The sequence below is a fragment of the Xenopus laevis genome, chromosome 1L (assembly GCF_017654675.1).
Source record: "Xenopus laevis strain J_2021 chromosome 1L, Xenopus_laevis_v10.1, whole genome shotgun sequence".
Taxonomy (NCBI): domain Eukaryota; kingdom Metazoa; phylum Chordata; class Amphibia; order Anura; family Pipidae; genus Xenopus; species Xenopus laevis.
This window is the reverse complement of record NC_054371.1, coordinates 196,801,436-196,945,614: the sequence shown is the minus strand read 5'-3', so window position 1 is coordinate 196,945,614 and position 144,179 is coordinate 196,801,436. Positions and strand designations below refer to the sequence as shown.

The 144,179-nt window shown below is 39.6% G+C and overlaps 1 protein-coding gene across 4 annotated transcripts; it reads left to right on the top strand.

Moving 5' to 3' along the window:
- Positions 1-36,392: 36,392 nt before the first annotated feature.
- vcan.L (versican L homeolog) lies at positions 36,393-121,685 on the top strand. Of its 4 annotated transcripts, NM_001110715.1 has the most exon segments (17): positions 46,079-46,148; positions 64,201-64,578; positions 64,689-64,863; positions 65,457-65,584; positions 72,004-72,297; positions 78,271-79,650; positions 87,543-91,174; positions 91,586-92,369; positions 92,403-94,193; positions 96,180-96,197; positions 96,951-97,067; positions 97,810-97,923; positions 102,696-102,854; positions 102,996-103,078; positions 115,227-115,371; positions 117,108-117,290; positions 118,674-118,804. In NM_001110715.1, coding segments are annotated over 17 exon segments (9,582 nt in total).
- The last annotated feature ends 22,494 nt before the right edge of the window (positions 121,686-144,179 follow it).

Genomic DNA, 144,179 nt, shown 5'->3' with positions numbered 1-144,179 from the left:
CTACAATTAAGGAACGCATACTGATTAGTTTGCTCCGCTCAGTAGTTTACAGGGTGAACCTGTTTGACGACCGTCCTTGGATAAGCTCCACGTTCCCCTTTATTCTCCCATTCAAACAGTTGTTCCCGGCAGACATGCAGCAAAATCAGAGGGAACATTTTCTAATAGATGTTGTATTTGATTAAATGCAATTTACTATGAAAATATAATTATACCTCCAGTACATTGGCATAGGACCTATTCTTACGCAGCGAGTTCGGTTTAATACTTGCATTTCATTGGTGGTCTTTGATCAAACTTCTTGTAGCTGCAGAAAGACCAAGTGATTGCTGGGGACATGTGTTCCTGATGAAGCGCACAATTCAGTCAAACAGAGGGAAAAAAAACCCAGTTTCATTAAAATCTGGAACATATTTCCCCAGTGTTTGCGGCCTGAAGTAAGAATAATATGGTTGGCGGTGCTGGATTTGAATTGCATTGTAGAAAGGATTTGTCAGGGTAAAGAGGCTGGGGTGATCAGTCAAGTGGTGCAGTGTAAAATGTAACCAATAGTAGCCTGTATTTACCAAAACCTTCAACACGTGGTGCAAGGTGGCTTCTGAGTGCTTGGATATCAATAGTGGAATAGGGAAAATGAAGTATGCACTGAGTTTTATTCCAAATGAATCAGGAACTAACGGTAAACACCAAATCGGCAATGTAACCGATATTTACCATAAGCTTTAGGCAGCGGTGCTGAACCTTATTTCCATCATATCATGTTCAAGCTAGAGTCCTGCAGCAGGTCGGGTACCCGCGGGTTACCTGCAAAAACTTGCGGTACCCTGTGGGTTGTGTTTAGAAGTTTCAGGTGCGGGTATACCCGCGGGTCGGCGGGTTTGCAGGTTGTGGGTCTGGCCGCGGGTCTTCTCAATATCGATATTCACTCCTTTCTTCTGGTCACGTCTACTTCCGATGACGTCACTTCCAGTTTACAATGACAGCACTTCCTGTTTTAATCCTTTTTTTTCTGATCACGTCTACTTCCAATGATGTCACTTCCGGTTTCCAATGACAGCACTTCCTGATTCTAGATGGTCAGCGGGTCGCGGTTGCGGATAAGGTACTTGAGGGTAGGGTTGGATAGCGGGTCCAAGCGGGTAAGAATGCGGGTTGCAGGTCCAGGTTGCGGATTGCAGGTTGCGGGAACGGGCCAGGTTCGGGTCCCAAAAAATGGACCTGTGCAGGACTCTAGTTCAAGCTCCCTTTGAGCTCTACTATGCAGTTGTTTTTGGAGAAAAAACTCTAATCGAGTTTGATCAAATTTAATTCAAATTCAATTCGAGTTTTCAGGTTGTTTAAATTTGCTCGATTTGTTAAAATTAAATTTTATTAACAAATTTCGATTAGTCGAATTTTGACTTTATGGGAGTTTAGGGGAGTTTTAAAAAACTCAAATGAATTTGAAATTTGACCCTTGATAAATGGGCCTCTAAATAAACCCAATAGGACTGTTTTGCTTCCAATAAGGATTAATTATATCCTAGTTGGGATCAAGTACACGCTACTGTTTTATGATCACAGAGAAAGAGGAAATCATTTGTAAAAATCTGGATTATTTGGATAAAATGGAGTCTATAAGAGACAACCCTTCTGTAATTCGGAGCTTTCTGGCTAATGAATATAGGTAGTATTCTAATTATAAATGGTTCATTCTGCCAAGCCAGCACATGAATGACATTCAGTTATATATAGATAGCAGCTAGTGTGGATTGTACATTACAGAGGAAAGACGCAGAGGTTTCTATTCCCTCCTGCCCCCAAGCAATTCCGCAGGCCAGTTGTCCCCAAAGGATAACCGTGTTCAGGGTGATATAGAGACATAGCAACATGTATTTATGTAGTAAACACTTCCCTGCAGCATTTGTAAGTGAAACTCAGTGCTAAGCAGTGACACTCACGACTCATGAAATGTTATGTTATCTAAGGAAGTTGGAAATGAAAATGTGATGCAGATAGCTGATGTTTCATTTAGCATTGTGCAAAAGATGTGTCTGTCGACTGCCTGTCATCGCCCATTGTATGCGCTGCACACGGCTAACTCCATATATCACAGTCACCTCTTTAAAACACACGGTGCCCTCTATACCTCCAGCCACTTTTTATCAATGCCATAGTAATTGTAGACGTCACTAACGGCATCTGGTTATAATAAAAGAAACACTTGCTATGGCGAAATTCATGTAATCTGGTGATGGAATTAATGAAAGTGTTGATGTGTGAAATACCGGGGCTACAAGGAACGCAGCATAGTGAATTCATCTAAAGAAATAGCCCAGGCCTTGCTGGTTTGTACTGTATTAGATAAGCTATGTATGGGGAAGAATCTGGGGTACAATCTGTTCCTGAGGAAGGGGTTGGTCCCTGAAAACTTGTGCTTCAACCTCTGCAATAAAATGTGATAAGGCATTTGCCAGTACAAGTTGGTGTGCTTCTTCCCCTTACATAGCTTGGATGGTACATTTGGCCTGGAAGCAGTCTGGGAAGTGAATGTACCCTATAGAGATGAGAAAGTTGTGCTGCAAAAAATTGGATTATTGTTGTGCAGTATTACCCATCATTCCACCTGTGTATGGCATAAAACGTATATAGCCAGTAAAGAGAATGTATTAATATAATTGAAGGTTCTCTATTGTATCCTCATGAACAAAACACATACAAAACATACACAGCAACATGAGGTTCACTCCTTACAAACAAGAGTCCTCCTGGTCCATACTGATTTCTGCAGGACCATTAGCCCTAGTGCAGGGGGTCCACAAACATTTTTACCCATGAGCCACATTTAAATGTAAATAAAAGTTGGAGAGCAACCTAAGCATGCAAAAAGTTCCTGGGGTGCCAAATATGGGCTGTAATTGGATATATGGTAACCCCTATGTGGACTGGAAGCCTACGGGAGGCTTTGTTTGGCAGTACACCTGTTTTTTATGCAACCATGTTGCGAACGAGCCACCGGTTAGGGACCACTGCCCAAAAGGATTCATTAACCCTGTGTATAAGATGTCTAGGTGGTGACTGCTCAACTTAGGACTGGTGCCACAGGGTAGTCCTCCATGCAGTAATTCTGTAGAAGGGGCCTGTGTAACCTACTAATGCTTTACAAAAGGATAACCAACTTATGGCCTTTACAGTGTCAGCAGATATTGAGAAGGTTCAAGTGCAGCTGGAGGGTCACATTTGGACATGGAAAATAGTTGTTATATTGTATTGGTTTGTAATTATAAAGAATTTGTAGGTGCTAAAATATTAGTCATTTGGTTATATTTAACATATATACTGTAGCATAGATGTGTGGGAGATCTACTTGGGCCAACAGTAGTGCAATAACTACTTTATTACACTTTTTGCTTCATATGGTTATTCAAGACTTACGCTTGTCCTGTCAAATGGAACAGGAGACAAATGGGAATCCTTGGAGCAATATATTAGTTCTACTAATGGAACGAATACAAATTTTCATCACCATTTGTTCTGCTCATGTCTGAACGTCTTCACACCTTCTATTTTGCCTGTAGAAAGGCCTGTAACACTGAAACAGAGGGAGTTTTTCCAACAGTGTATTTCAGTTGGCTGAAAAGCCCCATGTGACCACTTTTGTGCAGATCATGATGATTTGAATGGGCAGTGTGTGTAAGTGAGGGTGTTAATCTATTGCTTTTTGGACAAAATGCTAAGACAGCCACAAGAAGCAGTCATAGGCGCTGCTCACTCACCTGAAATACACTGGCTGATAAATACTGTGTGTAACATACATTAACTTATTAACTGCTGTAGAATTTGCCTGCAAATGGAATATTTCTTGGCATCAGCAGCAGCAGTCCTGTTGTGTGTAAGGGTGCCGGCATATGTATTGATTCAAGGAGATTGGTCGTCCAGCATCAAATCTCCTCTTCTTCAGGCGACTAATCTCCCCGAAATGCCTTCCTGACAGCTAGAATGTGAATCCACGGCAGGATGGCACACGGATCGCTTCGTTTTCCAAAGTCGGCGATTCACATTCTAGCCGTCGGGAAGGCATTTCGGGGAGATTTGTCGCTGGGCAACTAATTTCCCCAAATCTAAACATGTGCCACCACCATAGAGTGGGTTTTAATCCTGTATGTGTGCAGAGAGCCATGAATGACATCTGACCCCTGTTTATCTCCACTCAAGTATGAAAGCCATTGTATTTTAACTTGTATCCTACATCGCTTATCTGTTATCTGCTATACAAAGTGCTGTCCTACATGGCTGCCCCTGTCTTATTTATATCAGTGCCATTAGACTTTGTAAAGCAAACACAAAGGCAGGTTTATAAACAATCGTATGTTTTCTTATTGAGCAGCAAAGTTGGGTACCACGTACAAAGTAAAGAAAAATAAATACTGATTTATATTTGCAGACTTCTCCAGACAGTGTTAATAAATGTAATACTACTGGGAGTCCAAAGTTCCCCAGTTTTAACTTCCAGAACTCTGCTCTTCAGTTTATTCAAGAGCAGCGTTTTGACGTATTATTAAATTGCAATATAATTGTTATGTATTATGGTGTTATTGGCCCTTTAATAAGTGCTCTCTAATCTATAATAATATAATTCATGGACTAAATCAGACTTACTGAGATATGGCAGCGAGTTTGCATCCGCTCTTCCCATTACACGTTCTTCACTCTGTTCTTGCCAACGACTTCTTCTCGGTCTGATTCCCAGGCTTCTTGTATCTGTATACAGGAAACATCTTTTATTTTTTGCCTTGTTCTTTTCCATATGAAATTTATAGGTAGCGCTGAGGGTCACAGAATCACATGGCACTTCTTAGCATTCTCTTTATCAGTTGTTCTGCAGTGGAGATCAGAAGAAACTACTATAATAACTGGACCACCTACTCTGCTGTTTTCTTCATCCTTTTTTAGGGGCGGCGCAGAAGTAGCAAAAGCTTTGTCCATTAAATTACATAGGGCTATAGAGTTGAACTTTATACTGAAACTGATTTGAGACTTAGAATAATTTTTCCTTTGGATTTCCCCAACACTTATTTCTACAATTTCCCTCTATTGCACTTTTTTCAATTGCACCAGTTTTCATGTGCTCAGCTCTTTCACATTATTACTGTGCCCCCTGGACAGCTACAGGGGCCAAACCAAGACCACAAAAATGAAGATATATACCAATGGGTGCTTTAACTTTCACTTGATGTGTCATATATCACAAAAATGTGAAGTTGCGTCTCAGCAGCCAAACACTGGCAAATTTTTTGCTAGCGTTACTTCAGCTGGGCGAGCATTTCATAGCGAATTTTCGCTAGCGTTCATTTCTGCCTAGTGTAACTTTGCTAGAACTCTTACTCTTAGGTTAATTTGAATAGGGCTGGTACCTAAAAGTCGTATGGATGTCTTTATTAGTAAAGTTGGTGCAAATGTTTGAAGTGGCTATTTTTTCAAATACATTTCCAATGAGCCATAATAAAGACAAAAGAGATCCTCTAATGCCCTAGACATGAGCCCATCCTTAAACGAATGTGGCATGCCCCTGAAATGGTTAAAAAATGTTAAAACTTTTTAATCGTTAGAACTTTTTAAGGCAATACCACTTTAAAATATGAAAAAACGCCAGCATTTCCGTCATACAGGAAATGATGTCATTGACATAAGATTGAGGAAGATGTTGCTTCGTTTTATCAGTTCGCCTGGTCTGAGGTGGCGAAGTAAACTCTGGCAAAAGAGGTAACGTTCTGTAAAATTCACTTTTTAGTGAATTTGAGGAGTAGCGACCGTTCGCCAGAGCAAAAAGTCACCTGGCAATAGGGTGCGAACGAACTCTAGCAACGGTCTCGTTCGCTAGAGAATTGTCCTCTACCCCTGTTAGTGAATTGGCGATGTCCCTGCGGATGGAATTTTTGACAAATTGTCGATAGCGACCGGCACTTCACCCTTTAATGAATCTGCTCCACTGACAGGCCCGGATTTGTGGAGAGGCCACCTAGGGCGGCAGGATTTTAGGGGTCGGCATGCTGCCCAACCACACCCATATTGCTTCAGAAACACTGGGAATGCGCAGGCGATACAATAGTTTGTTAAATTTCCTGTGTGACAATCCCCATTGCTCTGGTCCCGTTGATGAAAATTTAAGGGAATAAAAGGGAGGGGACGGGGGTGACGTACGACAATGGGCCTAGGGGCGCCCGCTGTGTAAATCCGGCCCTGCCCACTGACTTGATCTTGCTCAAGATTTTGCGGCATTCAGCATTGGGTTTTCCCTTGCTATGGTTACAGACCCAAGGAGCAGACTGAAATCTATGACAGGAACAAAGAAGACCTATGTTTTCAAACCATTCATCATTAATATTCCCAAAGACAAAGCCCACCATCCCTTCTGCTATCTCATATATCTCTGATATAAAACATTCCTGTTATGTTAGGCTTTATTTTAAAAATAAACAGCTATTTGGGCATTGTTTGAAGCAAAAGGGAAAGTTGTACTCACCACTAAACAATTTCAGTCTATTAGGCGGGCGTGCAATAAGGGTGTCACCAAAAAATCCCTACAGGCAGCATCAAGAAAGCCTTTGCACTTATAAATATCAATATTTTTAGGAAATTAAGACATTTTGTGTATACAGCTACTGAAAGTCCCCTCGTCTTGAAACAAAACAAGGATTATTTGTCCATATTTTTGAATGGTAGCAGCAAATACTGTATGTCTCAGTATATTCAATACACTAGGCACAGTGGCACACGTCACAGACTTCTTTGGGACTCTTACTCACACTGCAGTTATTGTCTCCCAGGCTGACTCAAGGGTGCTACGGACATTTTGTTGGAATGGGAGGAGAACTATTTTATAGTTGTCTCTCTACTGGTGACCTTAAGTGTTTGCAAGTTCTGTCTCCTTACAGGTGAAGGTGCTTAACCCTCTACATGCTTAAATGATGCTATACCACTCATTTGATTTTGCTACTATTCATTGCAATCAAGAGAGTATCTGTTCTGTGTTCAAGAAATCCTCTTGATGGGTAAGGGAAAGATGGACACCACCCTGCCTGTTACATATTACAATATATTCAAGCCAGTCAACTGCGTCAAAGTGATTATGAAACAGGAGAATTCATAATAAATTTCGGGATATGAAAATTCCTTTTCCTCTAGGCAGGCTAGCAGGCATCTTGGTACAGAAAGACTATCTAAAGGGTCTCATTCTCAGGGTGACCATGGCTGGGACTACATTTTGCAGAAAATGCATACAATCAACTGCTGTCACTATATAATTACTGGGTATATACAATATCTGTCACAAAGGTACCAAAAGGAACCATACTCACCTCATCTAGTAATGATTTAATAATGATTTCTAAAAGGGCTTATCCTCATACAGTCAACTGCTGTAATAGTGTTGTAATGGGCATGTATCTGTCACTTTTCCAAAAAATACCAAATGTTACCATACACACCTTATCTAATAATTGATAAATAAAGAAAATGATTTATTTGTTGCATTCAAAAGAGATATTAAATGACACACGGCAGGCACATGCTCTGTTTCTGGTGAGGTATTGCCTACAAGTCTAATTGTTTAGCTGTCAATACCATGGAGAAACTAGATGATTGTGTGGAAACCAACTTCTTCATTTGAAATGACTCCATATTCATTTGAAATTACTCCATATGCCAATAGTAATGAAAACAGGAACAAGTTAAAGGGAAACGATATTTTTACGTAAAGGAGATATTTTAACAATGATAAAAAGAAATGGATAACATTTTAGAAGGTGCAGTCTCCTCTTGTTATCTCTATGGCAAGACTGTTTCCTGGCAATATTCAAGACAATGAGCCATATTTATAAATATAATGTTGTTTAACACTTTCTGTTTCAAAGTGCCACCGCTTTTCTAACTAAAATTGTAGTGTTTTTATTTAGAACATTTTTCTGACAGTAAGTAAAGTGTTTTAAAGGGGTGGTTCACCTTTAAGTTAACTTTTAGTTTGTTATAGAATGGCTAATTCTGCCTTAATTTTTTCTTTTTTTTTTCTTTTTTTTTATAGTTTTTGAATTATGTGCCTTCTTTCTTGAGTTTTTCAGCTTTCAAGTGGGGGTCACTGACCCCAACTACAGTATAAAACACATGCTCTGTAAGGCTACAAATGTATTGTTATTGCTACTTTTTATAACTTATCTTTCTATTCAGGCCTCTCCTATTCATATTCCAGTCTACTATTCAAATCAAAGTCAAACCAGATTGCTGAAATTTCAAACTGGAGAGCTAAATAACTCAAATTGCAAATTGTCTCAGAATATCACTCTCTGCATCAGAAGTTAATTTAAAAGTGATCAGCTCATTTAAAGAACAGACACATTCATCAATGCAAATAGGTGTCAGAATGTGTTTGACTGTTTGAAACACCACTTTGCTCAGTGTGGTGTTAGAGTTTAGCAGCAGCAATGATCTCTAACACCCTCTTTGACCTGTTAATTCCATTGCAAATTCGATTTTTTTTCTATGAATTATTTCATTGTGGAAATGTAATTATTAAGTCTGAAACCATTGTTACTGTTTCGTAAAATTAAGGATGTTTTATAAATCAGCATTTTAATCTTGATATTCAAATGTTATGGCTAGAGAACTGGTTATTTTTTTCTACAATGTATCCATTGTGGATTATTATTGTAAATTTTTTTTGGGTACCCTGCTTCCCCCCCTACATTTCCTTACATATGGCACATAAACTATACACTGGGCTCATGTGTAGGGCAATATAACAACTTTATTTTATTTTAATAAGGTTCCCCGGGCTTGTGTAATGTAATGTATTTGCTGCAACATATATGTCAATTCAACTTTCACTTCCTGCTGCATGCAAATTGGCCAACGCTGGCGCAACTTCGCTTCGCTTGCGGCAGTAACGCTAGTGCAACTTCGCCAGCATTTGGTGCCCTGGACACAACTTCGAATTTAAGTGAATTAGCGTTGTCCTGGCGAATCTATGCCTGGCGAAGTGTTGCGCTGTGAGCAAAGCCGTCGCTGGTGAATTTTCGGAGGTTAGTGAATGTGCCCCATAAAATGAGCCATGCACCCAGGGAGGTCTTTGTTTTGACCTTGCTTCCAGAAACAGATTTTTATAAGAGCTGTCCTGATATTGTTGGCAGTGTAATTCGTGTTATGCACCTGAGATCTGTAAGAACTTTATTGGAAATGGCTAAAATGAAGTAAGCTTTATCAGAAAGGTCTATATAAATACACCAGTCAGGGCCGGAACTAGGGGTAGGCAGAAGAGGCAGCTGCCTAGGGCGCAACGATTGGGGGGCACTGGGCAGCTACCTCTTCTGCCTACTCCCAAACTTTGCACAAGAATTGCGCTTGAGTATGGCCCTTCTGCGCAGGTGTACGCGAAAGCTGTTGCCATGGAAGCGAGTGCTAATGCCTCGCATGCGCGCACAAGCACTGATAACTCGCATGCGCACGCGCTGATGACACAAGCGCTGATGACGTGCTTGCGTGTGTGTGTGGGGCAGCGATGGGGGCGAGCTGGCTGGCTGGACTGCCTTGGGCGCCCGATCAGCCAGGCCCGCCTCTGACACCAGTAAACTCTCAAAGTAATGCTGCTCTGTCAAAAGAAATACAGCATTTCTTTCCTTTTATCGTGTACACATGGGCTTCTGTATCAGACTTCCTGTTTTCAGCTTAAACCTCCAGGGCAAGGCTTGAGCATGCTCAGTTTGCTTCTCCCTTCCTCCCTCCATCCCATCAGCTTCTATCCTAAACAAACAGAGACAGTGTCTATAGCTGTTTACTCAGGTAAAGCATTCTGCAGAATAAATATAGCGTTCTAGCTTGCTCTATTGTGGCTAATCTGTTGGCAATAAACTGTCTTGGAGCTTTCCTTCTTTTTTAAGGCTACATAATATCAATAACTCCTAGTTTCTCTCTGTACTGGGAACTGAACGTGGGACTGGTTGCAGCGTATCAACTTCGTCATGTCAATTTTTTATCTTTCAATAACTCAGGAATTACAAGAGAGCTGCAGTGCTATAAACAATGGGATTTTACACAGGGTCCCACCTAGGAATAGTCTAGGATTAGAAAGGTTAAATAATGACCAAAGAATTCCAGTACCTCACCCATAACTGATGTTTTGGCATGGAGCTCTGGAATGAACTAAATATAACTGAATCAGATCTACAAATTGTCTGGCTGCTGTGATGCTGTGAATCAGCCTTTACTTTCATATCCTTTTACAGTACAGTTTCCCCATATAATTTACTGCCGTACCCTTTAACCATGTTATTTTAGGCTTACAGATATACAGCGCATATCGAAGTTTCACAACCATCAGCTGATAAAAGACCAGATGCAACTGGAGCTGCTCAGAGATGAGAGGAATTTCTTTTTCTTTTCTGGGAATTACTGTATATGTATTCATGTGCTTTGTTCTGGAGCCACAGCCACCGCCATTGTCACTGTTTAATATGAAATAATTTGTATTCATATAGTAAATTCCTGCCAATATATTGGTTTAATGTCATTCAACTAACCCAATGGCCATTTATGGAACACTAATGGGGTTATGTAATAAAAGTCGCTAATGGGGGAATGTAATATGTTTCATGCGTTACACATTCGCAAAAACACCATTTTAAGCATCACTTGAGATTTTTAAATTCATTCCCCCCTAAGTGTGTCCAGGTGCAGTAACCTATAGCAACCAATCAGCAGGCAGCATTTACTGGTTACTTGTTTAAAGGAGAACTAACCCCTAAAGTTAAAAAAACCCTACCCTACATAGACCTTTAGCAGTAAAGATCTGTGTCTCCAAAGATGCCCCAGTAGCTCCCCATCTTCTTTCCTGCTAATATTACAAGCAAATTTAATTTTCTGTTGGATAATTAGTGACGACCCCTAAGCTTAGCTTCTCAGCAGCTGTTCAGAGCCCACTGAGCATGTGAGTGTCACAGACACTTTCCAAGATGGTGACCCCCTGTGACAAGTTTGAAGTCCTGGATCATTGCTGCTATTGACAAGCTGAAACTTTAGGCTGGTGCAATAAGTTCAGTATATAAACTATGACATTTTTAGCCACATTAATTTTTAGGGTTTAGTTCTCCTTTAATACCCTGTTGTCAGGATCACGTGACCCTTTAGAGTCAGGGCTTAATGGGGTATCCAAGAGGTTAAACAAGGCTGTGGTCAATATTCAATCAGGGCAAGCAGCAATCAGAGTGGGCAGCGGCAAGCAAGGAGTCAAAACCATGGAAATACAATTTATGGCTCTTACAGACGAGTGTTTGAAGCTGCGCTCCCCTGTGTTCCGGTTTTATGCGTTCAGCCGCAGGGGATCGCAGGAGTAGACGCATTCAGTTTTTTTCAATGGGGCTGTACTCACACAGGTGCATGTAGGCACCAAACGCACGTTGAGACGCAACATGTTGCATTTTTCCTGCGTTCGGCGCCTACATGCGCCTGTGTGGGCACATGATGGGCTTTAGCCAATGAGGAAGTTGTGCGGAGCAGATTCTGTGCTGTTATCTAGGCCAAATGCAGGGAAAGAGACTCACACAGAAATGTATATAAATATTTACATTTTCTCCCAAGAGGATCAGAAGATGAATCAGCTGTTTCTCCAATATGAATTGCTAGTGAATGGGTCTCATATGGTGTATGCAGAGAACCGTCAAACACACTATGAGGTATATTTATAAAGCCGGGTATCTGGCAGCCAACAAATATCATTTTCTGCTTTTAGTTGAACAGAGCTCATTGGCATATAAAGGCTCGTGCGTACACAAGTGCAGTTGTGCGTAAAACCACTTTCATTAAAGGCACCAAATCTAGCGCCGCTCTGCCTATTAACACAGGAGGACTCTGGAGCAACTGCCACCTCCTGACCAGGCAGTAGTGTCCCGTTTCCTTCATGCCCAGCATCAAGTGGTGCAGAACACTTGCTCCTAAACAATCTGATGCAGATGTCATTCTCATGCTCAGCACCATAAATGATGCCAAACCGACTTCCGTGTCTTCATTGCACAGTCAAGGTAATTGCAACTGTGATGCAATGATGCATTGTTGGAAAAAAAACATTGCTATGGCTCCCGAAATTGCACTTTGTACCCAAGAAGATTTTAATTGGTTGTGAAGTCACAAATAAAATAGCATTCGTCTAGTCTTTTATATAGAAACTATCATAGTTGGTAAATCTAAGTGGAATCCATGTTTGCTAAACTTGTACATCTTTGTTCCCATAAGTTGCAGCAGACTCATCTATAGATCATGTCCACAAAAAAGTCCACTATTTATGTTCACTCTCCATAACTGAATGCTCTTGTCAATCTCATTCATAGAATCAGGTATAATTCTTTAGCTGCCCCGCTCTGTAAGGGCAGATTTTTCAAGGGTCGAAGGGAAAATTCAAATTTTTGAGGTTTTTTTTTATGGCCAAAACTGTCAAATTCGACTAGGTAATTGTTAAAGTTCAATTTGAATTTTTTTAGGAATTCGATTTTCGAAATGTATCATACACTGGCCCTATAAGAACTCAAATTCAACTATTCGCCACCTTAAACCTGCCAATTGCTGTTTTAGCCTATGGGGGACATCCTGGGAACAATTTGGAGTTGTTTGCTGCCTTCCTGAAAATCAAGTTTTATTTGGAGAATAAACTGAAATCGAATTTGATTCAAATTCGATTAGAGTTTGCAGGTCAATTCCATTCACCCAAATTTTTTAATAAATCGCAGTTGCTCAAATTTCGAGTTTATGGGAGTTATAAATAACTCCCATGAACTCGAAATTCCACCCTTGATAAGTTTGCCCCTGTATGTTTTCCAGTGGAAAGTCTTTTGCAGCCTCCCCAAATCAAAATTGCATTCTCCTACAATTGACCATTATTTCATTGTTTCCAAATTTAAATGTCCAGTCATGTACCTGTGGGCCACACGACACCATCCAAATGTTATTTTTTGGCTCTCAAGCTGCTTACAGAATTTCATAAACTTCTAAATTTGTAGTTTCCATAGGATTTGTCCTACACACATCAGGACCTTGTATAGAACCAGCTCTATATGTAGAATATTGTCGCTTATAAAGTCTTGAATCATTTGAACACGTGATTGTATAGCTAATAGCATTCATGAGTTCCTTGGCTCACATACTGGGCAGTTTCAGAATGTTCCATCTACTGACCCACGTAGTGATGGGTGTGATATTCTGCACTGTGGTCTCACATGGATATCTTGATAGGTGAGGTCTCAAACTGGTTGCCAGGTTGCTAAGCAGAAGTGAACTTCCAATTATCGGTGGCTTTTGGCAAATCTGCAGATTGTTTGGGAAATAGTTGTGCCATAGACATAGTGACCTTCCCTGTCATTTTGATCAATGTTTTTTATGGTATTTTTGTATCTGTGGTTGCATGTCGGTCATTGTCTAGAGATGGTTTACCTTGAAAACATTAACAACTTATATCATGTCCATACACAGGCTTCATATTTTAGTGTTGACAAAGCAATTTGAAAATCTGTTGACCTCATTAGAATCCATGCTGGAAAATCATCCTTTAGTGGATGTAGTGGGCCACTGGGACTGTGGAATACGTTTAAGAAAAACCATGGCAAAAAATGTTAAGAACATGTGTGTATTTACTGATGTGAAATGCATTATGGGTGTCATTAAAGTCTAATCTGTTAATATCAGTTTTTAGAACTGGTTAAATAGCCCTTACATTGGTTATCCCAAATGCTTTTATTTAAAGCACTTTTTTATTTTGCTATGAATGGGGAAATTAAGTAGCGTTAAAAATAACTTTACAAAACAAAAAAAAAAAGACAAAAAAACAAATATTTTTGTATTATTATTTTCTGCCCAGTTTCATGGAGATTGAGCATTGGTGCCTTAGGTTGATGGCACAGAACAGGCACAAACAGCAGTTTGAGAAGCATGGGGGGGTAGTAATATAATAAATGATCTTAGGTTTGCTCCTTGTCCAGGATCCCATCCCACCCAATCGGATTTTACTGGTCAGCTGATTGAAAAAATAAAAAAATATCTGATTGGTCGCTGTACATTACCTTTTATTTTTGGTTGAAGTAAAGTTTTGAGTGACAATCGGGAGCCTTGTTAGTCAGTTAGAAGGAACGTGCTGTGTAATCATTTGGGTTACACTTTTGTTTTCTGTATGAGGACAGAAACCACCACAGTCACAATTTAGCAATTTAGCAATGGCTAAATGGGGTGGGAATCATATAGCCATCCCCTCGTTCCCTAACTTGCATACCATTAGCAAGTTAGGGAGCACCAGCAAACGGTAAGCACAGGACTTGCCTTGCAGCACCAACACAGCTCTTTGCACCAAACACAAGACTTTTTATTCTACGTAATACTCTGAGCACAGCCAGACCTTGGGCAGATATGTTATTTGAATACAAATGAAGGGGAGAGCTTTTGCGCATCCTTTTGGGGTCTACATAAATGACCCTAGTGTGTAATTCAATGACCATGTTAACCTTCCCAACGCTACACATTGGCGTGTCTGTATTACATTACCTGTAGTGCACAATATTGAAGGGCTCAACCCAATCCCAACATAGTTTCACACTTTTGTATGTGCAGGGTGCTTGACCAGAAGACCTTTCTCTTACAACTGGGTCAATGGAGCAATACAAAAAAAAAATCTGGATGCACACGTTTTATTTGAATTGTGTCAAAAGTGATTTATTAAGCCTGTATACATCAGCAAAAAGGGCTGATTACCTAAGCATATTGTGCAAGCATGCTGTCATATAATACTGAAACACACAGCATCTGCCCAACATTATGTGATCTTTATATAACTTTGTAATCTCTACACAAACCTCCAGCACTACTTCAATAGAAACTAAAGGGGAGCAAACTTGTGTTTGCCTTCACCATGAAATTCCCCCAGATAAAACTGTAAGAAATAGGTGCACTGTTTGATAAAGAGCAAATATCAAGTCCTAACATCCATGATGCTGGACCTCAAGTTCCTCTATGTTATTTAACACTGGAAATGAAGATTACAGACAGATTGGGTTGGACTACCTTTTATATCATTAAAATCTCCAGAAAGACGCTCGTCATCCAAAAGTCAAGCGTAACTGAAAGCCCTGCTATAAATACAAACAGAGTGGGGAGGATGGGAAAGAATTTCAGATACAAGATCCTTCAGTTGAGTCCAGTGGTGGATAATGGTGGCAAAACACCTAACAAAGCAACAGTTACCCAAAGCAGTGCATTAGAATGCCTCTACCGCTCATAATTGGGAATATGGCAGGGATTTTCAGAGTTACGCCTATTCTATACATAACAGTATTGTTGGCCCTCCTTTTATTTCAATAATATTCTTTTTACTACTAATTCAGAAATGTTTATAAAAAATTAACATTCTGTTAAAGGAAAAGTCTACCCTTGAACAATGTAGATTTCTATAAAAAGATATTGCATAAAACAGCTCATATGTAGAACCCTGATTTTCATAATAATATACTTTTTCATTAGTATGTGCCACTGGATAATACTAATACTACTGTTATTTTAAGAATCAAGGGCTCCTACGATTCACTGTGCACACAAACAAACCAAGGGCACACATACGTTAGGTCACATGAGCCAATTAACAGACAGAGTTGTGTCTTTTGCTTCCACACTTCTTCCTGTTACAGTTAGAGTTGAAGTATTTCTGGTCAGGTGATCTCTGAGGCAGCGCACAGACCATCACGAAATGGTGGCTCAAGGCAAGAGATGTAAAAGGGCAATATTTTCTGATTTATATACAGTATTCCAGTTTGGTAAGATTTTTTTAATAGGCCATATAATATGATATAAGCTATCTGTTTCTTAAGTATTTTTTCTGGGGATATCGTTTTCCTTTAAATGCAGAATTAGAAACCATCAGTGCAACCCAGTTGGCTTGATAGATCTTCTTGGTTCATTGTGAAACAACACAGTTCTGGAGTTTTTGGAGAGAGCAACTGCTGGATTTAATTCCCCTAATTATCGTGTCACTGAGGAGCTCACAAGTGACTTCCCATTTGCATGAATAATATTTTGCCCATTTTGTGCAGAGGACTGTGGGAGTGAGAGATGTATGTATCTACATGCCTTTAGTCTTTTCTCCAGGCCCCCAAAATGCACACTCTCCCACATGGTGGGAAATACACGCATTTGTCAAATGGAGTATAAAATCTGTAACAAATTAACTAGAACAAGCTGAAGTCCACTCGGAGCATTAGACCATTTGTAAGTCTTGGCGGTCTTTACATATTACTATGGCAATTAGAGTAAATTGGAGCCATTTATATATTTCACAAACTGGCAATAACTTTCTTTTTAGAACAGAAAAAAAGCCCTTTGGATTAATGTCTGAAAAGGCAAATGAAAAAGAGGGGGAAACAGTCAAGTAGAATAGGTTTGGCCCTTGGCTGGATTTAGATACAAGGTGCAGGTCAGTTCTCAGCGTACTTGTGAAATACAATAATGGCAACACCTCGTATGATTACAGCAACAGGATCTAGAATACATCCTGCAGCAGGGCAGCCATCAGGGGCCTGGCCACGCTGCACTTTCTTGATTAGCCGGGCCCCCTGCTTTCTGAGAGTTGCTGACTTCTGGAAGGCAGGGTGGGAGCACAAGGGGAGGTATCTTCTGTCCATTACTTCCCCTTATTGGTCACTAAGTTTAAGTCCCGGTTGAGCTGCTCAGGGATTGGATAGCTGAGGTGTGAACTTCTCCTCCAACTCATCCAATCACCATGCAGCTTTACCAGGACTTGAAATTCTGTGACCAATAAGGGAAGAAAATGCTGTCACTGGAAGAAGATACAGCCACCTGTGCCCCCCTCCTCCCTTCTGTAGTTGGCAGCTCACTGACAGCAGGTGGGCCAAACTAATGAAGTCAGTGTAACATGGCAGGGCCCCCCTAAAGGTAACTCATTGTGGTCCCTGTTATGTGGTGGGGCCCTGGGCACCAAATTTTTTTTAAACTTCTGGGAGGGCAAGATTTTTTACATGGATGTTTAAGGGGGGCCCTGGCCACCAATTTTCTTATAACGTGGGGGGGGGTCTGGCCACCAATTTTTTTCCCCATGTGGGGTCCTAGCCACCAATATTTTTAATGGGGGGCCCTGACCACAAATGTTTTTTTTAATGGGGGGGCCCTGACCAAAAATGTTTTTTTTAATGGGGGGCTCTGACCACCAATATTTTTTATTTTTTTATTAACATGTGGGAACCATAGCCACTAATGTTTTTTTTGTTTTTTAGTGTGTGGTGGGGAGGGTGGACCTGTAGGTGGGGCTTGTGGTGGGCGCAGCCCAGGGGGGCCAGGAAATTTTTTCGTATGGGGCCCTGTGATTTCTGATGGCGGTCCTGTCCTGCAGTATCAGCCAACCTGAGCTACTACTGAATACATACATACATATATATATATAGAGAAGCACACCCTAAACTTTAGTAACTTTCCCAGGTGCTGGTAAATGAGGTAAATAAATTAACATAGTACAGCACTCAACGGGAAAAATTTATTTTCAACAAATCTTGATTTTTTTTCACAAGCATTCCTGTTGAGTGCGGTACTATGATACATATATATACATACATATATATATATATATATATATATATATATATATATATATATATATATATATATATATATATATATACATATATACATATATACATATATACATATATATATATATATATATATATATATATATATACATACAGTAGAACCCCAATTTTACTTCCCTTTTCCCACACAGACAAACTCAGGATTTTCTTTCCTTACATTTTCTCAGAATATATGCCATTTTAACATGGTCTCCTGGAAAATATAAAACTGGGGTTCTTTGGATTCTGCACCCAGGCACAGAGAACCCTATTAGACTTGTGTTTTTATATATATATATATATATATATATATATATATATATATATATATATATATATATATATATATATATATATATATATATATATATATATATATATATATATATATATATATATATATATATATATATGTATTATATATATACATATACAGTATAGGGAATATTAGGCTTATAATGAAAATTATAAGTCACTGAGGAGTTCCGTGACCATATAATGTTACAAGGTCAAAGGGGTGCTTTTATATAAGTCAGGGATCTCCAATGTAACTTCCAATATCTTCATATTTTACAACATAGGGTGTGTTATTCAATATAATAAACAAGTGTGACAAAAAATCCACCACTAAGCACAGATTTTAACTGTTGACATTACTAAGTACTGTTTATAAGGACAGTACTTCCAGCAACTGCAGCATACACCCAGACATTCTCATCTAAATAAATGTTGGTGCATTTGTCTGGGACTATATATATATATATATATATATATATATATATATATATATATAATTATGAATTAATTAATATTTGGAATGCTTGAGATCTGTGTTTTTCTGTTTCATACTGTAAGGCGGTTATTTACTAAACCCTCAAATGCAAAAATTGCGAAAAATTTGTGATTTTCTTTTTATAAAATCGGACTTTTAAAAAATAACGAATTTTTCGGAATTTATTAAGCCGCAAGGATGGAAAAGTCTGAATCAGAAAATCTGGCATCTCACCTGTCGAGGTTGAATTTACTGTAAGTCAATGGGAGAAATCCCAATGATTTTGTTGATGTGCGCTGGGTTTCGTGCTGGAGTTTTCAGGCAAAAAAACATAAGAAATCTGAGTTTTCAGGTAAAAAATCTGAAAAAATCGTGAAAATCTGATTTTTTCTTGCAAAGCAAATGTTCGGGAAAATGTAATAATAAATAAGCGTAAAATACCCGAGCGGATTTGATCTGAGTTTGTAGCAGAAAATAATTGAGATAAAATGTGACTTTGAGAAATAACCCCCTAAAGTCTGCTAAAGATCATACAAAGAGTAAATAAACCCAAGCAGCTTAGTTACCATCAAGTACAAGAAATTGTTTTATTATTACAGAGAAAAATGAAATACTTTTTAAAATTAGAATTATTTGCTTAAAATGCACACTATGGGAGACAGCCTTCCTGTAAGTCAGAGAATTCTGGATAAAAGCTTTGCAGAAAAGGGATCCATATCTGCTATTAGCCCTGTTGCCTCCCATTAACAAATCCCAATGTGGTTATCCAGATCCAGACCAGTCCTATGTACTTATCTCTTATTTTACTTTTAAGTTATTAAGAAAAGAAACGGTCTGTGAGTTTCTGTTCCTTATCTCTGAGAGGCACCCTTACAAAGCATTACACAAGAACTAGAATATATCAAATATATAGCCCTGTCAGCCCCAACAAACACATTTTTGTTGCGCATCATCAATGGAATATGTTGCTGTGTTTATTTTCAGAGAGAAGTGCTGGTCTTGTTGCAAAATATACACACGTTGCTAAGTGGAGCTGATATGAAAAATGACCCTTCTGTGAACAAAAACTTGTAATAATGACTTGGACTGAAAGTTGTCTTTGTATATTGCCATGGTAACAGAAAATGATTTGATAACAGTCTCCACAATCTTTTTCTTTATCCAACCATGGAAATGTGTAGAGTTCAGGAACTTCTTTACTAACACACAGACCATATCAAGTAGTCTGTACGTCTCACTTAAAGTGGCCATACACAGGCCGATAAAAGCTGCCGACAGACTGTGTCGGTAGCTTATTGGCCCGTGTATGGGGCCCCCCGACGGGCTTCACCGATCGAGATCTGGCCGAAAGTCGGCCAGATCTCGATCGGACAAAAAATCCCGTCGGATCGCGGCCGCATCTGTTCGTGGTCCCGTAATCCGACCGCCCGTTAGGCATCGTTAGGATCCCACGATCGGATCAGCCCGATATTGCCAACCTCAAGGTGGGCATATCGGAGGGAGATCCGCTCGTTTGGCGATCTCTCCATGTATGGCCACCTTAAGGGACCTTCAGACTATGAAAATTGCATCAAAAAAGTTTTTTAAATTCACGTTTTTTAACTCAACTTTTTAAGAAGTATAAATTATAAAAACCTGGCAAATTAGTGCAACTGAGATTTTTTGTTTCAATTGTCTTTTTTTGGAAATATGCAAGTGATCGCAAAAAAACCCCACCATTTTTATTTTTGAATTTGAAAATGAATGCATCTGCCCCTCAAGTGTTTTGCCTCTGCTGTAAAGTACAGTATAAACATTTTAGTTTTTATTGTTGAGCTCGATTGTAGTTGCAAAAGACTTTGCCAGGCCTAGTAACCCAACCAGTTAGATATTTGCCTTCCAACAAGTGACCGGTAAATGCAATCTGCTGATTTGTTGCTATGGGTTACTAGACCTAAAGGCCATCACCCAGGGACAGGGTCAGACTGACCAACTGGCATACTGGGAAAAATCCCGGTGGGCTCTGATCCTGCTAGGGTCTTGTACATGCCGCAAACCAGCCAAATCCATGATTGAAACAAAATCAAAAATGGAACACACAGCCGTCTTTAATTCTTCCCTGGAGATGAGGCCTTTTTAAGTTGGGGAGTTATGGGATGGAAATGAGACTGCAAGGGATGGGGCCTTAATTTGGGTAACCGCTGGGCCCAGGTACCCCAGTCTGCCACTGCCCGGGGAGACAGGTAAACCTTGTATTAAGAGTCCAGTCGATCAGGGTGGGGATTGGGCCTCGAACTGGTCTGGAATGATTCACTATTTCATAGACATGGAAGCTTTTTTTTTTTTTTTTTAAAGGAAAACTATTACTTTTACATCTCTTGCCTTGAACCACCATTTTGTGATGGTCTGTGTGCTGCCTGAGAGATCACCTGACCAGAAATACTACAAAACTAAGGGGCAGATGTATGAAGGGTCGAATATCGAGGGTTAATTAACCCTCGATATTCGACTAGGAACTAAAATCGTTCGACTTCGATATTCGAAGTCGAACGATTTAGCGCAGATAGTTCGATCGAATGATCGAAGGATTATTCCTTCGATCGAACGATTCAATCCTTCGAATCGAACGATTCAAAGGATTTTAATCCAACGATCGAAGAAATATCCGTCGATCAAAAAATCCCAGGCAAGCCTATGGGGACCTTCCCCATAGGCTAACATTGACTTCGGTAGCTTTTAGCTGCCGAAGTAGGGGGTCGAAGTTTTTCTTAAAGAGACAGTACTTCGACTATCGAATGGTCGAATAGTCGAACGATTTTTAGTTCGAATCGTTCGATTGGAAGTCGAAGTAGTAGTCGAAGGTCGAAGTAGCCCATTCGATGGTCGAAGTAGCCCAAAAAACACTTCGAAATTCGAAGTTTTTTTTATTCGAATCCTTCACTCGACCTTCATGAATCGGCCCCTAACTGTAACAGGAAGAAGCGTGGAAGCAAAAGACAGAACTCTGTCTGTTAATTGGCTCATGTGACCTAACATGTTTGGTTTGTATGTGTGCACAGTGAATCGTAGGATCTCAGGGGGCGGCCCTTATTTTTTAAAATGGCAATTTTCTATTTATGATTACACAATGGCACAGACTACTAAAAAAGTATATTATTATGAAAATGGTTTATTAACATGAAGCAGGGTTTACATAGGAACTGTTTTATGCAATATCTTTTTATAGAGACCTACATTGTTTGGGGGGTATAGTTTTCCTTTTAAGACATTCTGAAATCAATTGCTGATATTCTGATGTATTTTCCTGAAACAGTTACAACGTTTGTCTAGAACAGAAAAACATTTTATAATGATTTGGCTCATTTACCAAATTCTTCATGTTCCCCATTGGGGTTTTTTTCACCCTGAAAGTGTTCTTCTGCTCTGATCAGTCCCAAAATATTTTATCGATTTTATCTATTTTATCTTTTATATTTTTCAGGCCGAAAAAACTTTCAAGTATGTTCCAAATTCAGTCACCCAGGCAGAAAAGAAAGGAAATCCACCACTTGTGGGGAATTTATCACAGTACAAGCCTCTGGGGAATATCATCAGCTCAGTGAAAAATATTTTCACTCGGGAACAATATTAAATACAAGACAAATTCCTGACAACTCACAAATTTTTTTTTCCTAGGGATAAAACGTGAAAAGAAAGGAAATCTATTCCCAGCCAATGATAAATCTGCCCCATGAGTGTATTATGCTCTATAAATCCCTTAGTGAAATCAGCACATGGATTAGATATACTGAGTGACTACACAAATCATTTCAGGCATATGAAGCTTATTATGCTGTTTATCATGAGGCACTGGGAAAATGTTAATATGTTGGTGTTGCAATTAAAATCTGTTGCATGTGCTTGTGGCTTAATACAGTACAAACTGTTACAGTGTCTTATTCAAACACATTAATTGTAACCACTTTTTCTCTGTGATGTTTGTGATTATCTCTTTGTGTAGTAGCAACATGCTGCTCAGCCACATGGAAAATAACAGGTACAGGTATAGGACCTGTTATCTAGAATACTTCCGACCTGGGGTTTTCTAGAAAATCGATCTTTCCGTAATATGTATTGTGACAACTGGGCCTGTAGGGGTACCTGGGTCAGTGTCTTGGGGCCGCTTTCCACAGTCTTTTAGGGTAAAAACAGTCACAGTAGTCGCTCCTCTTAAAGGCAAGTGCCTGCAGTTTATTCTGTTACACAGTCTTTAGTAACAAGCAAAACAAAACAAGGAAAAATAAACCCTTGCACCAGAGCGCTGGTTAAACACAGTTGGCAGCCTAACTACAGTTGGGTGGCTTGCCCAACACCAACTTAAAACAAAAGAATCAAAACATAACAAAAGTTTGGTAATCAGTACCTTCCTTGTGCAGTGCAGCTTCTGCTCTCTCGCTCTCTCTCTCACTCTCAGGTGGGAGGGGTCCCTCCTCCCAAGGTCAGTCAGGTACTTTACCTGCAGCAATTACCTTGCAGCTTTGGTCTGTATTAATTAATCCATGTTCCAGGGTGTGTATTATATAACACCTTGGGAGAAACATATCGCCCATCTATAACTAACCCAGCTGCTTTGTTACAGTATATTCGTACCTTAAGGGATACTGTCATGGAAAAACATGTTTTTTCCAAAACACATCAGTTAATAGTGCTGCTCCAGCAGAATTATGCACTGCAATCCATTTCTCAAAAGAGCAAACAGATTTTTTATATTCAATTTTGAAATCTGACATGGGGCTAGACATTTTGTCAATTTCCCAGCTGCCCCAGTCATGTGACTTTTGCCTGCACTTTAGGATGGAATTACTTTCTGGCTGTTATTTCTTCTACTTGATGTAACTGAATGTGTCTCAGTGGGACTTGACTTTTACTATTAAGTGTTGTTCTTAGATCTTCCAGGGAGCTTTTATCTTGTGTTAAGGAGCTGCTATCTCGTTACCTTCCCATTGTTCTGTTGTTAGGCTGCTGGAGGGGGGGGGAAGGGAGGGGGTGATATCACTCCAACTTGCAGTACAGCAGTAAAGAGTGATTGAAGTTTATAAGTGCAAAAGTCACATGACTGGAGGCAGCTGGGAAATTGACAATATGTCTAGCCCCATGTCAGATTTCAAAATTAAATATAACAAATTCTGTTTGCTCTTTTGAAAAATGGATTTCAGTGCAGAATTCCGCTGGAGCAGCACTATTAACTGATGTGTTTTGACAGTATGCCTTTAAGTCATCTAAAAAAAAATCATTAAACATTAAATAAACCCAATAAGGATTAATTATAACTTAATTTGGATCAAGTACAAGGTACTGGTTTATTATTACAGAGAAAAAGGAAATCATTTTTAAAAATATGGATTATTTGGATAAACAGGTTTCCGGATAACGGATCCCATACCTGTGCTTCCATTTGTTTGATATTCTATGAATGTCTGTAAACCTGTAATTCTCACATACAGTAAATACAATGTTTAACCATTATTTCACGAATACAGGTATGGGATCTGTTATCTGGAAACCCGTTATCCAGAGAGCTCGAAATTATGGCAGGGCTGTCACCCACAGACTCCATTTTATCTATTTTTTTTTTAATTATTTATTTTTTCTCTTTAATAATAAAACAGTAGCTTGTACTTGATCCAAACTAAAATATAATATATAATAATAATATTATTGGAAGCAAAACCAGCTTATTGGCCTATTTTTTTTAATGTTTATTTATTTCTAGTAGACTTAAGGTATCTTTATAGAAAGATCCATTATCCAGAAAACCCCAAGTTCCGAGCGTTCTAGATAACAGGTTCAATATCTGTATAATTTTCTTGTTTCTTCTCTGAATTTCCCTGTAATCAGCATATTCTATAGCTCTGTACAGTGTCACACTGGCTTGTATTTGATTGACAATGTAGGTACAATATAGTTATGGTGTGTACTAAATCCTAACCTGCATTAAATCCATTGCATCACTATAGTTTTCATTGGCTATAGAAATTCTAGGGTTTTACTGAGCAGTTTGAAATAAGGAACCAGGTCACCAGTTCTGCGTGGTCAGGGTGTGTCTATCTGTAATACAGTTAATACAGGAAAACTGATTCATTAAAAAGAACATTTCAGGAGTTTCACAATTGGGTAAAAGGCTAATATAATAATCCTGTCCACAGATATAAGCAGTTGTCTTTAAAGCCCATCGAGATTTCTCTGATTTAATGCCATGGAACCTTCTCTCCAGCCTCTCAAAATGTCAGATGAAAAAATAAAAGAGTGAGATGTATATTCTGCATCTACATTAGACACAGCCCCCAAGATCATGTTGCACCCACCATTCACTATAATAGATAGACATTGCACTGCTGATGAGCATGATATAAAGCACGCCAGGGATACTACATCCTGTACATAGTCTATGCATGTCCTCTGAGAAGCCATTAATACATTCTGATTATTACATAGACATATCTGTGCCTCAACTCTAGCTGACCTTAAAGATGGGTTTTCAGAAGAGGAAATAGAAACTCTCAATCTTACCCTAACTTAGAGTCCTGCGCTGGTCCATTTTTTGGAACCCGTAGCCGCAACCTGCAATCCGCAACCCGGACCCACAACCCAAATTCTTTCCCGCTTGGACCCGCTACCCGACCCGCAAGTACCTTATGCACAACCCGGACCCGCGACCCTCTGACCATCAAGAATCACGAAGTGCTGTCATTGTAAACCAGAAGTGACATCATCGGAAGTAGGCGTGATCAGAAAAAAAGGATTAAAACAGGAAGTGCTGCCATTGTAAACCAGAAGTGACATCATCAGAAGTAGACATGATCAGAAAAAAAGAGTAAAAATCGCTATTAAGAGGACTAGCAGCTTGACCCGCGACCCGCAAACCTGCAGAACTGCTGACCCGCGTCTATACCCGTGACCCGCAACCCGCAGGGTACCCCAGGTTTTTGCGGGTAACCCGCGGGTATTTGACCTGCTGCAGGACTCTACAGTAACTTGCATTCAGGTTGAGCCCTCATTCCACAGCTCCAAGCCCCCCGGTTCCACAGTTTGAGAAGCACTACCTTATAGAGAGCATACAGCCTTACCTGCAGTAGAAGACTTGTGTCCCTTGCTGGACATTGTATTTCATATGTTATCCATCAGCTGTTACTCATGCCCATTGTACCTGTAGGTCTGAGAGGGAAGTGGTAGATCACTACACTCCATTATTATATCTAACCAAATCTAAATCAGGCCTTCTCCTGTTGGGTAAAGAAGGGGTGAGATAAACTTAAAATGGTAGTTCCCTTTTTGATTAACCTTTAGTATGTAGTGATATTCTGAGATAATCCAGTGAGGTCTCCCCCTCTCCTGGACCCTCACTTGGGTGTCATTGGGAAGCATAAGGTAGGGAGTAGCAGGAGGCACACAACATCGATGCCCAATCCTTATTACCTGTCCTAAGGCTGCACCTCCTAATGCTGTTCTAATATAGTTTTAAGCTTTAAAGGACAACTGAACCCTAAAAATGAATATGGCTCAAAATGCCATATTTTATATACTGAACTTATTGCACCAGCCTAAAGTTTCGGCTTCTCAATAACAGCAATGATCCAGGACTTCAAACTTGTCACAGGGGGTCACCATCTTGGAAAGTGTCTGCGACACTCACATGCTCAGTGGGCTCTGAGCAGCTGTTGAGAAGCTAAACTTAGGGGTCGTCACAAATTATCAAGCAGAAAATGAGGTTGGTCTGTAATATAAGATGATGCTACAGGGCTGATTATTAAATTCTGATGGTAATTATGCTGGAGTCTGAGCTGCCATGTATTAATTATCTGTATTAATTACTAATCAGCCTTATATTGTGACATTTCTATTCTATGTGTACTGTATATTGTGAGTGGGTCCCTAAGCTCAGTAAGTGACAGCACCATGGAGCATGTGCAGTGAATCAGCAGAAAAGAAGATGGGGAGCTACTGGGGCATCTTTGGAGACACAGATCTTTACTGCTAAAGGGCTGTGGTTGCCTTGAGCTGGTACAGAAGCCCAAAACATAATGTACAACATTTCTAGCTACTTCTTTAGTTAAGCTTTAGTTCTCCTTTAAATAGGCAGCGTACCATCCCAGTATGCTAAGGCTATTTGGTGCTATTTGCTATTTTATTTCCACTCACAAACAATAAAGGCAGAAAATGTTAAAAAAGCCCTTTTATATCATATTTCTCCCAGCAAACTCTTAAAATCATCTCCTGCTGCCAATATATTACTAACTTCAATGTCAAACAAAGCCGTATTCTTACCTCTCGCAGGATCACGACCTCAGCAAATCACAAGCTCAGTAATGTGCCTCAGAATACGCGGGCCCTGCCTTCAAGCTTCACTGTACAATCTGTCCATTCCCCTCCTCACAGGACTCCATCAAAATCTGATTGCAATGTGTACCAGCTCTTTCCATGGCCCGTTTCTAAATGCCATGAGGTATAAGCCATTCTTGTCCACAGACGCAATTTGTATTTAATCAGCCAAAATAAATAGCTGAAATATAAACAAATACATCACTCCAAGGTAGGAAACAAATATGTATAAACTAAAATTACCTACATAAAATAAACTGGAAAGAGGTCCCATTGCCCTGCAGGCTAATAAAGATTGGCTAGTGAAGGTGATTTATCACACTGACTGCTGGGCATGCATATTTTTTTACATCTTCCTAAATTTTAATTTTTTTTTTATAATTTAGCACCTGTGTGTGTTTACTTAATACATGAGTATTATATATGGTTGCCTCCCTGGTATTTCACATTATGAATGGGCTTTGGGGAGGAAAGAACTATTATAAGTGCCTGTAGGCACTGGATAGTTCCAAAGTAAGGCAGGTTTATAAATTGGCTCTGCCTCTTTGCAGCTTGCCTTCATTAGGCTCATTGACAACCGTGGTTAGTGCCAGTTAGTCACTTAGTCTACAGATTAATCCAGTATTTTAGGTTGCATTTAATTAATTAAAAATGGATATATCTGCATATGATAAAACTCTTTGTGCATTGTAAATGATGGACCAGAAGGAGAGCTTGAACCCCACTATAATCTGAAAATTCTGATTTTTGCATGGCCTTCAGAAAGAAGGGGCGCTAAGCCTGATGGTCAAAAGTCTCATGGGTTTCCTGCCTCCTACACGTTCCCTAACTTGTAAGGTAAATAATTACATTATCCGCATACAACCTCATTACTGCCCCCTTAGTTGTGACTGTTTTGTAAGCGGAAGTCCATTATGCAGGGAGGATTATCTATTCACTGGTAATCTAATTATCTACCTGGCACAGACCAAACACACAGTAGCTTCAGTTTCCCTGTTTGTCCTGTTTAGCTTAAAGAAATAACTAAAGCTATAGATTTTTTTTTATGATTGAAGGACTTGTTCTCCTTTGAGTTAAAGGGATACTGACATGGGGGAAAATTTTTTTTCAAAACGCATCAGTTAATAGTGCTGCTCCAGCAGAATTATGCACTGAAATCTGTTTCTCAAAACAGATTTTGTTATATTTAATTTTGAAATCTGACATGGGGCTAGACATATTGTCAGTTTCCCAGCTGCCCCAAGTCATGTGACTATGCTCTGATAAACTTCAGTCACTCTTTACTGCTGTACTGCAAGTTGGAGTGATATCACCCCTCCCCCCCAGCAGCCTAACAACAGAACAATGGGAAGGTAATAAGATAACAACTCCCTAACACAAGATAACAGCTGCCTGATAGATCTAAGAACACTACTCAATAGTAAAATCCAGGTCCCACTGTGACACATTCAGTTACATTGAGTAGGAGAAACAACAGCCTGCCAGAAAGCAGTTCCATTATTATTTGTGGTTTTTGAGTTATTTAGCGTTTTATTCCGCAGATCTCCAGTTTGCGATTTCAGCAATCATGTTGCTAGGGTCCAACTTGTCCTAGCAACCATGCATTGATTTGAATAAGAGACTGGAATATGAATAGGAGAGGCCTTAATAGAAAGATGAGTAATAGAAGTAGTTATAAAAATAATAGTCTTACATTGCTTTTGTTTTTTTTAGTGACCCCCATTTGAAAGCTGGAAAGAGTCAGAAGACAAAGGCAAATAATTCATAATAACTAAATAATGAAGGCCAATTGAAAAGTTGCTTAGAATTAACCATTATATATCATACTAAAAGGTGAACCACCACTAGGACATTTAGGGACGTCAGTAATTAAAGGGGCTGGTATTATTGTACCCCATAGTCACTACTTACCCTGATTTTTTTAATGTATTGTAACTAGCAGGGTGGTTACTTGTAGAGATGCACCGAATCCACTATTTGGGATTCAGCCGAATCCCCGAATCCTTGGTGAAAGATTCGGCCGAATACCGAACCGAATCCTAAATTGCATAAGTAAATTAGGGGCAGGAAAGGAAAAAGTGTAAAAAATTCTTCTTTTGTGATGAAAAGTCACGTGATTTCCCTCCCTGTCCCTAATTTGCATATGCAAATTAGGATTCAGATTCAGTTCGGCCCGGCACAAGGATTCGGCCGAATCCGAATCCATCTGGAAAAGGCCGAAACCTGTCAAATCCCGAACCAAATCCTGAATTCAGTGCATCCCTAGTTACTTGCCCTACATACACATATCCCCTGAGGGACCCAATGTGCCCCTAATAATGGCCCTGGTAAGTACAGACCCGGCTAATCATCAGCTGTGGGGCCCTGGTGGGATTAGGTTAATTTAACTGTGAACCACCCCTTTAAAACAATTGGAATAAAATGTGTTCAGCACAAGCCTGATTCACTGAACTCATGATATTGAACAAGGGGTATACTGTGGCTTTAATTAAGCACACTGCTGCATAATCGTTAATGGAAAGCCATGATGTATGCATTAAATAGAATTGTGCCAAGTGAGAAGCATTTGTAGCACATACTGAACTGGCAGTTACCAATAACGCTGCATTGCTGATAAAGCCCGAACCACTATACCGTAAAGATAATGATACTGGCATTCCTAGTTTGTTTTCTAAACAGTTATGTCATCTCCTGACTATTTGACCTGGCTCCACAATAAAGCAGAACTGCAACTGGGCCCTGAACTCTGTTTCACGGAAATGATGACAAAGCTCAGTCTCTACAGTGAAACATCAAATCTTATGACTGAGCCTGGCTGGGCTGTTTGGCTCTTTGTAAGACTAAAGCTGGTCTTAAGGTGGCCATACACGGGCCGATAAAAGCTGCCAACAGACGAGTCATCAGTTTATTGGTCCCTGTGTGGGGCCCTCCGATGGGCTTCCCAGATCGATATCTGAGAGTCGGCCAGATGTTGATCGGGCAGGGGTAAAAATCCCATCGGATCGCAGGCAACATCTGTTCGTTGATGGCCCCTAGAGCCGATGATTGCATCAGCCCGATATCGCCCACCTCAAGGTGGGCCACCTTAAGTGAGTCAGAGGAAGACTCAGGGAATCTCACTTCTGTCCTGCCAGAGTCTCTTCACTTATATCATTATCATTATACTCCCTTATTTATGGCTTGTTGTGCAACATGAATGCACAGGACTAGTGATGAGCGAATCTGTCCCGTTTCATATTGCCAAAAAATTAGCAAAACGCATTGAAGTCAATGGGCGTTTTTACGTGCGACAAATTTTTATGTGCGCAATAATTTTTCCCGCTCCAAATGCATTGTCAATGGGCGTTTTTTTCGTATGGCGACTTTTTCCTCCAAATGCATTAAAGTCAATGGCCATCTTATTCTTGTGGACGACTTTTACGCTGCAAATTTTCGCAGCAGTTTCGCAAATAATTTGCACATGGTGGAATTCGGAATTTCAATGCGAATCTAAGGCTTGCATCTAAATTCGCTCATCACTACATAAGACATATCCTTAGAGATCTGTGCGGGTATTTTCAGCCCCGGATTTGTGGCAAGGCCACAAAGGCCCTGGCATAGGGCAGTAAAAAATTATGGGCGGCATACCACCTAAGCACTTCATGGGGAGCTGTGCGTCCCCAGTCCGCTTATGCAAGCGCGCACTCGCGGGGGTTAGTGGGGGCACGCACTAGTGCGATAGGACCTCATGGTCTAGGGGCGCCAGCTTATAGAGCTGTATGGTTACAGTATCTTTAGTAGGAAACATAAATCAGCTATGGAAGGGAGGGAGGCAAGTGTAGTGTTATGTGCTGGTATATTGTGTGGTGGAATGCAGATGCCTGAAGGGCACACAGGAGTCAATGGCAGACTAGTATCTTTGAATTATACATTTCAATTTTATTGCATTGTTTGTTTCTCTTTATGCAAAATGCCCATCATCCTCAATGTAGTTATATGGGATGCACTGAATCCAGGATTTGGATTTGGACAGAATTTTGCCTTTTTCAGCAGGATTTACCTGAATCCAAGTCCCTGGCTGAACCGACTCAGAATCCTTAAAATCAAGTGACTTACCGTCACACAAACAAGGAAGTAAAAAACTTCTCTTTTGCCATTCCTAAAATGTAAATGAGGGTTCAGATTCAGTTCAGTATTCGTCCAAATCAGACCATTCGGGATTTGGCTGAATCCCAAAATAATGGATTTGGTGCATCCCTAGGATATATACTGTATCCATGCTTCCAATATTGGTAAAAATAGTTCTTTTTTTATTTAGTCCCCACAGCCACATTAGTTTGCCACTTAATCGTTTTAAGTTAACGGCTGTGATACTCAAAGCAGTTGACTGCTGAGTCTCACAGCTACATTATTTACCCCCAGTACATCTAAAATCTGTGAGTAAATCATTTATCATAATAATATAGTGCAATTGATTATTGATACCTCGTGCCCCCCAGCAGTCTCAGTGACTCCTTCGTCTATAGGTAGTTAGATGTGTGTGTAGGTGTCCGTGTAGGTGTGTGAGTAGGTGTGTGTGTGTGTGTTTGTGTGTAGGTGTGTGTTTATGTAGGTGTGTGTTTGTGTGTGTGTAGATGTGTGTTTGTGTAGGTATGTGTGTTTGTGTGAGTTTGTGTAGGTGTGTGTGTTTGTGTAGCTGTGTGTATGTGTGTGTGTGTGTGTGTGTGTGGGTGTGTGTGGGTGTGTGGGTGTAGGTGTGTGTTTGTGTAGCTGTGTGTATGTGTGTGTGTGTGTGTGTGTGTGTGTGTGGGTATGTGTGGGTTTGTGGGTGTAGGTGTGTGTTTGTGTAGCTGTGTGTATGTGTGTGTGTGTAGGTTTGTGCGTGTGTTTTTAGTTGTGTGTGTGTGTGTGTGCAGGTGTGTGTGTTTGTGTAGCTGTCTGTAGGTGTGTGCATGTGTTTTTAGCTGTGTGTGTGTAGGTGTTTGTATATGTGTGTGTGAGCTGCCCTAGGCCATACCTGATGCTTGACACAATACAGTAATGGTTTGAATAACTGATATATATGTATAATTGAAATATGAATAAGAGAGGGCCTTAATAGAAAGTCCAGTAATAAAAAGACTTTACAGAGTATTAGTCTTTTAGATGGGGGTCAGTGACCTCCATCTGAAAGCTGGAAAGAGTCAGAAGAAGGCAAATAATTCAAAGGGAAATAATGAAGGCCAATTGAATTGCTTGGCATTAACCATTGTTTAATATACTAAGAGTTAATTTAAAGGTGAACCACCCCTTGAATGACTCTTGTCCTGGCTATAAGTTTATCTGAAGTTCCCGGAGAGGCAGTTATATGGGTAACCTCTCCCTGTGCTTAGTAGTAGTAGGTATTGTAGAAGTAAAGTGAGTGACTATAGAACTAATAAATGGGCATATTTCTAGTTGAAATAGATAATCATGTGGGTGCCTAGAAATTGTACTTTTAACAGTATGATGTGCGGGTGATCACTCTCTCTATGATGTAGGGGCAAAACCATAAAAAGTGCATATGTTTAACCAGAAACAGCTGAGAAAAGAAACCAGCGAGCGATGCTGAGATTAGTGCAGCTCTGAGATCTGGGGAACGAGCTTTCACTTCTCAGATCTCTGCTGCTTCCTTGTGTTCAAAGCAGAAGCTCTCTCAGCTCTCCCTGCTGCACCGCAACAACGACCATCCCACGACTCTGTCGCACCGACTCCCCACAGACCCAAAATACACAGATCACTTTACCCGTGTCTAGTGGGAAACATGAGCACAGGACTGTATAAAGGAAAATCAATTCATACGCTCCAAGATTTTCTTTTCCTGGACTGAAGCATGGACAGGTTTAGTGCCATGTGAAGTACAGGAAAATAGATTTACAGCTACTGAACTTGCCACATTATCCCTTCTATACAGCGCAGGAGCATCATATTGATGATGAGAATCGTAATTAAGAATTGCACATTGTAAAGGTGGCCATAGACGTAACAATTACGATCTTTCTTGGAAAAGATCTTTCCGAGAAAGATCGTTCGTTTCAATACACACATGTAGAGCTGAATCGTCAGATATACAGGTAGATATACAGGGAGAAACAATAGAATTCTACCTGTATCTGACGATTCAGCACTAACAATGGCCGATGTTTGGGTGCCTTCAAAGGCACCCGATCAAAATTTTCCGTCCAGCCCGATCAACGAGCCGACCGATATCCAAGTCTTCTGCCGATTTCAGTCGGCTCTTTTTCCACCATACACGCAACGAATATCGGACGAAAATTCGTTTCGTACGATATTATCTGTGCGTCTATGGCCACCTTTACTGAGACATTCAGCAGCAGCAGATATCTCTTATACAGACACACAACTGGGCAGAAGAGAGATGGAAGGACAGATAAGGGATGCACCGAATCAAGGATTTGGTTCGAGATTCTACCAGGATTCAGCTTTTTTTTCAGCAGGATTCCGCTTCGGCTGAATCCTTCTGCCCGTCCTACCAAATCCGAATCCTAATATGCAAATTAGGGGCGGGGAGGGAAATCGTGTGACTTTTTGTCACAAAACAAGGAAGTAAAAAATGTTTTCCCCTTCCCACCCCTAATTTAAATTAGGATTCGGATTCAGTTCGGTATTCAGCCGAATCTTTCACGAAGGGTTCAGGGGTTCGGCTGAATTCAAAATAGTGGATTCGGTGCAGCCCTAGGACAGATAGACATAAATAAAAGACAGACGGTCTGGGTTAGGGATGACCGACTAGGAAACCTTTTAGAACCACCCAGAAGGAAGAGAAATCTCAGGTATATAACCAAGCAACTTCCAAGCTCATGGTGTCTGTACTAGGAAGAGAATGATGCTGGCATAGTTAAGGAATGTGCAATTACTCTAGATTTACAGCAGTTAACTAATGTCTGTAATAAGTGTTATTGCACCCTTGGGTGCCAACGACAGCCTGTACTTGCACCCTATGTCCTGTCTAGGCGATAAATCTTTTTCACTTCAGCGACAGCTCCACATAGTCCAGGAGCCCCCCTGCTCTCCTTCTCACTTTCCCATTAAATGATATTGTGTGTGAGCCAGTGCTGTAGGTGGTCTGACGTTCAGTCTGCTATCACCCCCCCACCCCACCCAGCAAGACAGTTGGTCACCCTCAATCCACATGGGTGGCAATTGTTTAATGTCTTTCACTGTCCCAGTGTCTGACAAGATCCTCTTCTCAGCCTTGTTATTAGCAAGTTATTAGCACTAATACACATGTGTGTGTCCCTGAGGAAGGCCATTTAAGGTAACAGAAACGTTGGAATCATAAGAAGTAGATGCTTTGCAATCAGCGGGGGATAACCGCAGGCCCATGGCAGGGTATTGTTTCATGGGAAAGTGAGTGAGTTGTGTTTTCTTTCTTCCAAACAACTAACTTATAATTGGCTTGTGGTTAATGATTGGCTGGCACGGGGGGAGCCTGTGCATAACTCCAGCTGCCTGTTATAAACAGCAGCACCTATAGAGGATTGAGATTGTCGCTATATATACTACATTGTCGCTCATATGCAGACTGTGTAATGATACATTGTATGTCAGGTACACAGGATAGAACATGATCACCCTTGATTACTTAACCTCTGGGTGCACCTTCCCATTCCAGCTCAGTCTTCTGGGAAAGGACAGGGGGCTGACACTTTGAAGCTTTTATGACTCTGTGAAAAAGAAGAAAAAGGAGAATGTGTTGGACAGAATACACAGTCGCTACTAAATCAATTTATTTGTTTAGAGGTTTTTATTTCCAGCCTTCAAAAGGCGTGAGTACAATATGCAGCTAGATCTCCAGATATTTACAGCCAGTTGTATAGGGACAGGGCCAAGTCAAACCAAGGGACTCCCCAGGAATAATATAACCCTGAAGCAAACAAGCAGTCCTTATCCTCTGCCTTGTCTCTGGCCAGGAGGGAGCTTTTCTACACTTCCCATCTGACATGTCTCTCGTGAATGAATCCAAGGCGATTACAGGAGGATCCTGGCTCCCTTCCCAGTCCTTCTCTTTTGTGGTTACACAAAACTCTTCTTTTCTTACTACAAGCACATGGCTTATCTAGGTGACAGCTGAAAAGAATCATATTTCATTAAAACCACATTAGGTGGATAGGCAAAGCCCTTCTTTTTTCATTCATAACCAAAGGTGTTAACCCCAAGAAAATCAATAAAATATGTGAAGTGTCAGAGGTCGAGCATAGTCATCATGGGAAGCTCCAACTCCTGCCCATTATCTGGTCAATAAGGTAAAGGTGCCAAGTCAATGAAACCAGCACATAGAGGAGACTGAGAACTGAGCTCTGGAAGATTTAGCCCAAAGAGGATGAGAAGGGACAAATATTTGGCTAGAGCTGAGCCTTCCCCAGGCATTAGTTGAACAATGCTGCTCCAGATGATGATCAGGGTTTCCCAAACGCAACACTGAGTCATAGACTTACTCTGTTGGACTTTCAACTGCAGCTGTTGTTGAAGTACAAATCTCAGCAGATAACCTACCCATCACTTGTAACTGGGAGTGCTGCCAGTTACAGCTCAACAACATCAGAAAGGGGTGCATAGAAGATATTGATTTTCATACCTGTTGATAGCAAAGAAAGTGGTAACGCTATGGGGGGTGCTGGGAGTTGTAGTAGAAGAACAGATGTGGCGACACACTGGGGAAGGAATGGATCTTTCCTATGAATTAATCAGAGAGTTAATTATCTTATATATAAGGAGCATAGGGGCAATGGTAATGGGTAGTGATGGGCGAATAAATTCTCCAGGCACAAATTCATAGCGAATTTTCACGTTTTGCCAAAAATTTGGACGCATGTCAGAAGAGTTTCGCGCATAAAAACTGTCGCACATTAAAATTATCCGGACACCCATTGACTTTAAAGCATTTGGATAAAATAGGCTCGTGTCAAAATTGTTGTGTGCTTCAAAATATGTGTTTTTGCGAATTTTTGGGGAATTTCACGGGAAACTCGCAAATTTTTCGCAGAAGCGAAACAGGACAGATTCATCCATCACTATAAATGAGATAATGTAATGCCTTGGCATCATCGCTGAATTTGGTTAATACATTATATTAGGCTGGACCAGCAATCTGGCAAATGCCAGGGGGGCTGATGTAAGATGTCATAGACAGTGACTATTAAGTGGGCTGGTGAGGGGCTGTTTGGACTTCTGTGTACTTGGAATGCCAGGGCTTATTTTGATTCCAAGTCCAGACCTGCATTATATAGTTTTATATAAAGATAAATCGCTTATTCTCATGATTTTGTCACATTTCTGATGAAAAGCAAGTCAAGAAGTTATTGGGAAGCCATTGCTGGAGCCATGTGTGCCCAAGGGGAAAGGCTACAGACCCCAGCGCCCCGTGCAAGTAGAACTGTAGCAGCAATTACCGATATAGACGCGTTTTTGCGCACTGATGAACACAAAGACGCACAAAGACGCATTGAATGAATGTGGGACTGCAGTGCCCTGGCTGGTGTCAGTGAAACGGGGCTGATGAATGGACTGAGAGATAAAGACACTATATATAGAGAGACTGGGTGCTGGGAGCTCACCCATTGGGCCGCCTTATCTGACAAGGTGGGAAGCGCGCGGTCCTGGCGCCGATGTCGTTTCTTAGCGCTGTAGCTTTGGAGCTGTAGTTCCTTGGCTTGAGGGAGGGTCGCTGAGCCCTCCTCTTTCTTATGCAGCCGCCCCTCCTTCCCTACCCGCTGACGGTATAATGATATAATCATGAGGGGTGTCAGATCCCGCATTTGAACTTGCAGCCAAACGGGCAGAGGGATTGTTCTTGCACAAGGACTCGGCGCAGACACACGCGCTGCAACACTTCACCCTTGTACAACGGCGACTGCTTGTGTATAGCGCTGGGACAAGAGCCTGAGGATCCCCCCTCCACCCCAAAAGCATCAGCCCCACTCCAGCCTGGGAATATAGTCCATCATCAGCCACACGAGTCTGGGGGAGATTCCTGTACAAGGTGGATTGGATGCAGCTGCACTAGGTCACCTTAAAAGGTAAATTCATTGTATTTGACTTGTCTGGCAACTCTGTTTAGCCAGGGGATGAAGCAGCTCACAATGCAACAATGGGCAATTCATTCATTCACTCACAATTTCTAATGAAAAAAAAAACATTAAATATAAAAAAAAAAAAAAGTCCTTGCGCCTTGGCACAGGTTCTACATGAATGATCTGCTCTTTGTAAGAGTTTGTCAGGGAGGGGATCTTTGCTGTGGGTCACTGTCCTTGTCATTGTGTGTGTGGGGGGTGATAATAATCACATTTTATCATTTTAATAAAGAGCCAGTGAGAGGGAGATGGGAGTGAGGGTTGGGAGAGGCGATGACATTTCTCAGTGCTGTTCCCCATCACATAACAGATCTGTGTTCTTGGAAAGCTTTTCCCTTTCTGTGTGAGTCTGTGTGAGTCTCTGCAGAGCTGCACTCGTGTTGCTTTTGTCCAGCTACACTGGCAGCGCAAGATTGACACAAACACCCAGGAGCCTGGCGCAAACCCACTAACAATGTTAGGGTGCCCATAATTCTAGGGAGACAATGTCCCCTTCCAAACCCACATCCATCAGTATTGTTACTTTATTAAGTTTTTCACTGACAATTACGCCCTGTGTTTGGGAGGCTGCAGAATGGGAATACAGTTTATTTCTTTTTGATTGTTTCGTTTCTTCCTAACGAATTTTCCAGGACAATGCGGTTTTTAGGTCTTTATTGTTCCTACACAGGCAGTTTGTCATGAAGCGGATAATCGCACGCACAAAGTACCGCATGATCGTCCGTTATTATTATCATTATTATTAATATTATACCATTACAATTTCGCCCTTTGTGCACAGTTTCAAATTCTTGGCACGATGCGCATTTGCGATAGCGTTGCGCGGGCCGCAGAAGTTCCCACTGGAAACCGCCCCCAGGGCTTCGTCCATCCTTCTCGTTAGAGGACGAGGGGGGAGGGGGCTGTTCATTTGGGGGGCTATTCACTTGGGGATGGGGCTATTACTTGGGGGGCTATTCATTTGGGGAGGGGGCTATTCACTTGAGGGGGTATTTACTTGGGGGCTATTCACTTAGGGGGGATATTCACTTGGGGAGGGGGCTGTTCACTTGGGGGGCTATTCATTTGGGGGGGCTATTCACTAGGGGGGCTATTCATTTGGGGAGGGGGCTATTCACTTGGGGAGGGGGCTGTTCACTTGGGGGCTATTCACTTGGGGATGGGGCTATTACTTGGGGGCTATTCATTTTGGGAGGGGGCTATTCACTTGGGGAGGGGGCTGTTTACTTGGGGGGCTATTCATTGGGGAGGGGGTTATTCACTTGGTGGGCTATTCACTTGGGGAGGGGGCTGTTCACTTGGGGGCTATTCACTTAGGGGGATATTCACTTGGGGAGGGGGCTATGGGGGGCTATTCATTTGGGGAGGGGGCTATTCACTTGGGGAGGGGGCTATTCACTCGGCAGCTGTTACAAGAGCTTTGTCGGATCTCAGTGCAAAGTAAAAGAAGTCATCTGAAGCAGGTATAGGGTGATTTATATGGAGTTAATGGTATACGCCAGGCAAGCAGAAAAAAAGGCAAAAAGTGATAAAGTATACGTGGGTCGATTGCTGTAAATGAACCTGCTGCTGTTGGTGCGTTAATTCGCCGGCTAATCGCAGATCGCTCCAGCAATGTGTTTTATAGGAGTCATAGAACGGATGTATTGTTCTCCTTCACACCCCTGCTAATAGGATGTCTAGGAATGTGCGCTGCATGACAGTTGCACTGCGACCCCTACAGGCCGTGAGCGGCATCGCTTCTGCAGTATCGGCCAGGTTTTCTCTGCTGAGCACGAGGTTTTGCAACACGTAACACACCCCCTTTTGTGTCAGATCATCGTGTTGCACATCATTCATCTGGGCGAGCTGGCAGTTTGGGACGATCGATGGCACTTAGTGAATGGCTGGCATTTAATTAAAACACCTGCAGTGAAAGAGCGAGACAAATCCTGCCCGTTGCCGCTTTTTATAGTGAGCTCAAGGTATTTTCAGCTCGGCTGAGCAGATTACTATCGATCCGTATTGGCCACAATAAAAGCAATAAAAGGCTATAAATATCCCAAGGACACGTGGAAATGAGATGAAAAGGCTGGGCAGCCCATGGGGGTGGGGTGAGATAGTTAAAATGATATTAGGAGGGGTCAGTCATGACGGTGGGGTCGTTATGGCACAGTTGTGATGGGTACAAATATTTATGTCGATGGTGGGTAAAAATGTTTCTGTTGGGGTCTTAAAGGTGACCATAGATGTAGAGATCCGCTCGTTTGGTGATGTCGCTGCACTAGAAGAGCCGAATTTCCGGCTCCCTGGCAACCAGGGGGGCACTGCCGCCAGAGACGAGTGGATCAACTTGCCTCATTGGTCGAGCGCCCCTGTTTGGGGGCCCGTGTATGGGGGCCTTTAGAAAGGGATCCCATTATTTATAATGCATTGTGCAACCCTCCAGCGCAACAGATACCTACCTGCCAGGTTTGCCAGGTCTAATTTCCAAAATCAGCCAAAGTCAGCTACAAAACCAGGCCAAAACTAGCCAAGAGGCACTTCAAAAGTAGCCCAAAATTGCACAATAAGTCTAAAAAATAAATGAATATATGTGAAAATATGCCTGTTTTGCAAATTTTTCCATGAAACAAATTCACCCGTCATCAGTGCGTAATTACAGAGGGGGGCCCAGAAAGTATAGGGGCCCATAGGCCCTAATACATATACAATTTCAATAAATATTGGTAAAACAGGTCAAACTCTAGACATTTTGTTGGCTAGCAGATTTTTACCCCTAAATTGTCTGAAATTGAGGAAAGTAACTGGAAAATGCTTAAGAGTGACGGGAGGCTGGGGTACAGAGTCCAAAATCTGGTAATTCCCGACTTCTGCACAACTCAGTCCCATGGCATGCTGGGTATTGTAGTCTTACATTAAACTCGACAGCTGGCAAATTGTTAAACAAAACGACATTACCCAACATGCATTGGGAAACAGGCTTGGCATATTAGGGCAAGAATAAACTTTGGCTGTACTCCAAAGTACAAACCAGCCAAAGGCCCAAAAAGTAGCCCAAACACGTACCTTGGCTATCTAGTACTTTCAAAACCTGCCTGGGCTTTAAATTAGTAGCCCAATTTGGCAGGAAAACCGCCAACCTGGCAACCCTGATACCTGCCCCTTGGAACATGGGCAAAACATGCCTTAAATGAGTGCGCCCCCTAGCAGCAGTGCCACGTCTGTGCCCCAAACCAGCTGCCATTCTCTTAACAGAATCCTTTGCACGAGGCATAACAGGCAGGCACTCCAGATGGGGCAGTTTGTCATTATATTTTACTGCTTAAAGTTGCACAACACTATATCTGCCTCAGACTGTTGCAACATAGTCCCCTGTGTGCCCAGCCCCATGCATTTCACTGCAACCTAATTGTTGGGATTAGTTGTAGTAGTTTCATGGCTGCTGTCATTCAGTACCATAACTAGAACTTACTGGGTCCCAAAGCAACATTTGTTAGCCCCACCCCCAAAAAAAATATTCTGAAAAAGGAACACATTAAAAAAATACACAATTTTTGGAATAATCAGGGTACATTTCACTACAGGTTGTACTTGTATATATTTGTATGCGACAAATCTATCTATCTATCTATCTATCTATCTATCTATCTGTCTGTCTGTCTGTCTGTCTGTCTGTCTGTCTGTCTGTCTGTCTGTCTCTTTCTCCCCTCTATCTATCTATCTATCTATCTATCTATCTATCTATCTATCTATCTATCTATCTGTCTGTCTGTCTGTCTGTCTGTCTGTCTGTCTGTCTGTCTGTCTGTCTGTCTGTCTGTCTGTCTGTCTGTCTGTCTCTTTCCCCCTCTATCTATCTATCTATCTATCTATCTATCTATCTATCTATCTATCTATCTATCTATCTATCTATCTATCTATCTATCTATCTATCTATCTATCTATCTATCTATCTATCTCTCTCTCTCTCTCTCTCTCTCTCTCTCTCTCTCTCTCTCTGTCTGTCTGTCTGTCTGTCTGTCTGTCTGTCTGTCTGTCTGTCTGTCTATCTATCTATCTACCATATACTTGAATCAGTCCTGACCCAGCCAGGGCCCCACAGCTGATGATTAGCCAGATCTGTACTTGCCAGGGCCATTATTAGGGGCACATTAGGTCCCTCAGGGGAGATAAGAATGAAGGGCAAGTAACCACCGTGCAAGTTAGACTACAACAAAGAATCAGGGTAAGTAGTGAATATGGGGTACAATTGTACCAGCCCCTTTAATTACTGAGGTCCCTAAATGTCCTGTAAGGTTTAAAGTGGTGGTGGTTCACCTTTTAGTATGTTATACAATGGCTTATTCTAAACAACTTTTCAATTGGCCTTCATTTTTTTGAATTATTTGCCTTCTTCTTCTGACTCTTTCCATCTTTCAAATGGGGGTCAGTGACCCCACCTAAAAAAATGCTTTGTAAGGGCTACAAATGTATTGTTATTGCTACTTTTTATTATTCATCTTTCTAATTGGGCCCTCTCCTAATCATATTCCAGTCTCTTATTCATATCAGTGCGTCGTTGCTAGGGTAAATTGGTCGGTAGCAACCAGATTGTTCAAATTGCAAACTGGAGAGCAGCTGAATAAAAAGATAAATAACTTAAAAACCGTAAACCATAAGAAATCAATTGTAAATGGTCTCAGAAGGTCACTCTCTATGTCATACTAAAAAGTTAATATAAAGGTGAACAAGCCCAATTTCTTCACCAGTAGCCAGAGCTTCATGTCTTATTGCACTAGAATGCCAATTTTCTGTGAGGAGAGGAGACCAGGCTCAGAATAAACTCAGGCAACTCCGGCTTTGCCTTTCAGCTCTGATCTCACCGGCGTCTGCCTCTCGGCTTGGGCTCATATAACAAAAGCCAGCTGTTTCTATGAGCCACGGCAAGGGCGGTAACTGCGAACACACTTGGGAGGGAGGGAAGCTGCAGTCTAAAAAAGCTACGGATAACGGCCAGGGAAAATCCTCTGTATTATCCATCGCCACGTGTACTGCGAGGTCTGCTCGAGCCAACAGCCCTGTGTGGAATGCACATTTAGGGGGAACAACCCGATGAATTCACACATTACTCAGTTACAAGCGTGTGTCTTAAGCCCTCCTGCCCTGATTTCATTCCCACACTACTTCCAACAAGTTCCTTCCCTCACTGTTAACCTGAAAAGTGTAACCATGTGATCTGCAGAGCGATTGCTATTGGCAGTGTCGGACTGGCCCACAGGGATACCAGGAAAACTCCCGGTGGGCCCAGGTGCCAGTGGGCCTCCTGCTTCTAAACATTCCCTATTTCTTTATGGGAACAAAGAGGCTTAATAATGGAAGAATAGAGTATAGTATGTAGAGAAAAGAGACTAGGAGAATAAAGAGGTTGAGTGAGTAGAGGAGGAATAGTACAAGTTTGGAAAGTGGGCCCTCAGCCTAAGGTTTTCTGGTGCCCCTGGCATCCCAGTCCAACACTGGCTATTGGCACAATGTTCCAGACTTAGAGTAAGTGCATTGGCCCTGGAACCCAGTCAGGGTTGCCAGGTTGACTGGTTTCCAGCCAAATTGGGCTACTAATTTCAAGCCCAGGCGGGTTTTGAAAGTACAAACTAGCCAAGGTACGGATATTGAATAGAAATGGGCTGCAGCTTATCCTGCGGGGTATCCTGTGTCAATCCCCCAATAGAATCAATCAAAAAGAAATCCAATAGCCAAGGTACGGATTTGGGCTACTTTTTTGGGCCTTTGGCTTGTTTTTTTCTTTGGAAACCTGCCAAAGTTTTTTCTAGCCCTAATGTGCCAAGCCTGCGTCTCCCAGTGCATGTTGGGTAATGTCGTTTTTGTTTGCCGGCTGCCAAGTTTAATGGTAAGACTACAATCCCCAGCATGCAATGGGACTGACTGGCGTAGAAGTCTGCAGATTTTGGGTTATATACCCCAGTCTCCCGTGACTTTCCTCAATTCCAGACAATTTTGTCTGCTGGCCACCAACATTTTCTAGAGTTTGAGCTGTTTTACCAATATTTATTGAAATTGTATTTGAATTAGGGCCTCATGGGGCCACTATACCTCCTGAGCCCCTGCTGTAGTTATGCCCCTGGTGATGGGGGCAAATCTTTCCCATTTTGCTCCTTGGAAAAATGTGCAAATCAGTGAAATCACATATATTCTTTTAATTTCTTTATACTTTTTTTCACTTCACATATTGTGCTATGTTTGGGCTACTTATGAAGTGTCTCTTGGCTAGTTTTGGGCTGGTTTTGTAGCTGACTTTGGCTGGTTTTGAAAGTTAGACCTGGCAACCCTGGCCCCAGTATCCCTTGGTGAAAAGGTGGTATGACAGGAATACAGCAATTGTAGTGACACAACTACCAGTGTTTGTTGGACTTTTCTATATTATACGGGGGCCACAGCCTTCCTGCATTGCCAGGGGCCCCTATAGCAGAGGAAATATAACATTGCTTCCCCCAATTATACACTTAGTTTCTGGCAGCATTTCTGTATCCCATGCCATTGCCTAAACATGTCACTTTCCTTTTGAAGAGAGACATGAATAAAACTCCTTCCAGGAGTCTTTTTTTTAATCACCACCCACTTAGAGGAAATGGCAAAGCCTGACAACTGCTCATTGTTAGAGAGCAGAGACCACCATTCCCAGAGGGAGGAGGGGTTGGACTTGCAGACTGGAGCAGAGGAGGGTGTCATTACCAGCTAAAGAAGGGATCAGAGAAAACTCAAATCTCCCCCCAGCTCTATTGATTATAACTAGTGATGCAGCACTTGGCTTAGGCACTTCTCCTGAGTCAACGGATCAAATGGCTGCCCAATTTGCTTTCCTGGGTGGATCAGCTCCAAAAAGAAATCATACGTCTGTTTTTTCTTTCCTTTTAAACGTATGTGTCTTAATTCTGCAATTAATATCCTCTGCTGCAGATCATGTCACAAACAATACGCAGCTTCCACCTGAACTTGATAGAAGGCTCAGCAATCATCAGTGAGTGTGTATTACACCATAGAACACTATGAACCCCAATTTGGCTAATTTAATGTTGTAAAAAAGTTTCTTAACTATAAACCCACATTTACATGTACTCTACCTGTAATCCAGTGGTTTCATTTGGGGTTGTCTATTATATCTCTGTATGTGTTTCCATGGTCCTAAAAAGGTTGATTCCTTGATTGCATAACTTACTTAACATCGATATATGCTGTACATGTCATGTAAAATACCTTTTTTACATTTTCTCTGGTAAACAGATTGTTTGCTTTTTAAACACTGTTCTTTTTTACAACATACAAATATCTCTATCTACAGTATCTCTCTCTCACTCTCTCTCTCTCTCTCTCTCTCTCTCTCTCTCTCTCTCTCTCTCTCTCTCTCTCTCTATCTATCTATCTATCATCTCTCTCTCTCTCTCTCTCTCTCTCTCTCTCTCTCTCTCTCTCTCTCTCTCTCTCTCTCTATCTCTCTCTCTCTCTCTCTCTCTGACCAGCTCCAGGAAATGGGTCCTAGAACAATGCAGGAACTTGTACTGGGCAACAGACTGTCCCGTGAGATTCTAATGTTAAACAACTAATTTCCATGCCCATTTCATACATGGGGATAGTAAGATCTCATTGCAAGCTCACAATTCAGTAGGAAAGTGATCAACCTTATTGACATACCTTCACATCAGTGGTGAATCAGCTTCTATGTATGACTCTACTCACTGACAGGACACGGAAATGATAAGGATGAGCAAGAACTGAGCTGAATAGCTGGAGGGGGATTATGTGTTTTATGCTGACAAACACCTAATCAAGGACTTTAATGCTTTACTAATGGCCTTCCACATATTGACTAAATTAATTGATATTGGAAAAGACAGAGATCATTTTCTTCTATCCACTTTTAGATGACATTTCCGCTCAAAGGATTTCCCCATCTTTCTACTTCTGTTCTTTCCACACCCCCTTTCCACCTACACAGTTTTTATTCTCAATCTTTTCTCAACTTTTCTTTGTTTTATAATCTCCAATTCTTTAACATCCCATATGTTTTACCCCCAACTCCATTCTCCATTTCTTCTTATGTTTCCTCATTCCTTCCTTAATTTCTCTTCAACCCCCACATTATCATACTCTTTTCTGTATTTTAACCCCTACTTTATCTTAGGGAAATGCAAGAGCTGCTAAACCATTAGATCAGTGATTCCCAACATGTTGCTTCCCCAACTCCTTGGATGTTGCTCCCAGTGGCCTCCAAGCAAGTGTTTATTTTTGAATTCCAGGCTTCTAAACAAGTCTTAGTTTCATAAAAACCAAAGTTCACTGCCAAACAGAGCCTTCTGTAGGTAGCCAGACCACATAAGAGCCACCAGTAGTCAACCACAGTTTATAATTGGCACCCCCAGTAATTTTTTGCATGCTTGTGTTGCTCTCCAACTTTTTTAACATTTTGAATGTGGCTCACGGATAAAAAAGGTTGGGGATCCCTGCATTATATATATAACTTGAATCTATAATAGCCCCAACTAGTATACATGTGTAGTAGTGTTCAAGTATAGAGAATAAACATCTTGTCAATGTAAAAACCTGTGGAATTTGGGCAATGATTATATTTTTCCTCTGTTTCTGATTCTGATCTAATGTCACATAAAGCATTTTTTTGGATAAAATGAATCCCTCACTGCCCCCTATCTCCTCTAGTGCTGAATTTGGAAACAGTTGGCCATTCTTGCAGCTCAGTGATCTTACTGCCTGGGTGTCATGCCTCAACTGAAATAAAAATACACAGGCCTGTTTTCGCACTTGCAGAAGTATTTACAACCTTCACACTTCACAGCTTTGTTTAGACACTTATACTTGAAGGAAGAGACCTACAATGTTGGGCCACTAGATACTTGAAGTGTCAGGAGAGGCACTTGATCATGAATTTTCAAGCAACACTAAACCATTTGTTTAGATTATATGTTAAATCATAAAACACTTAAACCCAATTAGCAAATGTATTTGCACCCCTGCACACTGCTAACACTTGATGTAGAGCCACACCCCATTTCAGCCTAAATAAATGAGCACCAGTGCCAAGTGTTTGGATGCATTAAATTTAGCATTGGGCTCTTTCACTAAAGAGATGCACAAATTTTAGGAAAAAATGTTTCATTGTGGGGGAAAAAAAACTATAATTTCCACGTTGTTGTTCTGACTCTTGTTTGTAATAGATGCTAATACATTGTTTCATATTTTTTTCATTCTAGGTCAAGATGTTATTAGAAATAAAATATATATTTTGGATATGCTCAGCATTTTCCCTTACAAATGCATTCCGTGCAGGTGAGTAATGAAATTCCATTATTGTCTTTGCCTGATGGAAACAATTGGTGGTGTTACATTTTATGACCAATGGTTTTTTTTGCGGAAAAAAATCACAGCAAAGCTCTTTGTGTGACATATGCTGACGGCAGCACACATTCCAGCTACCTAAAAAGAAATATGACTGCATTGCTTGTGATCCCAGATCATCTATTCTCCACAAATGTATATGTAATGTATGCATTTAAGTTTAACAATGAGAACTGCCTTATGCACAAACTTGCTTGGCCTAAAACAAACCACTAAATGTTTTTGCAGCATGCATTAAAATTCAGGTGACCCCCATGATCCCTCTATTTCCTAAATAGTTATGTAATAGTTGTGCATTCTGTGTGGTATGTCACAATGTTAATAACGAATCACCAGGGTGCAAAAAAACTGCTATTATTCATTTTAACCCTGTATAAGCATATTATATTCAGCTCAGATAATAAATGCCACTTCAAGAATCACTAGCAGCAGCAGAGGGATATCTTGAGAATGATTTAAGAAACAGAATGGGGTGTAGACTTCTTTAGAAATGGACAATTAGTGACTGGTTCCATTGCTCGAGCCCCTGCAATTACCAACTGCTTTTAAGTTTTTGCCAGGAAAAGCTCTGGCATTCTCTGGCCTTTTGGAAATGAAAGGAATTGTCTGAGACTAAGGTAGCAGGCACATTATTGCTTGTTTTAAACCTTTCATATTTTTCCATCCCTCATTACACACTCAGCAGGTCAAAAGGATTAGTTTTGGCTCCATATGTGAAGGACACAGCAGAAAACGTGAAGCTCCATAAAGCTGTTTTTTAAGTTACAGTTTGAGAGTGTACCTGGCCAAGCCTGGGTGATTCTGCAACATATTGATAAACATTCTAGGAGAAATGCTGGAGTGTCAGCTCAGTGAACCAGATAATGGCAGCAAAAATTATATACACACACTACACACTATGCAATCGGTGATGTGCAAAGGTCTACTTTATACCCAGTTGCCAAGAAACATTTTGTGTATTCAGTAACCACATTTTTTAAAATGATGTGTCTGCACTGACAATGTAACCTGCACATAGGGAAGGGGAATTTACCTTAATAAAATCATAGACTTTACATTTTAGGCCAGTGCCGGATGTGTCTCCTTCTTGCTACAAGAAATCTGGGTCTCTTTTTTTTTTATTGCTGCAGCCAAATGAATACGTTCCATCTGAGGTACTGGCTCATGAATACCATTGGCATTGTTCCCCAAAAACTTATTTAGTTGTGGCTAGGAAAGTGCAGAGCTGGCACCATCAGTTCCTGGCCTAAGGCCATATATGTATATTGGCCAGAAAGAGAGATAGTTTTCTATGTAAGCGATGCCCTCTCTGATCATTATTGGGGTAGAAGCTTGAGTGCAGAAATGCCACCTTGCTTGTCCAGCTCCTCATTAGAGTATAACCCACCAAATAGGCCCTGTAGCTAGGTCACTGTTTCTTAACATTTTTTGCCAGAATCTGCTTTGGGGCCTGAAAATTGGGTTAGAACTAGTTATTCACTTGTTTATTATTATTTTCTATTTTATCAGCAAATATAAATATATTCAAGGACATCATGGAGGCCCATCTTAAAAAGCATAGGGAGATTACCTATGGTAAAGAATGTCTGCATAGTACACTTTTCTAGAGGCTTTTTGGGCAGTTCAAACGGAATTTGTTTTATGGACACCCCAGAGCAGACTCATTCGCTTCTCTCACCTTTTAAATAATCAGAGACGTAAGTTTTCACCTAGCAACACGCCTACAAATAGAAAGCAAATGTATATTTAAATAAGATAACACCGTTTCTAGTAATAATATAGACTATGGTTACAATATATTAAAACAACAAGTACATTTCTATTCATTTTATCACAAATCCAGTATATCCATTCTAATGTGTTGTATTAACGCTAAAATGATGTCTAGAGGTATTTCCTTACACCCAGTAAGGTGTTTAGTGATGCCTTTATTTTTTCAAAGATGGAACGTTTCCTACAAGTTTCAGAACTTTTTGATTCAAGCTTATCTATGAATATGCTTCTCTTCCTCTACAGATATATATATTTTTATAAGTACTGACCCCACAGTCTGGGAACCTGTACTGCTCTTAAGAAGTTTAATATACCCATTTACAGTAACAGAGCTTATTTCAGTGCTGAATTATATGGGCAATACAATTTACCAAACAGAATGCTAGAATCCACCAAGTAATTAAACAATAACAATGGAAAGGGGCAGACAGAATTCAATGAGAAGATTTACAGCCTAGGAGCAGCCACTGAAGAAAACTGGGGAAAGTTCAAACACAAAAGGACCAAGAGTCTGGAAAAGTGGGAAATCGCCATAGTGAATTTGTTTATATTAGCACTCAGGCATATAGCACTATTGGCTTCTTCGCTAAACCCCATATCATGATGTATATTTCTGTTAGACTTCATGTATGCAGTTCAAGGTAAGGTATTTATTAACTTAGTTTTCAGGAGCAATATATTACATTTATTGTATGTTTAAATTTGTTTTATTCCAGTTATAAAAATAAAAAAATGAAAGCCATTCAGTTTTATATTAATAGAGCCCACTTTCCGGATGGGGGGAGAAAAAGGTAGATCCCAGTGCGGGGCCATGTTTAGTCATGAACATGCACTTAATGGAGAGGTTCCTTGCTGACATCACATGCATACACAGTGCTACGCAATATGTTGGCACTATATAAATACATGTTAATAAATAAAATACACATAATTTGCAAACTGGAACACAGGAAGGCCCATTTACTAAAGTTGGAATTTTTTGAAACTTAATTAAACTCTATTTCTCTAAAATCACAAATTCCATGAAAGTTATTAAAAGATCAGAATAAAAAAATGAAAATAGCTGTTGAAAAAATCTGAAAACCCCCAAATTTTGTGTGAACAAACAAAAAATTTGTAAGACAATTACATTTCTGATCTTCGAAAACCTTTAAAACCAAGAACAAAAGGCTGATCTTTGCAAGAGAAGAAAGGAAACTTCCATTAACATCTACATGACCTCGATAGGGTTTACTTGCTGTACTTTAATATTTGTAGAGTCTTCCACAAAACATTTTGTTGAATACCAAACCAAATTCACATTTTTATAATTGAGAACAACTAAACATTTTCATCATCTATTAACAAAAAAATGTCATTTTTAGTTGGCTCGAGCTTTACAGGCTCATGACTTTAATAAAAGCCAAATCCCGAAATTAATCCTGGGTTAGGTACATCTCTACTGCACAATATTTACTGCAGGCAGCCTTGATTTGAGTTTTTATGTGCATATTCCTGGCAAATGATTGGTGAGCCATGAGTGAGTATCCCAACCGGAGCCTTCCAATTTACGTCCCCCTAAAGTAGCAGTTTCTCAATATTTAGGCATTTTCCTTGCATAGTTATTAACACTGGAAAGCCAATATTATATGACTAGCCATAACATAACCTATGATCTTACAATTTTTGCAAATATTTATTGCCTATACTAGTTACAACATACACAAGCTTTGTTGCTTGGAATGCACTTTGTGTCATGACACTTTGCATACATGGGGGGGGGGGGTAAGTGTGAAGCCTAAACAGCTGCTCCAGAAGCATGTCAGCCAATAAAATGCTAATATTGCTGTTCTGCAATACAAAAGTGACACTTCGAGCTGTTGCGATCTGTACATACCAGCCCCATATTCTTTTATATGGTAACTACACAATCCCATTGGTTTCTCAACAGTTCTTTTGTAATATGCTTGCAGGGCCGGATTTACATAACAGGCACCCCTAGGCCCGCTGCAGTTCATCACCTCTGTCCCCTTCCCTTCATTTGTGCACATGCACAAATTTTCATTATCAACTCAGATTCTTGGGAGCATGCGGGGATCTCACGATCAGCCCCAGAACTTCCGAACCAATGCGGATATGGTTGGGCTTCATGCCGCTCCCTAAAATCCTGCCACCCTAGACCCGGGCCTTGGTGGCCTTTCCACAAATCCAGGCCTGTATGCTTGCTCTGATGTGTATAAAGACTGGTCTGCTGAACCAACTTTTCTATTTGGGAGGGGGGTGAAATGGAATATACATCAATGTAGGTGTGTTGTTAAAAACACAGAGAACATATATATCTTAAATAAGGAACTTTTACATGGGAGATATCAGAAAATTTTAATTAATTTTCCCTATGTAAAAAAAGATATACTATATTTCTTGAGATTTACTGTACGTTGGTTTCTCAGTGTCTATGCAGTAACCCTCCCCCAAAAACAACTTAATTTGTTAATTTTTTCCTTAATCCATATATATAATGACATTGTTCACCCCATGGGATTTGCTTTCATTAATGCACAATAGCCAAAGCTGGAGACATCAACATGAATAGATGTTAAAAGGGTGATAATGGACATTACACTAGTCAGTCTTTTCTCTTTGTTTGTGTGCTGTTAAGGCCTGTCTGTTCTTCATCATGATGGACCTTATCTGTCTTTTACTTCAGTTGATATCTGTTATAGTGAAACAATGCTTTTGCCGATGCTGTGTAGATTTACTAGGGCACTTAATTTGGGGGAGGCGCCATCAGTTGAAAAGGCAGACGTCAATGGAAGAAAAACCTTCTTTCAATCCAAATTTGACACTTGCCACCTCCTTCAAACTCTTCCAAATGCAAATGCCCAGACAAGCAGTGTTTTTAGTTTTATTATCTTATAGTTCATTTATGTTTGCTCATAATTATTGGCTTTATTTATTTTTTTTCTACTGGGTTAAGAAGTTAGCCTACTGGGCAAAGTTCCATGCTGCAATTCTCTTGTATTTGGTTAAAATGGGAACCCCCATCCTTTTTTACCAGTGAGCCACATTCATTTGTAAAAAATAGTTTGGGAGCAACACAAGCATAAAAAAAGTTCCTGGCTATTGTGGTAGCCCCTATGTGGACTAACAGTCTAAAGGAGGCTCTGTTTGGCGGTACATCTGGTTTATGCAACAAAAACTTGCCTCCAAGCCAATAATTCTAAAATAAGTACCTGCTTTGAGGCCATTGGGAGCAACAGCCAAGGGGATGGCGAGCAACATGTTGCTCACAAACCACTGGTTTGAGATTAGTGGGTTAAGGAAAATGACACACGGTGCAACTTGTAGCAAGCTAAAACACCAGAAAATACTCTGCCATAGATAATACTATTTAGTAGACGTGACAAGTAACTCAATTTGTGTTATATCCCTAACCCCCCCCCCCCAAGTCACAAAATAAGTATATCAATCTCAGGCCACCATAGTGATTTGATCTCCATCATGGACTGTGGGAATCACCGTAACTTGTCCTCACTATTACTCAGAAGAAAAGTTATAAGGGAGTTGCCACGTGTGATATTACCCATAAACATAAGGAACACCAGTCCTTTTATTGTAACTATCCATCACCCCAAAATTGAGCAATAGGAAACGGTCTGGTTAACACCAAATCAATGAATCATTGCCAGTATCTGAACACCGGTAGGTCCAAGCTATTCCTTGTGCTATCTTCTGTCAGTGGGAAACAACCCATTTCCATGTAGCTCACTAAAATTCCTGTTAACCCTTAGGGATTAGTGATTCCAATTTAACTAAACGGAGTGAGATAAGAGCAGGAAACAAAATAAACAAAATGACATTATTGGGAAGTCTGCAGTATTCATGTCAACGCCACCCTGTAATAAACACTTTTGTTTAGCCCAATGGGAGGTCTGGTCACCTTACACTCTAGGACACAGAATGTTATAACACACCATTTATGGTGAGGATAGAAAATAAGTGTTTCTTGGTTAGATCTTTTGTCTCGTGTGAACCTGTAATGGTAAACAGACATACTCTACTATATTGCAGATAGAATAATAATATACTCTTGAAGAGAACACATTTTTCTTTAGAAACATGATTTTGGCTCTTACAGATTTTATATCAAACAACGTCCAAAATAGAAGCATTGCTAATCCTTACAGTAGCAATTCAGCATATATCACTCTAGGACTAGTTATGAGTGGTTAAGTTAAGATGAGGTGTGCAGATGGAATTTCAATTAGCTTGCTATTCAATGATTTACAGAGAGCCAGCATCAAGTAATTGATCCCTCAGCACCTAATGCCTGTTTAACATCCTCCTCCTTACTGTATAGTAGCCTTCACCACAATCCATCTGGTAAAAACAGTGAGCCTTTTGTTCAGATACAATTTATTACCTACAACGCCAAACCCCAGTTATGCTCTTGTTGGAAGAACTTGCTCTTTCAAACACAAAATGACAGAATAGTACATTCTGAAGTGTGAACATTCACTTTCCAGTTGCTTTATTAGAGAGAATGGCTGTTTTTTTTGTTAGAGACAGTCCTTAGGCTGAAAGCAACATGTTTGCTTTTGTTAGACGTATGATATTTATATAGCGCCGCAAGTGTACTTAGAGATTTACAAGGAATAAATGCAAACAGGTCTATAGTATATATAATTTAAACAATCAGAATAAATAAACAGTTGTTATGAGATTTAATATACAGTTGAAATAAGGGCCTTACCCCAAAGAGCTTACAGTCTAAGAGAAAATACACCACAAATATAATTAATGGTGACTAAAGGTGCCCATACATGGAGAGATCCGCTTGTTTGGCGATGTCGCCAAACGAGCGGATCTCCCACTCGGTCTGTCGGCAGCTTTTATCGGCCCGTGTATGGCCACCTTAAGGGTAATGGCACATGGGGCATTTTACAATGTAATTCTCCTACCGCACACCTGTAGTTCACCAATCCTGCAATTGGTGGTGCGTTCCTTCCGCTGACCCAGCCGGGTCCCTTAGCAACCAATGTGTATAATCATGTTTGGTGGCTGAATAAAAGGGGATATTCCCCGACTGCATTAATCAGCGTGTGTGCGGATCCGTTTCTTATACACATGGGGCATTTTGTCGCCCTCAATAAATCTCTACCACAGCAGACAACACATCTATTGTTTCCTTCCCACCAGCTAACATACAAAAAGCAGGTAGTGAAACATACACAGCACTTCTGAAGTCAGGTGAAGTTTCCGTGCAAGCAAGCTTTGGGCCACTTTGGGCTGCATATGTTTCACCAACGATTTGAATGTTAGCCAGTAGGAAGGAAACAAAGAAGCAGAGATTTAAAACAAGAGACAAAACATCCCATGCACCTTTACCCTAAAGGGGTCATTTATCTAGACAAGTACAGATGTGCAAGAGTATTTAGAGGCGTGAGAGCGCACCCATTAGTGCTCATGCAGAGATCACCTTTGTCTTGGGTTCGAAGGATAGTGGATGTCATCTAAAGTGTCCCCAGTCATTCAGGAATGTCAGGAAGTGTGTGACTGAAGTGCTTATTATCAAATTATGTTTACTTAATAGAGCTGTGCCACTCAAGGTATTGTTCATTAGATTAGAAGTTACTAAAGCACCCAACAACCAGAGGTTAACAGACTCTGTTGTGAACTTTGCTGTCTGGATCATTCCAGAGACACTAAATAATCATTTGGTATAACATACAGCTAACTAAAAGCTCCCATACACAGACAGCTTATTAAGTCGGCAGCTTCTTGCTCAGTGTATGTGACCCTTGTTTTTTCCTCATTGTGATCTGATCATTGGGCCCATGATTGGATCAGCCCAATATCACCCAGCTGAAGGTGGGAATATCAGGGAGAGATCTGCTTGTTTGGCGACCTTCAGCCTAAAGGTGGCCATACACGGGCAGATTAAAGCTGCCGATATCTGTTCACATCTTATCTGCCCACGAGTGGGGGCTCCCGATTAGGGTTGCCACCTTCTCTGGAAAAAAATATCTGCCTTCCTGTATATTTATCTTTTTTCCCTATTAATAACATTGGGATCAACCATAATTTTTACCGACCAGGCCGGTAAAATACTGGCCAGGTGGCAACCCTACTCCTGATGGGTCCTCCCGATTGATATCAGGCCAAAAATAGGGTAGATATCGATTGGTCAAGTTTGATTTTTTTCTACGATCCAGGAACGCATTGGCTAGTTGATGTAGTCTTGTGACCCGTCGGCACCCATTCGTAGCATTGTAATCCAATCGTTTGGCCCCAGCCATTAGTGGGCATATCGTGTTAAGATCTGCTCATTTGGCGACCTTGCTTAACGAGCGGATCTTATAGTGTATGGCCACCTCAATAGACTGCCTTAGCTTGTGTCTGCCAAGGTCACACCTTATGCACAAATAATATTTGCAGCTTGCTTAAAATGTTTTCATTAAATAAATATTTCCCCGTTAACATATTCAACCAAATCATTGACATTATAACCTTGTGATTTCTATTGTAACCCCCCATAATGTAGGTGTGGAAAGTTTACTTACAGAACAGCAGCCCCTTTTAGGTTCCCAGGTCCAAGTGGAGCCACACCACTATAATGAACAAAAAGTAAATATTTTAATGTTAATGGGAAAATAAGTATACATATTTTTTATTCTCAAACAATCATCTATATGTAAAATTATTTGCACAACCAAAGTAATATTTACAATTGCATAGCTCAGTGGTAAATGCCTTGCCAGCTAATGTCTGGGCTTGCTTCCAAGTCTGCTCAGTAAGCATGCTACTCAACACCCTCGAATTAAATTACAAGCCTCGAAAGGTTGAAAATTTTGATACTCATCAGAGCATCCAAGTGAGCTATTCAGCCACACTGAAAAAAAGGTACCAGATAACTTCAGATATTTGACTGATTGCAAAAGAGCTCTTAAAGGCTACATTTAGGGAAATTTACTAAAGGGCGAAGTGGCTAACGATGGCGAAAATTCGCCAGCGTGGCGTCATTTCTGCACTTTGCTGATTTACTAACGGGTGCAGGCGTAATTTTGCCAATGAGATAGACCCTCTCACTCTAACGCCAGGCGAATTTTCGCTCAGGCGAAAGAGTGTTACTACGTTTTTGATTTTACTGACCGTTACCTCTATCGCCAGACTTGCCTTCGCCACCTCAGACCAGGCGAAGTGCAATAGAGTAGATAGAAGTTCCTCAAAAAAAAGTTGAAAAATGTCCCAAAAAACGCTGGCGTCTTTTCCTTTTTACAGGGTGATAGGCTGGAAAAAAAAATCAAAAATGTTTTTGGAGTACCCTCCTTCCCCCCTACATTTGCTAACATATGGCGCTTAAACTATACTGTGGGCACATGTGTAGGGCAATATAACAACTCTATATAATTTTATTAAGGTTCCCTGGCCTTGTGTAGTGTAATGTATTTGCTGCAGTATATACGGCCATTGTACTTTAACTGCACGCCGTATGCTAATTAGCCATTGCTAGCGTAACTTCGAACTGCTTAGCGTATTTTCGCTAGTGCAACTTCCCCAGCATTCGGAAACCCTATGCGCAACTTCGGATCTTTGTAAATTAGCGTTTTCCAGGCGAATTTACGCCTACGATTTGCGTGAAGCCAACGTTGGCGAATTTTTGCCGGCTACTGAATTTTGCCCCTAAGACTTGACGCAATTCTCTTGTCCCAGGAAATACGTAGTAGGCAGGTGAGTGGTATGGTATTGTGTGCTAAATCCAGAATGCTACATGATAACCATGATATAAAGGGTATTATTCTATTATTTACTTTTTCTTCTCTTTGTGGAACACAGTATTGTGCTCTGAAGCTTGCACTTCCCCAATGTATTCTGTACATACATTAATAAAGAATGAAAGAATAGTATGATTGAGTTCCCATACGGCAGTGATCCCGAACCAGCTTGGAAGCCAACTTTTTTTTCATAAAAACCATATGCACTGCCAAACAGAGCCTCCCATATGCTGCCAATCCACATAGGCTACCAAATAGCCAACCAAAGCCTCTGCCATAGGATCAGGTGGTAAAGGACAAACCCTCAGCATGTTAGCAGCTTATCTGTCGTTAAACTCCAAGTGTTCTATTGAATAGCTGGTGTACATAATTGTAGCACTACTGGGGCCTGTGGAGGGTATAAAATGTGTCAAAATTGTTCCATGAATTGTGTGGTTGAATCAAACAGATTTGCTCATTCTGAGATCTGGTTATACAGTTGTATCTCACCTTGTATGATCAGCTGTGAGTAGACAGACAGTAGATTGCTCTCACAGACATTTAGCATACAGGGAATGTGTCAAATGTAATCAGCCTAACATCAACAGCCTCAAAAGCAGTGTGAAGATCCTGGAACAGGCGAGGTATTCATTGGACTTGGGGTTTTTTTTTTTAGCAATTTTGGTGCAATTTAATGGGTGAAGGACAGATTTAAGAAATTCAAGTAGAGAATTAATGAAAGCAAAGTGAGGTAGTTGCTTGTATAACTGATATGTATAGAGTTTAGAGGCATCAGGAAATAAAGAGACAGGGTGGCAATTATAAAGAGAAGAAGGTTTCTTTGGAATGGTAATAATTAAAAGAGGAAAAAAGACAGAAGCAGTTTTGCCAGATGTTTCTGAGAAGTTAAAGAGGAGAGTTAATTTTAGATTTATGTGACCTGAGGGAGAGTCATTTGAGAATTTTTATTATAATAAAAAGCTTCACACATATTATGAATTCATCAAATGTCCATAGTTGACGTTAATTCTCATCTGGGTAGCGGTAATAATTGAATAGGATTTTTTTCTACACTATAGGTGTCTGTGTGGTGAATTGTGTCTGGGAATCAGCTGAATATAAGTGCAATATGGCCTCACATTATGCAGCTGATTGGTCTGTTGATTTACAGACCCCTTCATTTCTAGGTTGACAGATGATCGTATTTATCAGACATAATCATAATATATTGTATCGAATGTAATGTATCGGTCATTTAATGATTAGACTATCAATAGAATATCTTTTTGTTATCATTATTAGAACCAGGGCTTGCTTTAAATTCCCCATGCAGTTTGGCCTTTTTCGTTGCATCAGCATTGCAATATTAATTGGTTATATAGACTGTTACGCATTAAATGAGCTTTTAAAGCCCACTTGATTGGTATTCACATTGGTATACCAGCTGCGTGACTTACTTTTTATGGAAGCAGCTACTGCTGTACCAACAGTCCATATAAATGTAGAGTTTGCTGTCTCCAGGGAAGTCTAATTATGGCATCTACATTGCCAGTAAGTGCCTTTAAAGCCTGGGAATTTCTATCAAGCAACTGTCACTAGAAAGTGATTTACAAGTTGGTTTCATTACAGACCCCCCTCCCAAATCTCTCATTTCAAAGGAATTTTGTATTTCATTAGCTTTATCTAACAATAGCAGTTTTTGCTGCCAGCAAACTCAAACTTTAAAATTTTTCTCTAAATGTGTTACATTTAGACAAAAATTATAATGCGATAATAGTTGAATTACAGGGTGAACGTTTCAGATAAACATAATGATACTAATGGTAGAAAATCAATACTTTTTTGATGTGGTTTTTCGTTAAGGTGTGGTTCCTTTAGATTCAAGAATATAGGATTTGGTGGTGGTATTGTTTAGCAAACTGTAGCAGAAAAGGTTACTTCAGGGTGAGAATACCTTTCACTGCTGAGACTCCCTAAGTGCCATGATGACAGGCTCCATTATCAGCGGCCATTTGCAGATAGTGTTCCCCATGTCACTCTTGTAGGAGGATTTGACTGATAAGAGGAAAATGGCTCTTTAATTTTCTTAACAATAGGATGAATAGAAGTGTTTCTTCCGCTAATAATAATACTTCCCAGCCTTGGTGGTGGACAGTGTATAACTAGAAGGAGACTGATCTCATCATCTGGAAATTTGTAGATTACAATAGAATTGTAGCTAGAAGAAATTCCCTAGAATTTAGACAGAACACTTTCCTTCTGTATTCATTTACACAGGACAGTAGGAACCGCCATATTTCTTGACCAAGCGGAGACATTTCTCAGGCATGAGAACAAAAACACTTTTACTTTGCTTTGGGATCCTTCTCTCCACCGGTGATGCATCTGGGAACGGAAATGTAACGTGAACATAAAATTGGGGGCTTTTTGGTTTTAATCCTCTCTGATTTGTCCTAATATTTTTCAAAAATGCTGCATGATTAAGTTAGCGAATCAGAAACTCATGCTGTATCTTGGACTGCTCTGCAATATGTAATATGTCATTAGGTTTTATGTAACAAGCCCCTGCTAAAGTCTAGGTTCCTTTCTTACATGTAATGTGGTTTTGGTACAATGTTGCCAAGCTGTAGGCACAGGGAGGTAATGGAGACAACTGTATAATATCTAAGGCGTATACGCTGGGGATGTGGTAAAGGGATTTGTATCCCCATTTCCATGAAGCTGATAAAAACAAGGGTGAGGGAGTGGCTGCGATTTCTGGGAGATTTTTCTGTTTTATTCCGGACTTCAATTTTCTTACCTTCCGACTATGGCACTGCTCTGTTGCAGCTCTAAGAAGAAGAAGTTGTCTGGTGTATACATTTGATGGAAAATAGGTTTAGAAACAAATGTTATTTCAAACCATCTTATTCTATTTTTTATAATTATTTCAATTAATTAGTTGAGTAACTTTTCAGTTAAGCATCTCCTTACAAACACCAGATCCCTAGACAAAAGGGGCCACACAACTATATTAGGGTAATCCTATATTATTGTAATTTGCCAATGCAGTTCATTAGCCTACTATCATTTTACATGTGTACAATTGCCCCCCATCTTGCATGTGACCAAAGTGTTCACAAAGTGGCCTCAGTTAGGACCAGCAACTGAATTTTGGGAGTTCAAGACCAATGTAAGGGTAAAGGTATTAGTGGTGATGGGTGTTTCATAAGTTCAGGAACTGCTTTTCATTGAATTGATTCCCTTTGGAAGTGCCATTCTACACTCATAGTTATCAGATGAAAGCACTCACCCTGCTTTCCATTGATGTCAATGGGAAGTGATCCACTGAGTGTAGTGATTCTTTTTCTCACCGCTACAATTACAAAGGCTCATATGTTATTGTCCTAACCATACCCTGCCTTTTATTAACTGACACATAGTGAAGCTGTCAGCACACAGTGACTTAAATAGCTTTGCATCTGTTTCATGCAAGTGACTTCTGTCCTCATGGCTATTTCACAGTTAAACTCTGGCTTCCCAACCAGAAATGCGTTTATAACATCCATGTTAGATGTGTAATCTCTGTCTGACCAGTAATTCATGGACCGTTCCCCTACTGGAATTTCCAGCAGTAAGGGCAATAGCATATAAGGGATTATTTAATTTGGGGAATCTATGATACCCATAGTGACCATGGGTGATGGATTTTCTGAGATTACCCTGAATTACTGCATGGCAAGTGTTTTTTCATGTGGTCCTCCCCATGATAGATAACTGAAAGGTATTTTCAGGAGATTTGTCATCTGCAAGTAGAGGAGATCTTCCACAGAGGACAATTCTTTCCCATTTTCTTTCACTAAAAGTAAATCAGGGCAGCCAGTCTGAAGCAGAAACATCCTAAAACCCACAGTAGGAAAGAAGTTGGAGGTTGGTTACTAAACTTTGACTGGTTCTTTAATATACATTTTTAGTATGGAAAATAGGTAGGAATTATGTGCAGGGTTCGCCTAAGGATATTGGACATATTTTCTAATAAATGTTTGCAGCTGTATATGAATGTAAAACGCTTGACATAACAAGTTGAAGTTAGTGCAGGAGAGCAAGGTTGCTTCACATTAATACTGGCAGGCCCTTTGTTCTCCCTACCAACTACTGTAAATCCCCAGGCTACTAAGGAAATCATTTAAGCAAAGGTATTTGGAGACAATAATGATTATTGTTTTACTATAGTGCTGTTTCGGGCTATGAGCAAAACAGTGTATGAATTACTGGCAGCTCTGCATAAGAATAATGTGTGTATCCATAGTCTGTATATATCATATCCTGAAAATGAATAAAATTAAACATTTTTATGATACCACATTATATCAGTATTCAGCTTTTGTACCTGGGCATAAGTAGTACAGTTACAATTCTGGTTGCCTGGGTATGTGTTATCTGGGAACCTGTTTTCAGCTCCGAATTACAGAAAGGCTGTCTCCATTTTATCCAAATCCAAATTTAAAAGTTTTTCTCTGTAATAATAAAACAGTAGCTTGTACTTGATCCAAACTAAGATATAATTAATCCTTATTGGAAGCAAAACCAGCCTATTGGGTTTATTTAATGTTTACATGATTTTCTAGTAGACTTAAGGTATGAAGATCCTAATTACAGAAAGATCTGTTACCTGGAAAACCCCAGGTCTCAAACATTCTAGATAACAGACTCCAACCTGTAATATATATTGTGTCAGCATGCCAGCCCTTGATGGTTTTGGTGAAACCACCTTTTTAATATCTTTAGGCTGGTTCCTAAAGACCCCTTTGATCAGTGCCGACAATAAAATTGTAATAACAAAACAAGTCCTTGTATTTGATCCTATCTAAGATATAATTAATCCTTATTGGAATTAAACCAATTGTATTGACTTTCATTAATGTTTTAATGACACTTTTAGTAGAATTAAAGTATGGAGGTCCAAATTACAGAAATACCCCTTATCTGGAAAATACCAGGTCTGAAGCATTCTGGATAATAGGCCCCATATCTGTACTGTACAATGGAGAGTTTATACTTTTATAATAAAATAGGGTTAAGTGTGTAGAGGAAAGAAAACACCAGTTGACTTAATAACTCGGTTGGTTCGTTGGCCAATCAAATTCAACATTCTAAAGGTGGCCATAGACTACAAGATCCGCTCGTTTGGCGACATCGCCAAACGAGCGGATCTTTCCCCGATATGCCACTAAACTGCGTGGCTATATCGGGGTAATTCGAACGTTCGGCCGTATGGCCGAACGATCGAATTACGATGTGACAAGCGGCTCCGACGGGTCGGTCGGGTAAAAATCCAACCTTCCCGATCGATATCGTGGCCAGATATCGATCGGGAAGACCCGTCGGAAGCCCCCATACACGGGCAGATAAGCTGTCAAATCGGTCCAAACGACCGATATCGGCAGTTTTATCTGCCCGTGTATGGCCACCTTAACTCTTAATATGTGTGGACTGTGGAGGCTTCCCTTTATGGCCTATAACCACTATTTTTTTTTAAAATAATCAATTACTCAAGAAAGCTTTATATTTACCAGAAAATTGTGCCTCCTGTTTTATCACCCTTTATTGAGGACCACACACCATTTGTATAACATTTGTAGTTGTTTAATGCCCTGCAGTTTCTCGTTGATTCCTAGCAGAGAAGGTGATTGTTTGAACGTGGGAGAGTTCAGGAAGTTTAAGGAACTGTAACATTAAAGGGAAAGTATATACAAAAACGTAGTTTGTTTGATAGTCTTTGTAAACTCAGTTGTCTAGTGGGTAGGATTTCTGCACCGATGTGTTAGACTGACATTAATAGCAGCCCAGTATACCTTGGACTTGCACACAGACATACAAATGCAATGCAAACACAGAGCACATCTAAATCTGACACCCCAAGGGCCACCCATGTAACACGATAAAGCACATTGGATTTGTACATTTGTACTCTTGCTCTTTTTTAGGCTGTGCATTTTGGCCAGGCTGCACAGTGCAGATGTTTATTACAATTGTGTGCAGATGTTACTGGATAGAATAAGTCTTTGTATGAACATACATCTTTATCCGCATGGGTGCTGCAGTAGTCTAAAGCAGTTTCTGATAGAAGGTTTAATGCAATATTGTTACCACGCTTTACCTTTTATTATATGTGCCCTTTAATTGGGCTAGAGGGGTCTGTAGTGGATTGGACATATGTGATCTTGTTCACTTTATGTTGTTTGTTTGCCTATCTTGCTTTTTACACTTACTCCCAATAGTGTTGAAAACAGATCTGCACATTGTCTTGCTCTGAATATTTGTTATTTCGTACTGTAAATGTGAGATATTTTTCTTATTTTATGTAACCACACGATTTAACTCTTTGTGGAAGAATACCTTATCGCTAACACTTAACCCATGGATTGAGTCTGTCTGAACCTTTTTGTCTTTTATGACTCAACAGACACTACAGATCATTTCAATGAGTAGTGCCCCTCTGTCCATGATCTTTTATTGTTTTTGCTACTTTTAAGGTACATTAAGATTTGAAGATTAAAGGGATGCTGAAATGGGAAAACTTGTTTTTTTTTTTTTTTTAAAAAAAGATAGTGCTGCTCCAGCAGACTTCAGCATTGAAATCCGTTTTTAAAAAGAGTAAACAGATTTTTTTATATTTAATTTAGAAATCTGAAATGGGGCTATACATATTGTCAGTTTCCTAGGTGCCCCCAGTCATGTGACTTGTGCTCTGATAAACTTCAGTCACTCTTTACTGCTGTGCAGCAAGTTGGAGTGATATTACTCCCTCTTTCTGAAAGCATATGACCAGGCAAAATGACCTGAGATGGCTGTCTACACACCAATATTACAACTAAAAAATACACTTGTCGGTTCAGGAATGAAATTTTACATGGTAAATTATTTTAAAATTATTTTAGAAATTTAATTTAGAAACGACACCATAAAAATCATGACATAATCCGTTTAAAATTACCAGATTAGTAGTACAGGTATGGGATCCCTTATCCGGAAACCCGTTATCCAGAAAGCTCCGAATTATGGAAAGATCATCTCCCATAGGGGAGATTCACTAATGGGCGAAGTGACTAACGCTGGCGAAAATTCGCCAGCGTGACGTCATTTCGGCACTTCGCCAGCATTCGGTATCCTGTGCGCAACTTCGGATCTTCGTGAATTAGCGTTGTCCAGGCGAATTTACACCTGGCGAAGTGTTGCGATGTGCGCAAAGCCATCGCTGGCAAATTTTCGCCTGTTAGTGAATTTGCCCCAAAGACTCCATTATATAGTGAATAAAGTACCCCCTCTTGTAAAATATAAAGATATTATAAGTTACCGAGGAGTTTCATGACCATATAAAAACACGAGGCCGAAGGCCGAGTGTTTTTATACAGGTCATGGAACTCTGAGGTAACTTCTAATATCCTCATATTTTACAACTGGGGGTACTTTATTTATTATAATACACAAATTTCAGTGAGTCATGTGACAGAAATGACATCAGAACTCACCGTTTATAACTGATGACATCAGAACTCACCGTTTATAAGGATATAATTTACAGGATATTCATGGCTTTTGTGTATTATAATGAAATAATCCAAATTTTTAAAAATGATTTCCTTTTTCTCTGTAATAAGAAAACAGTAGCTTGTACTTGATCCCAACTAAGATATAATTAATCCTTATTGGAAGCATAACCAGTGAATTGGGCTTATTTAATGTTTACATTATTTTTTTAGCAGATTTAAGACTTGAAGATCCAAATAATGGAAAGACCCCTTATCTGGAAAGCCCCAGGTCCCGAGCATTCTGGATAACAGATCCTATACCTGTAGTACCAGTAGTGTTTCTAAAAATGTGTTTAGCAGGACTGCACTAAATGCAATCAGTTTGCATGTCTGCTTTGTAACTGCAGGGTGTGTGGGGGGAAGACAAGTGTAGTTTCCAGGTCCTTGCACTAGAACAATTAGGTTGCTTACAAGCATGGACCACTGCACTGAGTGACTTTCTGCCCTCGCAGCATGAAAGCAGATGGGCGTCTCGAAACGCTTGACGGTCACACTAACTCTGTGATACTTGATAGGACTTTGAGGGTGTTTTGAACACTGTGACTTTTCCTGGTGAAAGTTACCGCAAGAAGATTCCCAAAGCTGAACACACAGCTAGTTATTGTAGTGGGCAATAAGAACTAGAAACTTGATGAAACCTACATTTCACTGTTCTCCTACAGGGCATGATAGATTCTCTGATTCACCCCTGCAACTTTTATCTGCCCTCAGTACCCGGAGTTGTGCAACCCTAATCTGATATTAGTGTTTAATGGGTGCTCTTGCTATGCAGTGGCATCATCTAGTCTTTCCCAATTTGCAAAACCCTTGATTAATCTGCAACTGCACTGCCCCGTGTAGTTATGTTGTATACATGCTAAATCATCAACTCTGAAATAATCAGTATTTTTTTCCCCCTTTCTCTAGTTAAATTGGAAAAAAGTTCTCCAGTGAAGGGTTCATTATCTGGAAGAGTGAATCTGCCATGTTTTTTTTCAACCATACCAACATTGCCACCCAGCTACAATATTACAAATGAGTTCCTGCGAATCAAATGGACCAAGATTGTCCAGAGCAGAGATGGAAAGGACCCAAAGGAAACCACAGTTTTGGTGGCCCAAAGTGGAAGTATCAAAATCGGACAACATTATAGAGGCAGAGTGTCTGTGCCGAGTCATCCTGAAGACATCGGAGATGCATCTTTAACAATAGTTAAGCTACGTGCCAGTGATGCTGGTGTTTACCGATGTGAGGTCTTGTTTGGGATTGAAGATACCCAAGACACCGTTTCTTTGGATGTTTCAGGTAAGGTTTATTTGAGACTTTTCTTATTTTTTTTAAGCAGACAAATACTATTAATTAAAAAAAACAAACAAACAGATATGTTTTAATAAAATGTCCGTATGATTATTCAGGAGTCGTGTTTCACTACCGAGCCTCTACAGACAAGTACTCTTTGGACTTTGAGGCTGCTCAGAAAGCTTGTATAGACAGCGGTGCCCAAATTGCTACTCCAGGACAACTGAAAGCAGCCTATGAAGATGGTTTTGAGCAATGTGATGCTGGATGGCTTTCTGACCAGACTGTTAGGTAAGATTGTATAAATTATAAATTATTCTGAAGCTTTCTTCTTTTTTTTTTGTCTGTAAGTTATTACACAAATGGAATAGGATTGCAGAATTATAAACGTAATTTGTTTGTTCACATGCCAAGCATCATTGTCTTGACAATTCTAACACAGAATCAGTTGTTAATGCTGAAGGCCTAGGATTTTAAATAGATAAGAATAAGAATTATTATTATATTTATATAGCACCATCATGTTATGCAGCTCTTTATGCCCATAGCATACACGAGTCCCATGAGCTTATAACAAAAAGTTCCTATCACACACACTAGGGTTGATTTTATCAGGGGCCAGTTAATCTGAGTGTGAGAGGAAACTGATAGCATAGGAGTAACATATACACATACTCTTTGCCCTAATTGAAATCAAGCCTAAGACCTCAGGCTTCAAGACTCCAATGTTGGGCTACTGATAGAATCTTTTGTAAGATGCTGTGGGTTATCATGTTTAGCATGTACACCTTCTGCTTCTAATTATAGTTAAAAACCATAAGCAACATTATAAGGCATTCTGTAGTATGGACGGGATTGAACATTTCTTCTTTCATTTCTGTCAGATATCCAATCCGCTCACCTAGAGCTGGCTGCCATGGTGATAAAATGGGAAAGGAAGGGATTCGCACCTATGGAAGACGCCCTGCTTTAGAGAAATATGATGTGTACTGCTTTGTGGATGAACTGGAAGGTGAGTTTCCTAAAGTCGTTTGCTTTGTAGGCTTCAGATTAATGAGAAGTTGTTGCAGCAATTAGGCAAAGGGCCAGGTGGCTAGAAATGTGTCCAGTATTTCTCAATTTATAGTTTTTATTTATAACGGCGTCCTTTGTCAGGGGCTTTGGCTAACCAAATCTTTCTTGTATTGGGTTGATCTCTTTGGGATTGCAATGGATGTACCCATGCACCTGACGAATTTACTAAATTCTGTTATGCTAGTCACTTTGTGGCTACCTTGCTAGTTAATTTAGAAAGCAATTTAATAAAAATATAGATCAGACTGTAACAGAAAGAAACTATACATCCTTTTAATACTCCTGCAAATTCACTGCAAATACAGCAACACTCACAGCCAATGCATTTGTAATATTTTATTGTGTCTATGCCTTTATCTTTAAATGTTAGTGTGTGCGTTAAAATACTCTGGATGTTATGTTAAGGGGCAACGAGCAGTCTTGTGGGATTGTTGAGGCAGTGAGAAAATGTAAGGATTGTTGGAGTCTCTACTTTGCTCGATTGGCTGCCTTTTGATGGGCATGTTTGTGGCCAGTTAGTCCAACCTATGGTTAAGTGGTGAGCAAGGTTGCAATTAAAGCAATGCTGAGCAAAGTTTTACATGTAGTGGGATGATAATGTTTCATTATACATGCTCAGTGTCAGATTATATTCAAATAAGGAACTCCATGGAGTTCCTGTGCAGACAAGGGGCTTTAAAAAGCCTTGGAGGGACACAAACAGCCTTTGGTCCCCTAGTTGGACAGCCCTGAATCAAAGCATTATTTGGAAGCAGAATAGTTGTTTCAGGGATATTTTGGTTTGTTGCAATTGCCTATGCAAATGTGATTGTATTGTGTGTTTGTGCCTGGGGTGTGTGTGTTTGATCTGTCTGTTAAGGGGTTGGCTGGGGCAGATGCTACACATAAGTCTCTCCAAACCCTACTTGCTTTACTTTTCTGGACATGATTCTATTCTATTCTAAGCTTTCTGAGCTGTACATTTAAATGTAACACATTATTTGCTTAACACTTTCTGGCACCCTTGGGATGATTAGTACAATAAATAATGCTCGGGGCACACTATTTCTAAACTCAAGCAAAGTGGAGGTTAAGTGAAATTTTATAGCTATATTTTATATAAAAGCAATAATGGAAATAACAAAGTCTTCAGGGAAACAGCAATTAAATGCTGGAGTGTATGTGAAGTCTGAAAGCTTACAAGTCTATCTAATATCCATTGTAACATAACATGAGTCTGGAAATTCTGGCAAGGGAACAAAAAAGCCTTAAAGTCATGTTTTATACTGCTTATGACAGATCTGCTTTTATATAGACAGTTAGGTTTTTTACTTAACTGTCACATTATACTGAATAATTCACTGCAGTTGTATCAGGAGTACAGAGTGGGTGATGGTTTCGTTGTTAGACTTGACATTTCATTGCTGCTTATGTGCACCATTATTTCATTATACCCGTGAGGTTCAAGGCTTCATGTTGGGCATCATTGGTATCATTCCACATCTCTGTTCACTATTCTCTGAACCAGTGAGAAATTAGAAATATGAGTGGCCTACATTGCACTTTTATGAAGTCCACCAAACAGTTACATGTGTTAACTGATCTAATCGTGCCCTGTGGGTCGTTAGCTAAAGTAACTGACACACCAACTCTGAATACAGAAAAATATATTATTATTGGGTTTTCTGTTGTGGGTACAGAATCAAAGTGGGCAATTAGATGATTGAGAAGATGCATTAGCTTATAATGCTTTACCCCTTGTGGGCATAAGGCATTAGTATTTACCCTCCCGCCGGCTGCAAAAAGGTGGTTTGCCATAGAGGCTCTCAAAAATTTGCTACTAATACAGGTATGGGATCCATTATACAGACATTTGTTATCAAGAAAGCTTTGAATTATGGAATTCATGTTATCCAAATAAACCACATTTTTAAAAATGCTCTCTGTAAAAATAAAGCAGTTCCTTGTACTTGATCCAATCTGAGATATAATTAATCCCTGTTGGGAGGAAAACCAGCCTATTGAGTTTATTTAATGTTTACATGATATTCCAGGACTTAAAGGGATACTGTCATGGGAAAAATGAAAGGGCAAACAGATTTTTTTATATTCAAATTTGAATAGACATATTGTCAATTTCCCAGCTGCCGCAAGTCATGTGACTTGTGCTCTGATAAGCTTCAATCACTCTTTACTGCTGTACTGCAATTTGGAGTGATATCACCCCCTCCCTCCCCCCCCCAGCAGCCAAACAAAAGAACGATGGGAAGGTAACCAGATAACAGCTCCCTAACACAAGATAATAGCTGTCTGGTAGATCTAAGAACAACACTCAATAGTAAAAACCCATGTCTCACTAAGACACATTCAGTTACATTGAGAAGGAAAAACAGCAGCCTGCCAGAAAGCATTTCTCTCCTAAAGTGCAGGCACAAGTCACATGACCAGGGGCAGTTGGGAAATTGACAAAATGTCTAGCCCCATGTCAGATTTCAAAATTGAATATAAAAAATCTGTTTGCTCTTTTGAGAATTGGATTTCAGTGCAGAATTCTGCTGGATTAGCACTATTAACTGATGTGTTTTGAAAAAAACATGTTTTCCAATGATAGTTTCCCTTTAAGGTTTGGGGATCCAAATTGGCCAAAGATTCGTTATCCAGAAAACACCAGGTTCCGAGCATTCTGGATAACAAGTCCCATTTCTTTACAAAGATACACCACCAAAAAGCTGCTGAGGTCATATAGAATTAAACAGGAGCAGTCCTTCTTCTCTAGTAAATTACATTACATAAAGATCTATTATCTGGAAAACCCCAGGTCCCGAGCATTCAGGTCCCATAACTTTATGTCCCTTTAATAATATTCTGGGCCTGGTGTGATTACATTGGCATCACAGCACATAGTTCGGTTCTTACGGCACGCTGAAGTCAAACTGTATTCGCATTTGTTGTCAGAGATGGAAACAAATCTAAACATATACAGTACGTCAAAGGAAAAAAATAGTGGATAGTTATTATTTTCCAGTTCTGCCTTTTGTAAACCTTAGCAATATTTATTTTACGTCATAAACCGCAGTCGTGATTTGGCGTCAATAAAGCGGACTGCTGTGACAGGTGGGAAATATTAATCAGGAAATATGAAGGCGGAATTGATCTCCAAGCGCGTGCAATTTGACAAGCTAATAAGAGAGTATCTACGACTTTCCACGGAGAAGATTTTGAATCAGCCTTTGTCTGGAAAAGAAAGCCTGGCTCATAAGTCTAGCCTGTGGTATTTAACAGCCATAAAAAGGAACCTTAAATAGTCAGGTGTTTTTCTTTCTATGCTAAAGTGCAAATACACAGAACAGGAAAATCCCAGCAATCTCATACTGCTTACTCCATCCAGGTTTTATTTTTTGGAGAAGGCTGCCAAAGGTAACACACACACACGGCATTATTGTCTGTATGTAACATAAACACTGTCATGGTTTCCATTTTCACTTTTTTTTTTCAGTGACAGGGTTATAACATGGGTTTCTGTTTAATGCCTTCGTTTGCCGTGATGATTTTGGTGAGAATTTTCTCACTTTAGCTGCAGCTATGAAAACACCCGGCATACACTCAGCATACCCCTTCTATTATGTATTACAGAGATAGGGGTGACATCACAATGTACCAAAGAACGCATGGAATCATTTCAGATACACCCTTCATATTTCTTTGATTAAGAGAGTACCTTTATCAATGTCTTAACATAGTGGTTGCAGGACAGAATTTTTTTCATATAACAGGGCAGGTGCCGATGATAGTAGAGCAAAAAAAAACCATGGCATGTAGTGTCTTTCTTTAGGCTGGTACCACTGAGCAGCAGAAGACATGTTTACTATTAAAACGTAATCTTAAAGACAACATCTATCACATGTACTTTTCACTATCCTGCTAGAGTAATGTGGTACAGAAAATGCCCTGCTTGCTCACATGAAATTTAAAATAGAAGATGGCTACAGTAGCATAGCCCTATAGACGGTATGATATCTGTCGTTTCCATGCTTACGCCTAAATAATGAGAAATAAAACAATAGGGGCACTATGCTATAAGGAGCCCCAGGCTCCTCAACCACATTGCATTCTGGAAGTAATATGAAATGTGGAACTGGGAGCCGCAACATAGTTTTTATTGGAAATGATTGGGACTCAGTGGACCCTAAAAAATGCCGGTCCCAATTACTGAAGAAAATGGAATAATTTTGACAGGGATAGTAGGAGACTAATCTTATGTATAAAAATGCATATTTCTCCTACTGGAGATCAACTTGACCAACGTGTTCCCATATTACATAGGTCTTTGCTTTGTATGTACAGAGAGCCCCAGAGCAAACTGGACGGAAGGGGCTCTGATATTTGGGGTAATAATTATTATTATGCTCCTGCATTATACCCCAAAGTGATGTCACTTCCATTGCATGAAAATACAAGGACATGTTTTTAGTTTTTACACAGCTATTAATTACATAGTTAATTTGGGTTCAAAAAGACAAAAGCCAAGTTCAATAGTGGAATGTGGTACACAAACATTTTGATCACTGCTGCCCTCCATGGATAACAGTGGTGGTCAAAACGCACCTGCAATGTCGCTACTGCTAAAGATAGTTAAAGGGATACTGTCATGGGAAATAAATGTTTTTTTCAAAACACATCAGTTAATAGTGCTGCTCCAGCAGAATTCTGCACTGAAATCCATTTCTCAAAAGAGCAAACAGATTTTTTTATATTTAATTTTGACATCTGACAATGGGCTAGACATAATTTCAGTTTCCCAGCTGCCCCCAGTCATGTGACTTCTGCTCTGATAAACTTCAGTCAAAGCTGTACTGCAAGTTGGAGTGATATCACCCCCCCTCCAAGTAGCCTAACAGCAGAACAATGGGAAGGTAACCAAATAGCAGCTCCCTAAGGCTAAGGCCACACTAGGCGATAGCGCCACGATTTGACTCGCGGCGACTTTTTGCCGCGACTTTTAAGCCGCAATCGCTGGGGAAACTTTTGCGCTGGCGTCTATGGGGAATCGCGAAAAATCGCCAGCGTAAAAACACACGCGGCGATCTTTTCTCTACTGTCGCTCGAAATTGCCTCGCTAGGCGATTTCGAGCGACAATAGAAAAAAGATCGCCGCGTGTGTTTTTACGCTGGCGATTTTTCGCGATTCCCCATAGACGCCAGCGCAAAAGTTTCCCCAGCGATTGCGGCTTAAAAGTCGCGGCAAAAAGTCGCCGCGAGTCAAATCGCGGCGCTATCGCCTAGTGTGGCCTTAGCCTAATACAAGATAACAGCTGCCTGGTAGATCTAAGAACAGCACTCAATAGTAAAATCCAGGTCCCACTGCAACACATTCAGTTACATTGAGTAGGAGAAACAACAGCCTGCCAGAAAGCAATTCCATCCTAAAGTGCTGGCTCTTTCTTAATGCACATGATTAGCCAAAATGACCTGAGATGGCTCCTTACACACCAATATTACAACTAAAAAAATACACTTGCTGGTTCAGTAATGAAACTTTATATTGTATTGTGCATCACACATGGTACTTCTCAATTAATAACATTAGCAGGGATGGCAGAGGTAATATGACTACCACCTGAGACGACCAAGAAGTAAGGGAACTGTAGTTCAGAAACAACGAGAGAAGCAGAGGTTGTGTGCATTTATCTGGGCACAAAATGTAATGGCTCTCAGCCCCTGGAGGGAATTCCCAAGATCCCACTGTTGGTTTTTCTGTGGGTTTGAGTGAGGGTTTGTGGCTTTGCACAGAGTTCCAAAGCAGCAGTTATTTCAGTGATTAAAGGCTGTGGCCATGCGGGGCAATGTCTCTCTTTCCTTTTTCCCTACTGCAAGACTTTTAGATTTCTAAGAAAAATGAGATGCCGGGGTTGCCAAGGAAAACCCATCGTGTTGCTGTTCCAGCCATTTTTTATATATACAGTTATATTAGGCAGCGCTATTAAAGAATTTATCATTCTAAAGACGTGGGATACTAGGAGATCCAGATCACTAACAACAGGAGGGTTGCACATGGGACATCACATCACTAATGTATAGGCTGAAAAACATGTAACAGTTGCTACACAATATGCCATTTCTTTTCTACATTTCTCCCAATGGGCCCCTGTAACATTGGGAACCCAGAGCAAAATATATACAAGTATTGCTCAGCATCCTCAGCATTTCCATGTTTCTTGTTTGTACTTCTAGACTTGTAGGTTATAGTCATCAGGATTATACCATTAATCATATTAATAGGGGAGGCAGCAAAGGTGCAAACATAGAAATAAAACACACAATAACATAACTCTTCTACTAATGAATATATTATTGATCGTTCTTCTGAATTGCTTGCAGGCGACCTGTTCCACACGACTGTTAAGAATAAGTTCACCTTTGAAGAAGCCAAGCAGGAGTGCGAGAAGAAGAATGCAGCTCTTGCCACCGTGGGGGATATGTATGCCGCGTGGAGAAAGGGATTTGACCAGTGTGATTATGGTTGGCTGGCTGATGGAAGCGTTCGCTACCCAGTATCTGTGGCCCGACCCCAGTGTGGAGGAGGTTTGCTTGGAGTTCGGACGAAATACCGCTACAGTAACCAGACTTATTTCCCTCATTCACAGGAGAGATATGATGCCTATTGTATCCAAGGTGAGTACACACTAATATGCATCCTTATGCATTGCTCTTTATTCTTCAAATAATCTCATATTCAGAACAAGCCATATATATATATATATATATATATATATATATATATATATATATATATATATATATATATATATATATATATATATATATATATATATACACACACACACACACACACACACACACACACACACACACACACACACACACACATTAAGCTAGGGGCAGATTTATTAAGGGTCGAAATGAAAATTCTAATTTTTGCAATTTTTTTTGGTCAAAACTCTCAAATTTGAATTTTGAATTATCCAGATTCAAGTTAGAATTTCGAGATTTATCATACTCTGGCCCTTTACAAAGTTGAATTGACTATTCGCCACCTAAAACCTGCCAAGTTCATGTATAAGTCAATGGGAGAGGTCCAGGGACCAATTTGGAAATGTTAGTAGCCTTCCTGACACGGAGAAAAAAACTCGAGTCGGGTTTAATCAAAATCAGTTGTATTCGATTCGAGTTTTAGATATTCGAGTATATTCGAATTTAATAGAAAAACTCACATGAATTCGAAATTCGACCTTTAATAAATGTGCCTCCCCATCACACCTTTGTAAACTGAAGAAGAAAGTACAATCCATATAATAATAATAATAATGTGGCTGTTCAGATCATGGCACATCATTAACGTGGTGGTGGAAATATCTCCGAGACAAACACATGCCAGCAAGATGTAGGATGAAAGAGTTCAATCCCACTGCATCTGTCTAGGGTCTATGGGGAACCCCTACTGCACTTTGCACTTTATCTTTTTGATCTTGGTGCAATGCTTTGAATTGTGCAAGTGTGTATTTAGCAATACTGGTACTACGGAATGCGGGGAAAATATTCTCCTTGATAGATTCAAAAGCCTTTGATTTTTATATACATTTTGTATTTATTATAGTAAACTCTGATATGTAATGTGTGTGAAGTGAAACATGCAGGATAAACATCGGGCTCAGGATTAGGTGTTAATTGTAATAGAATTGGCTGCCATTCAGGCATATCAAATATATTATATAAAGCACATGCTGGTGATGGTATAAATCAGTATTGTGTCCAACATTTTCAATGTCGTGGTCCAGTTACCTTGTACTTCACATATCTGGGGGCCAGATTACTATACATCAACAATGACATTTAAAGTTATCTATGGAGACCTTGGAAATGCTGGGGCCATAAAAACCCCCACCTTCAGTTTGTAGGTTTCCTGGCATTAATGCTCATAATTCTCCTGTGATCCATGTGAGCTTCGGTACTCAGAACTCCACCCAAATAATGACGCAGAAATGTTACAGGTCATTTACAAAATTAAACCTGTAGGGTGCGAGATCTTAGGACCTTTCTCAATATGGGAAAGATGTTCCCAGAAAAGTGACCTTTCCCTTTAAATACAATATCTGCTATTGAATCTGTCTGTCCCTTTAGCTTGTATTGTCTGAATGACTTCCTGCAAGGAATCCAGCTGTTGTCCCTTGGGTGGGAAAGCTCTATGTGTATCAGTGGGTACGGATACAGTGTAAATGGGTGCTCCTTTAGACACACAACAAGCCTGGGTCATTCTCTCCTACTCCCGAAGTGTTAGAGGCTTTAACAAGGAAACTACATGATCTTTCCTCCACATGTACACTAAAGCTAGAGGGATCTTTAAACTCCCAATACAAACATGTGTTTCTCATTTTCCCATAAAGACTCTATTCCAACTTGAAAAAAAAACCAAAACATGAACAGCTTTAGAACAAATGTTTCAGTACCAGCACCAGTCTTTTTAAAAAAAATGAAACATGCTTTTATAGAAGGGAGGGTGAAAAAAAAAAAAATGATGTCCCTTTTCCAGGCTGTTCATCTGTGGCATCGCTGAGAACAAGGGCATTTTCTGCAGCATTGGGCTGGTGCTGGCGGAACGCCCTTTCACTACAAGTTAATGCATTGTAATCAGTGGGTGACATCACTCACATCTGGATCTCTGCAGGGAACATTGATGCTGGCGAATGCGCCCAGCAATAATCAATGGGGGCCGCATGTAGATTGTGTTGTTTTTGGTGTTGTCACATGTTTTTATATGATAATAAGAACGCACAGCAAAAAAGACATTCCATGTTTCCTAAGCCTTTAAATGACGCAGGTAATATGTCATCAGGAGCTAATGATTTGTTTAAGGACAGGGAGGTGTAGTTTCACACACACAGACACAGATCCTTGCCCCAAGTAAATTATAGATTAGACTTAGAATCGACCCCCCACAAATGTACCTCTTTGAGAGGCAGTTTGTCCATGAAGGCTCTGTTATAAGTGAGTTGCCTGATCAAACTCAGTAGTAGCTCTGCTGTGAAAACTGAAAACTGGAGAGACTGGGCAAATCACATCTACATGGGATGGTTGGTCTGCCTCTGAGCATGTATTAATCAAACTGTACAATGCCTGACAGATCAGTCCTGGGGGTCTGTCAGCTAAATATCTCAAATGTTGACGAGGGTATGACTATTTAAATGAAAATCTATGAGGGTTTTTAACTTACCTCCCTTCCCCTATTACATTGCAGTCAAATGTCCCTTTTTAGGACTGATTAGGTGACATACCGGAGTGTAACAATGTCCAGAGCACGTCACGGGAAGATTTGGCACAACCTAGCCAATGATAGGGGCAGAAATTACAATTATATGTGTTAAATGATCATAGTCTGGGCATATAATGCTTTTAATTTAAATACTATGTGTAGAATTAACAATGTATGCAATTAAAGCTGTCGTAACAGTTGAAAGCAAACGTTGGAGGTAAAAGTAGAGGATAGTAGGTATAGCTACAGCAAGTCACAACACATGGACAAGATAGTGACCGATTGTCAAGGGGTCCTAGGAATTGTTATTCAGTATAGGCATATATATATTTATATGTAACACACAAATTGATTGTGCATCTCTGCTTCGCATAAAATTGAGTGCGGACACCAACAACGCCAATATATATATATATATATATACAGTAACTGAGTATCTGCACTCCAAGGAAAACTTTTTCTATGTAACCGGGGTGCACAGTTATAATTTATGTATAGCCACGAATCAGGAACCTGCACACCCATGTAAAAAATGTTTACCTCTTTATTTACATCATATTAGGTCCAAACTTTTCGGTCCTCGTTAGGACCTTTTTCTCCTAATAAGGACCGAAATGTTGGACCTAATATGATGTAAATAAAAAGGTGAAAATTGTTTACATGGGTGTGCCGGTTCCTGATATTTGTGTGTGTATATATATATATATATATATATATATATATATATATATATATATATATACACAGAACTAAGTACTTTCGTGTGAGCAGGATTATCTGAAAGCTGTGAGCAGGTTTAGCACAACCCTGACCTACCCAGTGAATGAAAAAGACTCACCAATTTAGCTCATCACCATTCTGCAGCTAGGATTAATAATTTAAATAATTGGGTCACAGTCATGAGAAATGTAAAGAAAACCTAAGCAAGCTAGACTTCAGTAGTATGAAACGTGTAACTTTATACAAGCGAGTACAGTTGCAACATAGGCTTGTGTTTCAGGATGGATGCCAAACTCAAGGCTATCCAGGTGCTTTGGATTACAGTTTCACAGGATCTCCTAAAAGCTGGAGGCTGTAACCACAGTTGGGAGCATCCCTCAAAAGAACACAGCATAGCACATAAAAAGCACACTGCAGTGTATTAAAGGCAAACTACTTCATGCATAGGGCAAACTGAAATGCGAAATGCTTTCTGCAGCGCACAAAATCCATGCAGCAAAGCAAAATGGAACCTGTAATAAGCCCCGGTCTTATGGTAAAACATGATACATGAAAACAAACACTTCTGTGTTCCCATTAGTGTTTATAGGAAGACTTGATGTGAACTCACAAAAAGGAGAGCATATAACATCCTCCAAATCCCATTAATTATACACACAAGGGATGACTGCTTAACAAGGCAGGTTATGGGTTATACTGCAATGATTTATTTAGAGCAGATGTGCAAGCACAATGTTACTTAAGGTTCGCATGCCCTTCCTTTTTAGTTCCCCAAGTTAAAATGTATGGGTGGAAAGTAGAATAACTTGTGACTTATGGTTTCTTTCCACTTATTACTATTATTAAAATCAGATGTACAGAGCCCCTCATGATGAGCTCTGTGAAGCAGGCCTGGGAGAAAAATAAACAGGTAGGGGGATTCATTATAGCTCCACTGCGTTCCATCAGAGAGGGTGCCAGCTGCATCTTCCAGCATGCCCTAGCAGCCCTCATCATTAGAGGATTCTGGGAGTTCGATTTTGAGCATTGACATAGGTGAGAAATTTTCCATGAAAGGTTTTTCTCTTATTACATACAACTAGGGATGCACCAGATCCATTGTTTGCGGATTTAACCAATTGTGAAATGCCCCATAAAAGATTTAGGCAAATACTAAACCAAATCCAAACCCTAATGTGTATATTTAAATCTCAGCAAAAACTGATCTTAAAGGCAAGCATCACTGGCATTAGGAGGGATAGAAATGTTTTACCATTTAGTTCCAATTTTTTTGTTACACCTAATAATTTCAGTAAGCTTCAATCTCCCAACTTTTCTGGACACCATTTAACTTCTGCAACATTCACAGCTATTGCCATCAGTAGTTGTCATTATTAAGAGAGCGGGATGTTTCTTTATTTGCCTTTAACTCCCATCAAGCATTTTCAGCTATAAGCAACCATTCTCAAACACCTCTTTTATAAAGAGAGAAGTTATTATGGAGAAGAGCATCCCTCTTTGTGCATGTTAAACCCAAGCTGGATGCCCTAAACAGAACCCAATCTTTTCAGGAGATCTGTAGTGGGTATAGACTGCATTTTTTACTACTAGAGAAGAAAGCAAGAGTAAAAGTGGCGATACAGAGGCCAATAAAAGCTGCAGACAGAACAAATAAGAAGCTTATTGGTCAGTGAATTGGGTCCTTCAATGGGCTTCCCCGATATCTGGATGAAAATCTGACCTCATTGGTTTGTTCATGTAGTCCTCGTGCCAACTGCTTGCATTCTCAGCGCTGTTATCCAATCGTTGGGCCCTAGGGTCCTCAACTGGATCAGTCAATATTGCCCACTCAAGGTGAGCATATTGGGGCAAGATCTGCTCGTTTGGTGACCTCTCCAAACGAGCAGATCTACACATCTATGGCCACCTTTACATATAAAGTGACAAGAGAAATAGACCAAACATGGAGGCTGCTGAGGTGAGTGTCTCTTCATAGAAATCAACCAGTTTTGTAGTATGGAAAGACCTTGACTGGCTGACATAGATTTGTGTTTGGCATCATGCCAGATGAAGTTCAAAAAGTGTTAGAGGGGAGCTTGAGTTATAGGCCAATGAAAGTTCATATATTTTCACTGGAGCAGCATTTAGACTCTCAGAATGGGTGTGTTTTTTATTTATGCACTGGAATGTCATAATGCAGATGGGTTTGATTACCCCTAATGCCTACAAAGAATTTTTAATGTATATTATAAAAAGCAAATTGTAGGCAGTGCATCAAATTAGTCAGTTTCCCAATTCAAGATAGTTCCCCTTTAAATAATAATGTGTTGGAAACCAAGTTAGAAATGAAAATAATGAAATGGGTCTGTAAGTATTTACAACACATTTTAAGACAATTTGCAAGAACAGGAAATTAATGTTTAAAAGCAAGTACTGGAGCATAAAAGTATCATTGTTTTGGTACTTTACTCCCCAGAATAAAGCAACCATTGAATGTTGTATGGCTTTTTTTTCCTAACAGAATATTTTGGCAAGAAGTGTTTACAAGCTACTGAAAAAAACATAATAAACCACAGCTTCATTACAATTTTATTGTAGCATTTTCCATGAATATAATAAATGTCAACAATCAATAGAGTTGTAATTGGATTTCTGCTTTCATTTTTTTTTGGTTGTAGGCAAAAGGAATATAACTGAAGCTGTATCCGTTAGACTGATATTACCGACTGAAGCTTCAACCACCAGTGTGATAAAGACAGTTGAAAAATTGCCTGAAAAGGTAACAATAAAGCCTGTTTATTCTGATGGACGACGACCTGCAACAGAAAGCATTTCTCATTTGAAAGCAGAAACTGGTGTTACGCCTGATACCAAGCAGAAAGAAACAGTAGTTCCAACAGATCCGTCCGCTCTTTCATTTCAAGAAGAGGGCACCTTGGCTTCTAAATTGGAAAGTACCCAAGATGTCATAGAACCTTCTGCTTATCAGACTGAGAAAATAGGTGTAGAGAGTGAGATCACTAAAAGCCCAACAGGTTATCCCGTGGAGCAACAATATTCTATACCTGATAATTCTATAAAACTGACAGAGGTTTTATATCAAAGTTTGCAACCCCCAAAGGGGTCAATGGAAGCCAAAAGTGAAGAAATTATCCCAACGGTTATAATACATCATGAGATTGTTAGTGATAAAGACATCATCACGAGCCTACCCGAAATAAGAACAGGACCTGAGGAAACCTTTGAAAGTAGTGTTGTGACTGTGAGCAGTTTAAAACAAGATTCTGATGCTTCAAGCACACAACCCGAGTTGGATGTATTTACAGTGTACAAAACATCCACCTCTATGCAGCCTGCAGTAACTTCAGGCTTCGATTCCTCTGAAGAAGGGAGCCAGCCAACTGTCTCTTCAGAATCAATAGTTACAAAAGAAAAACATGTAGTTAGTACAGTTCATGAGGATGAGCCCACAGATAAAGTCCAGGAAAGTACAACATTGCCTGTCACCGAGGATGTAATTATAGAATCTGAGGACAGTTTTGCAGCTGTTGAAGAAGAAAGTGTGTTGCAGTCAAGCCAGTTATCACCTTCAGACAGTCCAACACAAGTCACAAGTCCAGTATTGGACGTAACTGAAGCCACTTCCACAAGCAAAGAACCAAAACCAACTGATACAGTGGATAAAGTTCCCGAAACACATATCTCTCATAAAGAGACATCTGTAGAGCAGATAACACTAAAACCTGTTTCTATTTCTACTCAGAAGCCACATCTCATAGATGTGGAACCTGAGGAGGAAACCAGCAAAGAAACAATAGTGATCGATGAGTCTGTTTCTCGCCTAAAAGTTACAACTGAATCTGACATGACAGGCAAACAGGAGGAAGATATCGACTCAGAATACCTGACAAGTGGAACTTCTGGAAAAGAACCCACCCAAAAGCCTGAATGCGAGGACACCTCAGCTGAGGCTGAGACAAATGTACATGAAACAGATTTAAGTCAGAATCGTTCATCAATCAATGTGATCGTTGTGCATCTCCGTGACAATGAGACAGGTACACTTTATTTTTCTTTTTGCTGTGAGGATTGGCATTGAGTTAACTGCCCCATTGTATGATTTTAATCTCTTCTTTAATGTACATTTATGCTCTAATCTGACCTTCAGGGAGTTTGAGCTTTCTATAGTTCATATCACACGCAAGGAACCCTATTGTGTTTTTTTGTTTAATATTTTTCCAATAAGATTTGTCTGTTGGATCTTTAATCAGGGAAACAACAAAATATGGATAAACTATGATGCTGTCTAAAATCAGATGCCCACATTATACATTCTCCTTCAATTAACCTTACCCTTTCTTGCTTCTTTTTAGCAAATAACTTTCCAAGACATTATGGGGCACATTTATTAACGGTCGAATATCGAGGGTTAATAAACCCTCGAATTCGACCCTCAAAGTAAAATCCTTTGAATTCGAATATCGAATTCGAAGGATTTACCGCAAATGCTACGATCGATCGATTGAAGTAAAAATCGTTCGATTAGAAGGATTTTAATCGATCATTGGAACGATTTTTCTTTGATCAAAAAAACCTTAGAAAACTGATGGTGAAGGTCCCCATAGGCTAACATTGTACCTCGGTAGATTTAAACTGCCGAAGTATGTAGTCAAAGTTTTTTTTAAAGAGACAGTACTTCGACTATCGAATGGTCAAATAGTCGAACGATTTTTAGTTCAAATCGTTCGAATCAAAGTCGAAGTCATAGTCGAAGGTCGTAGTAGCCTATTCGATGGTCGAAGTACCCCAAAAAATACTTCGAAATTTGAAGTTTTTTTACTTCGAATCCTTCACTCGAGCTTAGTAAATGTGCCCCCTATATCACTGTAATACAAGTGTTTGAGAATTTCCTGTAGCATGTTGCTAGAAGTAGACTCCATTAATGGGCTGACAACCATCCATGTCTTCATGAAGCTGATTCAGGCAGTAAATATTGCTTGTTAGTGAAAGCATTATATTCACAGCACTAATGAAGGTGAAGATCTTGTTGGTTATCACATACAATATTTCATAGATTTGTAGCCTTGGTTTTTTTTTGGAACTTTATAATCCTCTTCAGGTGCCAACAACCAATTCTGAATGTATTTTTCCGATATATATTTACAAGCTTAGCATTTGATCTCAAGCAATGAATGCAGGTGCAAATATTAATAGGTGTAATAAATGACATAAACTTTCCAAAAAAGGCACTAGCAGCAGGTGCACAATTTAAGACAAGGTCTGGCATTATAAACCACCAATTACATAGATAAACACCAAGGCATAAAAGAGATAACACAATATAAAAACCCACTTCTATCAGTCTCATAGGAAAAAAAGGTCAATTTAATGTGTGAAAAGAAATCTGAGTGCAAATGTTAACAATTGTCACGTGGGATTGAGTTTTAATTAGCTAGAAATGTGATGTCATGAGAGGGTCTTAAGAAAACAGAACAGTCGTATTGCGTCTGGGTAGAAAGGAATTTGCACACCTGCTTTGGTGGTAGATAGCTGTGCCAGCAACTTCATTTGTTTTCATGGAGGAAAAAATATTTTTTTGAAGTTAAAAAGAGGCTTAATGGTGGCTGTAGCTTCCAGAGAAAAGACGTTCATAGTTATGGTCTTTAATATAAATAATATATGTTTACATTAGCAAATATGTACATGTGTTATTAAAGGAGAACTTGAGCTTAATAAAGAAGAACATAATGCTTTGCCCGAGGCAACCACAGCCCTTAAGCAGAGAAGAGACTGTGGGCCTCATTTATCAACACTGGGCAAATTTGCCCATGGGCAGTTACCTATAGCAACCAATCAGTGATTAGCTTTTTAAAACCAGCTGCAAGTAGAACAATGAATGCAGCAATTTGATTGGTTGCCATGGGCAAATTTGCCCAGTGTTGGTAAATGACCCCCAGTTGCTCTTAGGATACCCCAAGTAGCTCCCCAACTGTTTTTCTTGTACTTAAACTGAGTATGTTACATTTCGTTTCATTTTAACCAGCGCAGCACTGCTCCAAGCATCCACTACCCTTTCAGTGAAGTAGCGCTTCCTGACATTACCTCTGAGCATCTGTATTCTATATTTTTCTCCTTTGCCGTTAGCAGTTGCATACTTCAGGATAACATATAGCCCTTATATAAACACTCCCTGCAACCTCAGCTACTTCATATGGACATTGGAACATTAGAATAATAACATTACGTTTTATTGGGCAGAGAACCTTTTATGGGGCTTCAGTTTTATTGGGATGCCTTATGCAGTCTTGGTGTCTACCCAGTATTTAGTAGCTTGTCATTGCTGAATTTTATGGACTCTCTTTCAGAACAAGAGGTCTCAATAGAAATCGTGCCTAGGATTTACAACTTATAAAACTTTCATCTAATAGCCTGAATAGACTAATTCTCTGTGCTGCTTTGTTGAAAGGAGAGTGCCTAACAAAGCTGAATTCTCTATTATGAGATCACCCAACTGCATTCCCACAATTTAAGAGTTTCATTTAGCTGGCCTCCCATTTTCTACCAGCCGTTGTAGGCTTCCTTAGATACAAGGATGTGTTGCCATCATATTACATACAGTTCTTAGAAAACATACACATTCCCTTCTGTCTTGTGCTTGTTGCCAAGGAAACATCACAGTCTCCAATACAATGATTACACACTTGAAGTATTCTTCAGTCCTTTGTCTACTCAGGACAAATATATATGGCCATTACTTTCAAGTAATCATTTCACTAAACCTTTATTTCAAATACAGTTGAGGTCATTCATTCAAAGCAAAGGGTTAAGTGCCTCTGTAGGCCACAAGCTGGGAAATTGTAGTGTTTTATGACCCACAAGACCAGCCGCATTAAAGTTCTTGTTTGCGCAGTTGAGTTATAAGGCCATGTTTACAAAATTTACAGAATATGTAAATTACTGAGGCCATTGCCACTTGTGCAATTTATAAGCATTTTGTTGTTGCAGATTTCTCCTGGATCCCTTGGCATTGGGCATTTGGAATGTCAGACAGTATTGGTCAACAGAAAAAATGTCTGTCTTAATTTCAGCCATGGATTGTACATATGCATCCCAAAGGCCCATGCCGCTTGATGCGGCTATCCCAATGACCCCTCCAATGTCCAATGGGGATTGCAACGCTAGTAATGAGAATGCAATAGTACCTTCTGCACTAGACTGTTCTGCACTCAACAGTTTCCAGTTCAAAAACAGAATTTTGACTCTTAAACTTACTTGGTGAGCTCACACAGCTGCCTGAGGCAAGAGTTTCACCTTGCCTCATGGAAGGAGTGGCACTGGATGTTATACAAACAGTAATTCTTATTGTCCCAAATGGCATAGGTTTGCAGACCATACCGAAACTATAGAGGAAGCAAACCCAAGGGGGGTGGTGTTCTGGGGAAAACGGGGGCCCGGACCACAGGGTCTATTTCCTCTATAGTGTTGAAATTCCCCTCCCTGCCGCTTTCTTTAAATTGAACAGCTCGTGCCTCAGTGAGCGCACAAGGGGCGGGGGGTGTATGCAGGAGTCCCTATGCTTCCTGGGCCCTCCAAATATTTTTCTGGTGGGGCATACTTTTGTAATCCCCCCGCATATCGTCATATTATATGCCTCCAAAAGCTGTGAAGAGAAGCATAGACAATAGCTGTGTCTCTCGTATATATTCCTTCCTTTCTTTAGCTTCTTAATCCACGTGGCAGTACATATTGTCAGTGAATGGCTGTTAGAATTTATTTCCTTTTCTGGTGATGCCAAGCTCTCATACGTCCAAAACTAGTGGCAAGACGAGTCGTTAGCCTGAGTCATGTTGGAGATGTCTCAGTAATTGAACATACCTGCATGATGTTAAGGCAATTATGTGAAAATTTCCACATCCCAAGCCTTAGCCCTGAGGAAGGGAAATACAGATGTGCGCTTTGCTTTGAAATCAAACAGTTGTGAGAGGAGGGTCTGAGTGCCATTTGCTTTGTAATTCTAGCGCATGCCTCGATTTGCTAAAGAGCTAACCGTGTTTATTAGATGCTATTGTACAAGCATTACAGTACTCATTTTAAGAACACGCTTTAAATTGACGTTAACCTGAAAGGTGAAATTACATGGGAACATTCGTAAGCAAGCTATAGTTAAATCCAAGCCATTACTATATGAAAGAACATTTCTAACATTCCTAAATGTTCTCTGCCATCCAATTTTTTTTCTCACAACATTATGAACAGTTTGTGAACCATCTCTAGCTAAGAAAGAACTAGGAAGTTGAGGAACCATAAACAATTAGCTTCCTTTACTAACCAACCCAAAACGTACAGCAGTTCTTAGATAATGTGAAGCAAATATTCATCATAGGCTTTAGGAAGAACAGATCATGTCAAACAAATTAACTGGATTTTATCAGCAAGAACAGGAACATGGGCAGTACAGTTATAAGATATGATATCCTTGAATTTTGGTAGAGCCAAAGTGCAGCACATGTGCATAGATAGAAAACTAGCCAATTAAGACCAAGGCCTTGTTGTTAGTGGTGCATTATTTAATTGTAGTAGGGTTCTTAATTGTCTGCTGTGTGGTTCTTTAGGGTAAGGGCACACGGGGAAGTTAGTCGCCCCGGTGACAAATCGCCTCTTCTTCAGGGCGACAATCTCCCCGAACTGCCTTCCCGACGGCTATAATGACAAATCGCCAGCGGGCGCGTTTTCTAAAGTCCCCCGAAGTTTCCTTGTGAGGCAACTTTTGGGGACTTTGGAAAACAAAGCACCGTGAGTTCCATCCCGCTGCCGATTTTTCATTATAGCTGGCGGGAAGGTAGGGGAAGGCAGTTCAGGGAGATTGTCGCCCCGAAGAAGAGGCGATTTGTTGCCGGGGAGATCTCCCCGAATGTGCCAGTGTGCCCTTATTGGCTTGGACTGGGATGCCTGGGGCCCACAAAAAAAAACCTTAGGCCATAGACCCACTATGCACATATTTTTCTTCTTTTGCTTAGTTACCATTTCTTTAACAGCTATCACCTAGCCTTCTTTCCATTACTCTTCTTTGTTCTCATACAGAAAAGATGGATGACAAAATATAGGCTTCAAGGCAAAATGGTCGGGTGAGCAGGATGGCCCACCAGGAGTTTTTCTGGGCCAGTCTAATAATTAATATGTTCAGGTTATTGAAAGCAATGTCATGTGCTTGCTGAAGACACATTACTATGCAAATACTCATAGGGGGATCAGGACCTAAAATCCCAAAACATAATGTACGACGTTTCTAGCTACTTCTTTAGTTGCGCTTTAGTTCTCCTTTAATGGAAATTAATGGGCAAATCCTTAAAGGAAAATGACCTGAGTTTGTGGATGTAGCAGCTGTAGCAGACAATGACAATCAACATCATATATGGAATAATAAATAGTTCATGCATACTTACATGGTTGTAGTCAACAAATTTTGTTTTACAGGTTGTATAACTGTAAGAAAAAACAGATGTCTTAATGCGCAACATCTACTTACCCAGGTGTTTCTGTCCAAGCCAGCAATCTATTCCGTGCTTGTGGGAATAGTCTGTGAACAAACTGTCTGAGCTTTAGAGATGGGGCGAATGCAGCTGCAAGAAAATGTACCATTGTGTTTTCCAGATTAGCCCTAGTTTTTATGATTTGTTTTTTAAATGCACATCCGTGTTTAGGCACATTTATGGTTCATTATTCTACAACGTTTGACATTATTTCTAAACAGGATCATAAAAATCCCTTATCTGAAAAATACATGCTGGAAACTGCAATGTTGCAATTTAGCAGTTATGTTAGTGAAACAGCTATGATGTTTATAAAGGCAATTTAAATTAGCTTGATTATTGAATACATCAGAGGTACAGTTATACCGTAGATTCTGTCATGCTTTGCCTGGTTTTGGTTTCATAGAAACTATGGGGCAAATTCACTAAGCGCCGAAGCGCCGAGCGCTAGCGTTAATTCGCTAGCGTTTGGCATTTTCGTTACTGCGCAAATTCAACGAACGCTGGCGTAGTTTTGCTAGTGTTACTTCGCACCCTTACGCCTGGCGAATTTTCGCTAGCGATGTAACTACGCAAATTCACTAACTTGCGCAGTCTACTGAACGCTACCTTTTACGCTAGACTTCCTTCGCCACCTCAGACCTGGCGAAGCGCAATAGAGTAGATAGGGATTGTTTCAAAAAAAGTCAAAATTTTTTCTAAGTCCCAAAAAACGCTGGCGTGTTTTCTACATTATGGGTGATAGGCTGAAAAAGATCGAAAAATTTTTTGGGCCTCCCCTCCTTCCCCCCTACATTTCCTGACTCATGGCAACTTACCTAGACAGTGGGCACATGTGTAGGGCAAAATAAAATTTTTATTTGATGATTTAAAGGTTTTCTAGGCATTTGTAGTGCTGATACGTATTCCTCCAATTTGAATTTGGCGCCGTATGCAAATTAGCCTTCGCTAGCGTAACTTCGCTTTACATAGGGACGCAACTTCGCAACCTTACGCTACCCCTGAGCGCAACTTCGGTTTTCAGTGAATTTGCGGAGCGCTGGCGAAACTACGCCTGGCGAAGTGCGGCGATGTGCGGCGAAGTTGCGCCTGGCGCAACTTCGAATCTTAGTGAATTTGCCCCTCAAGTGTACTGCCAAACAGAGAATTCTGTTGACTACAAGTATGGATAGGGGCCACCAAATAGTCAGTCACATCCCATATTTGGCACTAAATTATGGCTTTTGGAGGAGAGAGACGGCAGTCAGAAGAAGACAGAGAACAATGGAGATTTTTCTGCAAAGCAGACTATGCAAGTAGGCAGCAATACCTTTCTATGCTTAGATAGGGAAAACTCTATAAATAATAATTATTATCTTAAGTAATCAGGGAAAATCCTTTGTTTATAGTTTGGTTGTGCTTTAAGGACAAGAACTTTGAGATTTAAGATTAGACATTTAGATTTTTTTCAAGATTAGAAAGACACTGAGAAACCTATGAGTTACTTCTAATCACAAGGCAAAATGTAACATTATCAGAATCCTACGGGGAAATGTTGATTATGAAAAAACACTTCACAATGCAAAAAGTTATGCCTTTGCGTGAACAAATTTTCCTTTGCGAGAATTTAATATCGTTTTTGCTAACCTGGAAACTGTTTAGCGATCCCTTCCGACAGTTGAAGAAAATTTGCGAGTTTTATAGTTTGTGCAGTGAAAGTAATAAAACTTCTTTCTGAAAAATTCGTTTGCTGCAAAAGATTACGACACCTTCAAGCACTCCTTAGATGTGCTCAATGCACAATTAAAATTATAAAGTTTAAGAAAGAATAATACATTGCAAAATGCAAATTTTTATTCTTATTGGTGCAAATTGTTATTCCCTTTGTGACTTTTATAACATTCCCCCATTAGTTGTCAGACTGTACAGCTGTTACACTTTGATATTATGCGTCACATATTATGTAAATTGAAAGCTATGTATTACTCTGTTTCTCGTTTTTCTGGATTTATAATTAACATTTCCACAGTGAAGACTTTCAACTGTTTCTTCTGAAAACGGAAATATGTACATTGGCAAATGGCAGTCTTTTTGTCTGGTCTTCATGGTTGTTTTCAGATGTACAGTAAACCGGACTAAGTACAATCTTTGATAGTTTAAAGCAGGGCAAATAACCCCAAAGTTAATGGCGGCAGCAGCTTTTGTCACACTGTTTGATAATATTGTCTGCTATGCCACATTGTCTTCATCCATCATGTTCATTTGTAAGATAAGATTGTTTATTTATGGCTACATTAACTAGACTGCTCCTATTTTATTTGTCTCTTCATTGCAAACAATATAATCTTACGCATTAATGAAACCATTTGACAATGTCATCTGTGTGCAAACATTAACATATTTACAAACTAAAAGTTATAAATGGCTTTGTTTTCCATCAGGCCCAGTTGAATCAATTATTCATGTATTGGATCAAGGAGGACTTCAATTACCTGAACATAATGAGTCCAGTGAAGAGAATGACTACCCAATAATAATAGATGTTATACACATAGTTCCACCAGATATTGATAATGACTCCGATTGTGACAATACCACTGATGTTTCAACGCCCCCTCCATTGCAATTTATCAATGGCAAACAAGAGATCACGACTGCACCAAGAGATTCCAATGCTGAGGAACTTAGACAGGATCAGATTGAAAGTGCCACACCATCTGAAAATGTTTCACTTACTCAATTCAGCGAAGTTACAGAGCGAGTAATATCACAGACAGATGTCCCTAGCATTACAACATCAGTGGTTGTAGATATTGGGGAAAGCATTTCACATGCAAAGTTACAAGAACCTGAATTCAGTGGGGACACAGAATTTTATGCTGAGACTTCTACATCACAGAAAACTGATTTGCCACCCACACCGAGTATGCTTTCACTTAATAGATCAGAGCATTTAGCGACACTGGAATCCTTACAAGATACAGATCCTAAAGTTTTGAGCACTATTGAATCCGTTACTGAAGAGAGTAGAATTGCACTTGAACATGTGACGGATGCACCCTCATCCCAACTGATATCTGAAATAGCCACCCATACAAGTGAACAAACTTTATTACCAAAAACAGAAAAAACACCTAAAGAGGATTTTATCCCAACAGAGGAATATACAAAGGAGACAGAGGAACCATCTATAGTCACAGAAGCTTCCATTGTTTATGCTGAGCCTGAAGGTTCAGGGGATTTAGATTCACAGTCCATTGTTAGGACGGATGCACCCTCATCCCAACTGATACCCGAAATAGGCACCCATACAAGTGAACAAACTTTATTACCAAAAACAGAAAAAACACCTAAAGAGCATTTTTTCCCAACAGAGGAATATACAAAAGAGACAGAGGAATCCTTTCAAGATACAGATTCTAAAGTTTTGAGCACTATTAAATCAGTTACTGAAGAGAGTAGAATTGAACTTGAACATGTGACGGATGCACCCTCATACCATCTGATATCTGAAATAGCCACCCATACAAGTGAACAAACTTTATTACCAAAAACAGAAAAAACACTTAAAGAGGATTTTATCCCAACAGAGGAATATACAAAGGAGACAGAGGAACCATCTATTGTCACAGAAGCTTCCATTGTTTATGCTGAGCCTGAAGGTTCAGGGGATTTAGATTCACAGTCCATTGTTAGTGTGACTGCTTCTGTGCAAAGGCCAGAGGAAATCAAGAGTTCTCCAACAAAAGTTATAATAAAAGCTGATACCCCTATGCCTACATCATTCCCTGGTATAGATTTGTCATCTGAAGAAGTCAAGTCTGTTACATCAGTATTTGATCAGGTGACAAAAATCATAACCACGACCAAAGAAGAATACGAGGGAAGTATATTTACTGTAGATCCAACAAAAAGTTTTGGATTGTTTGAAGAAGGAGAAGGGTCAGCTACAGATGGGGTCATTTTAGATCAGCAACCTGCTGTTAGCAGCAGTCGGTATGCTACAGAAACTGTACCTACAGTAACTGACTCAGCTCAAGTAAAGCCTACTGATTTCATAACTTTTTCTTCTGAAGCCATATCTTCTCATGAGATCATCAAAACTGTAACTACTTCTGACATTTCATCCCACAGTTCAGCAAGTCAAGTAGTCACTGTAGACTCCTTGTTGATGCAGGAAGGCTCAGGAGATATGGACGATGCAAATAAATATGTTTCAAGTACTGTATCACAAGAGAAACATGGTCTTGAAATCCTGTCTACAGATTCAGCTAAAACTGCGGACACATTGTTGAAATATGCCATAACAGAAGAAACTGTCATTCTGAAAGAAGATTATGTACCTACCGAAACTTCAGATAAACAATCAACTACAGCAGTGACAGAAGAAATAGAGAAGTTTACCATAACTGAAAAAGAAGAAGAATCTGTTGTGTCTGGTGATCCTGAATCACCATCTGAAAAATTACAGGTTAGCACAGTGCAAAGTCCATTGACAGATGGGGATTCCAAACAAGAAGTAATCATTTATTCAACTAATTTTCCACCAGAATCAAATCATACAGCTGTAGAATATTTAGGTTCCTCTCCATTCCCAGTCTTGGTGTCTACAGCCTCTAGCAGTATAGACTTAGCCATTTCAGATAAAACATCTGCTATGAAAACCAGCACCATTTTACCATTTACAGGCGAGGGTTCAGCTGATGGTGATTTGGAGATTATTCTTACTTCCAAACCGTCTTTAGATTCCATAAAACCTGATCCTGAAGCAGTTACAGTATTTACAATCTTTACAGATGATAAAACAATTGAAACTGGCATAACTCACAGTTTGACACCAAGTAACATAAGCTCAGATTTACCATTAGTAGATCAAGGTTCTGGAGATCTTATTAACTCTGAAACAGAAATTGAGATAACAACTTCAAAAGACTTTGCTACTGTCTCTACTATAGAACTTACAGAAAGTGCAGATACTACAGACGTTTTAGGAGGAACAGTAGTGAAACAATTAGCTGCAGAACCTGAGACAGTGGAATCTATATTGACCTTCGGCACAGAAACACCTCCATCATTGGAACACATTACAACATTGGAACCCCAAAAAACTATTTTTACTGACTCATTATTTACTGATACAGGTTCAGGTGACACAGATGATATGGTCACATTTTCCCCCACCTTGACTTCATTATCCCAAAGAAAACATGAAACTGAAACCATTAGGGCTGTTACGTCAGTTGAACTATCCACAGTGGGCCTGGAAGTGGAAACAGAAGCAGACCTTAAAGAAACACTGAGAGTTGAATCAGAAATAACTCATGATAAAGAGAAGCCTCAGTTGCAAACAACAAGCATAACATCACAGCCCACTAGTGAACAAGCTACACAAGTGCCTCTCAAATACATTCTAAGCACTGAATATCCAATATCTGAAGGATCAGGAGATGAGCATCAATTTGCTGAATCAACTACTTCCAAAACTACAGAACATGAAACTACAAGCATTATAATAGCACAGTCTGAGGATGAACATAGTACAAAAATAGTTTTTGAAGGTTCAGGAGATGAAAGCATTGGGACAGGTACTACAATATATGTTACTAAAACTAAATCACAAATTGAAGACATCAGTTCTGTATTTCCAACCGAGGAGTCAACCGTGAGTTTAGAAGCAGACACAGTTAAAATAGATCTTCATGTAGAAAACCATACCAAAGAAGCAGATACTGCGGAGAGTATAAGTACAGACACAGTGTCTGAGACTGGAACACAAGCAACAGACAGCACACCAGTGTATTCAACTAGTGGGCATATTTATTTACATACAGTGAAAGAAACACCCAAGGCTCACTCACCTGTTATCATTGAAAGCTCAGGAGACACAGAAGATGTTTTTACAACTACGGAAAAATATGCAACCAAAACAGACGCTGTACACATCAGTACAGTATTCCCACTGGAAAAAACCTCAACTGGAGAAACAAGTGTTGAATTAGAAATCGATACCAAAGATGCAGAAACAGTTGAATCTGAAGCAGCTTTCAGTACACCATCACAAGAAATATCAAAGGTTGTAACACAAGCAACTGTCATAATACCAGGAGATTCAGCTACCAAAGTAAGTGTAATCGCAGACTCACCTACTTATGAAAGCTCCGGTGACGATGAAATTCTGATTGGCACCACAGCACATACAGCTTCACCTAAACTGGACAGTGAAATTATCAGCACATCACCCGCAGCTAAAGAACATACAGAAAGTGTGGAAGCAGAAACACATTTTGAATTAGGTGATATTAAAGAAAAAGAAACAGTTGAATTGGAAAAGGTCATTAGTACAGAGCAACAAGTGTCTAAGTTTGTGACACAATCATCTTCCACTCTGTACATATATTCACCTACTGAGGATAGCTCTATGTTTCCAGCCAAAACACTAGTCAGCACTCTTCCAACAGATGAAAGCTCACAAGAAATATCAAAGGTTGTAACACAAACAACTGTCATAGTACCAGGAGATTCAGGTACCAAAGTAAGTGTAATCACAGACTCACCTACTTATGAAAGCTCCGGTGATGAGGAAATTCTTATTGGCACCACAACACATACAGCTACACCTAAACTCGACAGTGTAATCATCAGCACATCTCCCCCAACTAAAGAACACACAGAAAGTGTGGAAGCAGAAACAGATTTTGAGTTAGCTGATATTAAAGAAAAAGAAACAGGTGAACTAGATACAGTCATTAGTACAGATCAAGAAGTGTCTAAGTTTACTACACAAGCATCATCCACTATATTCATATATTCAACTACTGAGGATATCTCTATGTTTCCAGCCAAAACACTAGTCAGCACTCTTCCACCAGATGAAAGCTCAGGAGACGGAGTGGACAGTTTCCCAGTTACTAAAACATATGCAATTAAAATACATAGTGAAGACATCAGCACAATAATTCCAACTGAACAACCCAAAATGAGTCTATCAATAGAAACAAGTGAAGCAAGTGTTATCTTAGAAACCACCACCAAAGAAATAAAAGTGGACTCTGAAATAGATATCAGTACAGATGCACACCAACTGTCTGTATCTGGAACACAAGCATCTGCAACCATAAGTGTGCCCCAAGCTACCACTGTTTTTATTGAGGATAGCTCAGGGGACGATGCAGATATTTTTACAGATACATATCCAATTGAAACAAAAGTGGACAGCAAGGCTGATAGAACAGGTTTTCCAGTTGAGAAAACAACAGTGGGTTTTACAGTAGAATCAACTAAAATAGGTCTAGGGTTGGAAACAGAGGTAGCCGATTCTAAAACAGGGGTCAGCGGAGAAGCAGAGATAGAATCTGAGACAACGGTCATCTTACCATCACATTCAACTAGTGAGATCACTCCATCTCTTCCAGTGAAAGAAATAATCAGCACAGATGAAAGTTCAGGAGATGATGGCTTCTTACTGACAATGTCTAAAGCCTATGCAACTGAATCTGAACCAGTCAGCATCACGATTGTCCCTACTGAGGGACTCCAAGTGAGTTTGGAAGTGGAAACAAGTGAATCAGGTCTTAAGTCAGAAAGTTCTACCGAAGATGATGAAGCAGCTGAATCTGAAAAAGGTATTAAAACAGATATGCTAGAAACATCAACAATCGTAACACAAGCAATTGGAATATCATCACATGTAGCTGGAGAGCCAATTACATCAAGCTCAGTTAGAAAGCATTCCACCACTGATTCAGTATTTCTTGATCAAGGCTCAGGAGACCAGTCTCAGGGTGATTTACTAGGGGTTGCTACTACTGAGACTTCAGAAGTAAAAACTGAGGGGGCTACTGAAGCCATTGGTACACATTCTGCAGCTACAGACATGCAGGAATTATCAAAGACAGCAACACAAACACCCAGTGCCACACTAACACCAGAAATTAGCCAATATGTTACAGATACCCCACATAAAGAGATAATCAGCACTAAATCAGAAATTTTGGAAGCAGGCTCAGGAATTGATGAAGACATGTTCCAAGATGTTGTATCTACACCTGTGATAAAAACAGAATCTAAGTCACCAGAAAGTAGATATGTAAGCATTGTTCAGCCAACTACAGAATACACTGAACACACAGCTCTACCAAGCACAATTAAAGATGATGATATAAATGAACCAAGGGAATATATTTTCAGTACAAAATCCCCAGATAGTGATGTTGGTTCAGGTGCTGAAGTAGGAACAAGTGAGGTAAAAACCTCTACTGAAGAAACAAGGGCATTAAAACCACAATTCATTTTAACTACCAATGCACCTGAAAAGGCTACAGATGGTATAACAGCATATCTCAGCAGTAGCTTTATGGGTGAAGTTTCTGAAATCCCTCTAATTGAGCAAGGTTCTGGGGATGAAAGCCAACAGGCCACAGTAATAGATGAAGAGACCAAAACTGAAAGTAAGTTTGAAGATCAAACAGAAACTATTATGTCCCCAGTCACAGAATACCCAGAAATACTGGAGTTTAAAAATGTCACAACAGACAGGGACTCAGAAATCCCTACCAAGGAATCTGAAACACCAGAGCCCAAGATACGTGTCAGCACAAGTCCCAAGGAAATATTGCCTGAAGTAAAATCAACACAAGATGTGCCAATATCACACACTCTGTCTATGACAGAATTGACAATAGGCTTGGAAGATGAAGTTACCAGCAAGCCATCAGTATTAATTTTTGAAGAAAGCCCAGTCAGCACAATATGGGAGGAAACAGAAAAAAATGAAACTATTAGTGAAGTCATTAGCGCATCGCATTCAGCAACTGAATTTATTCTTGATGACAAAACAAGCAAACAGATTTCTGAAGAGCTTGAATTATCAACTGTAGAGAAAGATATAAAACTGGAATTTAAATCAACACCTGCAACAATTCTGAAGACCACAGAGTCTCTGTCCACTAAAAAAACATTCTTGTATGAGGAAGGATCAGGAGACTTAATTTCTACGACTATCAAAGAGGACAAGCCAATATATACAGTCGTTACTCTACCATTTGTAGAAGACGATGAGGCACCTGTCAGTACAAGTGTTACTAAAGATTTAACTGAACTAGAGACAGATATATCCCAGGAAACAAGTTCAGCTATCACTGAACATTATTTACGATCCACACAACAACCTGAAATTAGTACAGAAACACCCCATGTCAGTTCTAAAGACATTTTAGAAATATTAAAAATCACTGAGACATCAACAGAGCCAATTAAAGAAGAGTCCACATATACCACAACAACGCCCACCGAACAACCAGAGATAATAGATACTGCTTTTGAATTAGTTTCAGGACAAGGTTCAGGAGACATTACAGATGATCCTGATACACCTTCTGCCTCAATAAAAATAGATTATGATTCTTTTAGCACAACTCAAGAAAAACATATTGAACCTTTACTTCGCACAGACAAGCCACAAGTGCATGAAACAAAGAGCTCTAAACCAGACGCGGACATGTATTCAAAAGTAACCTCCCACATGTATGTAGATTCCAGCTTATTGGAGACAACAGACACTGATTTTTTGTTTATTGAAACACAAACAATGTCATTAATAAGTGATAGTGTTCTTGCAAAGGAGGAATCAGAATCGGACCAAGAACTTATTGGAGTCAGGCCATCTACAGTTGTTGCAACCATTAGACCTGACATTGAAGACATAGTTACATCTTCACCTATTATTCCAGAGAGTCCCAATGAGGGTGGTCCTGAAGTAACTTCTGAGCAGGAAGTAACTCCTAAAGAATATGTTTTACCAATTAGCGCTAGTGCATTTCCATCAGAAGTTCATGTTCCTACAGAAAAAGAGTTGGAAGCTAGCGTAACCAGCAGACCAAGTATGCTCGTTGACAAGGAATATCAGGAAACTGGATCTTCAGACATAGTTATCCTTTCATCCGTAACAGAAAGTACAACAGATGGTGATAAGGTTAGTGACATAGACCAAACAGCTGAAACCCTGCTGACAACAACAGCGTTAACCTATACAAAGACAACCATAGAGTCTGAGGTTGAAGGAGACAAGTTTAGCCCAAGATTGGAAGATTCGAGCAAAGTATATAGGACTTCAGACTCTGTACCTTTCGAGACGGTTACCTCCCAGGCTTTACTGTTGAGGGAACAAAGTGAAATTGATTCGATCACTACAAAAGCGACATTTGAATCGGAATATGTATCAAAGGAAGAAGGGGATGGTGAAATAAGAACTAGCCTTGTGGAGGAGCATATCACATCCGATGACAGTAAATCTGAACATGTCACTGAAGAAACAAAATTAATAGATGAGCCTATTGCAAGCACACCTACTTACATTCACAAAGATGAGGTTTATGTAAGTAAGGTAACAGAGGAGACCACTGTGGTGACTGAGGAACTAAGTCCAAAATATCCTGTGACTGTTATTCTTGTCAATGGGGCCTCTGACTACACAGGAAAAATTATGCCCAGTACTTTGCCATCTGCTGGTTCAGGTACTGATCATGTTGTTTCAGAGCAAGAAGTCAGTGCTGATATTGCTGCTACCTATAAGCCAGAGGATGTACATATAGTAGATACAACTGATTCACCTTTAGATCACTCTGAAAAAACTGATATTTTGGATGAATCTGTATCATTAACCAGTGATCATAAGGAAGATACCACTTCTTCACAGCAGTATGTTCAAGAAGACATAGACCACATACATAAACACACCTTGCCTACAAATGCACCAAGTATAGATTCAGATAATGTCCTCAATCAACTGTATGGCCAGCTAACAGATACTGATTCTCCTCCAAGTCTCAAATCTGAGGAATCGTTCACACCATTTCCACAATATTCAGATGAAAAGGTGGAAACTCAGTCAGCCTTAGTTGTACAGAAAGAATTTTCAACGGTTTCATACAATATAGCTGAGCCAGTTGATGAAAATGAAATTGACCCTGCACTTCTAGAAGAAGAAGATGAAGCCATGGCTGCTGTAACATCGGAACCAGAAATAGAAGTAACTGATGGAATTGAAATCCACATTTCCACTAGTAATAATGTTGAAGGAGCTGAACTTCAATTTGCAAGTAAGATCCAAATTTACTTATTTTTTATTCTTTTTTTATACTATGTAAATATTTGTGCCATTATTCATCTTCATACATATCTCTGTATTTACTTGGCTTTAAATATATGCCAGATCTAATTTTTATTAGTTTTGTATTATATTGCATGTAACTAACATTTTAGCCAATATGTGTTCCACCATTCCCCACTGTGCTTTTGCTTTTTTGTGTTTAATATCATGTTTAATTAATATAGTCTTTTTGCAATAACTTAAATATAGCCGATTAAATAAAACAACAAATATTTTCTTCTTCTGTCTAGATTATAGAAGTACCAATAGAATAACCCTAATTCATTGATGATATACACAAACAATGGGGGTTTCAGTAAAAAACCCGTTAGCACTATCTGTTTATGTGCCTATACATCTTTCTACTTATCGTATATCTCTGTGAAAATAAGACTTTGATGAATAGTGGTTCAAATCTAGTTACAAAACAGACTTTAATTGAAGTGTTTTAATATGGCAAAATGTTAATTCTGTTACCCATTGATAGAGGTATAACTCATTTTTTGAAGATTACTGAACTAGTTCTTAGATTCTTCCATTAGTCATGGTATGTTAAGCCGTGATGTACATATTCTCTAATTGATTGCTTCTATATAGAATACATTTTGTTGGTTGTTTCATAGCTTTGTATATTTAGATATATATATGTTATATGGAAAAACTTAATTATTGCTTATCATATTATTATAATGTCTTATTTCAGGTCAAGACCCATGCAAGGTAAATCCATGCCAAGGTGGAGGGACCTGTTATGCTCGCAGTGGTACATCCTTTGTCTGTACATGTATGCCTGGTTTCAGTGGAGATCAGTGTGAAATTGGTAAATAAAGTTCTATCCATCTTAATTAAAAATATAAATGTTATAAGCATGTGCCCCATGATATTAGTAGGGTTGCCACCTGTCCGGTTTTGACCCGGACAGCCCGGTATTTCTTTAAGGACTGCCCCGTCAAAACTTCCTGCCCGGTTTTCCAAATAGGGAAAACCGGGACCGATTCCCCATGATTGACATGGTGATCGACCAATTTGCGTTTCACCGTGTCAACCCCCCCCCCCCCGACATCACGGCCCACCCCTCTATGTTGTTCACCTACCCCTTGGATGTTGCTATCAGTGGCCTCAAATCAGGAGCCTATTTTTCAATTCCAGGCTTGGAGGCAAGTTTTGGTTGCATAAAAAACTGTTTTAGTGCCAAACAGAGTCTCCTGTAGACTGCCAGTCCAAATAGGGGCTGCCAAATAGCCAATCAAACACTTCTTTGCCACTCTAGGAACTTTGTTCATGCTTGTGTTGCTCCCCAACTCTTTTTACAATTGAATGTGGCTCACTGGTAGAAAAAGTGGGGGACTCCTGAACTATAGCAACATCAGTTAACATTTACAGGTCACCATGTGAAGGTATAAGTATCAAATTATTCATTGCAGTTGATTATTCTATATTTACCTGTACCTCAAAAATGACTTTCTGCTATAATCAAGTAGCCCTGTATCATAACCTTAAGAAATATAATTGACCAAAATTGTACATTTTCCCATACTAATTATGACTGTCTACTTAATCAGATATAGATGAATGTCAGTCAAATCCTTGCCGGAATGGAGCAGCATGTGTTGATGGCATAGACTCCTTTAAGTGTATCTGTCTTCCTAGCTACACTGGATCACTTTGTGAACAAGGTATGGCTTTAATGAATTAATCACTCCTTAAATAATGAATATTCAGTTGTATTAATCATTTAAGGTCCTGTTCCTTACTTATTATGCTGTTTCTGTTAAAACTGAGAGCTGAATTCAGAAATTTCTAAAAGTGGTGTAACTTGCTGGCACTGGGCCCCCCCTCCAGAAAAATCTTCAGAGGGTCCTGGCGCACAGAGATGCCTACATGGAACTAACCACCCACTCCCTACCCCTCTCCGCCTACTCCGCCCCCCCTTCCACCTGTTTCCCCTGCAGGTAGGATAGCACTTGGGGATTGGGGATTTCTTTGCCCTTAAACAGCTCTGGAGAAAGTTGGACCCCAGGGTCTGCCCCTCCTCCTGCAACCCACTTCCTTTATAGCTATGCCACTGAATTCCAATGCATGTCTTAATGCCTGATTTACTGCAGCCTTGCATACTTCAAATTTGGACACATGAAGTAAACATTCACCCAAATAAATAACAACACTTTGCATAATGAAAATATAAATAAGAAACATTCCAATATACTTTACAAAAATTTAAATTGCAATTAAAAGCAGTATCTGTTGGTCCCTTGATATTATATGCACTGCTGGTTCTGACCTTAAAAAATGTTGCAAAAGTCAGCTCTCTTCCAGCCAAGATTCATTTTCCCAGAATACCTTGCATATTTCTTTATAGTACTGTTAAAGGGGTGCGTCACCTTTAAGTTAAAGGACCAGTAACATCAATTTTTTTTATTTAAAATTCGTTACTATAGAATGAAAAAAAAGCCCAAAGACAAATTAAACTTTCCAATTGCTAAGTGTTTATTAAAAAATAACTTACCGAAACTCCGCTTGTGCTCCTCTTCAGAAAAGGCGACAGGGCAACGATCCATCATGCGGCACTCGATTTCTCCTCCCTGCCTTCCTTATAGGAGATAGCCAGGGAGGAGAAATCGAGCACTGCACGAAGGATCGTCGCTTTACTCATCTTTCTGTTCAGGGCCCCTCCTTTTCATATTATCTTATTTATATCAATGCATGATTGCTTGGGTAATTTGGACTCTAGCAACCAGATTGCTCAAATCGTAGGCTGGAGAGCTATGGAATAAAATGGCAAATAACCCAAAAAACCCAAATAATAAGAAATGAAAACCAATTGCAAATTGTCTCAGAATTCCACTCTCTGCATTATTCTAAAAGTTATTCTCCATATCTTTACTGCACTTGGTCAATATTTCAGTGATTTTTCTTTAATTGCAGTCTGTATGATTTGGACTTAAATGATTCTGGAATGGAATCTAATGACATATCAGTTAGTACATTTCTAGCAACTTTCAGTGAATAAGTATTTTGACATGCGTCTGGGATTGTTTTCTTGGCCCAGCATTATGTAGTTCCAATATTTGCAAAGTGTTTAATGCCTACAGTTTGCTGATAACACTCATCCTTGTCACGCGTCTCAGTTGGAAAGCACTAACATCTTTATTTGCTTTTTAAGGTTTCCAGCTTTTTGGATCACTGTGCTTAATTTAAGAAGCAGATTGCTGTAACCTACTAAAAGCATTTTTGTCAGTTTAAATGTGTGCCATAATATTGCATTCATATGTTAAACGCATAAAATAACACAGTGACACTAATATGCTGTGTTGGATGGATTCCTATATGGTTTGTATTTAGTATTCCACAGCTTTGTGAAGTTTATTCTTGGACTGTCCATGCCTGGACTAAACTTTACCCAAGCCAATACTTCTGTGGCATTAGGAGGTGGGGCTTGTGTGGAATTGGCTTCTGTTTTGCCCTCACTTTAAACTAATATTAAATGCAGCTGACCATACATCTGACATTTCCATTACTAACAATGGTACCTTCCATTCCACCTGTAAAACACTAATGATCACTGCTATCTAGATATAGCTGAACATTCTTGCAAGGGAGTAAGACAGGGGCGTAACTACAGAGGAAGTAGACCCTGCGGCTACTGGGGGTTCAAGAGGTACAGAGGGCTCCATGAGGCCCAAATAATAAACAATTTCAACATATATTGGTAAAACAGCACAATCTCTGGATGTTGGGAGCTCTAAAAGTTATTTGCTGTGGGGCCCAGTAACATCTAGTTACTCTACTGGAGATAGACCTCTTTTCCGTAAATGTATTCTGTGTTAAAGGTACCAGTTGAACTGGGCCCACTTATGCTCTACATAAAGAGATATTCTGGAAGACATCTGCCTGCTAGACCATACTCTACCCCAGTCTAACTGTGCTGAGTATCTATTAAGTGAGGGATCAGCTCCTCGTTGAGTTTTGATGCTGCCTCTCATAGAGAATAGTTATTTTTCTATTGAACAGAACTTTCAGCTTGGACAGAAAACCTTTTTTCTAGGCACCAGGCACCCAACTGCTTAGGGGCAAACATACATATAGTCTAAACAATAAATGAGCAGCACACCTAATTTATGTTGAAAATTGCCCAGAAGTGGCTCACAGAGACATATACTGTATTTCAGGCCTTGCAAGGCCCTTTATCAAGTCTTGATATAAATGTATGACACTGAGAGCAAATAAATCATTTTTGGGCATCTTTCAACATAAATCCAGTGTGCTACTCATTTCTTGAATAGGAAATTAAACCCAAAAATGATTTTACTTATCTCAGTATAGCAAGAAGTAAATGCATGTACAGTAGCACTGACATTCGGAGTATGATAGTATTAGTAACCAGATAGATAGAGCTGGGTATAACCAACATTCCCTATTCCTGAGAGACATAACTATATGAATAAAGTGTCACACTGTTAACTATCTTCACTACCCATCTAACATGCTTTGACCTCCTGATTCTATACTTACCGGAAATATTTAGCCATCCCAATGACACACATGCACTTTGCTTAGGTGCAGTACTCGTTAGGATCAAGTACAAGATACTGTTTTATTATTACAGAGAAAAAGGAAATCATTTTTAAACATTTGGATTATTTGGATAAAATGGGGTATATGGGTGATGACCTTTCTGTAATTTGGAGCTTTCTGGGTTCCGGTTAATGGATCCCATACCTGTATGATTGTGACATTAAGGGGGTTATCAAAGTCCAATTTTATCTCAACATTTTCTGCTATAAACCCCGATCAAATCCGCTTGGGTTTTTTTCTGCTTGTTTATTATTATATTTCCCGAAAATTTGCTTTGCCGGGAAAAAATCAGATTTTCCTATTTCTTATGCTTTTTTGCCTGAAAATTCTGAAAACTTCGGGGTATTGCACGAAACCCAGCGCACATCAAAAAATCATTGGGACTTCTCCCATTGACTCATATGCAACCGGATTTTCTAATTCGGACTTTTCCAACCTCTGGGTTTAATAAATTCTGAAAAAGTCCAATTTTATATAAAAAAAAAAATAACAAATTTTTAGGAATTTTTGCATTCGGAGTTTAGTAAATAACATCCAAAATATGGTAGTTGTTCTATAGCCAATAATTAATTGAGCCCTTACCCCTTAATATAATCCTGATTGGCCTTCAGTCTTGAACCCTTAGGCTACATTGGGCCCCTCCAGTTTGGAAACCACTTCTTTAGTAGCTAAAATGTTTCCTACTTTATCATTTACTAGCACAGTTTATTTTTCCTTTAAATGTAGAGCTCGGCAGTGGTTTGGGAACTGAAAAATGCAACCGCTGCCAAATTTCCATTCTGCCAGACAAAATAAAACTGTAAGAGATGTGGACACATTTGTCTGGCATGAGACTCGTTTGTCAGTGCTATGTTCATGGGACATTAGGAACAGCCAAGCAGACTAATGATGCACCAGGTTGTACCACAGGATGGGTGTGAGCTACTTGTCAGATTCAATTTTACTACTTGTAGTTTTTTGGATACGTGTTGTACCTTTAGCGATATTTATTTCCCCTACTAAATAACTCTCACACCTCTTCAAGAACGTGGCTTATATGAACATTACGCAGGATGGGGTTTTTTGTTTTTTATGCATATTTGTAGGAATTGAACAACAGAAATGTTTCCATTGTGACGGTATTTTTTTTTGGGGGGGGTGGCAATGTACTGGGAAATGTTGGAACATTATGCAAAATATTTAACGATTGCATACAAATTTGGAGGATAGCATTTAATATTATTAGAATGTTTCCCGTAGCTCTCAGAGAACAACAGCTCTTATCTGATATCCAGGTATTGTAACAGCTTGATGAATGACCTTTATGAATTGTTTAGCAGGCCATTGTATGAAGTATAAAATACAAAGAGCAAATCTAATGCTATTCATTGAGATGGTTCCATCCTCTCAGATATAATATTATTCTCTTGTTGTGTTGTACAAGGTAGGCAGTGAGTGTCAGAGCAGTCAGAGCTGTCATGTTTCTCTATCTCTGGCACGTTGGGTGAGATGTGAGATAGTCGGGTAGCAATCTGGAATCTGCTTCCAGAATTAGAATGTTCTTTTTAAAGAACTCATTGACAATGTACCATACCTTTAGTGAACACATCATGATCAGCAGAATTCTACCTGCCCCTGCACAATGTCACTGTTAAATACATGATTCTACAAATGAAACTCACATGTACCATATTATTGTAAACCCACATGTACCACATGATATATACATTTTTTCCTCTCTGTGTCCTCTCATACTGTGCTAATGAGGGTGAAATCCAGGTACTTTGTTTAGCCGCATATAATTTAGCTGATACTGTTTTGGGGCCCTGTGACTCCAAATGTTAAAAAAAGATACACAGGGTAGTAATGTATTTTGTTATTCTGTCTGTTTCAGATACTGAAGTCTGTGACTATGGCTGGCACAAATTCCAAGGTCACTGCTACAAATATTTTGCCCATCGGCGCACCTGGGACGCAGCTGAGAGAGAGTGCCGGGTACAAGGCGGTCACCTGACAAGTATTACGTCCAATGAAGAGCAGACGTTTGTCAACCGTAAGTGTTTTCTGTGCTTTTTTTCCCCATCCGTTGCAGCATGTTTGGATCATGGTTATATATGCCATGTTTTCACTAGTTTGTGCTTATATTTTACTATAAGAACTTTAAAAATCCATTATTTATTTCATCCTCTCAAAGGTTTAGGGCATGATTACCAGTGGATTGGCCTCAACGATAAGATGTTTGAGAATGATTTCCGTTGGACTGATGGAAGCACAATGGTAAGTCTGATTTGCTCATTAATATTATCTGCTACCAGTTCTAGACTGGTAATATAAAGCCACATATCTTTAATAACAAACCATTAATTATTACCCAGTCGTTTGGTCAACAACTCTGCAGTTTGTAATTTTTACTGCCATTAGGTTGCTAGGGTCTAATTTTCCCTAGCAGCCAGGCAGTGTATAGGAGAGGGCCTGAATAGAAAGATCATTTATAAAAGGTAACAAAAAAATAAATAAAACTGTAGTGTCAGCTAGCTGCCGGAGTCTATTAAATGCTGGTTAATAAGATTTCCCCAGCTTTTCCTATGGGACTGCATTACAATGCATGCTTAAGGGAGTGGGGAACAGGTCACAGGAAGCAGAGACAGATGCAAAAAGGGAGCTATAGTTGCCCTTTAAGAGATAGAACCAATGGCCATTGCAATTAAACAACTCTTTGCAAATGTTATTCAATGACGATTATTACAAAGTTGCTTCAAATTATCTTTGGTTCGGGTCTTCATTGGTTGGGAAAAGAGCATGTGTCTGTCTGTCTATTAGTATATTAAATACACAATACATTCATTAGATAGGTACCTAATTGTTCTGGGTAAGTGGATTTTTTTGTCTAATAAGTCTGTAATTTGTGCAAAACAGATTATCCCAGCTGGAAAACCTCAAGAGTGTGCTGGCAAATAACTCTCAGTGAGATCAGCCTCTCCAGGGCCAAATGCCACTTTTCCATAAACAAACTACATGGCATATCCTGATTATTTCATTATCCTGAACTCCTACAGGGCTTGGGGTATGAGCAGACGAGTGCCAGGGTACAAGGATCTGGCAGTAGCAGCACATTGTGCCACTTTATCTGATTGCTCTGCACAGATTAGCATTTTGTGCAAGTATTAGATCCAGGCACTCTGCCATTTTGTCAAAGTCACTTAGAAACCAAACTCTAGAAATTTGGAAGAGACAGAAAGCAGAGGTTTGGAAAGGCCTCAGCTTGATGATTTGCCTAGCTACAGCTAAAGTTATTCCACATAACTAAAAAACAGAAGTTTTCGCTCCAACATAAGAGCCATTTACTGTCAATCCCGTCCATTAAGGACTGCAGATGATAACCTTTGTTTTGTAGTTTTTTGGCTAATATGGGACATTTTGCTCTGGATTCACTGCATATGAAAACTACTGTTGGCAGTTTTTCAGTGTGAAAAAATATTAAAAGAACTAGGAAAATCCAGTCTATTTTCCTTTGCTCAAATTCAACCCTTGAAAATATTGAGCAACCCTACTCTATTATATTGTTGATCATAGACCAGTACAGTAGATTGGCCAGACCCATCATGTTGTATTCAGAGAGGCCGCACTGTTCCTGAAATAGATATATCAGAAAGGGATCATTAAATTGGACCATATTTGTGCTTGGGTAGGAGTGCCAAGTTCTCTGGTGCTGTGCATAGACTCCATGAAGGGGATTTTGCCAATGTGTAGCATGATTAGTTCAATAAAGGAGATGCAATAAATAAGCCAAGTATCCCAGGCTTTCACAATGTTCGTTTTATTTAAGGAATTCCTGTTTTGAAAAAGCCACATATATGTTGTATCCAATTAGGCAGAATTAGCCTGACCTACTTGATGATGGCTGTGCACACAAGTGATGTTACACTATGATCTTGCAATCTGGGGTCGGCATTTAGGGCAATGACACACACTAAAATTCGGGGAGATTAGTCGCCCAGTGACAAATCCTCCTCTTCTTCGGGCAACTAATCTCCCTGGACTGCCTTCCCATGGCTAGAATGTAAATAGCTGGCAGAATGGCATTCAGAACACTTCATTTTCCGAAGTCGCCTGAAGTTGCCTCAGGGCAGAGACACGTGGAGATTTTGGGAGATTAGTCACCCAGCGACAACTCTTCTTCAGGCAACTAATCTCCCTGAACTGCCTTCCCACCAGCTATAATCTAAAACGTCGGTGGGATGGCGCTTGGAGATCTTTGTTTTCCGAAGTCAACCCAAGTTGCCTCAGGGCAGAGACACGTGGAGATTCGGGGAGATTAGTCGCCCAGCGACAAATCACCTCATCTTCAGGCTACTAATCTGTCTCATGTTTTCCTTTGATGCACAATTCAGAGTATAAGGGCAGTGACACGCTAAGATTCGGAAACTGCGGATGACTTCCAAAAAACATAGCGCTCCGTGTGCCATCCCATTGCAGATTTAGATTCAAGCTGGCGGGAAGGCAGTTCGGGGAGATTAGTCGCCCGAAGAAGAGGTGATTTGTCGCACAGCAACTAAATCTACCCAAATTTCCACTTGTGTTTCTGCCTCTATGAGGAAACTTCGGGCGACTTCGGAAAACGAAGCACTCCGAGTGTCATCTCGCCGGCGATTTACATTCTAGCCGGCAGGGAAGGCAGTTCGTGAAAATTAGTCGCCCGAAGAAGAGGAGATTTGTCGCTGGGCAACTAATCTCCCCGAATCTTAGCATGTGTCACTGCCCTACTACTCTGAATTGTGCATCAAAGAAAAGAATAAGAGATGTGAGAAAGAAAAAAGGGAAACTATCCTTTTAGCCTTAATTTGCAAATATTTACTTTTCTCCGAACATATTTGGACCAGCTCTGTCTATGGTTTTCCCAACTGTCTTTGGCTGCTGGTGGCTATTTTTGGTGTCCCTGTTGTAAAGGGCTGAGCAGGTGGGACAATATATTCATTAGTGCTTACTTAAAAGCACCGTGTAATGAGGCAGAAGGAAACTTTGTTTGATTGTAATATTGTTTCATACATCCTTACTTTCCTTTTAGCAATACTTGTCACATGGACCACTTTTTGTACCAAAAAAAAAAAAATTCTGGGTCCTGTATCTGGTAGGTCAAACTGGTGGGACTGCACAGTGATTGTAGCATTTTGCAATGGACTGGAATACTTGCAACTGATTGGGCCAAATATTACAATCAGGCAGCCCACATGCACAGACAAATTGCATTACTATCCTATATACAGGTATGGGATCAGTTATCCAGAAAGCTCCATTATGGAAAGGCCATCTCCCATAGACACCATTTTGTTCAAATAATCCAATTTTTTTTAAATGATTCTTTTTCTCTGTAATAATAAAACAGTGCATTGTACTTGCTCCAGACTAAGATATAATTGATCCTTATTGGAAGCAAAAACAGCCTATTGGGTTTATTTAATGTTTACATGATTTTCTAGTAGACTAAAGCTCCCCATAGGCGCGACGATTCTTCTTGCCGAACGACCAATTTTCGAAAAATCTCAACATCTAGGGGCAGCTTTAAGGTATGAAAATCCAAATTATGGAAAAATCCATTATCTGGAAAACCCCAGGTCCCGGGCATTCTGGATAACAGATCCCCCATACCTGTATCACCAAAAAGACAACATGTGTGTTAGGTGCCCATTGAAAATCCTTGTAATAATATTAAAGAAACAACTGGTTCTTATGGGTTTGCTGTGACCTGCTGCTAGCTGTCCTATTCTCCCTATATTGTGACCAAAAGAGGAATTGGCAGGCACTCACAGATCCCACAAACAGGCTTGTAAAAGAACTGAGAACTTTATTTAGGCCACAAAGTAGATAAATACAAACCCTTATGCGTTTCGTGGCACTTAATCATCGGCTGCTCCCTATATTGTGACCATAATATGGCCCAATAGTTAGTGTTGCTGCCTGACAATGCGAGGGTCTTGGCACTAGTTGGACAGAGTTTGTATGTTCTCTTTGTGTTCACTTAGCTTCTACCTGGATTTCATCTGCATGTTTCCTCCCACATCTCAGTAACATACTGGTCCTGTTCAAACTGCCCCTAGTGTGAGTGTTAGGTTACTGTCACAGGGAAATTAGAATGTAAGCTCTGCACAACCAAGGACAGATGGGAAAGGTTACATTTTCTGTAAAGGGCAGTAGAATAGGTTGTGGCTATGAATAAAGGATGATATTCATGACTACATTTATTAAAAAGAGAGTGAATCCTAGCAAGGGAGACGGAGAAGAATATTCATATTCAAGACTTCTTGGGACATTGCATGGAACAGGAGCCTTCAGTAATGCATCTCATACAGAGGGTTCTTCCATGTAACACAAAGCTCTTTGTAGTGTGACATCAGAGTACATTATGTCAAGAGCAGTGGTGGGTAACGTCAGTACTCCGGACCCCCTACTGTTCATGGTTTCCACATCTCACATTCTGAGCACAGGTGGTTGTGTTGTTAGTACAGTACATCTGTCAGAGAGTCGGGAACACTGGTTACTGCACCTGTGCTCAGCTGGGGAGATCTCTCAGGCACTTGCACTGCTGGGGGTCCCCACAACTAACTGCGTGAGCCACAAAACTAAAACATATTCTAGCCTTTCATTGTCTGACTCAAGTAAAACTTGCTGCCTGGACAGCGCAGCAAAATTTAACATCTTTTTATTGGTGAGGTTAAAACCGATCACTATACTTTTGCATGAAATAATCCTAATATGTTTGCTGTGGGTTTTGCTAAATGATCAAAAAAGACTTGGATTAATTCTGCTGGGCCAAAGCTGAAAGTTCTAGAATTAAATAAGATGACATGAAAACCAGAGGTGATGCATAAAAAAAAAGATGCATCTGTATTTATACCTTTATTTCACTCTTATTGCTGCCTCACTAGAAAGTCATACACAAAAATAAAATCTATTTGTTTTAGTACATTAAAATAATTAAAAATACGGGTGTGGAATCCATTGTCCGAAAACCCATTATCCAGAAAGCTCCAAATTACGAGATGGTCATCTAACATAGACTCCAGTTTTTCTCTGTACTAGTAAAACGATCCCTTGTACTTGATTCCAATTAAGATATAATAATAATTTGAATGATCAAAACTACTTGGATTTATTTTGTTGGGCCAAAGCTGAACGCTCTAGAATGAGATGAAATGACATGAAAACTAGAGGTGATGCAAAAAAAAGATGTTTGGCCTAAGCCAGGGAGTGATGATAATACTAAGCGCCATGGAGACCAGCTCTCAAAATGTTTATAATCTGCAAAATTTATATTTAGCTGCTTTAATCATTAATAACAGTCAAATTATCCGTACGTGTTTGTAACTCACACCACTATGTGTTCAGTGTTTATTCCATGTCACCACCATGTGGTTAAAAGAGGAATTGTAACCTTGGTAAATGATCATTTCTGAATATATATATATATTTATATAGGTAGTGATGAGCGTCAAAATTGTTGTTGTGTCTTTTAATAAAACTGATGGCAGTATATCATGGGAAGTGTGCTAAAAAAAAAAAAAAAGATAATAAAGCCTGAATATTTAATATTCATATTTAATAGGTACAATTTTACAAACTGTCACTCTATACCTGTAAAATCCATGAATCGCTCCATACTTAATACCTGATGATAACAATGACATTTAATTAATGTAATTAATCAATAATAATGAAGAAAAACAACAGCTTGATATGATATTGGCTCATGTGATATAGGTAAAGTGATTGTCAGTGATCATACCTCCTGTCTACCTATAGAAGCACGTTCTCCACTGAGTAACACTGGACTGAACGAGCTTTGATGCTAAATTTGATTGGTTCCTATGATTTCTTATTCTGGGTCCATTTTAATTTACTTTTTCCCTGTGACCCCCAATCTGTGCTCTGGCTGGGAACATTTCAGGTACTGTACGTCTAGAAGCAAATGGGTTGAATTATTATGCTGGAGACTTTCACCCCTATGGATAATATGTGCACAATCCCTTTCTGTTGTGCCAGCTGCTACAGCAGGGCTTCATAACCTTTCTCTGAATTTGTTTTTACTTCATTGTGCACCTAATGGCAACATGGAGACCTCTCTAAAAAGTATGGGGGCCGTTTTTTTTAAAGGAGAACTAAAGCATAACTAAAGAAGTAGGAATGTTGATGACCCAATATTCTTTGCAAGTATTGGGTTCACTGATATTATCATTGATGTCATTGTCCAATACAGAGAAACAGATGGTTTGCAGAACTATAGGCAGGTGTGCTCAGCTTCTCATACCAGTTGGCTATTCAAAAATTTGAATTTAAGGCCTGTTGAAGTCAAAACAGCCATGTTAGTATATTTTTGGTATCTCCTAGCAGTGACTGCCACAGAGCCAAAGCTAAGATGTCGCTTAGACATTATCTAAATTGATGATTGGCTGATAGAAACAGTATCCTTATTTCATTATTTATCCTAATCTACCACTAAATGCTCTCTGTAAATCTGATATGTATTTTGGAATTAGGCTATGCCATGTTGCTGCACTCAGAATTCTAAATGTGCTGATCCAACATACTTCTGATTTGTTTAAATATGTTATTATTATATCTATTATAAGTAATTCTAAAACAACTGGACTTGCTGAGTAATCCGAGCAGCTTCTTCGGTTTAACTGACTGGTGTGGGAAGTTCTCTTCATATAAACTCTTCCACTAATCCAATCACAATGGAAGCGTTTATATGCCGAGAACTTCCCACACCAGTCAGTTGAACTGAAGAAGCTGCTCGGATGAGAAGTAAAACGTCTTCAATGATTACTCAGCAAGTCCAGTTGTTTTAGAATTACTTATATTAGATAGAACATGACCTGGATGAATGAAAATCTTCATAGTCATGTTATTATTATCCAAAATGCTTGTGGGGACCTAGGTTTTCCGTATAAGGGATTTTTCTGTAATTTGGATCTCTGTACTTTGTCTACTAAAAAATAATTTAAACATTAAATTAAGTGTTGCCTCCAATAAGGATTAATTATATCTTAGTTGGGATCAAGTACAAGGTACTGTTTGATTATTACAGAGAAAAAAGGAGCCTATGGGAGATGGCCACCCTGTAATGTACTAAAATAATGATTTTTGAGTATGGCTTCCTTATAGCGTTCAATAATAGAGAAATAAAGGTACAAAGCTGAACAAGCCATTGTTGCTTTCTTTAAAGCTTCTTGAAGCTCTTTAATCCACCTTTTGAATGTCACCTTTGGTTGATGTCTTTAAGACAAGCAGAACATTAATGCAGTGTTTAAATGAGCCCAACGCCCTCTAATCTCTCCTGTTGAACTGGAATTCCCTTATAAGGTATTCGCAATATAACCATGTCCGAGGTACTATTTATAAAGCCCTTTAAAACGAGCTCAGCGCCCGTGAGATCTGAGTATACAAAGGGATATCCTCATAAACTGACTTTCTTGTCTACATCTTGGCTCCATTAATTGCCATTAAAGCAAACTCACCCCAGATGACATTAGAGGTTTAACATTTCATTCATTATGCTGTACAGGGGTTGTAACCAGCTTTATTTTTTTTTTAGTACCCAACTTAAGATTTTACAGGTTTAAAATCCAGAGGGGTTCAATTCTGGCCATCCAATCAGTAATTAACCTTCAGTGTGCAAGGCCAGCTTAAAGGAAAACTTAACCCCCAAAATTAATACTTAAGCAACAGATAGTTTATATTATATTAAGTGAGATATAAAAGAATCTTACCCAACTGGAATATATATTTAAGTAAATATTGCCGTTTTACATCTCTTGCCTTAAGCCACCATTTTGTGATGGTCTGTGTGCTGCCTCAGAGATGACCTGACCAGAAATACTGCAGCTCTAACTGTAACAGGAAGAAGTGTGGAAGTAATGACAGAACTTTGTCCGTTAATTGGCTCATGTGACCTAACATGTATGGTTTGTGTGCACCGTGATTCGTAGGATCCCAGGGGGCGGCCCTTAGTTCTTAAAATGGCAATTTTCGGTTTGTAATTACCTAATGGCACATACTACTAAAAAAGTATATTATTATGAAAATGGTTTATTTGCATGCTGGCAATTTGACATTGATATGATGATCTCAGTGACACAGTACAAGGAGAGGATTCAGGAGAGGACCTGGATCACATTTACTTTAGACTTTTCTGAGGTGTTAAAGCCCTACAGAAACAGCAGGGACCTTAGGACACTGGTACAAGGGGCAATTTCATGCATCCCTACATTAATGTAGTGATAGGAAACAGAATTCTCAAAGTTGACTCTCATTGACTTACGCATGCAAAGTGAATGCCCCCATAGTCATAAGCAATTACCACACAAGTGAATGGAGGCAAGAATTGTATCCCATGCCCAGAGGAGCTACTAATCCCTATATGGACAAAACACCCCGCGAGTTATTACCCTTGGGCAACAGTGGGATAAGAAAATATTCACGGAATGCATAATCCAAAATAGAAAGTATTGTTTTGTCATTATTTATTTTCTTTCTGCATTTCCAGCTTAAGACATACAAGCTAATATTTGTCTACTCTACATGGAACTGGCTTTTATGTTTCTGTGGTTTACTAATGCGCACGTTATGTGCCAAACTTTATTGGGCATAAGTGTTGGTGTTAAAGGGATCAAGGAGTCGACTCTGTACTAGGTCCCTTGCTTTTCAACTTGTTTATTAATGACCTGGAGGTGGGCATTGAAAGTACTGTTTCTATTTTTGCAGATGATACTAAATTGTGCAGAACTATAGGTTCCATGCAGGATGCGGCCACTTTGCAGAGTGATTTGTCTAAATTGGAAAACTGGGCAGCAAACTGGAAAATGAGGTTCAATGTTGATAAATGCAAGGTTATGCACTTTGGCAAAAATAATATAAATGCAAGTTATACACTAAATGGCAGTGTGTTAGGAGTTTCCTTAAACGAGAAGGATCTAGGGGTCTTTGTAGATAACACGTTGTCTAATTCTGGGCAGTGTCATTCTGTGGCTACTAAAGCAAATAAAGTTCTGTCTTGCATAAAAAAGGGCATTAACTCAAGGGATGAAAACATAATTATGCTTCTTTATAGGTCCCTGGTGAGGCCTCATCTGGAGTATGCAGTGCAGTTTTGGACTCCAGTCCTTAAGAGAGATATAAATGAGCTGGAGAGAGTGCAGAGACAAAGTGCAACTAAATTGGTTAGAGGGATGAAAGACTTAAATTATGAGGGTAGACTGTCAAGGTTGGGGTTGTTTTCTCTGGAAAAAAGGCGCTTGCGAGGGGACATGATTACACTTTACAAGTACATTAGAGGACATTATAGACAAATGGCAGGGGACATTTTTACCCATAAAGAGGATCACCGTACCAGAGGCCACCCCTTTAGACTAGAAGAAAAGAACTTTCATTTGAAGCAACGTAGGGGGTTCTTCACAGTCAGGACAGTGAGGTTGTGGAATGCACTGCCGGGTGATGTTGTGATGGCTGATTCAGTTAATACCTTTAAGAATGGCTTGGATGATTTTTTGGAAAGACATAATATCAAAGGCTATTATGATACTAAACTCTATAGTTAGTATAGGTATGGGTATATAGAATTTAATTAAAAGTAGGGAGGGGTGTATGTATGGATGCTGGGTTTTCATTTGGAGGGGTTGAACTTGATGAACTTTGTCTTGTTTCAACCCAATTTAACTATGTAACTATGTAAATATGTAAGGACTGAGGTGTAAGTCTGTTGTTGGTTGGAGCCCAAGCATCACAGAGCCTCTCATAGCTGTCCTCTGATATAATCTGTATGAATAAAATGGAAGCTCCAAATTAACTCTATTTGTTGAAATGACCAACTATTATGATTTTTAAATTGTGTGATTTGACTCCATGTTGCTGATCAAGCTGAGGACCTTATCGTGAGGTCATTATTTTGGCTAAATCAGTTGTTAGGGGTACACCGAGTGGAACCGATGATTTTAAAGTTTGTGAGCGGCCAAAAGAACACCCATTTTGTCTTAAGCTTATTTAAATGGAAAATTATCTCTGCAAATGATAAGCTGTCAGAGCTATTTTTGAACTGCAATATCTTTTGAATGAACCAACTTCCAGAAACGACAGTCCCTTTGCCTGGAAAGTTAGTAAATCTATCGGTTATAGTGTTCCGTGGTTATGCAGCCTGTGTATCCCAGCCATCAGACAGTATCAACTAAGCAAGCTACGACTTGAGCCAGTTGGCCTTGGGCTGTTTAGATTGTATCTGATGCACAAATAAAGAGGAAATGTGATCCTTAATGCAACTGAACTGAGAATTTGCCTGGTTGACTTAGCTCTGTATGCACAATTAATTCCTTGGCTTTACAAGGGAAAACATTAGTGGGAATGTGCACTCAATGGCTCTATAGTGAACAAAAGGAGAAAAGCTTTAGACGCTAGAGAAGGATTTAGACAATTTGCATTGCTTATCTGTGTCTATTTTGATCAGTTTTCTTTTAAAAAGACAGAAACAATTAAGAGTATTAGTATTTTCCCCGACTTGGAACCCAACTGTCAACCAGCATGACAGCCATCTCCCCCAATCTCCTAACATATACCACAGCGGAATGCTCAGTGTTCTGTATCCAGAACTTCTGACTTATCAGAACAATTTTATGACATGCAAATTATTCAATAAACATATCTGAAGTTGCGCATGAGTCACAAAACCGACAGCTGCAAAGCTGTTTATGATTCATTTGCGTAAAGTGAAATCCGACCCATATATTTATTATTTTTATCTTTAAAATCAGAACTAAGTATCCTAGCGGGAAAGCGGCCAACGTGTTGACAGAAGATTAAAAAAGGAGCATAAAGTGAATCTGTTCTGTTAAAGCTGTTTGGCATTAACCTTGGGAGAAACCAAAGGGGTAAAGCCGAGAGGTGTTCAGTGATGTAATGAGATGTGAAGCCATAAAGTGTCAGGCGTCAAGATGTGGAACAAACTAGTTGAATAAAAATCCAACATTCATGAATCCTTAAAATATCAACAAAAAATAGAGTTTGGAGGAAATAAAAAAGCTTATTTAATTATTTGGTACCGGAATGAGACCCATTATCTTGAAACCTGTTATCCAGAAAGCTCCAAATTAAGGAAAGGCCATCCTCTATAGACTGAATTTTATCCAAATAATCCAAATTTTTAAAAATGATTTCCTTTTTCTCTGTAGTGATAAAACAGTACAGTGTACTTGATCCAAACTAAGATATAATTGGTCCTTATTGAAAACCAGTCCATTGAGTTTATTAATGTTTAAATAATTTTGTAGTAGACTTTAATTATGAAGATCCCAATTATCGAAAGATCCATTATCCGGAAAACCCCAGGTCCCGAGCATTCTGGAAAACAGGTCCTAAAACGGTAGTACATTTTGCAAAATTAGTTGCTGGATCAATGAATTTCAGTTCTGACTCCATTGAAGTCAAACATTTGGACAGGGGCCCCCGTTAAGGGTAATGTCACACTGTGAGATTTGGGGAGAGTTAGTCGCCCGGCAACTAATTGCCTCTTCTTTGGGGCGACTAATCTCCCTGAACTGCTTCCGCTGCTGGAATGAAAAAACGTCTGCAGCATGGCACTTGCGGCGCTTCGTTTTCCTAAGTCGCCCGAAGTTTCCTCGTGAGGCAACTTCAGAAAACAAATCGATGCGAGTGCCATGCCGCAGGCGTTTTTTCATTCTAGCTGGTGGAATAAAGGGGAAATCAGTTCGGGGAGATTAGTCACCCCAAAGGAGAGGTGATTAGTCACCAGGGGACTAAATCTCCCAGAATCTCACAGTGTGACCTTACCCTAAGTCATAACAATATTAACAATAATACAGATATAGGAAATGGTAACTTTGAACCCATATAGTAAAAGCATCACACTCTAATGATAATGAACTGGAAGTGTCTGTCCCATACAAGACCAAGATTTATTTAGACATTTTGGTGGGGCTTAGTCTATTATGTAGTTTTATTTCTTTTTCACAAAAGAATAGAAAAACATCTATCAAGCTCAAACTTTTTATCTGAGTAAAACCAGCCTAACTGCTAGTTGATGCTGAAAATCTAAAGTTGTCTCCAAATTGCCTCCCAGGGAGGAAAGAAAAAATACTTTCTGGCTCACAAAGGGCAGTTGGACCAGTCCCTGTATCAAATTATTACTAAGTTCATATCCTGTGTTGGCCACCAGCGCCTTGTTTGAGCTGAGCCGTGTCAGTTGTATTTGTGATTAGAACACATACTTTAAGAGGTCTGGAATTTTAATTCATAATGATTTTTAATAACAAAATCTCACATCATTAGCATTACATCTGTGCGTGACTTGGGTAGACAATTTTGTAAAAACCTGCTAACGGGACTGATTCAACTAAATGTCGTGTCCCTTCTTTTCTTACAGCAATATGAAAACTGGAGGCCAAACCAACCAGACAGTTTCTTCTCTGCTGGCGAAGATTGTGTCGTTATTATTTGGCATGAAAATGGCCAGTGGAATGATGTACCATGCAACTACCATCTTACTTACACCTGCAAAAAGGGAACAGGTACAGTATTCCCATTCATTTGTCTATAGCAAAGCCATGAATAAATGACTATACTCTATTTCCAATCATTATACATCTGTTTTCAATAGCCTCTTTACCATTAGTAAAACTGTTCTTCTCAGAGGAGACCAACTAAATCAGGGGTTCCCAACTTTTTTTTACCCACAGGTCACGTTTAAATGTAAAAAAAAAAAGTTGGGGAGAAACATAAGCATGAAGAATGTTACAGGGGATTATTATTATTATTAACATTTATTTATATAGCGCCAACATATTTCGCAGTGCTGAGAGAGCTTCTAAAACCTCATCTGAGAGAGCTTGCAATTTTATATGTAGAACATCTAACACTTAGGGGCACATTTGCTCGAGTGAAGAATTAGAATAAAAAATACTTCGAATTTCGAAGTATTTTTTTGGCTACTTCGACCATCGAATCGGCTACTTCAAACCTTCGAGTATGACTTCGATTTCAAATTGAACGATTCTAACTAAAAATCGTTCGACTATTCGACCATTCGATAGTCGATGTACCGTCTCTTTAAAAAAACTTCGACCACCTACTTCACCACCTAAAACCTACCGAGGTACAATGTTAGCCTATGGGGAAGGTCCCCATAGGCTTTCTAAGTATTTTTTTATCGAAGGAAAATCGTTCGATCGATGAATTAAAATCCTTCGAATCGTTCGATTCAAAGGATTTATTTGTTTTTTCCCTACGATCGTTCGAACAAACGAATTGCATTTAATCCTTCGACTTCGATATATTCAAAGTCGAAGGATTTAACTTCGACGGTCGAATATCGAGGGTTAATTAACCCTCGATATTCGACCCTAAGTAAATGTGCCCCTTAGTTCCTCCCATATCTTACTTAAGGCCACTGGTTTCGTAGCTTCACTTGTTTAGAAATTTTGGTTAGACTCACCTTTGCTAAAAACACTCTTATGTAGTGATGGGCGAATCTATTCACCAGGCACGAATTTGCAGCGAATTTGCGCGATTCACCGGCAGCGAATAAATTCGCGAAAGGGGCACGAAAATTCGCTGGTGAAAAAAATTGTCGGAAAAAATTCGCCATTTTGCGAATTTCACAAATTATTTGGCAAAGCGGCGCAAATTCGCCCATCACTACTTTTATGTTTTGAGGCACATTTATCTAAAACTCAAACGAATATTACCAACCCAAAAACTCAAATTGAACTTGAACCGAATAAAACTTCAATGTCAGGAAGGCTACTAACAGCTTAAAAATGGTCACTGGACCTCTCCCATTAACTTATACATGAACTCAGCAGGTTTTAGTCTAATTCAAATTTTTAAAGGGCCAAGGCTTGTTACATCTTGAAATTAGAATTCAATTGAAAATTCGAATCAAGTTAGGATTATTCACAATTCGAATTTGAGATTTTTGACCAAAATTTTTTTTCAGAAAATTAGAATTTTCAATTCGACCCTTAAGAAATCTGCCTCTTACTGTAGATACAGCATTGTATTAACAGTCCAGGAGATTCCAGATCAGAGAATTAGCAAATTCCACATTCAATTCCTCTCCAAACTGGAGTCTAACTATTGCTTAGTGCCCCTCTAGGGCCTTTCCCTTCACTTTGGTAGTCTCTTTAGTACTGCAGTTATTGCAGTGCCTCAGTTTAAATGTACTCTATAGTTAAATATATTTTTTATTAACAATAATAATAATAATAAACTTTAAATATAATATATTATGTTTGGAATTTTTTAGTTGCTTGTGGACAGCCTCCTTTTGTAGAAAATGCCAAGACCTTTGGAAAGGCTAAACCTCGCTACGAGATAAACTCTATGGTCAGATACCACTGTAAAGAAGGTTTTGTACAGCGCCATTTGCCAACCATAAGATGCAGAGGTGACGGACGATGGGATCTGCCTAAAGTGTCATGTCTGAATCGTAAGTACTATTAACCAATGAAATGATGAGAGTGCTTGAATACATGAATATTTGGGAAGTGCTGTCTTTTTATATTCTGTATAGTAAACTTAAGTATGAGGCATTGATGGATAAGATTTATAATATTTAAAATATTTTTACCGAATGATTATTTTAATGCAAGGGGATTGTGTTGCCACCTTTATTTAGACTTGACCTGTTTTCTCAGTCCACTTTTTATTTTAACACTAGCACTAAAATATTTCCATTATGCATTCTTATGTAAGTGAGAGCACAAAACTATCTCTTATTCTGCTTCTCCTGGTGGCTTAGGAAGGAAGCTAGAGGATCAGCATGAGTTGACATGCCACAGGTTGACAATTAATGCCTAAATAATGTCACATGGCTGTTTGTTCTTTATAACATAATAAGGGGACAATCTAGCCCTCAAAAACATCACAATTTCACCACTTACTGGAATGTTACAGGCAAAGACATTCTCCTTGCATGGACATGGCTATCCAACTAAGGATATGCTCTTCACTGAAAACACACCATACTATTCTAATGAGCCCCCTGTCTCCTCCTTGTTTCCTGTCCTGGGTGATATGCTGCTGACCTGGGCGGTGCGTATGTGCAGTAGAGCAAATATTTGCCTTTTGCGTTTTGCTCTTACCCTACTGCACATGTACAGAGCCCATGGTAACTGTAGGTCAGGGGTCCCTAAACTTTTTTACCCGTGAGCAACATTCAGATGTAAAAGGAGTTGGGGAGCAACACAAACATGAAAAAGTCATTGGGGTGCCAAATAAGGGCTGTTATTAGCTATGTGGTAGCTCCTATGTGGACTGGCAGCCTATAAGAGACTCTACTTGGCACTATTCTTAGTTTTTATGCAATTAAAACATGCTTCCAAGCCTGGAATTCAAAAATGAGCACCTGCTTTGAGGACACTGAGAGCAACATCCAAGGGGTTGGAGAGCAACATTTTGCTCACAAGCTATTGGTTGGGGATCTCTGATGTAGGGGATCCCTGGGACAAATGAGAAGATAGTTGTGTATGCTTACTAGAAAAATACAAGGATCTATGGTAATCGATTATAATCACTGGGGGTTACCTAACAAATTGCCACCACTCCAGTGATGCAGACTTTCTTCCCCTTTAATTGAGCCTATTAGGTAACAATCTAGCAACTGGAGCAGAGAACAATCCTGAACCTCACAGAGACCAATACATAGTAAGTCAAGTTGAAAAAAGACACATGTCCATCAAGTTCAACCTTTTAAGTCTATATATATATAACCTACCTAAACTACACAAACATATCTCATATTATTTATTTAGTCTGGTATTACATATTCAAAGTATTTATTGACTGATATATATTTTCTTTAACATTTCAGCTTCCAATTTCCAAAGGACTTACTCTAAGAAATATTATTATAAGTTTACTCCACCTGAGATGAGGACTTCCATGAATTCTCCAAAACACCACCACAGCTGGAGCAGGACTTGGCAAGACTCCCCACGCTGAAGAACCCTAACCTACCATCAGCAGACAACCTTGACTGCCAAAGTCCTCATTTATAGTGCCTTTCACAAGCGTTCTGAGGAGTGATATCTTAGACTTGGACTATGGCGTTGAATAAAAAATTTGATCTAAAATCTTAGAAGTTATAGGGACTAAACCTGATGTAAGCAAAAAAATTTAAACCATTACCTGTCCAGCCTACTAGAACCTTTAGTTAATGTATTTCATCACAAATGGAACAGATTTATTGCATTGATACAAGCTTACTTTAATATTTAAGCAGCTTGACTGTAGTGGAGATGCATTTGTAAATAAGATGATCTAAATATGTTTTCTAATCATGTATATAAAATGAACTAGTGAGACTAAAGTCGGGCTTATTTAATAAGTGCTATATGAGTCAATACACCACTTGTGTCCCAGAGGTCTTATTGAAATGCAGATGCCTCTGGTGCACACATGCTGGTGTGAGCTGAGCTTAGTACATCAAGGCTGGAGATTGAATGTGTGGCAGAAGACTTTGTGCCAGACTATGAACAACGATGAAAAGAGCATCATAATTGTGTGCCATACAATATGTAAATGTTTTGTGTTGGGTAATACAGTGGAGGAGATCTACTTTGTCACCTGCAATAATGGAAATATTGTTTTGTTTATCCATGACCACTTCCGTAACAAGTCTTTACGGATGAACAGGGTCATATATGATTAGCCAGGTAGGGTGCAAATGATGTTTAGCACTTTGCACTCTTCTCAATTTCTGCAGGTCTGTGTGCTAAAAAAGGGGAGCGTTTAGAGACCTGCCACCAATCCCATGGATTTAGCATTGCCTCTGTTGTGATGAAGTCATGAGGAGCGGGCTGGGGGCATGTAGGCATCAGCCCTTCTGACCCTACCAGTCCCCTTGCATGTCATTCAGTAGCGCAAGTTAGGAAGTGGCTGCAGGTGTAGTCTTCAATAGGGCCTCCATAGAGCAGGTAGTAAGGACAGGGCTGCCCTGCATCTGCAACCACTGAGTTTTTATCCTTGCACCAGATTTTCAGTTTGCTGCAAGAAGCAGAACACTGCCCCTGCTGCAAGTCAAGCGTGATGAGCACCAAGGGGTGTGGTTTTGTGCCTCTTAGCACTCCAAGGACTTGCAGCAGGGTCAGTTGTAAATGACCCCTGAATTGTCTTTCATTGTAAATTGCTAATTCACCAGGGAGCTATTTATAAATGATTACTGAAGCAAAATCAGACCTAGCCCAGATGTACCATATTTGCATCAAATTGTATGTTGCATCACTTTTTTGATGCCAGTGTTTAGACTGCTGCATGAATAGATGCAATACCAATATCCCAAGCTGGGGCAGTTTTGATTTTGCTTTGTATCTTTCGCACAGATAAAAAAAAGGCTCCAGTGCAGTCCAACGTTGCTTTCTTTCAACAACTAACCATTGCAAGGGTGCATTTTACAATGTTTGATTAAAAAAAAAAAATAGAACAAAAAAAAAGTGAACATTTTTGTACATATAGTCATTTTTTAAGTCTTTTTTTTAATGAGATAATGAATGTGTATTGATGAATGCAGCAGCTGTGAAGCAAACACGAACAAATGTAGAAAGCCATTCTGATTTCACTTATGGGAGGCTCAATGCCATGGGCTCTTAATTTTTTTAATTTCTCCATTTGTGAACAACCAGCCTGTAAGATATATTGAGTTCACAAACGTTGGAATGAAATTACTGGAAGATTATTCATATGACTTTCACACCGTTACCTTCTAGAAAGCCCTGCAGACTCCAAATCCATTGAGACAACCCCAGGGTCACTTGGAAGATAAGTGACATCCTACAGATATAATTATTTTTTTCCTAATAAACGTGCAATGAAATTATTCATGAAACGAATTGCCCTGAATCAGTAGTGTTGGGTTTATAAAGTATCCCTGGAATGTTAGTGTAGGACGTTTTTCACCAAAGCAGGTTTTGGAATATTCCCAGGGAGATTCATATAATGGATAGATGCTGTGCAACTGGTTCATGTTGGTCATTATTAAATAAAGAATTTCCATTTCCGAGGGGACTAGAAATAATCCGATCACTCACTGGCTGTTGTGGCCATGCAATCTGGTCAAGTGTTTTGAGCAGCTGAACTTTTGGTTCAATTATTCCAGCCAAACCAAGTCACCCTAAGACTCAAAACATTGGCTTGTTGGTCAAGCTAGAATTGCGTGGGGGCTGCACTTCTTCACAAGGATCTGATTGCTGGTCAGATAACTGTGATCATCTCCATCTTTGTGACCAGCTCAAGTAGTTCCCAGTATGTAACACATGCCACCCATACCCAAAGTATTATTTTCTTATATCATTTCATTGCCAGAGGACTGAAATACAGAGGAAGTCCCTCAGGCAATGAAATGAATCCAATGAACAAAGTATATTTATTGCGGTCGACCTACTGACATAACAACCATTGAGACTGGTATCGAGCCTCTTCATAAAGTGAAACAGATATGGATTTTTAACTGAGTCCTAATTACTAAGAGTGCGATTGATTCATTCCTTTTGACTGCTGCACCTTCCCTAATCATATTTTGTACTTGACAACAATGCACCATAGTGTTGACCTGTATGTTTTTTTTTCTATTACAATGCACATAATACCTTTTTTTCCCCCCTGTATTTATATTATAACTTGTATAGTATATAATGTGAACCTTTGGGTATTTGTGAATGAAAGTAAATCTTTGTAACTTTTATATCTGCTTCTGTTTCACCAAAGAAACTTTTTTTTTGGTTTGCTAGTCTTCGGTTCCTAGTGTTTTTATTTATTCTTTTTTTGGAATTCTTTTTTAATAGAAGAATGTGTAATTATAGATCAAATTAATAAACACTCAAATGTTTATGTGACTAATCCAGATTTACTGAGGTCGTCCCATTATCTGAAATAGCATTCATTCTCAACTCTTTTCTTTATGTTTTCTTTTAAATCTTTTTGGACCAGAGACCTCCCTAATGGTGTGCTGCACAAAGTCACACTGGCCATGATTTATAAAGTGCTCAAGGGTTGTAATATATAGTACACTAGGTGGTATTAAAATCTGAATTAAAATCATAGATCGCCCGATATTAGAAAATCACTGCAAAAAATAATTTCTAATATTTTCACATTAGATTTACCAATCGAAAAAATTTTGAAAATGCAAATAAAATTTCTTGGCAGCTCAAACCTAATGAGTAAATTGGAGGTGTATTTTTAACATTCAAGCTATTTTATAATTACATTTTTTTTACATTTTTAAAAATAAATGGAATAATGTGGTGATCAAGTTTTTTTTCGCCAGCGAATTAACTTTTTTTTGTAAATATTTATATATTTTAATGTTAAATATTTTTTTGCAGTTGGGTTCAAAACCTAGTAAATCCAGGACCGTATTTAAAAATGGTGTGCCCCAAGGCCCCCTCTTGCTGATCACACTCCACCCGCCCCGTAGACCCAGTACTCTTCTTTGTTGGGGACTGGGAGGAGGGAAATTTACGTCTGTTAAAAAATTCTGCCCAGTCCACAGTGCAGCTGTTGCCACCAGATGGAATGCCACCCTTAGATTTCTGCCACCCTAGGCTCAGCCTGTTCACAGACCCTTGTCTGAGTAAATTAGTTTTCAAGTTAGTTCAAAGTTTAGATCTCAGTCTAATGGATTTTACATGGCATGTGAGCTCACATACTTGGTCAAAGTTACACCCCATTCATATTAAATACACATATTAATATAAGCTGAGTTTGCCAAATGGCTGGACCTTTACTAGATTTGACAATCCAGGTAAGTGGAGCAAGCTCATCTGCTCATTAGCCCTTCGTTGACAATCGGATCACGTTAGGAGCCTGAGTAGACCTTTCTATAGAGGTGCACATCCACGACCAATGGGATTTTGCAGCCAGCCCAATCGATATCTGGTTGTGCAACCATTTTGTCTCATAAACAGGCTAATAAGCTGCCGCCATGGTCGAGCTGGTCATATTGGCTGATGTATGGCCAGCTTTACTTATTGAGACAATAGTTCCCTATACCACAGATTACTCATACTGCTTAATTATTTATAACAATTGTTTTCTAGAAAGCAGAAAATGTATACATGTCTTCAATGGTGTCCTCTGCTGGGGGAATCAAATGATAATGTTTAAAACATTATGAAGCATTGTATGTAAATATTCTAAATATAGGTATCAACTTAATTACTTTCTGCAGTCATTGGAGGGAGCTCTTATTTTTATTGGAGCCCTTTCAGTGCCATATTTAAGCCCTTCCTGTAGCCACACTGAAAACAGGTTGGTTTTCTGCCAGAGACAGAAAAGCCACTGGGGTTTTTGCAGACAGCTGTATTAAATCAAGACAACTGTTCTGTCATCCAATAAAGTAGAAAATAACAACAGTATTTATTATACAGCCTACAATAAATCCATAAATGCATTTTTACATTCTGACCCTTTATTTGGGACTACAAATACAAAATAGGCTAATGGCGATGAACCTAAGGGCTGAAAAATCCCCAAAATTCCTGAAGGCATCACACTAGTTTTGTTTTTGAATGATGGGAACCTGTTTCATCAGTGGGTGAGAGCCTAGAACTCTATATACAAACCTTAAAAAAATATTTTAGTGCCCAATAACACAAAGGAAAAATGGTGTCCCTGGAGAGCCAAGGCCTTATATTGGCCCACTCAGTCATCTCTGACAAACATGGGGCACAAGTACACACAAGTATACTTGCCAGTACCAACCAATCACCAATTCGTTTTGAACAGTCTATTAACAATTGTGTACATGGGGTAAAAAAGTTGCTAACTCTGTGTATGGGGACCAAAGTAAGACAGATATCTATCGAGCAGGCTAGAAAATCCCATTTGATAAGAACTGCAATGGTGCACCTATATGGTCCCCTGCTGACAAGAACCCATTATGATCCAATTGTTTGCTCAGGTCCAAATCCCAATGTGGCCCAGTGTGGGCAAAAGAGAAGATCTTTTAGTGCAGGGCCATCCAACCTTTTTTTACTGGTTAGCCACATTCAAAAAAAGTTGGAGAACAGTTGGAAAGCATGAAAAAAGTTCCTGGGGTGCAAAATAAGGGCTGTGATGGGCTATTGGTACCCTCTATATGGACTGGCAGACTACAGAAGGCTCTGTTTGGCAATGTACATGGTTTTTATGAAACTAAAGCTTGCCTTTAAGCTAAGAATTCAAAAATAACTCCCTTTGACTCCTCTGGAAGCAATATCCAAGGGGTAGGAGTGCAACATGTTGGTCTGAGCCGCTGGTTGGGGATCATTGTTTTAGTGTATGGTTAGCTTTAAAAAAAAATGAAGGCAAAGACCTTACCATGCCCAACAGTGTAACTAGCCACAAGACCCACCTTGAATTTATAAAACCAGCTCCAAATTTTCTGGACAGAAATATCCCATTATTTGTGGTTTCTTACTTTTCCATTGTGTCCTTTTTAAGACAACTTTTTGTGACTATTTGATACACTGACAAAAAGGTTGCAATTTTCCAAAACAGAGAGACATGGAAAAGATTTTTACTAGAATTGTAAAATTGTTTTAAAAATATCAAATCTTAAGAAGGCGTAGGAAGTTGGAAGTTAGGAAGTTGAAAATCATCTCTGGTTTACACAGAATATAAAAAAGACTGAAATCTAGAACCTAGAAAAAGCAATCCAAATGCATTTGCTAGAATGATTCTAAATGAGTAAAAGTGTCACCGGAGCTCCTAAATTATTTTTACCGCCTTCAAACAGAGGGGATGCGCTGACACTGAGCAACTGCAGGAACGTAACTGTGTATAACAAGCGGAGCAGCGTTCATGTTCAAAGTTTTGCAGGAGAGCGGACGGTGTCTGTAGTCAGAACAACTGTCACAGTGTGTGACAATCAATTAAAAATTTCCAGGAACTGATAAATTTGCCTTTTGTTCAGATTTTCATGAAATGTTCTCTTCCAAGCAATATACAGGAATAAAGGAATGAGATGGCTGACAAAAATAGATTACCAAACCGTTCATTTTTAAGGTTGCTGTAGAATCACAGATGATATGACAGGCTAGCTCATGTGTACAGCTGGTTATGATGGTGCCTTCATGCTCAGGATAAATATTGAATGGAGAGGTGAAACTATCCGTATTGAGTAAGTGGCACAGAAGTTTTAGTTTGCCCTTTGAGCCCAAGGAGGGGATGGTTATTGAAAATTAAGATGACAATAATGGACTTGTGATAGGCGAATTTGCGAGACGGCACCGGCGTCAGTTTTTACGCTGCTGTGTGCTTGTGTTTTGTGATTTAAAGTGGAAATGTTTGATTTGGATGAAAATATTTCCCATTGTGAGATAACAGAAACATTTTCCACATTTATTTTTGAAAATTTCGAATTTTTTTTTTTTTGTAGATTTCAGCAAAAACATTAAGGTGAATAGTTAGGGAGTGACGACAGGGGCAGGGCTGTGAAGGAGCCCAAGGCCAGGTGCATTGGCACAACCAGCCAGCCACTGCTTCTATAAATATTCACGTACGGTCACATGACTGGGGTGTGATTTGCTGCTGCTGGGAACTGCTGAGCCCCTCCAAAAATTTTTTTGCGGGGGGCCGGTGCTCAGTTGGTATGCCACTGGACAGGTGGTAAGGACAGGGATGCCTTGTGTCTTCTGGTGCAGTGCAGATATGTCCTGTTTCTTGACTTCACGTGATAGAACTAAGCAATATTGTGCCCCATAGTGTTCTTCCACTTGCATTATATATACAGTATATACCCCTATAAACTTAAAAGATCAGAACAAATAACAAATACAATGCCAAGACAAAGGTGAATTTTAATCTGAAGAGACCTCAACAGTGAGGCAGAAGAAAAAATAATGAAGTAAATAAAATAAAAATAAAGGATGAGCCCATCTGGTTGCATTGCTATTGTTTAGTCTCCCAGAAGTTGTTGTCAGTGCAAGGGAGAAGAAACTGGGGATAAAATTTACTGGAGTGATATATATATAATCAATAGAGGAGAATAGAGTCCCCCTGATCTATAGAAAAGCAAAGTGCTAAACTGAAATGGAACCATGGTTTATTGAACAACAATAGTTCTGTGGTTAGCAAGGAAACTATCTCTATCATACATACAGTATAAATACGATAACTCTTAAGCTTATTTCATCATTAAAATGTTTGAAAAATAATATGTTTTTGTGTCACCGTGAGCCAACACATTCCTTTCCCACAATGCCTTTGTTACAAGTTATAGAATGATGGAGACAGATCTTTTGAGAGGGAGAACGTTTCACTGGGAACCTTTAGTAGGGCTGCTGAGTAAGGCTGCTAATTATAAAAGCTATGGCAGGTTTCTACTGAATTATTTGCTCAACTTTCCAATGCAGTTTACTTTAAGTTACCTTGGAGATTTCATTTAGAATTTAAATTTTTCAGACAGATAAATCATATTGCTATGAACATTAGAAGTGTTTTGTCTTTTCCTTCTGAAAATGTTGTTCAACTGTCAGACCAGTCAACAGAACTAACCAGCAGGTGGTGCTGTGGTTTCAGTTTCATTTTATTAGAAGTAGAAAAATGACTAATATCCTACTGATGTAAACAACAGAGGAGCTTAGAAAGAGCCCTTTGCATAATTGTATGCTGCAGAGCTTCCCGTGATCCAAGTCTTCAGTGAGAGCATAGTAGAGATCTCTTATGGAATTCTGGCTTTGAATATTACTTTGGATTAGGCTGGCAAGATCCTATTTATTTGATGAAATGTAAATAAATGCGGTGGCTATTTTAGCTAGTGATGGGCAAATTTATTCACCAGGTGCGAATTTGTGGTGAAAAAATGGACGCCGGCGCTGTCAAAAAGGAGACGCCGGTTGCCGTTTTGCGAATTTCACAGGAAATTCGCAAATTTTTCTGCGAAACTGCGCAAATTCGCCCATCACTAATTTTAGCCTATTTCTGGCGCTTCATTAAGGTATGTAACAATGGGGTTCAGTGGGATGGCTGAGGGTGAAGGGTCAATTGAGGAGTCTGCTTGTCACGGCCAGGCCCAGACTGGCAATCTGTGGGTTCTGGCAAATGCCAGAGGGGCTGCTGTATAGTTCAATAGAAAGATACCATATAGTGGGCTGGTAGGGGGCTGTTTGGTCAGGTGGGGGGCTGTTTGGGCCTCTGTGTACTTGGAATGGCAGGGCCTATTTTGACTCCCAGTCCAGACCTGGTCACTGCTATCTCTTTAGGTTAGATGGTGGGAAGGTCAACAGCTGTAAGTTGTCCTTTGTGTGTGTGTGTTGGCAGTGCTATAGACTCTTCTGTGCACAATAGTAACAGCCTTGTAAAACTTGAGCCAACCCTGCCTGTAAGAAAAGATGGCCATACAGCACTAATTGTAGTTTCTGTGTTCACAGGAGGCCTGGTCACCTGTTGCCCACTTCACTCTATGATACACTGTTAAATGCTGAACTAATAGTTGTTACAATATGATCAATATAGGAATGGGGACAGATTTTGCATTCCCTCTCTTAGCCAGTGAGAATGGTAGTTCAGCACAGCTCCACCTACTGGATCCAAAATAACTAACATGTATACCACTCCATCAACTGGAGCTGGGGTTAGGGAATATGGTGTCCAAGACTCGGGGACATCCCTTACCCTCTGGCAGTTGGCGGAGACATTTTTCAGGGACATTTTTATCTGGGGATCTAGATACTGACTTGAGAACTGTAGGTTGACTTTTTAATGCCTAGTTTTTTCTTTGAGATTTCATATGTTAGAGTAAGGCAGCTTATCCTTTGAATCAAAATGTATACAATAATGAAGTGAATTTATATATTTGGCATCTGAGGATGAAACAGCTTTTTGCCCATGTTAAAATATTATTTTGAATGTATTTATATTGCATGCAAGAACAACCTCAAAGAAGCCTTTATGAGGAATTCTATGAGAAGCAATAAAACCAGAATGGATTTTCTGAAAGAGACAAATCCCCACTTTTATGACTTCGGCTTGTGAAGCCATTCTTTTTGGAAACCACTTCTGAGATCTAATGGCGACAATTTACTCTCTGTGACATCCAGCCAATGCAATTATGCTGACATAAAAATCTACCTTGTAAATGAATGATGGTGCTGGGACTTTAACTTTCACATTAGGCTTTTCCTTCTCTTGCTGCAGTTCTGCTGAAACACCACTAGATGTCAAAGTAAGGACGTCTAGTCGGCAAAACCCAACTCTGATGTTTAATGGCTTCATCTGTATCACACAAAGAGCCCTGATTCCTCATTTGGCTGCTGTGAATAGGTTTCAACATTATATATTATGGTTTGCTTTTTAAATATTAGGACATTTTTTGTAGTTCATAAATCCAGCCATTAGCAAAACAGGGCAAAGATTATTGCAGTATTTTTCTGCATATTAATGCATGTGTTAATGGTGTGCTGGGTGGAAATGAATGCCCATGAAATACGGTGCTAAAAGCATTGGCTGTATAAAGTTTTTGCCCAGATTTATACTTTTGGAAATGGAACAAAAGCTCTTACTTTTGCAAGGTCTACAGTTTACAGTTTTCCAGTCTCCAACCCCAGAAAAGTCTTCGTCAGATAGAACAAAGAATATTCTCTGTACAATATTTCAAGACACTAGAGGCACAGTTCTCTTGTGAGAAAGTCTATATATACATTATTATCTGAATGAATAAAAACCTTTATTTACTTATTTTGAGAAAAGAAACAGAACCACCACTGGAAGCTGGATGGTCCACAATTATTTATAGATAGTGCCAAGATATGCCCGAGCACTTACAGCCATTCACTAGCACACATAGGAACCATCCATTGCCCTCAGGCATGATCAGATGTTGACCTCGTACACCAAGTTTAATGCCATTAATAAATTGAAGCTGAAGGCTTAGTGGTCCCAGCATACTAGGAATGGTCTGATTGAGTGTCAATAGTGTGCAAGAAAAGGAAATAAATTGAGTTATATGTAATAGGGCAAATGTTCTCCCTGTTCTAGTAACCCCTCTCCAAAAAAATACATACAGTTTATTTGCAGTTGGAATAATGAATCTCAGAGCTATGGGTTTTTATGTGGGTGTCATCTATTAATGAATTTAAAAAAAAAGGAATGATATCTGTTTCCTGCAGACAGGATTGAGAAAGAGTAATTTTGAATTTGGATTTTTTGCAGCTTTGGGGTATAATTAATCTCTAAAAATTTCAAGATTTCATGAGTTTTCCCCTTAAAAGTCTCGACCAGCTAAATTCGAGGTTTTATAAATGGGCCATCAAGTATGCTAGTGTATGTATCCTGCATGCCTGAAATTAGTATAGAGCACAGTACCAGGAAAACAGAAGAAGCACTTACTATAGCACTAGTATAACTATAAACCCTCTATGATGTCCAGAGATTTAATCAGTGTAACCTTACACTACATTCTCCCAGAGAAATATAGGCCGAGAAAAGATTAAAACTCTTCCCAAGCCCTGACCTTTCAAAGTCCAACAGATGCAATCTCTGGCGGCACAAAATGAGAATACAATTAAATAGTTTGATAATATCTGGACCAATTGGTTTATGTATCATGTAGCACACAATCCAACATTCCCGAGGAAGCAACACCTACCGAAAACTATGCTCAATGTTGTGGTAACATAAAAAGGATATTAATAAGAAACAAACCTGGTGACCTAATGGTTATTCTGTTTTGATTTCTATTTCTTACTGTTCACTTAATTTTCTAATTTGTTTACATGCATTGAGCAAATTCTCAATTGTGATTTTTTTATGTTGTTACGAATGTTAAACAATAAAACTGAGTTTAAAGAAAAAAACTCTTCCCAAACCCAAAAAGGTTGTATGTAACCCAAAACAGTCATATCTTCATACACCATGCCATATTATTTATCATTTCTGTAGTGTCCCCATTTATACAGCACTTTGCTATGTTTATTGTTCTTTGCAGTTATGGTTAACATATTTTCTAGACCCCATTGTACAGGAGCATTTGATAACCAGTAGTGAGATTTAATGAGTGAACCAGTCCCGTTTCGCCGAAAAAAGTGCAAAACTGCTGAAAAATTTGCAAAACGAATTGAATTAATTTTTTTTGGGTGTGACTTATTTTGCTCACTAGCCAGGGAAAAGTCGTCAGCGACCAATTCACACCCATCACTACAGGCAACGCTAATTCATTAAAATGCAGAGTTTCGTTGTGGGTGCCGAACGCTGGTGACTTTACGCTAGAGTTACTTCAGCAATGCGAGCAATGCAAAGAAAAGATAGCGCCAGCAAGTCTGGTGAAAGAAGTAACGTTCAGTAAAATCCGCATTTTGGTGAATTTGCGGAGTAACGTCCATTCACCAGAGCGAATTGTCGCCTGGCAATAGAGTGCAAATGAGCGTTAGCGCCTATCTCTTTAGCTAGCGAATTGGTGTCTGCACCTGTTAGTAAATTGCCAATGTCCATGCGGGCAGTAACGCTGGTGAATTGTCGCCAGCGTTTGCCACTTCGTCCTTTAGTTAATCTGCCCCCAAATGCATTAAAGTCAATGAGCGTTTTTTTTTCTTGTGGTGACTTTTTTGTCCAAATGCATTAAAGTTATTTTTGATTTAAAATTCTTTAAGGTCAATGGGTGTTTTTTTGTCTTTGTGACTTTTTTTTTGCTGCAAATTTTTGCCACAGTTTTGCAGAAAAAATTGCAGATGGCGAAAAGCAGAATTTTGCCTCGCATCCATGCCTGACGAAAAAATGTGCTCATCATGCTGGCTCTAACAGCTGGGAAAGTGGTGGCATGACCAGTAATTACTCCATATGGTTGCGCCCAAGCAATGCAAGTCAAGTACATTGTGCAACTATGACCATTGCTTGCTACCATTTGTTATGAAAAATTATAAAAAAGTGATTGAGTTCTTTATCTCTGTTTGTATGGCATTTTTTGTTTGTTTTATACTATCATTTTTGTCACTTTGTGATCTTGTTTTTTCAAAGAATAAAAAGCTTGCCAGGATTTAGGTGGCAAGCTTTTTTTTTAACTGCAGTCACAAATTGCAGAGCCAAAGCTAGAAGCAGGGAGAAGGGACATGTGCCCAGGGTGCACATTATTCTTTGACTTGAGGGACCAACTGTGGGGTAGGTTGCAAAGTGTGGAAAAATATGGTGGCTTGTGTCTGTTATTTGCACTACGCACCCAGCCCCGCCCCCTGTGAATGAGCCCTATGTAATAAAGATTGACTTTTTGTCTTCACTATCTGTGTCTATCTGTCTGTGCCCGCACACTTCTTGTCTGCTTGGTAATGATTTCTGCTTTTTTTGTAAAAGGATTATCAGTCTGGCAGGAGAACTGGGCCAAAGTAAAAGTAGATTATGGCAACAAAAGGGAGACAACGATGAGGCAGAATCAGTAACAGCTTCGTCACTTCAAAAGTGTAACCCTGTAATGGTTTTATAGAAGTATAGACACCTCCCCTACAAGAATATATGTATCTATTCAGCTTATAATACTTTCTTTATAATAAAAGTAAAATTATGGAAAACATAAGGATCAAGGGCTCGCCCTATAAAAATCCAATGCACGGTGGGGGGGACACGGACATTCATTTTCCTGGAACGAGGGCGCTATGCAGGCGTTTATATGTCACACAAGGCATTAGCAAAGCATTTTAATCAAATGGATAAATAATTCACGCTCTGTGTGTTATGTTACAAGGCATTAGGAATAAGACACTTTCTAAGACCAATTAAAGCTGTCACAGCTAAAAGGATGATTTCAGTGGTCGGGATAACATTTCGCTTGAACTTGTTGCTTTTCCCCTCTGACATGGTATAAAACATAGAGCATCTCATGACTCAATCATATGTACGTATGTTATATGAGGGAAGCGCATTCCTTCTGTATGGTGCCTATAATACTTCTAGCTCTGCCCTACGGGTATATAAAGCCAACTTTGCAGTTTGACTTTCCAGCTCACTTATCTGCAACTAATATGCTCCTGCACCCATTCACAAGCGGGGGGTTATATCTATAACTGATACTGATTTCTTACTTTTAGATTATGGAGGATCCAGTGGCACAAACTGAGTTCAGATTCATAATTGTCAGGAAAGGCTTCATTCAAATACATATAGGATAACAGGAATAAAGCAATCAATGACGGATTAGGACCATGTGCCCATTACTCTATTATTTTCTATAGTATTTAATAGGAAATTATTTTAAGATTGTGACTATAATCTTCTTTAGCCTCAGGCCTAAATAATGTTTCATTTTCTGCCTGAGCCAGCTGTAAAAAATTGATACGATTTTTAAGGATTGAAGCCGCTCTGTTTACTTGCCACTGTGCGAATAGCGTTCACAAAAAGGATTTCTTTTCTGTTGCTCTGTTTAAAGTCTTGCACAGACTTGACTTTTATTTGCATATATTTGCATCATGTTTAGTCTAAATAAACAGTTTAGATTGCAAACATCACAATTCTGCAGTCCAACCAGTCAGGTAATTGGCAGGTTATGTCCAATTCCCATCAGGCATCTCTGCACACTTACAGGTGCCACCGCTACTGAATCCCAAGACAACATTTCCTCATATACTAGTGCACACTTCCCTGTACCTTGCTTCTTTGCTTGTGCCTCTTTCCCCTCACATTCCTTATTAGCTTCTTAAATGAGAATATTTAGGCAGCTTCCTTCAGCTGGGAAAAGAACCTCCATGGGCAACATGGCCAATTCTGCTCTTTAATGGACTGCACACTTCATTGTACTCCACCTGTGACACATGCTCATTTACTACTAGCACCTGTCACTTGTTTCTAGTACCACTTCCACCTGACACCAAATTGCTGAAAACCAAAAATTGGAACATACCCAGGCTATGCAGTGCAGTGGTGGCTCAGTGGTGTGATCAATAAAACATGGAGAAAATCATGGGCACTAGAGGGGACGGCTTTGGGTAGTGTGCCAGAAGTGGCCAATGGAGGCCCTTAGCTTGGGTGGGGCCTCAGGTTATCCACACCTCCCCAGTACGACATGCAGATCCTCCCACACAAATATGTGTCCCTCACCCCCTTAATGCACACAATTGTACATACGTTAACCTGTAAATTGGATGAACATGCTGAGGGCAGGAGATCAACAAAATTTGCCATTTTTTCCAACAAAGCAGCCTTTTCTCCCCAGAATTCTAACATATTTATGCACAGATTGCCACAGAATGTGTTTCCTGCCAGGTGCAAGCCACGCTAGACAACGCTATTTGCTAATAATGTGCACAAGTTGCATTTGTATTATTATTGTCATCACACAGATGGGGCATGTGCATTCACTTACACACCCTTCAATTTGTAGTCACTAAACGTAATCAGAAGTTAAGAAGAAAATAAAATAAGATGTAATCGATTTGATAGATCCATGCAGTGCATTGGTGTTTGTGTATATTCTAGATTTGTACTACAGACGATGTGTAGTTAAAGGGAATAAGGCAAATGTCTACTATAGTACTCTCACCGCTTGCTCCTATAAAAACTAAACATTCTAGACCCAATCCACTTCAACCTTGGCATACTGCTCATACAAAAGCACTCCAAAGACATTCACGTGCACTTGAGCATCGCTGGCGCAAATCCCGTTCAGAATCAGACTTTTGGAGCTACAAATCTGCCCTGCGCTCCTATAACACCAGCCTCTTCCAAGCCAAACAAACATACTTTACTTCACTCATTAACTCCCTTTCTAAAAAACCAGCACAACTTTTCTCCACCTTTAACACTCTCCTTTCCCCTTCTACACCCCTCCATGCACATCTGTCTCTACTCTACTCTACTACTTGCTGAGCACTTCAAAAACAAAATTGACACTATCAGAAGGGACATTACACTACTCAACCCCCCTAGACTTCCACCACCCTCCCTCCACACTCCCCAGTCTCTCCTGTGCTCCTCCTCGCAACGCTACCTTAAATTAAACCTCTCTAAAACTGAAATGGTTCTCTTTCCTCCAACTAACACCACTAACATCCCGGAAGTATCCATCATAGTTAACAATTCCACTATCACCCCCTCTCCCCAGGCCCGGTGCCTTGGGGTTATCCTAGATTCTGCCCTGTCATTCACTCCTCATATCCAGTCACTTATTAAATCATGTCACTTCCACCTAAGGAACATATCCAAAATACGATCATTTATCACCCAAGATGCTGCCAAAATTCTTATTCACTCTCTCATCATATCACGTCTAGACTACTGTAACTCTCTTTTAATTGGCCTTCCCCTCCAGAGACTGTCACCTCTCCAGTCCATAATGAACACCGCTGCGAGGCTCATACACCTCAGCAACCGCTCCTCCTCTGCCTCGTCATTCTGCCAATCCCTGCACTGGCTTCCGTTACCTTTCAAAATCAAATTCAAATTAATGACACTGACATTCAAAGCACTTCATAACTCTGCCCCACCCTACATCTCTGAAATCATCTCTATATACTCACCCAACCGCTTACTACGCTCCTCTACTGACCTGCTACTCAATTCTTCTCTCATTATCTCCTCACATTCTCGCATTCAAGACTTTGCAAGGCTGCACCCCTCCTCTGGAACTCTCTCCCACGGTCTGTCCGACTTTCTCCCAACCTTTCTGCTTTAAAGAAATCTCTTAAAACGCACTTCTTTCGAGAAGCCTACCCTCACTCTGCTTAACTACCAAACGCAACACCACATACAGTACCACATTTCTCACCCACTTAATTCAATCTTGCCCACTCCCACACCTTGTGTATTACTCCCTTCCCTTTAGAGTGTATGCCTATGCATAGGGCCTCCCTCACCTTTTTGTACCTGTATTGATTGTGATGTATGTAACTCCATATGTTCTATGTATTGACAGCACTATATAAATACATGATGATGGTGATTATATAATTCATGTGATTTAGTTTACAGTGCTACGCAATATGTTGGCGCTATATAAATATATGTTAATAATAAAATAAAAATGGCCATAGCTCAGTCACATTTCCTTTTTATTGCTTGTACCATGCAGTTTGTATGCACCTTCAAAGATGGACTGCACTATAGACATGTTTAAATATTTCAACCACTATTTATTCAAATAACAGTAGCATTAATTGAATGTGGAGGGATGGAGTAAGCTGATTTATTAACAGCTCTGACCAGATGTAACAACATGTAACAAGCCAATGAAAACAAGTCGAGGGGATAAATATAGCGAGGGGGAACCATACTTCTAAACAGTGTGGGCAACATAACTATGATTTGTATGCTTTATACTGTGCCAGCATCATGTTTACATTAACACATTTCTTTATCCTTAATGCCACTGAAATCTGTTTTATTTGTCACGTTCTGTAAAAAGTATTAAAGTGTTTATGTGTAAAGTGTAATGATGTGCAGTTAGGGGAAAGTACAGATAGTTAACCGAGAGAATAAAGAGTATTGAATCTCCAACAGTATAAAACTGAAGCAGCTGACTATTTTAGCCTAATAAATATTTGTTTTGGAACTAACAGCTCATCATCTCATTCATCCAGCGCGTAGGAGGTGATGTCTAATATGCAATTAGCTTGCTGTAGAGATCTGTTAGGCAGTTGGACAGCACACACAGCCCTGGAAGCACAGCATTTATACAAACACAACAGTCACAGAACTGCAGTATGAATGTATGCTCCATTAAAAGGGTGTAAAAGTTATGGAATTAGTGGATAAATGTATCTTACACAAAAGTTACCTAAATGTTCATAATGGTAATTTAAGGAAAGCAAAAAAAAGTCCAGGAGGGAAGGAGCAGGCAGATCACTGATGGATGCCTTTGGTGGGTGACCTTGCCTTGCTTGCAGGTCTGTGGAAGGGCATTTAGGGTCAGGTATATGTATAGTATAAAGAGCCATATTTTTCAAGGAGCTCCCTGTACCAACTCTTCCCATTTTCTGTTTTGGAGGAACAGAAATAGGAGCCTTGTATTAGCCAGGACACCAAGGATGACTGCACTATCCCATCAAACAGCAGTCAGTCTATCCTATAAAAACATACAATAAAAACATTGGTACCTGCAGGAGATCAGAGCCGACTAGGAAGAGCCAATATTCCGCCTTATGCTTCCAGCAGAGCAGTGACATTTCAGGGATTCTTCACATGTCTTCAGATTTTACTGGGTACTCCATATTGGATTTCATGCTGCAGTCGCCTGGAAAACAGCTTTTCCCATATAGCACTGTGGAAGGTGGGAGTTTAGACTAAAGTGTAAGAGAAGGGCTGTGTGAGACCAGAACTAGGTTTAAGCAAAAGTATCAAGCGGCTTGAAGACAGGGTTTTGGGTAAGGACATTCCTGCCATTGCCTTATGATTCATATTCCTCTTTCTGTCTAAGCTGAGAGCAATTATGGAGCAGACTGCTGGCCAGTCTTACCTGCCATGTTATAAATGAACCAGAAGTTACTGTTCTTGTCTGACTTGTTTGACTTAGCTCTGTAATTGCCAAACCTCTTTACTTAATTTTTCAGGATTCATTGAGATCTGACATAGTGCCGAGAGACTGGCGAATTGCTAATGTGGTGCCTCTATTCAAAAAAGGATCCAGTTCTCAACCTCAAAACTATAGGCCAGTTAGTCTGACGTCAATGGTAGGAAAGCTTTTCGAAGGGTTAATAAAGGATAAGATACTGGACTTCGTAGCAAATCATAATACTATGAGTTTGTGCCAGCATGGTTTTATGTGTAATAGATCTTGCCAGACTAACTTAATTTCTTTTTATGAGAAGGTAAGTAGAGACCTCGATTCTGGGATGGCAGTGGATGTGATTTACTTAGACTTTGCTAAAGCATTTGATACAGTGCCACACAAAAGGTTACTGGTTAAATTAACAAATTAAGGGCATTAACTCAAGGGATGAAAACATAATTATGCCTCTTTATAGGTCCCTGGTGAGGCCTCATCTGGAGTATGCAGTGCAGTTTTGGACTCCAGTCCTTAAGAGGGATAAAGATGAGCTGGAGAGAGTGCAGAGACTAAGTGCAACTAAATTGGTTAGAGGGATGGAAGACTTAAATTATGAGGGGAGACTGTCAAGGGTTGGGTTGTAAAAAGGCGCTTGCGAGGGGACATGATTACACTTTACAAGTACATTAGAGGACATTATAGACAAATAGCAGGGGACCTTTTTACCCATAAAGTGGATCACCGTACCAGAGGCCACCCCTTTAGACTAGAAGAAAAGAACTTTCATTTGAAGCAACGTAGAGGGTTCTTCACAGTCAGGACAGTGAGGTTGTGGAATGCACTGCCGGGTGATGTTGTGATGGCTGATTCAGTTAATGCCTTTAAGAATGGCTTGGATGATTTTTTGGACAGACATAATATCAAAGGCTATTGTGATACTAAGCTCTATAGTTAGTATAGGTATGGGTATATAGAATTTAATTAAAAGTAGGGAGGGGTGTGTGTGTATGGATGCTGGGTTTTCATTTGGAGGGGTTGAACTTGATGGACTTTGTGTTTTTTCAACCCAATTTAACTATGTAACTATGTAACTATGTAACCTGTACCAACACAGCAGAATCATTTAACCCACTGCTAGTGATGGGCAAATTTATTCGCCAGGAGCGAATTCGTGCCGAATTTCACCGCCGGCGAATAAGTTTGCGAATTTGCGGTATCAAAGTATTTTTGATGCCACCAACTGAATTGCCGCCGCCAATGGTTAATGGACGATTAGTGGACGCCCATTGACTTTTACGCCAGTGCCCATTTTGACGCCGGCGAATATTTGCCAGCGTCTAAATCCGTGTTTTGCAAATTTTCCCCCCGTTTCAAGAATTTTGCGGGAAATTTGCGAAATTCGTGCTGAAGCAAAACGCGACAAATTTGCCCATCACTACCCACTGCTATCCAAACTTGCTTTAACAACTGGCATGTTGGGGTGGGAGGTGGAGAGATTAAATTTGCAGGGTATAAGACATAAGGAGCAAGAGATTGGCAATTAGGGGAAGTAGTAGGAAGAAAGAGCAGGACACATGGGGGAAAAGAGAGGAGGAAAATAAGAAGAGGGGAACACTAGCAGAGATAGACACATGCGTTAAAAAGCACATAGAGATGGGGGTGGGGGTGCCATCATGTGCCTGCTTTGCCTTGGGTACCAAACACCTTGAGGCTCATTTATCAACACTGGGCAAATTTGCCCACCGGCTGTTACTTATAGAAACCAATCAGTGATTAGCTTTGTAAAGCCAGCTACAAGAAGAACAATGAATGCAGCAATCTAGTTGCTATAGGTAACAGCCCATGGGCAAATTTGCCCAGTGTTGATAAATGAGCCCCACTGACTATAGAAGCAGGGTGAGTCACACACAGATAGTACTGCTTTTCCTGATCCGTCTCATCCACTCTCGACATAGTGAATGACAGACACAAAGTGAGGATGACACCGCAGGGACAGTGACGAGGGGAAATAATTGCAAAGTATACTCGGCACTAGGTTTATCTGTAGATGTGTTTCCTTAAAATGTCTGTTTCACCTTATTCTGATAAAACTTCTAAAATACATAAGGGACAGTCTATTCTACATCTATTGTGTTTCACCTCTAGCAAGGAATCGATTGTAAGCTCTTGTGAGCAGGGCCGTCTATATTTTCATTTTTATTCTGTAACCCTCGTTTGCTATTTATTGCAAGGCGCCTATTTGCTATAACATTATTGTAAGTGCTGCATTTCTTGCTGTCACTCTATAAATAAACGATGACGACTATCGCAATATCCTGGTAATAAAACAGTCATTTAGGAAGATTTACTTGTAAAACAACAGTTAAACAGGCGCTTCAAAAGTTTCAGTTAGAAAATGACACTTAAAACACTAGTTCTACATCATTCAGCTGAAGTTTTGACGAAACATCAAAATTCCCATCAAACTGACATGTTTGATAAAAACGCTCGTCTCTAGCTCTCGGCGGCGGGCACATAAATTGGGCTGTTTTTTCAAAGGTACAGTGTGTATTTGTTTTAAACTTGAGCCGAATAAACAGGGCTAATATTAATAACCCATTCTGCCTTTTGTTTTTAATTAAAGATATTATTATTATTATTATTATTATTATTATTATTATTATTATTATTATTATTGTGCTGATCAGTTCACTGAAACCATGGTCACCTGTTTCTATAGAGCACTTTTGGAAATTTGAGACAAAGGCAACATCTTGGCAAAAGGAAGTAGTAAAAAAAAAAAGGATGATTCATTTTTGCACTTCAATGAAAAATAAAATAAATATGACTTTTTTAAAATAAAAATAAGCAGAATCTCTGTTTATTTGGCTTAAACGGAACATGTGTGCATATTGCCTATTGGTTCACTGTAAGGTGGGTGATAGCCCAGATCAGCAGCACATTATTCAGCACTGGACGTCTGTCTGAGGTTGATGCTGGTGCATGGGCATAATATTCATGGACTATTCCTTACCAGGCAACAGCAATCAGGACAGTTTAATGCTTTGGATTTATTATTATGGACATGAACCAGGAGAGGGCATATAAAACATTTTATGTGTTTAAATGAACAAATAAAAAGTTAATTTCATTTAACATAGAGAATAAAACAAAAACAAAAGCCACGCTTTCTCAGTAATCTCCGGCAGACTGAAGCTGCGCACGTTGTGGCATTCTTATAAAGGCATGTATAGGAAATGTTGGTGTAACATAAAGAACATCATGGTGCATACATCAAACATACAAAAAGGTCTATATAAGATGGCTCAATATAATAGAGCTTATACAGAATATTTACACAGCTTCATAAATGTGATTTTACATGGAATACGAACTGGCAATGTCACACTTCTTTACAAATACACCCCCATTTGTATTTGCTCAAGAACGCTGCTCTATGTTCCCAGATTTCAGTATTAAAAGCAGGGAGCTCAGGCTCTATTGCAAACTTGATGTGTAAATCAAATCATAAATGTTGCCATGGAGACGCTAGTTGGAATGTTTTGATTTTAAAGAGTTAGTTAACCCTTTCAAGGTTACACAAGAGGAGCTACCTGTTACTAAAATCGCTCTTACCATAAGCAAATGACACTACCTATTTATTCACGTTCGTTGAGCACAAAAGATCAAAGGGTATATTCATTGACATTGGAGAAAAACATCACCGGCGATATATATATATATATATATTTATATATATACATATGGCATATATTAAATAAAATGTTTGATTACTGATCTAGTTGTATGTGCCTATTAGCTGTTGTTTTCTCCTCCTTTGATCAAATTGGTAGCCTGAAATTTCTCCAGAAATGAATGGTAAGACGGCTCTCCAGTAGCTGAAGAATGGTGGGTTTATTGTGTAGGTTGTTGAGGGCACAAGGCCTAATGTGTTTTAGGCATATTCCCCTTAATTAAAGGCTCCAACAACTTTTCCATCCCTAGTGAAATTTGATCATGTTTGTTTAGATATCAGTCAGGCTAGGCATAAACTCATTGGACCAAGAATACCATTGGAATGTGGATGCTGATTTGTTTGCCAATGAGCCAAACATGAAACTATGCAAGTATTTAGCTCCTACTTGTTCCTTAATTGGCATCAGGTTTTTTTTTTTTAGATTAAAGTGTTCTAGACCATTATTGTGAATCCAGTGAACCCTCATTTAAATATTCTCTGACATTTCCTACAGTTTAGTGATGTTTGCCATTTTCTTTGTCTCTGTTCTTTGTCCCTGTTTTCTCAAGAATATTTATGCCTGTCATTACTATGATCTTTTCCTTTTCACTCAGTTGATTTATTTCTGGCATCTCCAGTTGAGTTATCTCTGCCATTTCCCCAGGATAAGTCATTTTTGCAATTTCCCCCAGTCAAGTTATTTCTTCTATTTCCTCCCAGTTTAGGTTATTTCTGCCATTTCCACCAGTTGAATTATCCCTGCCATTTCCACCTGTTATGCCAACTCTTCCATTTCCCCAGTTAAACCCTCGCTGCAATTTTCTCCAGTTGAGTTATCTCTGCCATTTCCTCCAGATAAGTACTTTTTGCCATGTCTCCCAGTTAAACCCTCACTGCAATTTCCCCATTTGAGTTATTTGTGCCATTTCAATCAGTTGAGGCCACGTGGATGAGCAGTGAAACATTTTCAATAAAAAACTCAAAGGAGGTTATTTATTAAAATCCGAATGTTAAAATCTCAAAAATGTTAGTTTTTTTCACTAGAAAACTTGAATTTTTAGAGGAAAATAAAAACTTTTCTTGAGATTTACTATACCCTAACACAGAGCCAGACAAAGGCAGGCAGGCGCCCTAGGCATCCTGGTCGGCTGTGTCGCTGAAGGGGTGCACACATAGGCGAATAGAAGCTCGCACGCACAGACTCTGGTGCGGATGCGCAAATCACAGATGGAGCGTATGAAGTGGTGCTAGTGCACACGCGTCAATCGACGTGGAAGCACATGCACAAATAAACGTGAGCGGACAGTCCACACAGGAGAGAGGGGAGCAGACTAGGGGGTAGGAGCCCCTAGTGCCTAGTGCCTACTCTGCCTACCCCTAGTTCCAGCCCTGCCCTAATGCTGCAATAAGCCGAAATACAAAAGTCCGCCATTTTAGGCTTGTTGAGGTCCAGTTTGAGTCAATGGGACTGCTTGAGAAAGGCAAGGCTATCTGTCCGGCTTTATGCAGTCACCTCTACGCAGGTGAAGCCACTCCTTTGCCTATACAGACTCACAAAAATACACGAGGAAGGAGCCCATTTGAGGCCAATTGTCAGCCTCACAATTGTGAAATATGTGGCCAACATCTTAGTTCCCTTGGTTGGCAACACAGTACACCACATTCAGAACTCCAGAGACTTTCACAACAAAGTGCATGAGGTAAAACTGGAGCCCAATAAGACAATGGTGTCCTATGATGTTAAGCCTCTATTTACTTGCATACCCACATCATAGGCAATTGGAACAGTGAGGAAATGGCTAAAGCAAGACACCATGCTCAGCAGCAGAACAAAGCTGAACCCAGAACAAGTTTGTTCCTTACTTGTCCTATGCCTTCATACCACTTAATTCAAGCACAAGGAAGTCTTTTATAGACAAAAACATAGCTGTGCTATGGGTTCACCTGTGTCTCCAATCATAGCAACCTTTACATGGAAGAAGTGGAACAGAAAACCCTGAATATTTTCAAGGGAACAGCACCAAGTCATTGGTTTAGATATGTGGATGAAACCTGTTTTAAAATTAAAGTACATGAGGTTCCAGCTTTCACTCAACACATAAACTCAGTGAACAAAAACATCAAGTTCACTAGGGAAGATGTGAAAACTGTCATTTTTGGATTGTGCAATAGTTCTCAAAGAGGGGAGAAACCTGGATATTGAAGTATACAGGAAACCCACTGACACTGATCAGTATTTGCTGTTTAATCTCCCTTACCCTCTGGAACATAAACTGGAGGTTATAAAAACTTTACACCATTGGGCTGAAACTGTGGCAATCAGTACAGAAGCGAATGAGAAAGAATACAATCATCTGAAAGGGGCTTTGAAAACTTGTGGATACCCGGACTGGGCCTTTATCAAAACAAAATCGAAGCCAAGCAAAAAGACCAAACCAAGAAATAGAGGGGAGGAGCATAGCAGGCAGAGTAACATAGTCATTCCATATGTGGCTGGTACATTAGAAAAACAGAAGCTGGTACACCATAAAGATCCAACACCAAAGCACATGAAGAGTAATGTGGTCTATGCTGTCCAGTGTAGTGAAGAGTACTCGGATCTATATATTGGGGAGACAAAACCGCTTTGTAGAGAATGGCCTGAGGTTAACCCCTCGGGACAAAACTCAGCAGTCTATCTACATCTCAAGGAAAAGGGACACTCTCTTGAGGACAGCAATGTGCACATTTTGGATAGAGAGGACATATGGTTTGAAAGAGGTGTGAAAGAGACCATTTATGCCAAAGTATCGAAAACATCTCTGAACAGAGGAGGGGGCCTGTGACACTGCTTGTCATCAACCTACAATGCAGCTTTGACATTGTTACCTCTGTGGTTTCACAACAATTCACACTTCCAGTCATGTACATTAAAAGATTAACACCTCCCTCAATGAAAACCATGATACCATTATGACTGGATCACATTTTCACACATCTGTGAGTGCAAGGGTTTAAATCCCGGGGGGTTTCCCTACCACTTCAGTTGAACTGAAGAAGCCACTCGCATCAATGGTGAACCTTTTTCAAGAAAAACTCTAAATGTCCAGTTGCCTTTGATTTAATTCTACTAGATACTTCATTCTACTAGATACTATCAGTTGAATTATCTATCCAATTTCCACCAATTAAGTCATCTTTGCCTTTCCCCAAGTTCGTCATCTCTGCCATTTCTCCATTTGAGTTATTTCTGCCATTTTTGAGTTATTGCTGCCATTTCCGCCAATTATATAATCTCTGCCAATTTCCTCCAGTTTATCTTTGCCATTTGTCTCAGCTGAATTATCTCTGCCATGTCTACCAGTTGAGTTATTTCTGCCATTTCTACCAGTTGAGATATATTTACCTTTTCCTCCGACTGAGTTATCTCTGCCATTTCTCTCTGTTGAGTTATCTCCGCCATTTCTACCAGTTGAGCTATCTCTGCCATTTCTCTCTGAGTTATCTCTGCTATTTACATCAGTTGAGTTATTTCTGTCAGATCCACCAGTTGAGTTACAGTATATCTGCCATTTTCACCAGTTGAGTTATTTCTGCCATTTCCAATTGTTTCCTTTTCTCTGTCATTTCTCCGTACATCTGTCTTTGTCATTTATCTGATTTCAGACATCACAACTCATTTTAATTCTTGTGATTTTAAAATAAAAATGTGTGAATGTTTTGTTGTTGTGTTAATCTGAATGCAGAACACTTTACATAATGACATGTATTTAGATTTTAGGTATAGGAGAGTAAAACAGAACACATATGTTATGCGTTTATATGAATACCTGACACACAAGTGCTACAAGTGGTTGGTGGTGGCTTCCATACCCCTTTGCTGCTGGATATTATTTTTCCTTGTACCGGAGAGGGTAGAAGACATGGGCAAAGCCAGCAGGTCACTCATGTTTTAGTTCAATGTTTGCTAAAAAATCTGCTCACTCTGTGTCCTGTATAAAGGCCAAAAATTTACGCTTCAAGCGCAAAGTGATTTTACATATTTTTCAGACAATCAGAGACTCGGCAGCCTGCCAAATGCTAGACTGCAACTGTTACTTTGTGTAATATGCAGGCAGTAGGCCAGTTCCTTTTACCTGAGAAAACCTCGCCACTCTGATTATGTATGGTAGGCAAAAATACACTTTTAATAAACCTGTGTGTTTGTGGTTGTTTGTAGTACCTGCTTTTTGGTTGTGTGATTG

Coding starts and splice junctions, on each gene's coding strand:
- vcan.L (XM_018226135.2), top strand. CDS start 46,079: ATGTTATTAGAAATAAAATATATATTTTGGATATGCTCAGCATTTTCC. Junction 65,585..72,003: donor CTTTGTGGATGAACTGGAAG/GTGAGTTTCCTA, acceptor AATTGCTTGCAG/GCGACCTGTTCCACACGACT. Junction 96,198..96,950: donor AGCTGAACTTCAATTTGCAA/GTAAGATCCAAA, acceptor GTCTTATTTCAG/GTCAAGACCCATGCAAGGTA.